This window comes from Tachysurus fulvidraco, chromosome 18, assembly GCF_022655615.1.
Source record: "Tachysurus fulvidraco isolate hzauxx_2018 chromosome 18, HZAU_PFXX_2.0, whole genome shotgun sequence".
Taxonomy (NCBI): Eukaryota; Metazoa; Chordata; class Actinopteri; order Siluriformes; family Bagridae; genus Tachysurus; species Tachysurus fulvidraco.
Window position 1 is genome coordinate 3,188,284 of NC_062535.1, and position 144,179 is coordinate 3,332,462.

Sequence of the window (144,179 nt, forward strand, 5' to 3'; positions counted from 1 at the left end):
TTTGGGTGCGTGTGTTAGTGGACATTTTATGTGTGCATTTTTGTGTCTGTACAGGTATGTATGTTCATTGCGCTGAAAAGGGTAAAAGTGTGACCTATTGCCCCACTAAATGTGCCCGGGTCAAATTGACCCGGGAGGACAAGATTAATTTTACTTGCAGGGTTCATAATTTGGAACAATCCTGGTAAATTTCAGGCAAATATGTAGAAGGAAACCCAATTTATAACACATTAAACTTTCCAGATGAGTCAAATAGACCCCAGGTCTGCACAAGGGTTATATAAATATGATATGCACTATGGCAATGACAAACCTTAACACACAATTTTTTTATATAAATTAAACAGACTATTTTGTATAGATAAGCCTTGGAGGTTTCCGTCACAGACAGAGGTTTGGTCTGGCTTGGATCTGAGCTACTCTGAGTGAACAAATGCAAATGAGCCAGGCCTCACACGTCATGGGGCCGTTTGCGCAACAAAAGCAGGACTGAAGAACTGTGAAAATCTCAACAGGGGGGAATCACACCTTGGGACCTGCACCAGAAAATAAAAAATCCAGTATTTCTAGTGTTAAGATGAATCACAAAATTACTGCACTATACACATCTGACATTAACAATAACCTGGCACTATGAACAGAACAGTGTTACATGTATTCTGGTGATGTCACAAGGATGTATCCACTGGCCTCCAATAGTATTGCTGCTTTATCTGTACACTTGCCTCGTGGACTTTACAAATACTTGCTTCATGAAGCAAACATCAATGTTTTGATGAACTAGTAATACTGAAATGAACTGAAATAATCTAGTATAGGAAAAGCAAGGTAATGCAAGGAAAACACTGACAATACCTTGCATTAAAAAAATAGTACAAGGTGTCCTCTGGTGGGCTGGAGGGGAAACTCAGGTATTGCTATAACAATGGGGTTATTTTTCTTCACTAAATCTACACTTCTGTTTAGTGAAAGTGGTTTTAGTTTGATGACAAATTTAAACTTTACCCCAACTTTTAGCCCTGCATGTTTGTGATGTATGTTTGTGATGTGGAACACAAAACACAGAGATACACTAAAACACAAACTTGATATGTACTTTTATTTGATAGGAAACTGGCAGCAGTCATTACGATCCATATCCTTACATATTAAAGGAACAAGTGCTCAGAAATCCCAGGTAGAACATGCTGGACAGAAGATATCTCGATGATCTCTAGAAACCATCAACATTTCATTATGCAGACATGCTGATAACAAAGAACTGCCAATATATATATATATATATATATATATATATATATATATATATATATATATATATATATATATATATATATATAATGAAAACAAAAACACAAAGAATAATGATGATTTTAACATAACTGTTTACATGACTTGGTGTTCTAAACTTCCTGCACAGGTGTAAATGAGCTAAATAAGATATAGTTCTTTATTCTTAGAAAGCAGACAAAAAACAAATATATGTACAAACCAACACACTGTAGTTTAAACATCAGGTTAATAGATTTCACATACATTACCCAGAAACCCCTTTATTAATAAGAACAGTCAGTAATAATAATAATAATAATAATAATAATAATAATAATAATAATAATAATAATAATAATGTGTAGAAGAGAATAAATGAGACATTACTGTAGATCAGCTTATGCTGGAAACAGATGATGGACCACAACTTGTCTTCAGTCTTCATGTTTAATAAAACAAATCTTTAAAAGGAAACAAAAAAAAAAAACAATTTTAAATGCGATATCAAAAAAGTGCAGTAAAACACAAGCATACAAAAACACTGTGACTAACCATCATAGGTAGAGCAGATGAAGTTGAGCTTCCGGCTCTCAGGCAGCTCGATCCACTTCTGCTCTCCTCCAGACTGCACTGCTCCGCTTCTCTTCTCATGACTACAGTCTTCATTCCAGGTCCCATTCTCTGGTGCCCGGCCCTGATAGCAGATTATTGATCCAACAACCCAGAACCAGACACGCTGGACGCAGTCGTGATGCAGGCCGAGCCACACGCGTTCAGTGGAGGCGTTTAGAGTCACTTCCTTCACCCAGAGCTGCATCTCCTCGGTGCGCACTGACACCAGGTCATGATGATGGTTCCTGCAGTATGTCAGAGCTTCCCACCAGGTCAGATTCTCCTTAATCAGGATCACTTTATCTGGATAAAAGAGGCACCATTCAATAAAAGCTAAAGTGAACATTTACAACCCAATTGTTTTTCATCTTTTATTTACCCGAAGATTTAAACAGGAATCTGGATATAATATTCTGAAAATATTGTTAATATAAATATTTTGTCCTGCAAATTTTTTTAAAAAGTTTAATTATCTCTCTCATGTCCATTTGTGATTGTATTTATAAAACAAAGTGTATTGTATACAGTTCATGATAATACAAAACAGCATCAGGAATCTTTAAGAAATTAAAAATTTTATCCCCATCATTTAACTCACTCTCATGGCAGATGAACGGGAGTTTTTCTGTGCAGTTCACATCAGTCCAGTAACTTTGCTCAGACTCAAACACTGCAGCACAGATCAAACTTCCACTGGGTTTGTCAGATCTCCAGTATCTGAATGTGGAGTTACTCTGATCTGACCAATTCCAGGAGTCATTAAACAGACCGATCCAAAACCCTGAAACTTTAAACACACTCCAGCTCTCCTCATTCTAAGTTTGGTTCCTCACACTGACCAGGTCGGTGTATTTCTCTCTGCAGTAGGTCTGAGCATCGTACCAGCTCTTTTTATCACTAATATATACATATTTACTAGTGTTGATGTTCTTTTCTGAAAAAAAAAACAACAACAACCAAACATGCAGTTAACACAATTAATGGCTTATTCATGACTTTATTAGATTTTTTCATCTTATGTCAATATACAAGAACTTTAACAAAAAAGTGAAGTAGAACAAAAATCAAGAAAAATAACTCAGACAATTAGATCCTTCATTTTAGATTTAGATTTTCATTATTGTAACATTATTAAATTTATTTACTTTTTATTAAAATCTCTTACTTTCATATACAAAAGGATTCAACTTTTCACATCGGTGATCATTCCATTGATTTCCATTATAAAACTCCACACAGTACTCAGATCCATTAAAGTCTGGCATTCCACCAGCCCAGTTTGTGTAAGTGGCTCTGTCTCTGTAGAAAGTTTGGTCTTCCAGAGACCACAGCCATCTCCAGGGTCCTGCTCTCTGTAGACCAATCCAAGCTTTCTTTGCATTTTCCTTCATCAGTGTGTGATTCAGCTTCTCCATCTCTCCCATGTTGCTGATGGTTGCCAGTTCAGTGTATTTCTCTCTGCAATAAGTCTGAGCTTCACTCCAGGTTTTGTTCTCATTCACAAAGTGATAGTGATAAGGAATATATGCTCCTGTAACACATACTACTGTGAAAAACATAAGAAAGTGACGCGTTATTGCATGATGCTATGATACGATTTTAAAATGTTCTCTTACTTTCAAAATCAGTTTTATTTTATTTTCATTCACTGGAATAACAGACCAACCCTTCACATTATTATAGTCTCATGGTTTCAAGGTTCTTAAATATGCTAGGTAAAATATGCCAGGTAAAAGTTCCACCATGAAACATTGTACAATTAATAAACAAAAGTAGTTTTTTATTCTCTTTTTTTTCTAAAACATGAGAAAATGTATTATAATATAACATTAGCTAAACAGCTAGAAATAAATTCAAGTTTTTCAACATCAACATGATCATTTAATCAATGAAAACTGGCTAAATGTTTCTTGTGCGATTCTTTATTTTGTCTGTAATCAGATCATCAAATGTCTCTTTACACTTCATAATAAAACACTTGTGTCTCTGTTTATGTTTCATTCATCTTGGAATCACCCTAAGTGATGCTGTTATTAAAACGATTACAGTCTGCTTTTTGTAGATTTATGTGAAATATTCATGAGGTCAGATGCATATTAAGTATTTAAGTTAAATATATGTTAGAAAGCTTCCTTGAGAATAGACCTCATGATTAGGATCTCACAGAACACAACAAGGTTTGTTAAGCTCACAGCTAATGTCATGTTCCTGTTTGGAGTTTTATTTAAATATGACAAATAGTGACCAAGCACAAAAATGTCTTGTAAAAGCAGGACATGGCTTTTAAAATGGCTTCAGATAAATATAGTCTGATGCCCGTGTTTGTGCTAAGACGAAAGTATCGGACTTTCACCACCGGTGCATCAGCAGATTTTTCACCCACTTTTAAGCTGCACAATACTTCAGCATTGAGGGCTTCATTTGTTGATACAAAAATAGCCTCAGATTACAAGGAGAAAAAAAAAAATATCCATTTACATTTACAGCATTTGGCAGACGCCCTTAACCAGAGCGACGTACATAAGTGCTTAAATCTCTAACATTGAATACATTAATGCTGGTTCACTAGGTTACATACTAAAGATACCATGAGTTTAAAACATTTCAAAGTTACAATGAAAAAGTGTCAAAGTTTTTTTTTTTTTTGCAAAAGATAAGGAAAGAAGTGCTAGTTGAAGTGTTTCCTGAATAAGTAGGTCTTCAACCGCCGCTTGAAAATAGCCAGTGACTCAGCTGTCCGGACCTCTAGGGGAAGTTCATTCCACCACCTTGGTGCGAGAACAGAGAAGAGTCTAGTAGTATACTTGCCTCTTACCCTGAGAGATTGTGGACCCAGTCGAGCAGTGCGGTTAGATCGGAGGTTGCGGGGTGCAGTGAGAGGAATGATGAGGGCTTTGAGGTAAGAGGGAGCTGGTCCATTTTTGGCTTTGTAGGCCAGTATCAGTGTTTTGAATCGGATGCGAGGAGCTACCGGAAGCCAGTGGAGGGATCACAGCAACGGGGTGGTATGTGAGAACTTTGGCAGGTTGAAAACAAGCCGGGCAGCTGCATTTTGGATCATTTGCAGAGGACAGATTGCATTCATAGGTAGACCTGCCAGCAGTGCATTGCAGTAATCCAGTCTAGAAATGACATGAGACTGAACAAGTACCTGAGCAGTCTGTGTGGACAAAAATGGCAGAATCCTTCTAAGGTTGTAGAGAAGAAACCGACATGAGCGAATCACATTAGCAACATGAGAGGAAAAGGACAGTTGATTGTCCATGGTTACCCCAAGGTTGCGAGCTGTGGTTGAAGGGGAGATCAGATAGTTGTGCAAGGATATAGCAAGATCTTGACCTGGGGATGAATCACCTGGGATGAACAGCAGTTCAGTTTTGCTAGGATTGAGCTTTAACTGATGAGCAGTCATCCATGATGAAATTTCTGCCAGACATGCTGAGATCCGGTCAGAAGCTGTGGCATCTGAGGGTGAGAAAGAGAAGATAAGTTGTGTATCATCAGCATAGCAGTGGTAAGAGAACCCATGTGATGAAATAACTTCACCAACAGAGTGAGTAGTGGAGAGTCTGCGTGGAGCAGATGTCACTCCCCTCCATGTTACCTGATATGAGCGTCCTTCCAGGTAGGAAGCAAACCATTCCCAAGCTGATCCGCAAATCCCAAGACTCTTGAGGGTGGATAAGAGATTCTTGTGGTTGACCATATCAAATGCTGTTGAAAGGTCAAGGAGGATAAGAATGGATGACGGTTTGGCTGATCTAGCAGCATGTAGCTTCTCAGAGACATCCAAAAGGGCTGTCTCTGTAGAGTGAGCTGCTTTAAAGCCAGACTGGTTGGGGTCTTGGAGGTTGTTCTGTGAGAGATAGACAGACAGTTGATTATAGACAATGCGTTCAAGAATTTTTGAAATAAATGAGAGAAGTGATACCGGTCTGTAGTTACTGATGTCTGATGGATCCAGAGCAGGTTTCTTTAGTATGGGAATAACCCTTGCTCTCTTGAAAGTAGTTGGTACCTGACCAGATGCTATGGATCTATTGACGATAGTGGAAATGAAGGGCAAAAGGTCTTGCAAGATGGTCTGGAGCATAGTGGTAGGGAGTGGATCCAATTGGCAGGTGGTAGGATTGAAGGACTGTATGAATTGTAAAATCTCTTCTGCTGCCACAGTTGAGAAATGTGACAATGAAGGTGTAGGGGAATGCATACTCTGAGATGTAAGTGCAGTCGGGGCTTAAGTGAAGGTCCGGCAGATTTCCTCAATCTTCTCCTGGTAGCAAGAAGCAAAGTCTTCTGCAGTCAGGGCGGATGAAGAAGGTGGAGCCGGGGGGTTGAGCAGAGAAGAGATGATGTTGTGGAATTTCCTCAGAAGTCACATCTGAGGAGAACTTGACAAGAAGTGTTTGGTAAAAATCAAGATCTGCATCAAGTTTTCTTCCACTTTCTCTCTGATGCTCTTAGCTCTCTATGATTGTTGCACAGCACATCTGAAAGCCAAGGAGCTGAATAATAAGTTTTCTTGGGTTTAGTGAACATAGGCCAGAGGAAGTCCATAGTTGAGGAAAGAGATGAGAGGAAAGTATCTGTGGCTGAGTCCAAGGGTAGTGAGGGAAAAGACTCAGGATCAGGAAGGGAAGAAAGAGTGCCAGAAGCTACAGATGAAGGGGAGACAGAGTGAAGGTTGCGGTGGGTAAGAGCGAGGGGGTAGCAGTCACGTCTGTAGCTGGAGAAGGACGGGTGAAAGCCAGGTCCAGGACATTGCCTCCTTTGTGTGTGGGGATGTAGCTGTTGAGTGTGAGGGTGAATGAGTCGAGAAGAGACAGGAGGGAAGAAGAATGTAGCTTGTCAGAGGGGAGGTTGAAGTCACAAAGCACCGTCGGGGGGGAGCTATCGGAAGGGAAAGCACTAAGCAGTGAGTCCATTTCTTCCAGGAAGTCTCCTAGGGGACCAGGAGGGCGGTAGACAACAATGATAACAAGGTTGATTGGAGAGGTAACTGAAATGACATGGAATTCAAAAGAAGAGATGGTTAAATGAGAGAAGAGGAGAGGTGTAAAGCACCATTTCTTTGACAACAATAAACCTGTACCACCACCCCTGCTTGTTTCTCATGGTGAGTGAGAGAAAGCATAGGCAGAGGATAAAGCAGCTGGTGTAGCAGTGTTCTGTGGGGATATCCAGGTCTCTGTTAGCGCAAGGAAATCAAAGAAGTAATGGGAAGCAGAGATGAAATCAGCTTTCTTTACTGCAGACTGACAATTCCAGAGCCCACCTACCACCACTGTTTGAGACTTACACAACAGAGGAGGGTAGATGAGGTTACTGGGATTGTTACCTCTGCTCTGTGGATGAGAGTGTCTGCTAGAGTAGGCCTTGAGTACAGAGATGGGGTTAAGGCACATATTTGTAGTCAAACAAGAGTGAGAATTAAGGCATGGTAGAATATATCAAAACAGTACTAGACACTAATGTTAGAGAGAGAGAGAGATACTGACAAACCGCCTAAATAGGTAAGCCCTGCCCCCAATTCACACCTTAAGGGAGACTGAAACGACTCCTGATTAATCAGCTGAGAGAACAACAAAGACCAACACTATAAAATCAACAATGGAATAGAATATAACCCAATTCAAATCACACTACACTAGAACAAATCGAGTTAAGCAGATAGTATACAAAAGACATGAACCTACTTTATCAGAAGACAATATAATCAAATGTAGAGAGTTAAAGCACACTGAAGAGTAGGCTGGTTCACCTTCAATTTAAATAGGTAAGCCCTGCCTTTATCCAAACTTGTTTCAAACTGAAACTAAAGAGTAAATACAAGAATTGAAATCAAAATAAAGTCATTCATAGCCCCACATTCAGAGAGTCTGTCTTTTTCACTTAAATAACACACACACAAACACACACACACACACACACAGAGTGTACATTGTGTACACACTGACCTGAGAAGAGTCACTGAAACGAGGCAAACCATATCTGTAAAGAAATTGTCCAAAAAAACATTTAGCTTATGATTTAACAATCTGACTCTTTCTATGTTCTGTTATCATTTATATTACTGTTGTAAAGTTATTAATTCACCAGCTTCTCTCTCTCTCTCTCTCTCTCTCTCTCTCTCTCTCTCTCTCTCTCTCTCTCTTTGTAATGAATAAATAGATATCCGTACCTCATGTATGTCATGTACTCCACACAGGGTGTGTGTTACAAGTGTTCTTCTGTTCTTCACCTCACTTTGTGCACCTGAACCTAACAGACCTCATATTATACAGTATTACTATCCTATTTCAACCCCACCCATCACTTTACATATTCCCTTAGATACAGATGTTATCTCAGTATCTGTTCATCAGAGTTTTGCTGTTGTAGTGATGCTGTTGTTATATGGATTTATTTGGAGTATATTTGAATATATACATGTGAGATGTTACATATTTACAGAATAAATGCTGCAGGGTTTTTCCATGACTTTGGATAAACAAAAGACAGTTGAACAGAAAGAGTTGAATTTAAAGAATGGAGAATGTGAACTTAGTTCTAATTCTTATTATATTGGCTTGAACAATCCAAAAGTTTATTCGCGAGAGAGCCCAGATGCGCCAAGCTGAATTGAACTTGAAACTGGAAATACGAAAGCTGGATATCGAGGCTGAGAAGGAGGTGAAGCTGAAGCATTTGATTTAGATGCATTAAAAAATGCTATTGGTTCAACTGTACGACCTCGCTCAAGCCCATTTTCCTTCACCGCAAGGTGGTTTGTCGCCCGACAATTTTGATGTAAGTAAACACATTGCACTTGTTCCTCAATAAAGAGAAACTGAAGTAGATACTCACTTCAGTGCATTTGAATGCATCACCATTTCTCTACATTGGCCTAGGAAGGTCTGGTAATTGCTTTTGCAATGTAGGTTATTTGGCAAAGCGCAAGAAGTTTGTTTTACATTATCAACTGAAGAGAGTCTGAAATATGAATCTGTAAAATCTGTTATCTTGTGAGCATGTGAGTTGGTCCCAGAGGCTTATAGGCAACGTTTTAGGAAACACAAAAAGAGCCTTACACAAACATTTGTGTAATTTACAAGGGAGAAGTGAGTGTTGTTCGATAAATGGTGTTCTGCTAGTAAGGCAAATGATTTTGACTCTTTAAGAGGGTTGATGTTGCTGGAAGAATTTAAGGGATGTTTAGCTGAACGTGTAATAGTGTATCTTAACGAGCAGAAAGTTAATACTTTATCACACGCAGCCGCACTCGCAGAGTGTATTTTAACTCACAAGAATGTATTTTCTTCTACACGTCCAGAAAAGTTACAGACTGACAGTTCAAAATCTCAAACGTCATGTCAAAAATTTAGCTCTGGTTTGTTAGTGTTAAAGTCTGCGGTCGATGTACAGTCTGCAGAGAAAATTGACGAGAGTTACCGGCCTTTTGTGTCGAAGGACTGAAAAAAGTGAGGACCAGGCAGAAATACAAATACTCAGAGACACTAGTGCTTTGTTATCTTTTATTGTGGCAGATAATTTACAATTGTCTGATGATACCTTTCGTGGCTCTAGTATGATTGTACAGGGCATTGAGATGAGTTAAATGAAGGTTCCGCTCCATCGGCTGCACTTACAGAGTTAATTGTGTACTGATTTTGTAAGAGTTGCTGTGTGTCCTTCACTTAATGTGAAAGGTGTGGATTTTATTCTCAGTATTTACCTAGCAGGTGGAAAGATCATGCCTGTTATTGAAGTTGTTGATAAACCAGATGCTCTGTGTGACTCCGAAATACTGTCTGAGAATTAAGCATCGTGTTAGTTCATGCAGGCCACGCAGTAAGCTGCATCAGCTGCTAATCAGCTGTCCACAAGGGGTACCAATCCAGCACGACCTCCGTAATTTCCCTCCGTTTAAATCCATGCCTTCGAGCGCACCTACGAATCGCCGCTGCTGCGATCCATCCACCCTCCTCTGTCACCGACTCCTCCAGTCAGAACCTGTCGCCAGCCCCTATTAAATTCTTCACGTAAAAAATTTGCACCTCGTGCAATTTCGGTTCTGATTCTGAGGTGTAATGGGGGGTCTATTCATTCCCCAGCACTGCCTCCCCGCCCCGTCCATGCATGTGCACGTATAGGCGTGTGGGAAAAATCTCCCAGAACAGAACCATCCCGGCAACACTAACTGTATGCTCGCAAACCTTCATTTACGAAGTGGTCCTGACTGAACTTACCCCGATGTTTTTCCAGCCTGCGCCGTTAGGCGTGCCCAATCGCGCAGAATCGGTGATGTAGTGGATATATCTAGTTCATTTATGTGTCCACTCTTGTCAGGTGGTGCATCATTGGATATGAATCTTGAACCAAATAATCATTCAAAGACCGAAGACCTAGGTGAGATAATGTCAGATGCAGAAATACTTAAATTGCCAGAGTCACATGAGAAAATTTTCACTGGGCAGAAAGAGGATAAAACTCTTGTGACTTGTTTTAATTCTGCTATTTTCCTTGATGTGGCTAAGGATAAGAAATGTGCTTACTGATGCGAAAGTGGTCTTCTAATTCTGAAGAGATTTTAGACTGGAATGTTGTGTATCAAATGGTGGTTCCATTTTCCTATCATCAACATGTCTTGGCTGCTCATTTAGGAGTTACCAAGACACATGATCGGATTGAGATACTTTTTTTTTGGCCTGGGCTAAAGAAAAATGTTGTTCACTATTGCCATACTATTGGTTTATTGGAAAGCCAAATCAGAGAATTTCACCCGCTCCTTTTTCTCCTATACCAGCGATGGGAGAACCGTTCAAACATGTGTTGATAGACTGTGTTGGTCCATTACCAAAAACGAAGTCCGGAAAACAGTTTTTATTAACTGTTATGGTTATGGCCACCCGATTTCCCTGAGGCGATTCCGCTAAGAAAAATTACTGCACCTGTTGTTACTAAATTCACCAGTTCAGACTTACAAAAATAATACAGACTGCTTGCATCATTTGTATTCAATATATTTACATGTTTAAATTAGCTGAATATGATATAGTTCTTTATTCATAGAAAGCAAACGAATAGCAATTATACTGTATGTACAAACCAACACACTGTAGTTTAAACATCAGGTTAATAGATTTCACCTACATTACCCAGAAACCCCTTTATTAATAAGAACAGTCAATAATAATAATAATAATAATAATAATAATAATAATAATAATAATAATAATAATAAGTAATGTGTAGAAGAGTATAGATGAGACAATACTGTAGATCAGCTGATGCTGGACACAGATGATGGACCACAACTTGTCTTCAGTCTTCATGTTTAATAAAACAAATCTTTAAACGAAAACCAAAAAAAAAAACAATTTTAAATGCAATATCAAAAAAGTGCAGTAAAACACAAGCATACAAAAACACTGTGACTAACCATCATAGGTAGAGCAGATGAAGTTGAGCTTCTGGCTCTCAGGCAGCTCGATCCACTTGTGCTCTCCTCCAGACTGCACTGCTCCGCTTCTCTTCTCATGACTACAGTCTTCATTCCAGGTCCCATTCCCTGGTGCCCAGCCCTGATAGCAGATTATTGATCCAACAACCCAGAACCAGACACGCTGGGCGCAGTCGTGACGCAGGCCGAGCCACACGTGTTCAGTGGAGGCAGTTTGAGTCACTTCCTTCACCCAGAGCTGCATCTCCTCGGTGCGCACTGACACCAGGTCATGATGATGGTTCCTGCAGTATGCCAGAGCTTCCCACCAGGTCAGATTCTCCTCAATCACTTTATCTGGATAAAAGAGGCAGCATTCAATAAAAGCTAAAGTGAACATTTACAACCCAATAGTTTTTCATCTTTTCTTTAGCCGAAGATTTAAACAGGAATCTGGATATAATATCCTGAAAATATTGTTAATATGAATATTTTTTCTCCAAATTTTATAAAAAAAAAGTTTAATTATCTCTCTCATATCCATTTGTGATTGTATTTATAAAACAATGTGTATTGTATACAGTTCATGATAATACAAAACAGCATCAGGAATCTTTAATTAAATAAAAAATTTGAAACCACATCATTTGACTCACTCTCACGGCAGATGAACGGGAGTTTTTCTGTGCAGTTCACATCAGTCCAGTAACGTTGCTCAGACTCAGACAATGCAGCACAGATCAAACTTCCACTGGGTTTGTCAGATCTCCAGTATCTGAATGTGGAGTTACTCTGATCTGACCAATACCAGGAGTCATTGAACAGACCGATCCAAACAACTGGACTGTGTGAAACATTAATCACACTCCAAATCTCATCATTCTCAGTTTGGTTCCTCACACTGACCAGGTCGGTGTATTTCTCTCTGCAGTAGGTCTGAGCATCATACCAGCTCATATTATTATTAATAAATACATATTTATTAGTGCTTGTGTTGTTTTCTGAAGATAAATAAATAAATAAATAAATAAATATATAATGATTACACAAATAATAGCTCATTCAAGACTTCATTAGTTTTTTGCATCTTATGTCAGTAAAAGAACTTTAACAAAAAGTGACTAAGAACAAAAATCAATAACTGTATTACTGTAACATTATTAAATATATTTACTTTTTATTAACATCTCTTACCTTCATAACATACAAAAGGAAGCAACATTTTACATGGGTAATCATGCCATAATGTATCGTATTTATTACATGTCACACAGTTTTCAACTCCCCCACCATTTGGCTGTCCACTGTCCCAGTGTGTGTAAGTGACTCTGTCTCTGTAGAAAGTTTGGTCTTCCAGAGACCAGAGCCATCTCCCAGGTCCCACTATCTGTAGACCAATCCAAGCTTTCTTTGCATTTTCCTTCATTAGTGTCTGATTCAGCTTCTTCATCTCTCCCATGTTGCTGATGGTTGCCAGATCAGTGTAATTCTGTCTGCAGTAAGTCTGAGCTTCAGTCCAGGTTTTATTCTCATTCACAAAGTGATAGTGATGAGGAATATATGCTCCTATACCACATACTACTGTGAAAAACATAAGAAAGAGACGTGTTATTGCATGGTGCTATGATATGATTTTAAAATGTTATCTCTTAATTAAAAAAATCTTTTTATTATTATTATTATTATTATTATTATTGTTGTTGTTGTTGTTGTTGTTGTTGTTGTTGTTTATTTATTTATTTGCACCTGGTCTTCAACAGAAACTAAAGCATGACTACATTTATTATAATATAACATTAGCTAAGCAGCTACAAATGAATTCAAGTTGTTCAACATCAACATGATCTTTTAATCCATGAAAACTGGCTAAATGTTTCTTGTGCGATTCTTTATTTTGTCTGTAATCAGATCATCAAATGTCTCTTAACACTTCATAATAAAACACTTGTGTTGCTGTTCATGTTTCATTCAGCTTGGAATCACCCTAAGTGATGCTGTTATTAAAACGATTACAGTCTGCTTTTTGTAGATTTATGTGAAATATTCATGAGGTCAGGTGCATATTAAGTATATTAAGTTAAATATATGTTAGAAAGCTTCCTTGAGAATAGACCTCAAGATTAGGATCTCACAGAACACAACAAGGTTTGTTAAGCTCACAGCTAATGTCACGTTCCTGTTTGGAGTTTTATTTAAATATGACAAATAGTGACCATGCACAAAACTGTGTTGTAAAAGCAGGACATGGCTTTTAAAATGACTTCAGATGAATATAGTCTGATGTCTGTGTTTGTGCTAAGACGGAAGTATCGGACTTTCACCACCGGTGCATCAGCAGATTTTTCACCTACTTTTAAGCTGCACAATACTGCAGCATTGAAGGCTTCATTTGTTGATACAAAAATAGCATCAGAATACAAAGAGAAAAAAATAATGTTCAAACTTATAATATTTTATAATAATATAAAATAAAAATTCAAACTTGTTTCAAACTGAAACTAAAGAGTAAATACAAGAATTGGCATCAAAATAAAGTCACTTATAGCTTCACATTCACAGAGTCTGTCTTTTTCTTTTAAATAACAAACACACACACACACACACACACACACACACACACACACACACACACACACACACACACACACACACACACACAGTGTACATTGTGTACACACTGACCTGAGAAGAGCAGAGTCACTGAAACGAGGTGAACCATATCTGTAAAGAAATTGTCAAAAAAAACCTTTCCAACATTACAGCTTATGAATTAACAATCTGACTCTTTCTATGTTCTGTTATCAGTTATATTACTGTAGTAAAGTTATTAATCCACCAGCTTCTCTCTCTCTCTCTCTCTCTCTCTCTCTCTCTCTCTCTCTCTCTCTCTCTCTCTCTCTCTCTCTCTTTCTCTCTCTCTCTCTCTCACATAAATAAAACAAATAAATACATCAATAAATAGATATCTTTACCTCATTTATGTCATGTACTCCACACAGAGTGTGTGTTACGCGTGTTCTTCTGTTCTTCACCTCACTTTGTGCACCTAAACCTAACAAACCTCTTATTATACAGTATCACTGTCCTCTTTCCATCCCACCCATCACTTTACATATTCCCTTAGGTACAGATGTTATCTCAGTATCTGCTGTTCATCAGAGTTTTGCTGTTGCAGTGACGCTGTTGTTATGTGTTTTTATTTGGAACATATTTGAATGACAGATATATCTGTGTTCATAGTTACAGAATAAAGCCTGCAGGGTTTTTTTTAGGAATTTGGATAAACAAAAGACAGGTGAACAGAAAGAGTTGAATGTAAAGGATGGAGAATGTGAACTTAGTTCTGATTCTTATTATATTGTCTTGAACAACCCACAATTCTGGTTTGCTTCATTACCTTATTTTTTTAGAAAATTAAATTCTAAATGCTAATCATTCTTTAGCTTTTAACCTACATGCACCAAACACAGGTAAGTTTTTCATCATGGTCTGACTTAAGGTACTTTTACTTTGGTAAACGATACGAATTCTTATTTTCTTGGTACAGAAGCTCAAAAAAGCCTAAATTCATCTAGAATTCCATTCAAAATTCTGAAGTTTTATATCTCATTATGATTTAAGATTTTATGATTATGATTTTCTCCGAAAACAGGCAACTTCTTTAGTCTATTTTAATTAAGATGTATTTTTGAACCGATCAGGCGACTGAATATCCCCAAAATTCCCATAGACTTACATTGATGTCTTAGAATCCCACTTAGCTGTCACACATGCCTATCTATCTATCTATCTATCTATCTATCTATCTATCTATCTATCTATCTATCTATCTATCTATCTATCTATCTATCTATCTATCTATCTATCTATCTATCTATCTGTCATGAATGCGGGATAAAAACGGACCCAAAGGCAACTGCACAAGGCAACATGGCACAGTTAAATACACAGGGTAATCACAATAGGAAACAGGTGTGTGGACAGGGAGGAGCAGACAAAGGCGGGGCAGACACGTGACGAGGAACGTAAACAGATGCACGTGGCCAAAGTCTGGGCTGAGTCCTGAAAGTACACCCCCCCCCCCCCCCCCCGAGGCACGGCTCCTGAAGCACCTAATCCTGACAATGTCCGGGGGGGGGGGGGGGACACGGCGAGATAGATGGGGGAGCAAGGACCATGGCGAGGCAGGTAGGGGGTTCAAGGACCACGGCGAGGCAGGTGGGGGGAGCAAGGACCACGGCGAGGCAAGTGGGGGGAGCAAGGACCACGGCGGGGCAGGTGGGGGGAGCAAGGACCACGACGAGGCAGGTAAGTTGAGCAAGGACCACAGCGGCACAGCCAAAAACAGCCGAGCGACGTCCACAGCCGAGCTGACGGGCCGAGTGACATCCAAAGCCGAGCTGATGGGCCGAGCGACGTCCACAGCCGAGCTGACAGGCCGAGTGACGTCCACAGCCGAGCTGACGGGCCGAGCTGACGGGCCGAGCTGACGGGCCGAGCTGACGGGCCGAGCTGACGTCCACAGCCGAGCGACGTCCACAGCCGAGCTGACGGGTCGAGTGACGTCCACAGCCGAGCTGACGGGGCCGAGCTGATGGGCCGAGCTATGTCCACAGCCGAGCTGACGGGCCGAGCGCTACCCCCGACGGCCAGTCCCACCTCTCAGGAACCAGGAACAGGGAGGGACAGCAGGGAAGAAAAAAAATTCTCCACAAAACCAAAAATCCATAGGGGCGAAATATGGGCCTGCAACACCCCCCACGGACAAGAAGTGGGGCGACGTCCTCCACGGAAACCAAATGTGAGGCGACGCCCCCCACCGGAAAAATGCGGGGCGATGTCACAGGACACCGAAAAAACAAAACAAAACTCTTGCTGGTGACATGGCCCGTAACCAGGAAGTGAGGCGGCGCCCCCCACGGAGAAACCGGATGCGGAGCGGAGTCCCTCACCGAAAAAATGCAGACCGATGTCACCAAACCCGCGACGTCCAGGGAGAAAAGTCACATAAAAAAAAAATGCTCCCAATCGGCCGGTCCAGGTTACCGCTATCCTGCTGGGTCCTAGTTCGGCAGAATCTTCTGTCAAGAATGCGGGATAAAAACGGACCCAAACGCAGGATACCAAAACAAACAGGGTTTAATAACAAAGGACACACTAAACACCACACGGACTAAAGACAGAACAGGACAACAGTAGATTTCACACTGCACAAGGCAACGTGGCACAGTTAAATACAAAGGGTAATCACAATAGGAAACAGGTATGTAGACAGGGAGGAGCAGACGAAGGCGGGGCAGACACGTGACGAGGAACGTAAACAGATGCACGTGGCCAAAGTCCGGGCTGAGTCCTGACTCTATCTATCTATCTATCTATCTATCTATCTATCTATCTATCTATCTATCTATCTATCTATCTATCTATCTATCTATCTATCTACAGTATCTATTGCTGTATCAATGGGGTTATTCTTCTTCACTAAATCTACACTTCTGTTTAGTGAAAGTGGTTTTAGTTTCATGAGAAATTTAAACCTTACCCTAACTTTTAGCCCTGCATGTTTGTGATGTATGTTTGTGATGTGGAACACAAAACACAGAGAGACTTCCTGCATGTAAACGAGCTGAATATGATATAGTTCTTTATTCTTAGAAAGCAGAAAAAAAAAACAATTATATGTGCAAACCAACACACTGTAGTTTAAAAATCAGGTTAATAGATTTCATCTACATTACCCAGAAACCCCTTTATTAATAAGAAAAGTTACTACTACTACTACTACTACTACTACTACTACTACTACTAATAATAATAATATTAATAATAATAATAATAAATATAGCTGCAAGCAGCCATTCCGGGGTCAAGACGATCACAGGCACTAAGAACATGTCGCTGATGAACCATACCAAGTTTTGTAGCGATATGGCATTGTTTTCAAAATTTCATTGCCACTAGGTGGCGCTGTCACGAAACGTTGCATGCACCCTCAGGTCATGACTATTATGACATTTACCAAGTTTCATGTAGACATGCATAAGTTTTGTGAACATACAGCACGTCTGTTTTTGCGTGCTCGCCACCATGTATGTTGCCACGGTTTGGTATCGCTTGACTCAGCATGCCTCAAGGAGTCTAACGACACCTCCTTAATGATTTTAGACTAAGTTTTGCAGTAGTTATAAGCGAAAATAGCTGTTTTTAAAATCTTCTGACCATTAGGTCATGACTATAATAACATATACAAAGTTTCGTGTCAACACGCATAAATTTTGCGAAGATACAGCCTCACGTTTGTTTTGGCGTGCTCGCCACCACACATAGTGGCCGTCTGAAAACAGTTTGGTATCGTTTGACTCAGCATGCCTCAAGTAGTCTAACAACACTCCCTTCATGATTGTAGACTCAAGTTTGCAGTAGTTATAAGTGAAAATAGCTATTTTTCAAATCTCGTGGCCACTAGGTGGCGCTGTCACCAAACGTTGCATGCACCCTCATGTCATGACTGTAATGTAAGTTTCGAGTCGACACGCATAAGTTTTGCGAAGATACGTCCTCACGTCCATTGTGGCGTGCTCGCCACCATGTATGTTGCCAACGGTATACGAGAAGGCATTGGTCTATCAAAAAGCTTTTGATAAATTTTTGTCTCGGGTGTCTCTAGATGCTAGATACCAAAGAACATGCAAATCGGACAGACGGTCTAGGAGGAGTTTGAAAAATTAGGTTTTACAGAAAATTCAAAATCACGGAAAGGTATTCATGAAGGAAATGATCTCATATGGTGCATTCGAATCGGCATGAGCAAAGGATCCAAAATATGCAAGAACTGTGTCTCTAGGCCTTACCAGTCAGCATTTATGAACATGAACATAATTGGATTTTGGACAGTTTGGGGCGCTAAAGGGTTTGAGCTAGACACACCAAAGTTGCTAGAGTAACGTCTAAGACTGGCCTCTACATGTGTGCCAAATTACATAACTTTCCTACATACGGTTCTATGGGCTGCCATTGACTTCAATGGAAGAAGAGGAATAATAATAATAATAATAATAATAATAATAATAATAATAATAATAAATATAGCTGCAAGCAGCCATTCCGGGGTCAAGCCGATCAGATGTGCTCAGAACATGTCGCTGATGAACCATACCAAGTTTCGTAGCGATATGGCATTGTTTTTAAAATCTCATGGCCACTAGGTGGCGCTGTCACGAAACGTTGCATGCACCCTTAGGTCATGACTATAATGACATTTACCAAGTTTCATGTCGACAAGCATGAGTTCGCAAGTTTTGCGAACATACAGCCTCATGTCTGTTTTGGCGTGCTCGCCACCATGTATATTGCCACGGTTTAGTATCGTTTGACTCAAGGAGTCTAACAACACCTCCTTCATAATTTTAGACTAAAGTTTGCAGTAGTTATAAGCGAAAATAGCTGTTTTTAAAATCTTGTGACCACTAGGTGGCGCTGTCACGAAACGTTGCATGCACCCTCAGGTCATGACTTTACTGACCTATACCAAGTTTCGTGTTGACACGCATAAGTTTTGTGAAGATACGGCCTCACATCTGTTTTGGCGTGCTCGCCACCATGTATGTTGCCACGGTATACGAGCAGGCATTGGTGTATCAAAAAGCTTTTGATAACTTTTTGTCACGGGTGTCTCCAGATGCTAGATACTAAAGGACATGCAAATCGGACAAATGGTCTAGGAAGAGTTTGAAAAAGTAGTTTTTATGGAAAATTCAAAATAGCGGAGGGGTATTCATGACAGAAAGGACGTCATATGGTGCATTCGAATCGGCATGAGGAAAGTGTCCAAAATATGCAAAAGTTTTGTCTCTAGGCTTTACGAGTCAGCAGTTATGAATATGAACATAATTGGTATTTGGACTGTTGGTGGTGCTAGAGGGTTTGAGCTAGACACACCAAAGTTGCTATAGTAACTTCTAAGACTGGCCTCTACATGTGTGCCAAATTACATAACTTTCCTATGTACAGTTCTATGGGCTGCCATTGACTTCAAAGGAAGAAGAGGAAGAATAATAAATATACCTGCAAGCAGCCATTCCGGGGTCAAGCCGATCACATGCACTCAGAACATGTCGCTGATGAACCATACCAAGTTTCGTAGCATTATTACATTGTTTTTAAAATATCGTCGCCACTAGGTGGCGCTGTCACAAAACGTTGCATGCACCCTCAGGTCATGACTATAATGACATATACCAAGTTTCATTTTGACACGCATAAGTTTTGCGAACATACAGCCTCACGTCTGTTTTGGCGTGCTCGCCGCCATGTATGTTGCGACGGTTTGGTATCGTTTAACTCAGCATGCCTTAGGGAGTCTAACGACACCTCCTTCATGATTTTAGACTAAAGTTTGCAGTAGTTATAAGCGAAAATAGCTGTTTTTAAAATCTTGTGACAACTGGGTGGCGCTGTCACGAAACGTTGCATGCACCCTCAGGTCATGACTATAATGACATACACCAGTTTCGTGCCAACACGCATAAGTTTTGCGAAGATACAGCCTCACGTCTGTTTTGGCGTGCTTGCCACCACACAAAATGGCCGTCCGAAAACCGTTTGGTATCGTTTGAGTCGGCATGCCTCAAGGAGTCTAACAACACTCCCTTCATGATTTTAGACTCACGTTTGCAGTAGTTATAAGCAAAAATAGCTGTTTTTAAAATCTCGTGGCCACTAGGTGGCGCTGTCACGAAACGTTGCATACACCCTCAGGTCATGACTATAATGACATATACCAAGTTTTGTGTCGACACGAATAAGTTTTGCGAAGATACAGCCTCACGTCTATTTTGGCGTGCTCGCCACCATGTATGTTGCCACGGTATACGAGAAGGCATTGGTCTATCAAAAAGCTTTTGATAACTTTTTGTCTAGGGTGTCTCTAGATGCTAGCTACCAAAGGACATGCAAATCGGACAAACGGTCTAAGAGGAGTTCGACAAAGTAGGTATCACGGAAAATTCAAAATGGCAGAAAGGTATTCATGACAGAAATGTTGTCATGTGGTACATTCGATTCGGCATGAGCAAAGGATCCAAAATATGCAAGAACTGTGTCTCTAGGCCTTACGAGTCAGCAGTTATGAACATGAACATAATTGGATGTTTGGACTGTTGGTGGCACTAAAGGGTTTGAGCTAGACACACCAAAGTTGCTATAGTAACTTTTAAGACTGGCCTATACATGTGTTCCAAATTACATAACTTTCCCACATACGGTTCTATGGGCTGCCATTGACTTCAATGGAAGAAAAGGAATAATAATAATAATAATAATAATAATAATAATAATAATAATAAGAAGAAGAAGAAGAAGAAGAAGAAGAAGAAGAAGAAAACCGACAATAACAATAGGTGTCTATGCCCCTTCGGGGCTTGACCCCTAAATATAGCTGCAAGCAGCCATTCCGGGGTCAAGCCGATCATATGCGCTCAGAACATGTCACTGATGAACCATACCAAGTTTCGTAGCGATATGGCATTGTTTTTTTAAATCTCGTCACCACTAGGTGGCGCTGTCACAAAACGTTGCATGCACACTCTGGTCATGACTATAATGACGTATACCAAGTTTCGTGTCGATACGCATAAGTTTTGCGAACATACAGCCTCACGTCTCTTTTGTCGTGCTCGCCACCACACAAAATGGCCGTCCAAAAACCGTTTGGTATCGTTTGACTCAGCATGCCTCAAGGAGTCTAACAACACTCCCTTCATGATTTTAGACTCACGTTTGCAGTAGTTATAAGCAAAAATAGCTGGTTTTAAAATCTCGTGGCCACTAGGTGGCGCTGTCACGAAACGTTGCATACACCCTCAGGTCATGACTATAATGACATATACCAAGTTTTGTGTCGACACGAATAAGTTTTGCGAAGATACAGCCTCACGTCTATTTTGGCGTGCTCGCCACCATGTATGTTGCCACGGTATACGAGAAGGCATTGGTCTATCAAAAAGCTTTTGATAACTTTTTGTCTAGGGTGTCTCTAGATGCTAGCTACCAAAGGACATGCAAATCGGACAAACAGTCTAAGAGGAGATCGACAAAGTAGGTATCACGGAAAATTCAAAATGGCAGAAAGGTATTCATGACAGAAATGTTGTCATGTGGTACATTCGAATCGGCATGAGCAAAGGATCCAAAATATGCAAGAACTGTGTCTCTAGGCCTTACGAGTCAGCAGTTATGAACATGAACATAATTGGATGTTTGGACTGTTGGTGGCACTAAAGGGTTTGAGCTAGACACACCAAAGTTGCTATAGTAACTTTTAAGACTGGCCTATACATGTGTTCCAAATTACATAACTTTCCCACATACGGTTCTATGGGCTGCCTTTGACTTCAATGGAAGAAAAGGAATAATAATAATAATAATAATAATAATAATAAGAAGAAGAAGAAGAAGAAGAAGAAGAAGAAGAAGAAAACCGACAATAACAATAGGTGTCTATGCCCCTTCGGGTCTTGACCCCTAAATATAGCTGCAAGCAGCCATTCCGGGGTCAAGCCGATCATATGCGCTAAGAACATGTCACTGATGAACCATACCAAGTTTCGTAGCGATATGGCATTGTTTTTTTAAATCTCGTCACCACTAGGTGGCGCTGTCGCAAAACGTTGCATGCACACTCTGGTCATGACTATAATGACGTATACCAAGTTTCGTGTCGATACGCATAAGTTTTGCGAACATACAGCCTCACGTCTCTTTTGTCGTGCTCGCCACCACACAAAATGGCCGTCCAAAAACCGTTTGGTATCGTTTGACTCAGCATGCCTCAAGGAGTCTAACAACACTCCATTCATGATTTTAGACTAAATGTTGCATTAGTTATAAGCGAAAATAGCTGTTTTTAAAATCTTGTGACCACTAGGTGGTGCTGTCACGAAATGTTGCATGCACCCTCAGGTCATGACTATAATGACATATACCAAGTTTCGTGTCGACACGCATAAGTTTTGCAAAGATACAGCCTCACGTCCATTTTGGGGTGCTCGCCACCATGTATGTTGCCACGGTATACGAGAAGGCATTGGTCTATCAAAAAGCTTTTGATAAATTTTTGTCTCGGGTGTCTCTAGATGCTAGATACCAAAGGACATGCAAATCGGACAAACGGTCTAAGAGGAGTTCGACAAAGTAGGTATTATGGAAAATTCAAAATGGCGGAAAGGTATTCAAGACAGAAATGATGTCATATGGTGCATTCGAATCGGCATAAGCAAAGGATCCAAAATATGCAAGAATTCTGTCTCTAGGCCTTACGAGTCAGCAGTTATGAACATGAACATATTTGGATGTTTGGACTGTTGGTGGCGCTAAAGGTTTTGAGCTAGACACACCAAGGTTGCTAGAGTAAATTCTAAGACTGACCTCTACATGTGTGCCAAATTACATAACTTTCCTACATACGGTTCTATGGGCTGCCATTGACTTCAATGGAAGAAGAGGAATAATAATAATAATAATAATAATAATAATAATAATAATAATAATAAGAAGAAGAAGAAGAAGAAGAAGAAGAAGAAGAAGAAGAAAACCGACAATAACAATAGGTGTCTACGCCCCTTCGGGGCTTGACCCCTAATAATAATAATAATAATAATAATAATAATAATAAATATAGCTGCAAGCAGCCATTCCGGGGTCAAGCCGATCACATGCACTCAGGACATGTCGCTGATGAACCAAACCAAGTTTCGTAGCGATATGGCATTGTTTTTAAAATCTCGTTGCCACTAGGTGGCGCTGTCACAAAACGTTGCATGCACACTCTGGTCATGACTATAATGACGTATACCAAGTTTCGTGTCGATACGCATAAGTTTTGCGAACATACAGCCTCACGTCTCTTTTGTCGTGCTCGCCACCACACAAAATGGCCGTCCAAAAACCGTTTGGTATCGTTTGACTCAGCATGCCTCAAGGAGACTAAAAACACTCCCTTCATGATTTTAGACTCAAGTTTGCAGTAGTATAAGTGAAAATAGCTGTTTTTAAAATCTCGTGGCTAATAGGTGCTGCTGTCACGAAACGTTGCATGCACACTCTGGTCATGACTATAATGACATATACCAAGTTTCGTGCTGACACGCATAAGTTTTGCGAAGATACAGCCTCACGTCTATTTTGGCGTGCTCGCCATCATGTATGTTGACACCGTATACGAGAAGGCATTGGTCTACCAAAAAGCTTTTGATAACTTTTTGTCTCGGGTGTCTCTAGATGGTAGATACCAAAGGACATGCAAATCAGACAAACGATCCTTGGGATTCAGCAGTTATGAACATGAACATAATTGGATGTTTGGACTGTTGGTGGCGCTAAAGGGTTTGAGCTAGACACACCAAAGTTACTAGAGTAACTTCTAAGACTGGCCTCTACATGTGCGCCAAATTACATAACTTTCCTACGTACGGTTCTATGGGCTGCCATTGACTTCAATGGAAGAAGAGGAATAATAATAATAATAATAAATATAGCTGCAAGCAGCCATTCCGGGGTCAAGCCGATCACAGGCACTCAGAACATGTCGCTGATGAACCATACCAAGTTTCGGAGTGATATGGCATTGTTTTTGAAAATCTCGTTGCCACTAGGTGGTGCTGTCACAAAACGTTGCATGCACCCTCAGGTCATGACTATAATGACATATACCAAGTTTTGTGTCGACACGCATAAGTTTTGCGAACATACAGCCTCACGTCTGTTTTGGCGTGCTCGCCGCCATGTATGTTTCCACGGTTTGGTATCGTTTGAATCAACATGCCTCAAGGAGTCTAACAACACTCCCTTCATGATTTTAGACTAAAGCTTGCAGTAGTTATAAGCGAAAATAGCTTTTTTTAAAATCTTGTGACCACTAGGTGCGCTGTCACGAAACGTTGCATGCACCCTCAGGTCATGACTATAATGACATATACCAAGTTTCGTGTTGACACGCATAAGTTTTGCGAAGATATGTCCTCACGTCTCTTTTGGCGTGCTCGCCACCACACAAAATGGCCGTCCGAAAACCGTTTGGTATCGTTTGACTCGGCATGCCTCAAGGAGTCTAACAACACTCCCTTCATGATTTTAGACTCACGTTTGCAGTAGTTATAAGCAAAAATAGCTGTTTTTAAAATCTCGTGACCACTAGGTGGCGCTGTCACGAAACGTTGCATACACTCTCAGGTCATGACTTTAATGACATATACCAAGTTTCGTGTCGACACGCATAAGTTTTGCGAAGATATGTCCTCACGTCTCTTTTGGCGTGCTCGCCACCATGTATGTTGCCACGGTATACGAGAAGGCATTGGTCTATCAAAAAACTTTTGATAACTTTTTGTCTCGGGTGACTCTAGATGCTACATACCAAAAGACATGCAAATTGGACAAACGGTCTAGGAGGAGTTCGAAATAGTAGGAAAATTCAAAATGGCGGAAAGGTATCCATGACGGAAATGATGTCATATGGTGCATTCGAATCGGCATGAGCAAAGGATCCAAAATATGCAAGAACTGTGTCTCTAGGCCTTATGAGTCAGCAGTTAAGAACATGAACATAATTGGATGTTTGGACTGTTGGTGGCGCTAAAGGGTTTGAGCTAGACACACCAAAGTTGCTATAGTAACTTTTTACACTGGCCTGTACATGTCTGCCAAATTACATAACTTTCCTACGTACGGTTCTATGGGCTGCCATTGACTTCAATGGAAGAAGAGGAAGAATAATAATAAGAAGAAAACCGACAATAACAATAGGTGTCTACGCCCCTTCGGGGCTTGACCCCTAATAATAATAATAATAATAATAATAAGGAAACCGACAATAACAATAGGTGTCTACGCCCCTTTGGGGCTTGACCCCTAATAATAATAAGAAAACTGACAATAACAATAGGTGTCTACGCCCCTTCGGGGCTTGACCCCTAATAATAATAATAATAATAATAAGGAAACCGACAATAACAATAGGTGTCTACGCCCCTTTGGGGCTTGACCCCTAATAATAATAAGAAAACCGACAATAACAATAGGTGTCTACGCCCCTTCGGGGCTTGACCCCTAATAATAATAATAATAATAATAAGGAAACCGACAATAACAATAGGTGTCTACGCCCCTTTGGGGCTTGACCCCTAATAATAATAATAAGAAAACCGACAATAACAATAGGTGTCTACGCCCCTTCGTGGCTTGACCCCTAATAATATGTAATGTGTAGAAGTGTGTAAAAAGACATTGCTGTAGATCAGCTGATGCTGGAAACAAATGATGGACCACAACTTGTCTTCAGTCTTCATTTAAAAAAAAACATATCTTCAAATGAAAACCAAAAAAAAAAAAATAATCAATTTTAAAAGCAATATCAGAAAAGCGCAGTAAAACACAAGCATACAAAAACACTGTGACTAACCATCATACGTAGAGCAGATGAAGTTAGAGCTTCTGGCTCTCAGGCAGCTCGATCCACTTCTGCTCTTCTCCAGACTGCACTGCTCCGCTTCTCTTCTCATGACTACAGTCTTCATTCCAGGTCCCATTCCCTGGTGCCCAGCCCTCATAGCAGATTATTGATCCAACAACCCAGAACCAGACACGCTGGGCGCAGTCGTGACGCAGGCCGAGCCACACGTATTCAGTGGAGGCGTTTTGAGTCACTTCCTTCACCCAGAGCTGCATCTCCTCGGTGCGCACTGACACCAGGTCATGATGATGGTTCCTGCAGTATGTCAGAGCTTCCCACCAGGTCAGATTCTCCTTAAACAGGATCAGTTTATCTGGATAAAAGAGGCAGCATTCAATAAAAGCTAAAGTGAACAGTTACAATCCAATATTTTTTTCATCCTTTATTTAGCCGAAGATTTAAACAGGAATCTGGATATAATATCCTGAAAATATTGTTAATATAAATATTTTTTCTCCAAATTTTATAAAAAAAAGTTAAATTATCTCTCTCATATCCATTTGTGATTGTATTTATAAAACAAAATCTGCATTCAAACCCCTGTAACTTTGTAACTTGCCAGTAAGGCCTAGAATCAATCTGAAACTAGAGAATCTCTTCTTTCAAATGAGACCAGGCTCACGCCTGTGTGTAAAAGTATGTGGGAGCTGTACCACTTTTTGTTGGACAATGGATATAGGCGGAGGTCCATAAAGCTTCCTTGAGAATAGACCTCATGATTAGGATCTCACAGAACACAACAAGGTTTGTTAAGCTCACGGCTAATGTCATGTTCCTGTTTGGAGTTTTATTTAAATATGACAAATAGTGACCATGCACAAAACTGTGTTGTAAATGCAGGACATGGCTTTTAAAATGGCTTCAGATAAATATAGTCTGATGTCTGTGTTTGTGCTAAGACGGGACTATCGGACAGCCAGTGGGCAGCCATTTATGCTGTGGCATCCGTGGAGCAGTTGTGGGGTTCGGTGCCTTGCTCAAGGGCACCTCAGTCATGGCTGGCCCGAGACTCGAACCCACAACCTTAGGATTACGAGTCAGACTCTCTAACCATTAGGACACGACTTGCCCCCAAGAATACAAGAATTGGCATCAAAATAAAGTTCCACCCAAGTCATTTATAGCTGCTCATTCACAGAGTCTGTCATTTACTTTTAAATAACACACACACACACACACACACACACACACACACACACACTGACCTGAGAAGAGCAGAGTCACTGAAACGAAGCGAACCATATCTGTAACGAAATTGTTATGTATTAACAATCTGACTCTTTCTATGTTCTGTTATAAGTTATATTACTGTAGTAAAGTTATTAATTCACCAGCTTCTCTCTCTCTCTCTCTCTCTCTCTCTCTCTCTCTCACACACACACACACACACACACACACACACACACACACACACACACACACATAAATAAATACATGATTAAATAGATATGCGTACATCATGTATATATCATGTACTCCACACAGGGTGTGTGTTACGAGTGTTCTTCTGTTCTTCACCTCACTTTGTGCACCTGAACCTAACAAACCTCTTATTATATAGTATTACTGTCCTCTTTCAATCTCACCCATCACTTTACATATTCCCTTAGATATAGATGTAATCTCAGTATTTGCTGTTCATCAGAGTTTTGCTGTTGTTGTGATGCTGTTGTTATGTGTTTTTATTTGGAACATATTTGAACGACAGATATATCTGTGTTCATAGAATAAAGCCTGCAGGGTTTTCTATGAATTTGGATAAAGACAGGTGAACAGAAAGAGGTGAATTTAAAGGATGGAGAATGTGAACTTAGTTCTGAATCTTATTGTATTGTCTTTATCAGTGACACAGATGAGGGTCCAAAAAAAGAAAATTTATTAACATAAAGGATAGTAATAAATGTCTATATATGAAAACATAAATGCACAGAATGTAACCAGGCAAAGTCTTGGAGGAAAAAAAAATAATCCAATCAGAAACGGGCAGTAATCCACACAGGAAAAAAGGGTAATCCGAAATGTCAATAACCGGAGCGCAAAAAACGGAACCAAAAACAACCGGCAGCAGAGAAAAACTCACGTAAGGAATGACAGGGAAAAAAGGTAATCCGAGACGGGAAAATCCACACGGAAATAGAAAACGCGAGGCACAGATAACACCCGGACCGGAGGCTGGCAGGAGTGACTCAAGAAAGCGACGTAGTGACGAGAGATCATCTGGTGAGAATCCAGCATAAACGGCGTGCTTAAATAGCAGTGCCGAGTATAAAAGTCATGCGACAGGGAATGACGTCACCAGAGTGCGCCGCGAAGGTGAGCTTCGGATGAGTGCGCTGACAGTACCCCCCCTCCATGGGGCGTATCACGACGTCCCACCAGGCTGGTCGGGGTGGTCACGATGAAACTGGGAGAGGAGGTCTGGGTCCAAGATGTGGCGTGCCGGAACCCAGGAGCGTTCCTCAGGGCCGTACCCCTCCCAGTCCACCAGGTACTGTAGACCCCTCCCACGGCGTCTGGAGCGCAGGAGCCGACGGACAGTAAACGCAGGGCCGCCATCAATGACCCGGGCGGGAGGAGGGGGTCTGGTGGAGGGAACCAGTGCACAGGCCTGGACAGGTTTCAGCCTGGAAACGTGAAAGGTGGGGTGGATGCGAAACACTCTGGGCAGCTTGAGCCGGACCGCAGCTGGATTGATAACCTTAGATATAGGGAACGGTCCAATGAAACGGGGAGCCAGCTTCCTGCATGCAATCTTCAACGGGAGGTCTTTGGTGGAAAGCCACACCCGTTGCCCGACACAGTAAGGAGGAGCGGGGCGGCGTCTGCGGTTGGCCCAGCGAGCATAACTCCGGGAAGATCTCAGCAAGGCGAGGCGGGCTCTTCTCCAGACTCGACGACAGCGCCTCACAAGGGCCAAGGCTGAGGGAACTGAGGCTTCTAGCTCCTGTGTGGAAAATAATGGGGGCTGATAGCCATAGGCAGCCTGAAAAGGGGAAAGACCCGTGGCAGCAGTAGGCAGAGAGTTATGGGCATACTCGACCCAAACAAGGTTGGAGGCCCAAGACGAATGATCCTCGGCACAGAGGAGACGGAGCCCCGTCTCCAGCTCCTGGTTGAGCCGTTCCGTCTGCCCATTGGACTGGGGGTGAAACCCAGAGGAGAGGCTAATGGAGACGCCTAAGAGCTGGCAGAATTCCTTCCAAAAATTGGAGGTGAACTGGGGTCCCCTGTCCGAGACTATATTCCGGGGAATGCCATGGAGCCGGAAAACGTGTTGGAGGAGGAGCAACGCCGTTTCCTTGGCTGAAGGGAGTTTGGTCAGGGGGACAAAATGGACGAGCTTGGAAAAGCGATCGACCACCGAGAGGATAGCGGAGTAGCCATCAGAAAGAGGGAGGCCGGTGACGAAATCAAGTGAGATGTGGGACCAAGGTCTGCAAGGGATCGGCAGGGGCCGCAGGAGGCCGGCAGGGCGAGATCGAGAGCTCTTGTGTTGCGCACATACTGGGCAGGCAGTGACAAATTCCCGTGCGTCATGTCTGAGCGAAGGCCACCAGAAACGACGCTGGAGAACCGATAGGGTCCGAGGGAAACCGGGATGACAGAAAAGCCGAGAGTTGTGACACCACTGAAGAACTTGGGAACGGAGCTGGTCAGGGACATAAAGTTTGCCTTCAGGACAGTCAGTAGGGACCGGCAGGTTAGACACGGCTTGCTGAACCCTTCTCTCTATCCCGAGTCGAAGCGCCCGAACAGTGACAGAGGGGGGAAGAATGTGTTCAGCAACGGCCTCGACGGGATCGGGGGAGAACTGACGAGAGAGAGCATCTGGCTTCCCATTCTTCATTCCCGGCCGATAAGACAGCACAAAGTTAAACCTGCCGAAAAAGAGTGCCCAACGAGCCTGTCGGGGTTTCAGTCTCTTGGCAGTCCGGAGATATTCAAGATTCTTATGGTCAGTCCAGACCAGAAATGGTAGTTCCGCACCCTCCAGCCAGTGCCGCCATTCCTCCAGGGCGAGTTTGACTGCCAGTAGCTCACGTTCGCCGATAGTGTAGTTACGTTCAGACGAGGAGAGACGGTGTGAAAAGAAAGCACACGGGTGAAGTTTATTGTCCTTGACGTCCCTTTGAGACAAAACGGCCCCAACTCCGGTATCAGATGCATCAACCTCAACCACAAATTGTCGCGTGGAATCCGGCAAGGAGAGGATGGGGGCAGAGGTAAAAAGCTGCTTCAGCTTCTTGAAGGCTTGCTCGGCTTGAGGCCCCCAAGAATAAGGTTGAAGAGGAGAAGTGAGCTGGTGCAAGGGTGCAGCAACCGAGCTGTAACCCCGGATGAATCGCCGATAGAAATTAGCGAATCCCAAGAACTGCTGGAGCTGCTTACGTGTTCCAGGGCAGGGCCAGTCCCGAACAGCCTTGATTCTGTCAGGATCCATCCGAACACTCCCTGCTGTCAGAATGAAACCCAAGAAGGTGGTTTTCGTGACATGGAAATCACATTTCTCAGCCTTGACATATAACTGGTTCTGCAAAAGCGTCTGGAGCACTGCACGGACGTGACGGATGTGTTCCTCAGGTGTGCGGGAAAAAATGAGGATGTCGTCCAAGTAAACAAACACAAATATGTTTAACATGTCCCGTAAAACGTCGTTGACCAGTGCTTGGAATACTGCTGGGGCATTGGTGAGGCCAAACGGCATCACCCGGTACTCGTAATGGCCAGTGGGAGTGTTGAATGCGGTCTTCCATTCGTCGCCCTCACGGATGCGGACTAGGTGATAGGCGTTCCGAAGGTCCAGCTTGGAGAAAATGGTGGCCCCCTGAAGGAGCTCAAAAGCGGAGGCCATGAGAGGCAACGGGTAGCGATTTTTAATGGTGATGGCGTTCAGACCCCGATAGTCAATACAGGGTCGTAGAGTCCCATCCTTCCGCTCCACAAAGAAAAAACCTGCACCGGCTGGGGATGAAGACGGGCGGATAATGCCTGACTCCAAGGACTCCTGTATATATTGGGTCATGGCTTCCCTTTCAGGCTTGGATAGGTGGTACAGGCGCCCCCGGGGGGGGGGGCAGTGCCTGGCAGGAGGTCGATAGCACAGTCATAAGGTCTGTGTGGTGGTAGGGAAGTGGCACAAGCTTTACTGAACACTTGTCCCAGATCATGGTATTCAGCAGGCACCAGAGAGAGATCGGGGGGCAGGTCCTCCTTGACTGATAACAAGCGGGGTGCCAAGGTGGTCAGGCAATGAGCCTGGCAGTAGATCCCCCAACCAAGGACCCGGCCGCTGGACCAATCCAGGTGAGGGTTATGTTTCTGCAGCCAAGGTAATCCAAACATGACTGGTGCATGGGGCGAAGGGATAACGAGGAAGGAGATCCACTCCATGTGTTCCTTGGTGACGGACACCAGCAGGGGCTTGGTGCGGTAGCGAGCTCGGTGAAGGATATGGCCATCCAGGGCCCGTACCTGGAGACTGGCGGGTAGAGGTTCAGTCTCGATCTCCAGCTGACGCACTAACTCCTCATCAAGGAACTCCGCGTCAGCTCCAGAGTCAACGAAGACCGCGAGATCATGTTCCTGGCTCTTGATCTGGAAACGGGCTCGGAGAAGTGGCTTGGGGGAGGCTAAACACCAGAGGCTCGCCGCGGGCTCCTCCGTCAACGGCGAGCCCTGTCTTTTGCTGGGCATGCGAAGGCAAAGTGTCCTGCCTTGCCACAGTAGAGACAGAGGTCGTGGGCCCGGCGCCGCTCCTTCTCTGCTGCGGACAGGAGACGCCGTCCTATCTCCATGGGCTGTGGAGGTGGAGGAGAGTGTGATCTGTAAGACTCCGAGCGGGTCTTGACATATGGGTTTCTGGGAGGCCCATATGACCTGTCTGGTTCGACAGGGGGCTTGGCATTCGGGGTTCTAGGAGGCCAGGAACGGGTTGGGCGACCCTCCTCTCTTCGTTCCTGGATACGGCGATCGATCCTGGTTGCCAGACAAACCAGGTCGTCAAGCTCTTGAGGGAGTTCTCGGGCCGCGAGTTCATCCTTCACCAGGGGGGACAAGCCGCGGTAGAACGCGTCGTAGAGCGCCGTGGGGTTCCAGCCACTGTCCCCAGCTGCCATGCGGAAATCCACAGCATACTCAGCCACTGAGCGGGACCCCTGAGATGATTCGAACAAGGCTCGAGTGGCGTCCATCTTAGGCAGTGTGGAGTCGAAAACCTTGCGCAGCTCAGCCGAAAAGGCATCGAACGAGAAGCAGATGACTGACTGACGTTCCCACTCTGCTGTTGCCCAGATCTTGGCCTTCCCAGATAACAAAGAGATAACGTATGCTACCTTGGACCGATCCGAAGGGAAGGAGGAGGGTTGGAGCTCGAAGATCACTGAGCACTGCATCAAAAATGCACGGCAAAGTCCCGCCTCACCAGAAAAACGCTCGGGATGAGGCAGATGTGGCTCCCGAATGGGGTTTATGTTCTGCTCAACCACGGGTTGGGGGGGCTGGGCAGGTGGCCTCGTAAAGGGCGAGGAGGCCTGTGTCGTGGTGAGCATGCTCATGCGCCGAATGAGCTCATTGGTGGATGCGGCTATCTCCTTGAGTTGGCGCTCATGCGCAGCGGAGGATTTGGACAAGGAGTCGAGCTGGGACTGCATCTCCAGAGATCCTGCTGGGTTCATTATTGGCCAGATGATACTATCAGTGACACAGATGAGGGTGCTGGGAAGGAGAACCCAAACGCAGGTCAGGGTCCAAAAAAAGAAAATTTATTAACATAAAGGATAGTAATAAATGTCTATATATGAAAACATAAATGCACAGAATGTAACCAGGCAAAGCCTTGGAGGAAAAAAAAATAATCCAATCAGAAACGGGCAGTAATCCACACAGGAAAAAAGGGTAATCCGAAATGTCAATAACCGGAGCGCAAAAAACGGAACCAAAAACAACCGGCAGCAGAGAAAAACTCACGTAAGGAATGACAGGGAAAAAAGGTAATCCGAGACGGGAAAATCCACACGGAAATAGAAAACGCGAGGCACAGATAACACCCGGACCGGAGGCTGGCAGGAGTGACTCAAGAAAGCGACGTAGTGACGAGAGATCATCTGGCGAGAATCCAGCATAAACGGCGTGCTTAAATAGCAGTGCCGAGTATAAAAGTCATGCGACAGGGAATGACGTCACCAGAGTGCGCCGCGAAGGTGAGCTTCGGATGAGTGCGCTGACAGTCTTGAACAACCCAAAATTCTGGTTTGCTTTATTACCATATTTTTTTAGACAATTACAATCCGCACCGCTGTCTCTATGGAACCGGGCAGGAATCAAGCGCGTCTCAGTTCTTAGTCGAGCCCGACACTTATCATCCAATTAAAAAAAAGAGGCTACACAATAGCCAATCAGAAAATAGCACTATTGTATCTGGGTAAGATTTAACACAACAACTAATGAAAAAAAACATTCATTACAGATGGTATTTTCAATGGTCGGTTTGAACAAAACCTCAACACGAAACAGCTTGTCTCTGGACAGGACATTGTCCTCAATCATGACCCTAAAAATGTCTGGGCTTGTGCTGAACTGTTTTATATGGGAGCAACTTTACACATGATAAAGGAGTCCAAAAAGGCAACAAACACTTACAATAAACACCAGTCATAATCTCTCTCTCTCTCTCTCTCTCTCTCTCTCTCTCCCTCTCTCTCTCTCTCTCACACACACACCTACAGTACATGCACCAAACTCAGGTAAGTTGTTGATCATGGTCTGACTTAAGGTGCTTTAACTTTGGTAAGTGATAGGAATTGTGGTTTTTCTGGTACAGAAGCTCAAAAAGGCCTAAATTCATCTAGAATTCCATTCAAAATTCTGAAGTTTTATATATCATTATGATTTCAGGTATTTTTCACCAAACTCAGGCAACTCTTGTAAGACTATTGTAAGATGTATTTTTGATCCGATCGAATATGCCAAAAATTAACATAGACTAACATTGATGTCTTAGATTCTCACTGTGCTCTCACACATGCCTATCTATCTATCTATCTATCTATCTATCTATCTATCTATCTATCTATCTATCTATCTATCTATCTATCTATCTGTCTGTCTGTCTGTCTGTCTGTTAATTCAGTAATAAGTTGAATCACAAAATTACTGCAATATACACATCTGACATTTAAAGAAACAAGTGCTCAGAAATCCCAGGTATAGAAAGAAACCATCAACATGTCAATATGCAGACATCCTGATAACACACTCAAATAACTCTCTCTCTCTCTCTCTCTCTCTCTCTCTCTCTCTCTATATATATATATATATATATATATATATATATATATATATATATGTATATATATATATATATATATAAATCAAAAACATAAAGAATAATGATGATTTTAACATAACTGTTTACATGGCTTGGTGTTAAACGAGCTGTATATGATTTAGTTCTTTATTCATAGAAAGCAGCAAAAACAACACACTGTAGTTTAAACATCAGGTTAATAGATTTCACCTACATTACCCAGAAACCCATTTATTAATAAGCAGGGATGCACACAACTGGTGTGCAGGGCAGCATGCGCCCCAAAATGAAAAATGCGCGCTGTTAATACTCTCTAAACGCTCACGTGCGTACTGACGTCGTTCATGGGCGTTAATGCACAGTCGCCATTTTAGATCGATTTAGATTGAGATTAATTCTGTGAGAGATGTCCAAAAAACAGCAAACATTAAGTAGCTTCTTTGGCATTCCACCACCTCAAAAGAAACGTCAGAACGAGTACGAGCAGAAAAAAAGAGTTTTCTCCAAGAAGTGGCTTCAAGAAGTGGCATGGCTTGAATCCGACGATGAGCGCAGCCGAATGTGAGATAACGAAGATATGTCGTGCACATCCCCATATAGCAGACAAAAGTAGAGCTTTCTATGCAGCTGAATTTTGGGGTCTACTATTTGATGGATCGGAGGACATAACAAAAACGGAACAGGAAATAGTGTACATTGTTTCTGTGTCCAGCAGCGGAGAGTTTACCAATGATTTCCTTGGATTAATTGAACTTTGAGCAAAACGAAAGGCGCGGGACATAACAGAAGGCCTGGTTAAACTGTTCAACGATTTAGGCTTGGATGAATGGCGGACAAAGTTAGTCGCTGTTTGCACGGATGGGGCTGCTGTCAATGTCAGTACGTACATCGGCATTTTACCGAATCTACGGCAAATGGTTATGACAGAGTTATAATCTGTCAGTGTCCACTGTGAGGAACATAGTGAAGGAATGAAAGACCACAGGCACAGTTCTACCTGTTAACGAACACCGAAATTGTATATAAAATAAAAAGTGATACAGCTCCCACATACTTTAACATACAGGGGTGAGCCTGGTCTCATTGGAAAGAAGAGATTCTCTAGTTTCAGATACAAGTATCAGATTGATTCTTACTGGCACAAAGTTACAGAGGCTAGAATGGAAGTTTTGATTTCCGCCTGAGATTTTTAATTAATCTTATTTTTCTGGAACATGTTAGGTAACATTTAACAACTGAGGGTCATAGCCACATGTCTTGGCTTTCACCAAAAAAATCAAGTCAAAAGACCCAAAAATGGCTTCAATATAACTATTTTTCTACAGACATGTCCATCCGGTCATGTGTTTCTTGTTTAGTTGTTTACTCTATAACTTTAAATTAAAAGACTTCATGCTCAGTTTAAATGGCCTAAAACAAACACAGCCTCTCTCTCTCCTATTCTGTTGTGTAAAGAGGCCTGTAACCTGACACCCTGAGCTGTGAGAATGTGAAAAGGTCGAGGATTGCGCAATGAACCCATTGTGCAAGATTTTCGCGCAGATGCAGGCAGCAGAGAGGGGGGTTGCTGCATATTGTTGGAATCGTCTCCTTATTGGCTAAAGAGCTGTATAGGTCCCGGCCCATTTCATTACTATTGGAAGGAGTAAATGTCAGTCAAGGGAGGGTTCCCAAAAAATGATGTCTGACCTCATTGGCTTCTCAGCCGTCTATCTCTGCAATACAAGCACCGATTGGCTCAAGTGAGGGCGTGTTTAATTCGTTATGCCCTGGGCTATAAATATGACGTAAATTTAGAATTTTTGAAACCTCCAATGAGAAGTTAGAGCCGAAACAAAGATGGTGGCGCACCACTGTTTCCAATTTTTCGGAATATTTGCGGTGCGACCAAAGCGTTTTGGATTAAAAGGCTTACAGATTCCAGTTCCTTGGACCTTTGGGGATTTTTGTGGAATATTTGTTTTGGAATATATTACCCCAGTGAAGAAAGGGATATATTACCCCAGTGAAGAAAGGTAAGGGAAAACTGGTCTAGCACCACCTAGTTTTCTCCAAAAAATTTTTCTAATAGTATGACGGCTATGAATCATATTATGCTTTGTGCGTGGGCTTAAAAAAATATTGAGAGTATAAACTTTACTAGAAACATAAGTTTTTTCATGTTTTTAGAGGATTTCATGCTTAAAAGTTACAATGAAGTTCTGCAGCTTCAGCCCCTAGTAGTAGTGTTCCACATATGGAACGGTGTTCAACAAGCTGTTGGCCAGAAGTGGCAGGCCATGTTGTAGAGGCAAAAGCGAAGGATGGTGAGAACGGTCAAAAACAGCCCACATACCACCTCCAAAGACTTCCAACATCAACTTGCTGCAGATGGTGTTCAGCACAATTCAGCACACTTTGCACAAGGTAAAGCTGTACGGGAGAGTGATGCAAAAGAAGCCTTTTTTGCACAAACGCCACAAACAGAGTCGCTTGAGGTATGCAAACTCATTTTGGAAGAAGGTGCTGTAGAGTGATGAAACACGTTAAAAGTAAAGGAGCTATGATGATATCAGCATTGTTTTCCTTGACATAGAGCTAATGTATCTGCCTGATCAATACAGTGGGCACTTCAAGGTCTTGAGTATTTTGTTAACAAACACTTGAAATACAGCAGGCAATTTGTTAAGTCCACATAGTATGACAAAGTACTCGTGTCCCCTGGTAGTGTGGAATGTGGTTTTCCACTTCACTCTCTCTCGCCAGTGGTTCATCTTTGCAACTTTCCAAAGCCTGGGTCTCTGAGATGGACAGTAAGAATATTCTGCCTTTAGAAAGGGAGGTGTTAGGTAAAAGATTGGTAGTACAATCCCATGATCTATGTGGTGGCATTTGGGTGGCTTGTTCCCTGCTGAACACCTCCCCCAGGTCATGGTATTCCAAGGATACATCAACAACATGAGTGGTGTCTGGGATTTCAATGGAGGTGGAGTGGCACCGGAAGATCATAGAGAATGAGTGGTGTTTGAGGGGGCTCCGCGAGGTGGTAATGTTCGACGTTGCTAAGTTGAATTTAAATTGGCCTGTAGAAGAAGTTAGTGTAGCTCATAACATGCCTGATATCTCATTCCATGCTAGATGACTGCTTCCCGATTTCGCCTGTTCTGGGAAGCAGTGAGTACTGTCATTAACAGCATTCACGGAATTTATCCATCGTCACAGTGAGCAGCCTGGGCCATCTTCCAGCCACAACCAGCCCCACCTCTGACCTTTCCTGCTCAGAGTGAGTGTTGCAGCCCAAGCTCACCCATCAAAGTTTATGGAGGCCTATCAGCATGCCCACACCCAGGCCTGTCAAGTAAGCTAAAAAAGAAATCCTGATGCCCGAGGGCTTCGATTCCTAGGAGCGACTTCCCCTTCCTCCGACTTTGCCGTCTCTGGCATTTTGGAGGTCAGTAAGGTCTGCCCTTACTCTCTTTTCTTGTCTCCTGGATCAGCACCTGAAGGGTATCAGGGAGATCAGCATGATGTTGAAATCTTTTGTAGAGATTTGGTAGTTTGCTACTCTCCGTTTCAGGGTGTATTACCCACGGTTGTTGGCAAACACCTAACCACGTTTCTCCAAGAGAAACTGCTCTCGCTTCTAAGGCAAGGGACCTTAGTTTATGTTCCCCTCCCAGATCAAGACTCCAGCTTTTACATCTGGTATATTGTTGTATATATATAAATACAGGGGTCTGTGTCCAACTTTGGACCTGCAGGCTCTAAACTCTGAATGAGATTTGCATGATGAGTAGTTTGAAGAATGTAAAAAGCATGTAATCATTCAACAGCCACTTTAATAGGAACAGTTACACCTATTTATGCAATTTTCTATGTCATATATGCAATGCATAAAATCCTATACAAGCTTCAGTTAATGTTCAAATTCTAAAATATAGTGCCAAACACTAACAGTAATACAGTTCATTTAAAGCATTTTGCAGACACCCTTACATTTTACCTCATTTTATAGCTAAGCAATTGAGGGTTAAGGGCCCAGCAGTTGCAGAATAATGGACATGGGATTCAAACTCACAACCTTCCGATAGGTAGTCCAACACCTTAACTACTAAGCTAGCACATCCTGGAGTAAGTAGTGACAGCAATTGTGTCTTTTAAAAACTTGCTGTATGTGAACAGTCTGTTTTTGCTTGGACAAGAGATGGTTTCCAGTGGATATTTTACCATAGCATTTTTTTATTTGGCATGTTGAGATCAAAATCACTTGTGAACCTAGTCTCTCTCTCTCTCCCTCTCTCCCTACACACAAACAGACACCCACACAAAACACACAATCATTGCATACACACTGACCTGGGAGCAAGAGCAGGTTGATTGAAATGAGACCAACCATATTTACAAGTAACATAAAAGCTATTTAAAGACATTTACAAAATTACACTGTACGTTCAAGTGTACATATGAATAAACATCAGCTATACATACCAGCCACGTTTCTCATGTACTTTTCTGATTAAGTGGATGTAAATGGTCAGGGTGTTAATTGTGATGTTTGCAGTAATATATAGCTGTTTCCTCACCTTATTATTTGTGATCCTTGTGATCCTGTTTGTAATTATATTTCTGTCCTCTTTTATCCTCTCCCATCTATTTGACCTCCCCTCTTGTGTCTGTTCTATATATGTATTGTTCTGCATTTCCACGAAACTATTTGCATAGAGGAAAGAAGGATTTGTGTTTCTTATTTGGAATTAATTTAAATAAAGGATAGCTTTGTTTGTGCAAGCTGTTTGTGTTTACAGACAAACAAACTAAAAACTTGTGTTCTTTGATGGCTATAAAGTACAATCTGAGCTCCACAAACTTTGGACATGTAAAGTACAATCAATGTAATGTAAGGGCTTGTTATGTCAGACATGGCTGTATTTCCCCATATTCTTTTTTACTGTATTTTCTTGATTCCTTAGGTTCTATTCCTGTATGTCACCATATGGAATGGTAGGATCGTAGTGTAGCAGAGCGGTAGGGGAAAGAGTGTAACAATGCTACACAAAACATATACTTGAAATGACCAGGCCTTTCCAGAGCAAGAGGAGATAACACATGACCCAGCTACAGCACAGTGTCAAGCCACACAACTCACACATGTGGAAGGTACACAAACAGCACACAGTGAACAAGCCACCCTCAAAAAGGTACAGCAATTATTCCTCCCCCTCAAAGATGACCCACCCAACACAAGTATTTTTTTTTTGAGATATGAGCTGTGATTAGACCAAATTTTTGTCCTGATATACTAGCAAATTTTTGAGATACGAGCATCCGAGCCGCCGCAGGCGAAACAAAGATCTCCAACAACCACGTGTGCTCTTGTAGTAGGGCAGTCTAGGTACCGCCCTATTAAATGCAGTTTTAACCTGAATGACAAGTGCGACAGCCTATTGGCTGCTGCTCCGGGTGTATTTAAGGCGTAGTTTGTCACCTGGGTACGCATCATACAACTGTTGTTTGTGGGTGTGCGCGCAGCTTGCGGGAGGTATGTATCCAGCTGTATGGCTAACGTTTCTGCTAGCGTCTGTGCACTATCTAAGGTGTATTTGTTTATAGCCAGGTTATGGTCCCGATTGGTACGACGTTGCTGTTGGGTACAGGCTGTCCTTCACTCCAGGTTGTGTGCTCTGGATCACCTGCATAGTTGCAGTTCGTTGATTACGGATAAAGCTGTGAGTAACTGAACCCGTGTGCTTCATGCTCTACTTCCGGGTATGTATATCTAGTCCTTTTGAGCATTATTGGGGTGGTGTTTTTGACGATTGATTTTATTAACTTTTGTTTATTTTAGTGCATCTGTTCGTAAGCACATTATTACTGTGGACTGCAGGGCGAATGCTCCTTAGACCACATTAAGACTGCACTGTTTGTTCTGCTGCTACTTTTATGACTGTGACTTGTATTCTTTACTTTGTGTTATTTATTTTTTTTGTCACGCTCATGCTGGTGGCTTACTTGAAGTGTGTATTTTTTTTTGTTTATTTCAGGAGCTGAAGGCTCTAGTGAGGGAAGCTAGCTGTCTTGGCCCTGTGGTGGTGTTTCTCACAGTGTGTTTTTGCCATTGATATCTGCATCTCCCTCACTTAGAGTGGGTGTGGTGTGAGTGTTTGTGTTGGTGAGTAGTGTGTCTTAGGATACTCACTGTTCAGCTAGCTGCCCTACTGGTAAGCCTCAGCCAGAAAGTTTCTTGTTTTTCTTTATTTCTTGTCTCTGTTTGGTCAACAGTTTTTATTAAATTTTAACTATTATTGTGCAATAAAAGTATTTTGTATTAATATCCACGTCTCCTGCATTCAGTGGTAACAAACCTGTGTGCTATGTTTGGGTATAAATTTCCCCGTTTATAGAAATGGGATGGCGTAGTCAGCTCTAATTTTTAGTTGTATATTGTGTCAATTCTTGCCCTCCACCGCCCCGCCACACTCTGTTTCCGTGACAAACGACGGCCGATAAAACGGAAGCCATTTATTTCCTATGGAGAGTCACAAGGTCGCTGCGTGAGGTGCCGACCATCTGCGGATCCGTAATTTTCGGATCCGTTTTAAGCGTTGGATCCGTTAAAAAATTTTAACTTTTGCGACTACACCGCATCCGATATGCCGACCGGATGTGATGTATTCCAATGTTGTCCAATCAGGTTCGTGTGCTCGAGGTGATAAGAATTATTAAAAAAGTATTAACATAAACTTTAGTAATTTTTAAACTTTATCCAAAACAATCTTTTTGTTTTAAATACATTGTTATTGATAAAAAAAAGCAATAAATTATTAATATTTATATATTGTTATGTTATGTATTATTTTTAATGTTGTTCCCATGTTTCCTCAAAAATGATTCGCGGTCTTTCTGGATTGCATTGATTGTTTGTACTCCTAACTTCGTTCACCATGATAAATGCTAATTAAGTTTGCAAACATTTAGCCCATTTCGGTAACACGCTTCCATGCTTCATTTTTCCTGTAAGCATCTCTGTATGATTCAAGAGTTGGATCATAAAGTAACATGTGTTCGGAGACCGCGAGAATCGCTTCTCTCCCATGTTGACGTCTGCACGAACATATTGCGTGCGACTGTCACTAGGGGGCCAAATCCGACAGTCGTGTCCGTTTGTCGTGTGCAGTGTGAAGGCCGCTTGAGCGTTGGATCCGTTAAAAAACTTTGCGACTACACCGCATCCGATATGCTGACCGGACAGGTTTTTATTAACTGAACTTAATTGCTACAATTTCTGTTTTCTTTACGTTAATTTTGCTTAATTAACGTAAAGAAAACAGAAATTGTAGCAATTAAGTTCAGTTAAGAGAATTTCTGTTCTGTCAGGACCACTTTGTCAAAAGAGAATTTATAAGATGATATGCATACAGTTAGTGTTGGTGGTATGCTTCTGTTCTGGACAAAAATCCACGCGGCATCTGTGCGCATGCATGGTCCGAGTGCAGAGAGCAGCGACTAGAAAATAGAATACACCCCCCATATAATAGAACCACTATTCATGCATAGTATTAGATATGCTCGCTTACGCATTTTTGGAAAGTAGTAAATGAATGAATGAATGGATAAATAAATAATTAAACAATTAGAGAGAGAGGGAGAGAGAGAAAAATGTGGAGATTTATGACGTAAACTGGTACAAGGAACACGGGTTCCGGCATGGTGGAGTCGGGGTTGGAGGAGGGAGTTTAGATCACGCAGCAGTGAAGCGCTAGAGCGGCTCTATGAATTGGAATTTAAATTGTCGGGTAATATGGATGTCGTAACCGGATTGGTGTGCCGTCGTGGACAGCTGATTAACAGCTAATGCACGCTTGACGACGTGGCCTGCAAGTTTAGTTAAGTTAAGTTTAGTTAAGTTCCATTTAAGTGTAAAATAGCATTAAGAGTGTACAGTAGCGAGTAAGTAAACGAAAGTAAAAGTGTTCGTACAAGACAAAATTCCTCCTCCTCTGCCTGTTTAATCTTCCCTCAACCCCCGTGCACATCTTCCGTAAAGTAAAACCAGTTTATTTTTTTTAACATTCTCTTTTATTACTGTTTGTTTTTATACATTATTTCTCATTTATGAATACAGGTACTGTACATTTTTCATATTCAAAACAACTGAAGTGGAATTTTGCGAGCAGGAACGGAACCTCTTACCTGTCGCCCCCCCCATTTTCATGATTTTTGCCTAGATGACATACCCACCTAAAAAGTGGTACAGCTCCCATATACTTTGACAGACAGAGGTGAGCCTGGTCTCATTGGAAAGAAGAGAGTCTCTAGTTTCTGATACATGTATGGTGATGATACAGGGTGATTCTAGGCCTTACTGACACAGAGTTACAGAGGCTAGAACGGAGGGTTTTTATTTCCGTTTGAGTTTCCGACTGATTACATACATTGCTGTATTTAATGATGGTAGGTAAACAACAACTGACGGTCATAGCCACATATCTTGGCTTTCACCAAAAAAAAAAAATTAAGTCAAAAGACTCAAAAATGGATTTTATATGAATATTTTTCTACGGACATGTCCGTCTGTTCATGATTTTCTTGTTTATATGTTTACTGTATAACTTTGTATAAAAAGACTGCATGCTTATTTCAAAAGTCCTATAACAAAGACAACCCCTCTGCCTAGAAGCCTGCTGTGAAAAAAGTAAACTGACACCTTGAGGTGTGAGAATGTGAAAAGTTCGAGAATTGCGCAATAAAGTTGAATAAAATTAATATGCGCATGCTCATTGCACAGCCCGTCCTCACCAGATGTATCATGTTGCATCTCGTTGGAATCGCCTCCTTATTGGCTAAAGAGCTATGATGCTCACGAAACATCAAATCGCTACTGGAGGGAGCAATTGTCAGTCAAAGGGAGGGTGTCCCACATAGCATGGAGAGACCTCATTGGCTTCTTAGCTGCCTATCTCTGCACCACAGGCACTGATTGGCTCATGAGAGGGCTTGTTTGATTCGGTAGACCCTGGATTCCAAATCTGATGCATGAGTGTAGTTTTGTAAGCCTCCAATGAGAAGTAGGAGCCGAAACAAAGGACGGAAATGAACCGCTGTTTACAGTTTTCGGTCAGAAACGTAATACTTGTGAGGCGAGCAAAGCGTTTTGGATTAAAAGGCTTACATATTCCAGTACCTTGGACTCTTGGGGATTTTTTTACAAGCATTTGTTTTGGAAAATACATTAACATTAGTGACAATGTGAAGAAAGGGAAATTGGCGAGAATGCATCAACTTCATTGTAAGTTCATTGTAACTTTTAAGCATTAAATCCTCTAAATACACAGTTAAATTATATACTGTTTGAAAGCTTAGACTCTCAGGATTTTATTAAGCCCACACACAAAGCATAATATGATTTATAGCAGTCATAGTAATTTAACCATTTGATAGCCACCTGAACTAGGTGGCGCTAGTTTGGTTTGTTTACTTACCGTTAATGGGATTTCAATTCATTTAAACGGGGAAAATTGTTTTGAGCAATTTGAGATACGAGCAATTTGAGATATGAGCAAGGTCACGGAGCGAATTAAACTCGTATCTCGAGGCATCACTGTACTTATTGACAGTATGAGATGGTATCGATTAACGATAGTTGGTGCATGCAGATTTACTAGATTTACTCTCACTAATACAGATTTTATACATGCAGATTTAATAGTGCATACTTCAGTTCTAGCAGGACCCAGAACAAACTAATGGTGATATTAAATCACATACATCAAAGAAAACAAACAAAATACAAAGAGAGGAGTGCTGAGACAAGTAGCAAAAAATAAATAAAACCAACAAAACTAAGACATCGACTAAGTGACTCACAGTTAAACGCCTCAGTAGAGGGAAGAGTTGACGTAAAACAAACACAGAGCTGCCAACTAAAATACACGGCGTGAAGCCCCGTTGTACCGAGTTGGAGTCAAAGCGACCCACAACGGTATTCTCAGAGGCAAAACAGCAGCGCAGTCATACCCATGGACGTAACCCCCTCATCCCCCAGAAAGTGGTTGGACAACCAGATCAACCTGCTGAGCATGTTACAGTATGTTATAAAAAATAAATTATTGTTAAAAATGTTATTATTTATTAAATAAATCTTATTAAATAAATCGCAACAAACAGGGACCAAAATAATACGTACCAGCGATTAGCAGTTATAACTCTCATTAAACGCAATCATCTTCACTAGATTGATTTTTTTGGTTCACAAACTGGATGCCAACCTGCACTGTGATAGCAGACAGCCCACGCTAACAACAGCGGGACAATATTGTCCTATAGCTGTAAACAGAGCACATGAGTAAGCACACAGATAAAGTTTGCAAGACAAGTTACCACGTGGTTTTACACACACACACACACACACACACACACACACACACACACACACACACACACACACACACACACACACACAGACAGACACACACACATACACACACACATACACACACACACACACACACATACCTGGGGAAAGCCATGAATGGGGTCCCACGAGAGGGCGGTGCCAGCAATGACGCATAGCCAGGTAACCCAAAACCTGCCTTTATATAATTCATTCACTGATCACATGACCCAGCAATCAATTAGTCTCATACACTCGGCTACACAGGCATTCATACACCATCCTAATGGTAGCTGCACAACAATAAATGACCATATCTTCTGCATAAAAATGGAAAGATGCATTTTGAACATTTTCACCTAGACAGTTTATATAAATAGTGAATAAAAGTGGCTCTAAAATGGAGCCTTGCGGGACCCCTTTACGAATTGATAAATATTTTGACATTAGGCCATCAACTTGCGTAGCTTGAGTCCTATCAGTGAGGTAGTTAAAAAACCAGCCCACAGAGTGCTGAGATATACTTATACTGATCAGTCTCTGCATTAATATACTATGGTCAACAGTGTCAAATGCTTTGGACAAATCAATGAACATAGACACACGGTGTTTCTTATCATCAAGTGCTTTGACTATATCATTAATTACATTTATAGCAGCAGTGGTTTTGCTATGTTTTACCATAACCTTCTACGACCTGGTGTCCAAATACTGTACGTGGACATCACTGCAACTAAAATGCAAGGCCAAACCAAAGCTCGGGTCTTAGGAGGTTAATATTGGAGTTGTGTTTCCTCTCTGAGTCTTAGGAGCTTTAACTCCTTTTGTTTATTGTGTTATACCAGAGGAAGTGGGACAGGTAAGATGTCGTGCGACTTCCATTGTACCACACGTAGGTAACTCGACGTTAAATACATTAGATAATAGGTGTACGCCACCGCCTGTATGTTTCTGTTTAATAGCTTAGAGTAGGGAAGTATAGGCACTCTGCGATGAAAAGTTTCTTTTCTTGTTTATTTTCCTTAGTTAGGTTAGAGGTTTAAAACAGTTAGTATTCGTTTTGTTGTTTTTCTTTATTTACTTTGGCATCACTAACGTCTCATTTTCTCTTGGGTTTATATTTTTATATTTTGTTTGAGTTGTCCATTTATCTCCTTTCTCACCTGTATATAATAAATCACACATTTCGTTGTTATTATTTCATGTCCCTGCATTCTTCTTTTTGCTTACTACACCCACAAAATTACCACAACCACAAATGTTACTCCTTACCCTAGACAACTTTTAAAAGGTTGTAACAATTATACTCCACCTCGGTGTACCTTTGGACATTTCTATATTTATTGTACTTCTTTTGTGCTGTTGGTACTTTGTCAAAGTAGCTGCAGTTGTAACACTTTACACTGTGCTGTTGACTGAACCAGAGTTGTGCATGGATGTAATGATGGGCCGGGAACAGCAGATGCTGAATCTGTATGCAGAGATTTAATGAGAAGGCAAACATTCCAAAACAGTAGGCAAAGGGAAAGTCAAAAAACAGGCAAGAAATTCCGAAAAGCAGAGAGCAAAATCTGCGTGGCAAACAAATCTGACAAACAAATCTGACAAGCAAATCCAAACACAATAAAATGAACAAATTGAACGAGGGCAAAATACAGCAAGACAAGCATTGGAAAAGCAAGGTAATGCAAGGAAAACACTAATATTACATTGCATTAAACAATAGCACAAGGTTTCCTCTGGTGGGCTGGAGGGGAAACTCAGGTATTGCTGTAACAATGGGGTTATTCTTCTTCACTAAATCTACACTTCTGTTTAGTGAAAGTGGTTTTAGTTTGATGACAAATTTAAACCTTACCCTAACTTTTAGCCCTGCATGTTTGTGATGTGGAACACAAAACACAGAGATACATTCATTCATTCATTCATTTTCTACCGTTTTATCCGAACTACCTCGGGTCACGGGGAGCCTGTGCCTATCTCAGGCGTCATTGGGCATCAAGGCAGGATACACCCTGGACGGAGTGCCAACCCATCACAGGGCACACACACACTCTCATTGACTCACGCAATCACACACTACGGACAATTTTCCAGAGATGCCAATCAACCTACCATGCATGTCTTTGGACCGGGGGAGGAAACCCCCGAGGCACGGGGAGAACATGCAAACTCCGCACACACAAGGCGGAGGCGGGAATCGAACCCCGACCCTGGAGGTGTGAGGCGAACGTGCTACCCACTCAGAGATACAATAAAACACAAACTTGAAATGTACTTTTATTTGATAGGAAACTGGCAGCAGTCATTACAATCCATATCCTTACATATTAAAGAAACAACTGCTCAGAAATCCCAGGTATAGAAACCGTCAACATGTCATTATGCAGACATCCTGATAACAGACTCAGATGTCTAAAATATAAAGAATAATGATGATTTTACCATAACTGTTTACAAGCGTGTTCTACGCTTCCTGCATAGGTGTAAATGAGCTGAATATGATATAGTTCTTTATTCTTAGAAAGCAGGAAAAAAAAAAGCAATTATATGTGCAAACCAACACACTGTAGTTTAAACATCAGGTTAATAGATTTCACCAACATTACCCAGAAACCCCTTTATTAATAACAACAGTCAATAATAATAATAATAATAATAATAATAATAATAATAATAATAATAATAATAATAATAATAATAATAACAACAAAATATTGTTATTATTATTATTATTACTATTATTATTATTATTATTATTATTATTATTATTATTATTATTATTATTATTATTATTATTATTAATGTGTAGAAGAGAATAAATGAGACATTGCTGTAGATCGGCTGATGCTGGACACAGATGATGGACCACAACTTGTCTTCAGTCTTCATGTTTAATAAAACAAATCTTCAAATGAGAACCAAAAAAACAATTTTAAATGCGATTTCAAAAAAGTGCAGTAAAACACAAGCATACAAAAACACTGTGACTAACCATCATAGGTAGAGCAGATGAAGTTGAGCTTCTGGCTCTCAGGCAGCTCGATCCACTTCTGCTCTCCTCCAGACTGCACTGCTCCGCTTCTCTTCTCATGACTACAGTCTTCATTCCAGGTCCCATTCCCTGGTGCCCAGCCCTCATAGCAGATTATTGATCCAACAACCCAGAACCAGACACGCTGGGCGCAGTCGTGACGCAGGCCGAGCCACACGTGTTCAGTGGAGGCGTTTTGAGTCACTTCCTTCACCCAGAGCTGCATCTCCTCGGTGCGCACTGACACCAGGTCATGATAATGGTTCCTGCAGTATGTCAGAGCTTCCCACCAGGTCAGCTTCTCCTTAATCAGGATCAGTTTATCTGGATAAAAGAGGCAGCATTCAATAAAAGCTAAAGTGAACATTTACAACCCAATAGTTTTTTTCATCTTTTATTTAGCCGAAGATTTAAACAGGGATCTGGATATAATATCCTGAAAATATTGTTAATATAAATATATTTTTCTGCAAATTTTATAAAAAAAAGTGTAATTATCTCTCTCATATCCAAAAATTAAAACCACATCATTTAACTCACTCTCATGGCAGATGAACGGGAGTTTTTCTGTGCAGTTCACATCAGTCCAGTAACGTTGCTCAGACTCAGACACTGCAGCACAGATCAAACTTCCACTGGGTTTGTCAGATCTCCAGTATCTGAATGTGGAGTTACTCTGATCTGACCAATTCCAGGAGTCATTAAACAGACCGATCCAAGCAAGTTGAGTGTTTGAACCTCGAAGCAGACTCCAGATCTCATCATTCTCCGTTTTGTTCCTCACACTGACCAGGTCAGTGTAGTTCTCTCTGCAGTAGGTCTGAGCTTCAAGCCATTCCTTTTTTTCATTAATCAATATGTAATATGTGCCAGTGCTATTTCCTAAAAAAACAAACAATTACAAAGTGACAGCATGAATTGCTTTTGTAATTTCTCTAAATTCTGTCTATACACTGGCCATAAATTTACAAACGTTGGAAAACAATAAATGCTGATCAGCCAGATAGACTTCAGCAGTGTGTAAAATAATTACCATTAATACCATATATTATTTTTGACACTTATGGTCATGAATATGTAGATTTACCTTTATAACAAACAAATGGTAAAGATAGGGTACATATTTCATCATACAACTCGCCATATGTTTTTCCCACAACAACACAGTACTCAACTCCCCCAGCATTATTTGGTTGTCTGCTCCCCCAATGTGTGTAAGTGACTCCGTCTCTGTAGAAAGTTTGGTCGTCCAGAGACCATAGCCATCTCCCAGGTCCTGCTCTCTGTAGACCAATCCAAGCTTTCTTTGCATTTTCCTTCATCAGTGTGTGATTCAGCTTCTTCATCTCTCCCATGTTGCTGATGGTTGCCAGATCAGTGTAATTCACTCTGCAGTAAGTCTGAGCTTCACTCCAGGTTTTATTCTCATTCACAAAGTGATAGTGATGAGGAATATATGCTCCTATACCACATACTACTGTGAAAAACATAAGAAAGAAAAATAAAAGTTAAAATATGCCAGGTAAAAGATCCACCACGAACCATTGTACACTTAACAAACAAAAGTGACTTTTTTAAACCCGTTTTTTTTCCACTCTGTAATTTTTCTATTTTGTGGAATCAGAAACAGAAACTAAAGCATGACAAAATGTATTATAATATAACATTAGCTAAGCAGCTAAAAATGAATTCAAGTTGTTCAACATCAACATGATCATTTAATCCATGAAAAATGGACAAATGTTTCTTGTGCGATTCTTTATTTTGTTTGTAATCAGATCATCAAATGTCTCTTTACACTTCATAATAAAACACTTGTGTCTCTGTTTATGTTTCATTCAGCTTGGAATCACCCTAAGTGATGCTGTTATTAGAAAGATTACAGTCTGCTTTTTGTAGATTTATGTGAAATATTCATGAGGTCAGGTGCATATTAAGTATATTAAGTTAAATATATGTTAGAAAGCTTCCTTGAGAATAGACCTCATGATTAGGATCTCACAGAACACAACAAGGTTTGTTAAGCTCACAGCTAATGTCATGTTCCTGTTTGGAGTTTTATTTAAATATGACAAATAGTGACCATGCACAAAACTGTATTGTAAAAGCAGGACATGGCTTTTAAAATGGCTTCAGATAAATATAGTCTGATGTCTGTGTTTGTGCTAAGACGGAAGTATCGGACAGCCAGTGGGCAGACATTTATGCTGCGGCGCCCGGGGAGCAGTTGGGGTGTTCGGTGCCTTGCTCAAGGGCACCTCAGTCATGGCCAACCCAAGACTCGAACCCACAACCTTAGGATTACGAGTCAGACTCTCTAACCATTAGGACATGACTTGCTCCCCAAGAATACAAGAATTGGCATCAAAATAAAGTTCCACCCAAGTCATTTATAGCTGCTCATTCACAGAGTCTGTCATTTACTTCTAAATAACACACACACACATACACACACACACACACACACACACACACACACACACACACACACACACACACACACACACACACACACACACACACAAACTGTGTACATTGTGTACACACTGACCTGAGAAGAGCAGAGTCACTGAAACGAGGTGAACCATATCTGTAAAGAAATTGTCAAAAAAAAACCACATTTCCAACATTACAACTTATGAATTAACAATCTGACTCTTTCTATGTTCTGTTATCAGTTATAGCTGTAGTAAAGTTATTAATTTACCAGTTTCTCTCTCTCTCTCTCTCTCTCTCTCTCTCTCTCTCTCTCTCTCTCTCTCTCTCTCTCTCTCTCTCTCACATAAATAAATACATGAATAAATAGATATGCGTACCTCATATACGTCATGTACTCCACACAGGGTGTGTGTTACGAGTGTTCTTCTGTTCTTCACCTCACTTTGTGCACCTGAACCTAACAAACCTCTTATTATACAGTATTACTGCCCTCTTTCAATCCCACCCATCACTTTACATATTCCCTAAGGTACAGATATAATCTCAGTATCTGCTGTTCATCAGAGTTTTGATGTTCTAGTGACGCTGTTGTTATGTGTTTTTTCTTTGGAACATATTTGAATGACAGATATATCTGTGTTCATAGTTACAGAATAAAGCCTGCAGGGTTTTCTAGGAATTTGGATAAACAAAAGACAGTTGAACAGAAAGAGTTGAATTTAAAGGATGGAGAATGTGAACTTAGTTCTGAATCTTATTGTATTGTCTTGAACAACCCAAAATTCTGGTTTGCTTTATTACCATATTTTTTTAGACAATTACAATCTACGGTTTTTAACATCAGGGCTCTCAAGTATCTCGCATTGAGAGTGACAGTCACACATTTGGGTCTTTTCTCATGCTCTCCTGCCACACATTGTATTTCTCACGCAGAAAATTTTTTTGACTATTTATCATATTTAATAAGCCGCAGCACCCAAAATGTATCAGTCCGCACCGCTGTCTCTATGGAACCGGGCAGGAATCAAGCTCGTCTCAGTTCTTAGTTGAGTCTGACACTTATCAGCCAATCAAAAAAAGAGGCTACACAATAGCCAATGAGAAAATAGCACTATTGTATCTGGGTAAGATTTAACACAACAACTAATGAAAAAAAAACATTCATTACAGATGGTATTTTCAATGGTCGTTTTGAACAAACCCTCAACACGAAACAGCTTGTCTCTGGACGGGACATTGTCCTCCATCATGACCCTAAAAATGTCTTGGCTTGTGCTGAACTGTTTTATATGGGAGCAACATTACACATGATAAAGGAGTCCAAAAAGGCAACAAACACTTACAATAAACACCACCAGTCATAATCTCTCTCTCTCTCTCTCTCTCTCTCTCTCTCTCTCTCTCTCTCTCTCTCTCTCTCTCTCTCTCTCACTCACACACACACACACACACACACACACACACACACACAAATGAATAAATGTAAATTAAGCAAATACTTTGTATTTGGTTAAATTGCAGTCAGTGATCTTTACCATACAACAACGCCCCTTATGTCACACTTGCCTTTCTTCAAAACTTGAGAGCCCTGTAACTTACAGTACATGCACCAAACTCATATATAATATATATAAAACTCATATATAAAATTAAATTCAAAACATAAATAATAATGATGATTTTAACATAACTGTTTACATGGCTTGGTGTTAAACTTCCTGCATAGGTGTAAATGAGCTGAATATGATATAGTTCTTTATTCATAGAAAGCAGCAAAAACAATTAAATGTGCAAATCGACACACTGTAGTTTAAACATCAGGTTAATAGATTTCACCTACATTACCCAGAATCCCCAGGGATGCACACAACTGGTGCGCAGGGCAGCATGCGCCCAAAATGAAAAATGCGCGCTGTTTATACTCTCTAAACGCTCATGTGCGTACTGACGTCGATTCGCCATTTTAGATCGATTTAGATTGAGGTTAATACTGTGAGAGATGTCCAAAAAACAGCAAACATTAAGTAGCTTCTTTGGCATTCCGCCACCTCAAAAGAAACGTCAGAATGAGTACGAGCAGAAAAAAAGAGTTTTCTCTGAGAAGTGGCTTCAAGAAGTGGCATGGCTTGAATCCGACGATGAGCGCAGCCAAATGTGGTGTAAGATATGTCATGCACATCCCCATATAGCAGACAAAAGTAGTGCTTTCTATACAGGGACAAAGAATTTTAGTCATCCAGCATTTGATAAACACAAAAAAGCAGGGCCTAACAGTGTCCTGTAGTCCAGGGCCTAACAAATCAAACAAGCCTGCACTTGAGCCAATCAGCGCTTGTAGTGCAGAGACGGCTGAGAAACCAATTTATGTCTCTCCATCCTATGTGGGAACCCTCCCTTTGACTGACAATTGCTCCTTCCAATAGCAATGTAATGGACCGAGACCTTTACAGCTCTTTAGCCAATAAGGAGACGATTCCAACGGTATGCAACATGACACATCTCTGATGCCTGAGCTGCGCAGAAATGGATGCGTACTGGATTTATTGCTCAATTCTCGACTTTTTCACACTCTCACGCCTCGGGGTGTCAGGTTACAGGCCTTTTTTCACAGCAGCCTTCTAGGCAGAGAGGCTCTCTTTGCCTTTTAAACTGAGCATGCAGTCTTTTAATTCAAAGTTATACAGTAAACAAGTAAACCGGAAAAACATGACCGTACGGACATGTCCGTAGAAAAATATTTTTATTGAAGCCATTTTTGGGTCTATTAACTTGAATTTTTTTTTGGTGAAAGCCAAGCTATGACCCTCAGTTGTTATTTGGTTCCTAACATGTTCCAAAGCAATAAGATTAATCAGTTTATCAGGTAAACAACTCAGATGGAAATCAAAACCTTCCATTCTAGCCTCTGTAACTTTGTGCCAGTAAGGTCTAGAATCAATCTGACACTTGTATCTGAAACTAGAGAATCTCTGAGTCCATGCTCACTCCTGTGTGTTAAAGTATGTGGGAGCTGTAACACTTTTTGTTGGATAGGTCATGTAGGCGAAAAACCTGCAAAAAGGGGGCGAGGTCCTTAAACAATAGCACAAGGTTTCTTCTGGTGGGCTGGAGTGGAAATGCAGTTCCCTGAACTGCAGAACTCGAACTGTGTTGAAACGCTATGGGAACGCCCCGCGTTACCGCACTCTGAACCACGTGTGTAATCTGACCAATAGGCATTGGGATGTGACGTCATCGGCGGGTGACGTCGCGTGAACAGGAAGCTACAAATGGCTGCGAGATGGACAAGACGCTAGCTTCTGCTCATTCAGGTAAGCACTGTTTTTCTGATACTGTGTTTCTGATCGAGTGATGGCTAGCAGACAGAATTTCCGTAAGTGTGTTTTTCCGTGTCCCCGTTTCATTACAGGGAAGGATTCGCATGATCGGTGTGTTGTTTGCTTGAGAGTGGAGCATGCACAATCGGTTGCTATGCGCACGCTTCACTTTCAGAGAGCGCTCTTCGAGAAGAGCTCTCTCGCTCCCTCGATCCCTCCAGATGAGTCCTCTCCAGTCTCGTCTGCGGAATCGAGCTCATGCTCCCTCGCAGAAGCAGGCCCGATGGCTGCTTCTTCTCCCTGCGCTAGCAGCACAGCATTACATGTCTCTCCCTCCAAGGAAGGAGATCTGATGGATGCTAGCAAGCCCGTGGTCTCCTTACAGCTTGTGCTGTACGAGGAGCTCCTCGAGGTCGTGACACGAGGCGTAGCCAAGCTGGATTTAGATTGGCCGGTGGAGCAGCAGAAGCAGCGCGCACTCAGTAAGCTGGATGAGCATTTCCTGCTTCCTGTGTCACTTCCTGGACACCGGGGCCTGCCATTTTTTCCCGATCTGCAGGCCGAGGTGTGCAGATCCTGGGAAACTCCTTACTGGGCACACACTTCTCCTCGTCACTCCTCACTCTACGCAAATGTGGTTGAGGCTAAGGCATGCGGCTAAGGGGCGATGCCGCGTGTGGAAGAGACGCTGGCTAGCTATCTCTCCCCTAGTGTAGCTTCATAGCTAAAGGCTTCGGTGTTCCCTTCTAAGCCGCTACGTGCTACATCGGCCTTAGTGGGGAAGGCTTACTCGGCAGCAGGTAAGGCCGTGGGCTGCCTCCACACCCTGGGTGTGTTGCACGCGTACCAGGCTGCTATGAGATTTGGGTGAGGAACTTAGCTCCGGGACCACTGATATTGAGGAGTTGCATTGGATTGCCAACTTGACCCTACATGGCACGGGCCGTTGGTAGGTCTATGGCGGCCCTGGTGGCCACTGAAAGGCATCTGTGGCTCACCTTGTCCGACCTCCTGGACAAGGATTGAGCTGTGCTGATGGATGCACCAATGGCTCCTCCTGGACTGTTTGGCGATGCTGTGATGGCGGTCTTGAACAAGTTCCAGGAGTCTAAAAAGCAGTCGGCTGCGTTTCACCGCGAAGCCTAGAAACAAAGCATGGCCACCCAATCTCTGCGGGTGGGGCCAAAGGGCCCAAGGCAACGCTCTAGGCCCAAGAAGGAGCAGGATGACCTGAGGGTCACCCTCGCCTCCGACAAACGGGCAGTGGTGCATAGACCTTGTCAGTCTATTGTTGGGGGATAGGGCACACCTTACGTTATGGTGCCCATCCCTCCCCTGCACCACTGGGGCACCAGGCCGTTGACTCTGCCACAAGATGTGCTCCAGAGATGTGCTCCACTTCCGCCCAAAGTCTCAGTACGGATGGGGGAAACCCGCTGCCTCTCAGGAGGTGTCAACGAGTGCAGTATGTTGCTCTGGCCGATCAGGTCATGGAGGCCGGTCTGCCAGCCCTGCCACAAGATGTACCTCAGGGCGCAGCTTCCCTCCAGCGGTTCGCTCCCCACCTTTCCACCCGACGGTTCGTTGTGGAGGGGGAGGGTCCCCTGAGGAACTTTCTGACAGCTTGTGAGGAGCTGCCAGGAGTCTCCCGGTGGGTCCTGCAGATTATAAAGGACGGCTTCACGGTTCAGTCCGCGTCCTCTCCTCCCTGTTTCAACGGGATGTGTCCCACCCTGGGAGGACCCAAGCAGGCTCTGGTCCTGGAATAAGAAGTGTGCACACTCCTGAGGAAAGGAACCATCGAGGTGGTTCCCCCCTCGGTTCGTGAGTCAGGCTTCTACAGCCCGTACTTTGTCATTCCAAAGAAGGATGGCGGGTTGCGTCCCATTCTAGATCTATGCTCTAGGGCCATTTATATCCCGGGACGGTTGAATGTCAGAGCAGATACCCTGTCGAGGCAGGGGCCGAGGCCTGGGGAATGGCGTCTCCACCCTGAGGTGGTGGAGTTCATATGGCAGAGGTTCTACAGAATTTTCTATTTGTGGATCTGGTGTCCCTAATTGGGGGCCCTTCGTGGGAAATTCCTCCCAGGAGGGATCTCCTCTCACAGGCAGGCGGAACCCTGGTGCACCCCCACCCAGAGCTGTGGAGGCTGTGGCTGTGACCCCTGAGGGGGCACAGTATCTAGTGGCTGGTATCTCTACCAAGGTAGTGGAGACCCTTCTCCACTCCAGAGCTTCCTCCATGAGGAGGTCGTACACCGCACGATGGCGACTCTTTACATCGTGGTGCGAGCACCATGGCCTGGAACCAGTTAACTGCCCAATCGGCTCAGTTCTGGAGTTCTTACAGGAACAGTTTGCCGCTGGTTTAACCCCCTCGACCCTGAAGGTTTACGTGTCCGCAAACGCGGTATACAGCACCCCACTGGCGGGGCAGTCGCTGGCTAGGCACTCACTGGTAACTCCTCTGCGGCGCCCGGAGGCTGCGGCCCAGGACGTGACCCAGAGTGCCTGTCTGGGATCTCTATTGGAGCCCCTTCTTCAAGCCATTGACCAAAGTGGCCCTTAGGTTTCTGTCTATTAAGACCACCTTCCTCTTGGCGATTTCCTCCCTGAAGAGGATCAGGGATCTGCAGGCTCTGTGCGTGGCCCCGTCTCACCTGGGGTTTGCCCCTGGCATGGCCAGAGTGTTTCTCTATCCAAAACCTGGGTACGTACCGAAGGTGCCTTTGGCCCCCTCACGACCTGTCCTGTTGCAGGCATTCTGCCCTCCTCCATTTACAGCCCCGAACAGGAGCGACAGAACTGACTGTGTCCAGTGCAAGCACTGGTCACTTACCTCCGCAGGACAAGTCTGTGGAGAAAGTCATAGCAACTGCTTGTCTGCTACCGCCCTACCAGGAAGGGTTTCCCGGCTGCTAAGCAGATGTTGAGCAGATGGGTAGTGGATGTGATTGTGTCAGCTCACGAGTCCTCTGGCCTCCCCGCAGCGCTCGGTGTCCGAGCTCTCTAAGCAGGGTCTGGTCAGTGTGGCGTGATTGGACACTCGTTCCCATAGCGTTTGGATGCAGCTTGAGTTCCGAAAGGGAACGTCTCTAGGTTACGAATGTAACCCTAGTTCTCTGAGGAACGAGATGCTGCATCTCCGTGCCACACTCCCTGCATACCTATGGCACTTACCTTCTCTCGCAGGAGCTAGCATCTTGTCCATCTCACAGCCATTTGTAGCTTCCTGTTTATGTGACGTCACCACCGATGACGTCACGTCCCACCGCCTATTGGCCAGATTACACACGTTGTTCAGAGCGCGGTAACACAGGTGCGTTCCTATAGTGTCCCGAAGCAGAGTCTCGTTCCTCATGGAACTAGGGTTACGGTCGTAACCTAGAGACAGTATCGCTGTAACAATGGGGTTATCAGACCAGCCAACCTTGTAAAAAGTTTTTGAGTAGCAACTTACTGCAGCGATACGCGAGGTCAGGCACATTTGCTGGTCAGTGTTGATTAAGTTCACATGCTCACTCATTACAACTTTTTACTTACTTCCACATAGTTCTCACTCACCACCCTATCTAGTTATTCAACATACAAGTAGACCTTGAAGAACTCTTTTATTGAAACGGCAACATAAAAACTATTTTAACAACTCTATGTATTGCCCCCCTCCTTGAACCACCACCTTATTGTGGTGGAGGGGTTTGCGTGCCTGAATGATCCTAGGAGCTATGTTGTAGGGTCTCCCAATGCAAACAGGTCCTAGGTGACAGGCCAGACAAAGAGTGGTTCAAAAACCCTTATGAAGAAAATTAAAACAAGGTCCGTGATGTCGCCCGGTATGGCGCAACCGGGGCCCCACCCTGGAGCTAGGCCCGGGGTTGAGGCTCACATGCGAGCACCTGGTGGCCGGGTCTTACCCCACGGGGCCTGGCCGGGCTCAACCCGAAGGAGCGACGTGGGGCGGATCTCCTGTGGGCCCACCACCTGCAGGTGAAACCGTAAGGGGCTGGTGCAATGTGGATTGGGTGGCAGTCGAAGACGGGAGCCTTGGCGACCCAATCTCCGGACACGGAATCTGACTCTAGGGACATGGAATGTCACCTCGCTGGGGGGGAAGGAGCCTGAGCTGGTGCGGGAGGTTGAGAGATACCAACTAGAGATTGTTGGGCTCGCCTCCACGCACAGCTTGGGCTCTGGAACCCAACTCCTCGAGAGAGGCTGGACTCTCTACTACTCTGGAGTTGCCCACGGTGAGAGGCGGCGGGCTGGTGTGGGCTTGCTCATAGCCCCCCAGCTCAGAAGCCATGTGTTGGAGTTCACCCCAGTGAACAAGAGGGTCGTTTCCCTGTGCCTTCGGGTCGGGGAGAGGTCTCTCACTGTTATTTGTGCTGGGAGGAGTTATTTTGCGGGTCTGGGAGGAGTTCGGTGAGGCCATGGAGAAGGACTATCGGTTGGCCTCGAAGAAATTCTGGCAAACCGTCTGGCGTCTCAGGAGGGGGAAGCATTGCCCTGCTCACACTGTTTACAGTGGGAGTGGGAATCTGCTGACTTCAACTGGTGACATCCTTGGACGGTGGAAGGAGTACTTCGAGGATCTCCTCAACCCCACCAACATGTCTTCCATTGAGGAAGCAGAGGCAGAGGGCTCGGTTGTGGACTCGTCGATCCCCCAAGCTGAGGTAGTTGAGAAGCTCCTCAGTGGCAAGGCACCGGGGGTGGATGAGATCCGCCCTGAGTACCTTAAGTCTCTGGATGTTGTGGGGCTGTATTTTCTGACACGCCTCTGCAACATCGCGTGGCGGTTGGGGACAGTGCCTCTGGACTGGCAGACTGGGGTGGTGGTCCCTCTGTTTAAGAAGGGGGACCGGAGGGTGTGTTCCAACTATAGGGGGATCACACTTCTCAGCCTCCCCGGAAAAGTCTATGCCAGGGTACTGGAGAGAAGAATTCGGCCGATAGTCGAACCTTGGATTCAGGAGGAACAATGCGGGTTTCGTCCTGGTCGTGGAACACTGGACCATCTCTATACCCTCACCAGGTTGCTGGAGGGTTCATGGGAGTTTGCCCAACCAGTCCACATGTGTTTTGTGGATCTGGAGAAGGCATTTGACTGTGTCCCTTGTGATGGCCTGGTGGGGGTGCTCTGGGAGAATTTGGTCCGGGGCCCTCTGTTAAGGGCTGTCCGGTCCCTATATGACCGGAGCAGGAGTTTGGTTCGCATTGCCGGCAGTAAGTCAGACTTGTTCCCGGTGCATGTTGGACTCCTGCAGGGCTGCCCTTTGTCACCGGTCCTGTTCATTATTTATATGGACAGGATTTCTAGGTGCAGTCGGGGGCCGGAGGGAGTCAGGTTTGGGGGCCACAGGATTTCGTCTCTGCTTTTTGCAGATGATGTTGTCCTGTTGGCTTCTTCAAATCAGGACCTTCAGCATGCACTGGGACGGTTTGCAGCCGAGTGTGAAGCGGCGGGGATGAGAATCAGCACCTCCAAGTCCGAGGCCATGGTTCTCAGCCGGAAAAGGGTGGCTTGCCCTCTTCAGGTTGGTGGAGAGTTCCTGCCTCAAGTGGAGGAGTTTAAGTATCTTGGGGTCCTGTTCACGAGTGAGGGAAGGATGGAGTGGGAGATCGACAGGCGGATCGGTGTATCTTCTGCAGTGATGCGGTCGATATACCGATCTGTTGTGGTGAAGAGAGAGCTGAGCCGCAAGGCGAAGCTCTCTATTTACCAGTCGATCTACGTTCCTACCCTCACCTATGGTCATGAGCTTTGGGTCATGACCGAAAGGAAAAGATCCCGGATACAGGCGGCCGAAATGAGTTTCCTCCGCAGGGTGGCTGGGCGCACCCTTAGAGATAGGGTGAGAAGCTCAGTCACTCGGGAGGAGCTCAGAGTAGAGCCGCTGATCCTCCACATTGAGAGGGGTCAGCTGAGGTGGCTCGGGCATCTGTTTCGGATGCCTCCTGGAAGCCTCCCTGGGGAGGTGTTCCGGGCATGTCCAACCGGGAGGAGGCCACGGGGAAGATCTAGGACATGCTGGAGGGACTATGTCTCTCGGCTGGCCTGGGAATGCCTCGGTATTCCCCCGGAAGAGCTGGAGGAAGTGTCTGGGGAGAGGGAAGTCTGGGCATCCCTGCTTAGACTGCTGCCCCCGCGATCCGGCTCCGGATAAGCGGTAGAAAATGGATGGATGGATGGATGTATTGCCATAAATTAGACCTAATGAACAAACCGGTAACTTCATATCTGACAACACATACATGTTAATTTTCTCAGCAATAATGCAAGACTCTAGACTTCACTATGGTTTTGACTGGCTGACCATATAATACCTCCCTCATCATTTCTACTTTCTGCTTTTATGTCCCTGCTTTTCACATAAAAATCTGATGTCCATCAGATGTGATCTACAGGAGCCAGTAACAATCGAGTCAGAAAACGATTGATATTTAAAAAATTACATTAGTTTCGTCATGTTATAGCATGACTGTGTGCTATAAAAGGGATTCACAGACGCTCGCGGATATTGATTTCTGCGTGCTCGCGCCAGTTTGTCTTTTCCATTAAAGTACGACCGCAATGCATTTACAGGCATGACTTACGTTTCCTATATAAATACTGCCAAATAAAGTAAAACTTGATCTGTGCGTAAAACTTAAACTTGAGGCACAACACCGGACACTTGGGCACATGCCCCATTAAAGGAGTCTAATGATGCATGTGGTTCGGCAGGCTTATTAAAATGGATGAAATTCACAATTCTGGCCATTTACCTTTGAAACGTTAAGTCCTCACTTGTAAAAAACAGTCACTGTAAGAAGAATTGAAGACAGACAGAGACAGATGAAAACCATATTCATTTTGACGGCTCTCCGCTTGTAGCGTTGAAGAGTTGTAAACTGGAGCTATGATTGGTCGAATTATTATTTTCACAGGTGGCTGCCCAATGCGGTTACACCCATAGGCGCATTGCGTGGTGTGCAAATGCACAGACAGTTGAACTCAAAGGCATCAATGATTTTTACAATGCGAATTTTGAAGTGACAAATCGTAGCAGCGTACTTTGATGTCTGAATGCGTATCTGCTACACAAAATGCGTAAAGGTTGGCAGGTCTGGGTTATTCTTCTTCACAAAATCTACACTTCTATTCAGTGAAAGTGGTTTTAGTTTGATGACAAATTTAAAACTTACCCTAACTTTTAACCCTGCATGTTTATGATGTATATTTGTGATGTGGAAAACAAAACGAATAGATATACTAAAACACAAACTTGAAATGTACTTTTATTTTATCGGAAACTGGCAGCAGGTCATTACGATAAATATCCTTACACACGAAAGAAACAAGTGCTCAAAAATCCCAGGTATAGAAACCATCAACATGTCATTATGCAGACATTATTTAGACATTAGGCTGAAATTATTTAGTTCTTTATTCTTAGAAAGCAGACAAAAAACAAAAATATGTGCAAACCAACCAACACACTGTAGTTTAAACATCGGCATAAAGATTTCACCAACATTACCCAGAAACCCCTTTATTAATAAGAACCATCAGTAATAATAATAATAATAATAATAATAATAATAATAATAATAATAATAATAATAATAATAATAAGTAATGTGTAGTTCAAGTTCAAGTTTATTTATATAGCACATTTACAAACAGCCACACGGCTGACCAAAGTGCTTAACAGTGCAGTGTAGAAGAGAATAAATGAGACATTGCTGTAGATCAGCTGATGCTGGACACAGATGATGGACCACGACTTGTCTTCAGTCTTCATGTTTGATAAAACAAATCTTCAAACAAAAACGATGAAAAAAAAACTATTTTAAAAGCGATATACAAAAAATATGCAGTAAAACACAAGCATACAAAAACACTGTGACTAACCATCATGGGTAGAGCAGATGAAGTTGAGCTTCTGGCTCTCAGGCAGCTCGATCCACTTCTGCTCTCCTCCAGACTGCACTGCTCCGCTTCTCTTCTCATGATTACAGTCTTCATTCCAGGTCCCATTCCCTGGTGCCCAGCTCTGATAGCAGATTATTGATCCAAGAACCCAGAACCAGACACGCTGGGAAGTCGTGATGCAGGCCGAGCCACACGTGTTCAGTGGAGGCGTTTTGAGTCACTTCCTTTACCCAGAGCTGCATTTCCTCGGTGCGCACTGACACCAGGTCATGATGATGGTTCCTGCAGTATGTCAGAGCTTCCCACCAGGTCAGATTCTCCTTAATCAGGATCAGTTTATCTGGATAAAAGAGGCAGCATTCAATAAAAGCTAAAGTGAACATTTACAACCCAATAGTTTTTCATCTTTTATTTAGCTGAAGATTTAAACAGGAATCTGGATATAATATTCTGAAAATATTGTTAATATAAATATTTTGTTCTGTAAATTTTATTAAAAAGTTTAATTATCTGTCTCATATCCATTTGTGATTGTATTTATAAAACAACATGTATTGTATACAGTTCATGAAAATACAAAACAGCATCAGGAATCTTTAATTAAATAAAAAATTTGAAACCACATCATTTGATTCACTCTCATGGCAGATGAACGGGAGTTTTTCTGTGCAGTTCACATCAGTCCAGTAACGTTGCTCAGACTCAGACACTGCAGCACAGATCAAACTTCCACTGGGTTTGTCAGATCTCCAGTATCTGTATAGGACTTATTCTGATCTGACCAATTCCAGGAGTCATTAAACAGACCGATCCAAACCCCTGAGTTGTAAGAAATATTAACCACACTCCAGATCTCGTCATTCTCAGTTTTGTTCCTCATACTGACCAGGTCGGTGTATTTCTCTCTAAGAAGGTCTGAGCATCGAACGAGCTCTTTTTATCATTAATAAACACATATTTATTAGTGTTTGTGTTCTTTTCTGAATAAAACAAGAACACAAACAACATAACAACAACATAAACATGCAGTTGAAACAATGAACTTCATTAAATTTTTGCTTTTCATGCCAATAAAGGAACTAAACAGTGAATTAGAACAAAAATCAAGAAAAATAACTACTACAATTAGATCCTCCATTATAGAATTAGATTTTCATTACTGTAACATTGTTAAACATATTACTTTTTATAACCATCTCTTACCTTCATAACATACAAAAGGATTCAATATTTCACATTGGTGATCATTCCAGAGATTACTGTTCAAATAAAACTCCACATAGTACTCAACTCCATTATAGTTGTCTGGCATTCCACTAACCCAGTTTGTGTAAGTGACTCCGTCTCTGTAGAAAGTTTGGTCTTCCAGAGACCACAGCCATCTCCCAGGTCCCACTCTCTGTAGACCAATCCAAGCTTTCTTTGCATTTTTCTTCATCAGTGTGTGATTCAGCTTCTTCATTTCTCCCATGTTGCTGATGGTTGCCAGATCAGTGTAATTCTCTCTGCAGTAAGTCTGAGCTTCACTCCAGGTTTTATTCTCATTCACAAAGTGATAGCGATGAGGAATATATGCTCCTATACCACATACTACTGTGAAAAACAAAAAAGTGACGTGTTATTGCATGATGCTATGATAAGATTTTAAAATGTTATCTCTTACTTTAAAAAATCAGTTTTATTTTATTTTTATTCCCTGGAATAACAGACCAACCCTTCACATTATTATCATGTATACTTAAATATGCTAGGTAAAATATGCCAGGTAAAAGTTCCACCACGAAACATTGTACACTTAATAAATAAAAATGGCTTTTTAAACCTGTTATTTATTTATTTATTTATTTATTTATTTATTTGAACTCAGTCATTTTTCTATTTTGTGGAATCAGAAACTAAAGCATGACAAAATGTATTATAATATAACATTAGCTAAGCAGCTAGAAATGAATTTTGTTTGTAATCAGATCATCAAATGTCTCTTTACACTTCATAATAAAACACTTGTGTCTCTGTTTATCTTTCATTCAGCTTGGAATCACCCTAAGTGATGCTGTTATTAGAAAGATTACAGTCTGCTTTTTGTAGATTTATGTGAAATATTCATGAGGTCAGGTGCATATTAAGTATATTAAGTTAAATATATGTTAGAAAGCTTCCTTGAGAATAGACCTCATGATTAGGATCTCACAGAACACAAGGTTTGTTAGGCTCACAGCTAATGTCATGTTCCTGTTTGGAGTTTTATTTAAATATGACAAATAGTGACCATGCACAAAATTGTGTTGTAAAAGCAGGACATGGCTTTTAAAATGGCTTCAGATAAATATACTCTGATGTCTGTGTTTGTGCTAAGACAGAAGTATCGGACTTTCACCACTGGTGCATCAGCAGATTTTTCATCCACTTTTAAGCTGCACAATACTTCAGCATTGAGGGCTTCATTTGTTGATACAAAAATAGCCTCAGATTACAAAGTGAAAAAAAATAATGTCAAACTTGTTTCAAACTGAAACTAAAGAGTAAATACAAGAATTGGCATCAAAATAAAGTCATTTATAGCCCCACATTCACAGAGTCTGCCTTTTTCATTTAAATAACACACACACACACCCACACCCACACACACACACACACACACACACACACACACACACAGTGTACATTGTGTACACACTGACCTGAGAAGAGCAGAGTCACTGAAACGAGGTGAACCATATCTGTAAAGAAATTGTCAAAAAAAACACACAGGGTGTGTGTTACGAGAGTTCTTCTGTTCTTCACCTCACTTTGTGCACCTGAACCTAACAAACCTCTTATTATACAGTATTACTGCCTTCTTTCAATCCCACCCATCACTTTACATATTCCCTTAGATACAGATGTAATCTCAGTATCTGCTGTTCATCAGAGTTTTTGCTGTTGCAGTGACACTGTTATGTGTTTTTATCTGGAACATATTTGAATATATCCCTGTGAGATGTTCATATTTACAGAAAAAATGCAGCAAGGTTTTTCCATGACTTTGGATAAACAAAAGACAGGTGAACAGAAAGAGCTGTATTTAAAGAATGTAGAATGCGAACTTAGTTCTAATTCTTATTATAAAGTCGTTTGCAAAAGTTTTGGAAACCCCTGACAATCTCCATCATTTTCATTTATAAATATTTTGGGTGTTTTGATCTGTCAACTAACTGAAGGACATTAAATTAATATTTCAGTAGTGATATGAGGTTAATTCTATTAACAGAAAATGTGCAATATGCATCAAAACGAAATTAGACAGGTGTATACATTTGGGCACATTGCCATTTTGTTGATTTGAATACCTGTAACTACTTAGCACTGATTAATTGGAACAAACAATTGGTTCAGTGGCTCCTTAAGCCTTTAACTTCATAGACAGGTGCATCATATCATGTGAAAAAGGTATTTAAGGTGGTCATTGTTGTTCTCTTTGACTCTCCTCTGAAGAGTGGCAACATGGAAGCCTCAAAACAACTCTCAAATGACCTGAAAACAAAGATTGTTCAACATTATGGTTTAGGGGAAGGCTACAAAAAGTTATCGCAGAGCTATAAGCTGTCAGTGTCCACTGTGAGGAACATAGTGAGGAAATGAAAGACCACAGGCACAGTTCTTGTTAAGGCCAGAAGTGGCAGGCCATGTTGTAGACCCAAAAGTGAAGGATGGTGAGAACGGTCAAAAAAAGTCCACAGTCCACCACCAAAGACCTACAACTTCAATGTGCTGCAGATGGTGTCACTGTGCATCGTTCAACAATTCAGCACACTTTGCACAAGGTAAAGCTGCACGGGAGAGTGATGCAAAAGAAGCCTTTTCTGCACACACGCCACAAACAAAGTCGCCGGAGGTATGCAAACGTACATTTGGACAAGTCAGCTTCATTTTGGAATAAGGTGCTGTTGAGTGATGAAACACGTTAAAAGTAAAGGAGCTATGATGATATTGGCATTGTTCTCCTTGACATAGAGCTGATGTATCAGCCTGATCAATACAGTGGGCATTTGGACAATATGAGCTTCAAGGTCTCGAGTATGTCAGAAAGTTGTAGATGTGAACAACCATGCACTTAAGAAGGTCACTGAATATTTTGTTAACAAAGGCTTGAAATACAGCAGGCATTTTGTTAAGTCCACATAGTATGACCAAGTACTCGTGTCCCCTGGTAGTGTGGAATGTGGTTTTCCACTTCACTCTTTCTCGCCAGTGGTTTATCTTTGTAATTTTTCCAAAGCCTGGGTCTCTGAGATAGACAGTAAGAATATTCTGCTTTTAGAAAGGGAGGTGTTCGGTAATAGATTGATAGTACAATCCCATGATCTATGTGGTGGCATTTGGGTGGCTTGTTCCTTGTTGAACACCTCCCCCAGGTCATGGTATTCCAGGGAGACATCAACAACGTGAGTGGTGTCTGGGATTTCAATGGAGGTGGAGTGGCACCGAAAGCTCATAGAGAATGAGTGGTGTTTGAGGAGCTCCGTGAGGTGGTAATGTTCGTCGTTGTTAAGTTGAATTTAAATTGGCCTGTAGAAGTTAGTGTAGCTAAAAACATGCCTAATATCTCATTCCATGCTAGATGACTGCTTTCTGACTGCCAGTTTTCCCGGACCTCCATGCTAACATATCAACGTCTTGGGGAATCCCTATTCGGCTGTCTATTTTTTTCAGCCACTTCTAATTATTCAACTATTGTAGGGCCAGGGGTATGCAGCCATGCCTAGTGTCTCTCCCCTACATTGCCCGCATGGAGGAAGCCTGTGCTCCTTCTAAGCCATGTAGAGTCACCGAAGCCATTGTGTGGAAGGCCTACATGGAAACAGGACAAGCCAATGTGCCCCTGAACAACATAGTGGTCTTGCAGGCCTACCAAACTGACCTGCTAAAAGAGCTTAACTGTGGTGGGGATTGAACCTCAAGGCAATATCTGAGTTCCACCGAGCCAAAGATCTCCCACTTCCAGCCACAAACAGCACCCCCCCCCCACACACACACCTTTCCTGCTCAGAGCGAGTGTTGCAGCCTGAGCTCACCCATCAAAGTCTATGGAGGCCTGTCAGCATGCCCAGACCCAGGCCTGTCAAGTAAGCTAAAAAAGAAATCCTGATGCCCGAGGGCTTTGATCCCTAGGAGCGACTTCCCCTTCCTCCGACTTTGCCATCTCTGGCATTTTGGAGGTCAGTAAGGTCTGCCCTTACTCTCTTTTCTTGTCTCCTGGATCAGCACCTGCAGGGTATCAGGGAGATCAGCATGATGTTGACATCTTTTGTAGACAATTTGGTAGCATGGAAACTTCTAAGTGTGTCCTAGATACTGTAGAAAAAGGTTACAGGATCAAGTTCACTTCCCGTCCTCCATTTCAGGGTGTATTGCCCACAGTGTTGGCAAACACCTAACCATGTTTCTCCAAGAGAAACTGCTCTCGCTTCTAAGGAAAGGGACCTTAGTTTATAATCCCCTCCCAGATCAAGACTCCAGCTTTTACATCTGGTATATTGTTGTATATATATATAAATACAGGGGTCTGTGTCCAACTTTGGACCTGCAGGCTCTAAACGCTGAATGAGATTTGCATGATGAGTAGTTTGAAGGATGTAAAAAGCATTTAATTCGACAGCCAATTTAGTAGAAACAGTTACACCTATTCATGCAATTTTCTATATGTCATATATGCAATGCATAAAATCCTATACAATCTTCAGTTAATGTTCAAATTATAAAATATAGCTCAATAACATTAACATTGGAAGTCAACATTTAAACCAGGATCCAACTCATTATATAATATTCTGCCAAAAGGATGCAAAAGAAAACCTAAAATAAATGCCTTGTTACTTAACCAATAGTAAAGCAGTTCATCTAGTAGTACAGGAATTAATTATAACAATAATACAGTTCATTTAAAGCATTTTGCAGACACCCTTACATTTTACCTCATTTTATAGCTAAGCAATTGAGAGTTAAGGGCCCAGCAGTTGCAGAATAATGGACATGGGATTCAAACTCACAACCTTCCGATTGGTAGTCCAACACCTTAACTACTAAGCTAGCACATCCTGCAATTTTTTGTCAGTGGAGAAAGTAGTGACAGAAATTGCGTCTTTTCAAAACTTGCTGTATGTGAACAGTCTGTTTTTGCTTGGACAGGAGATGGTTTCCAGTGGATATTTTACCATAGCATTTTTTTTATTTACCATTTTGAGATCAAAATCACTTGTGAACCCAGTCTCTCTCTCTCTCTCTCTCTCTCTCTCTCTCTCTCTCTCTCTCTCTCTCTCTCTCTCTCTCTCTCTCTCTCTCTCTCTGTCTCTCTCTCTCTCTCCCTCCCTCCCTCTCCCAACACACAAACAGACACCCACACAAAACACACAATCATTGCATACACACTGACCTGGGAGCAGGAGCAGGTTGTTAAATGAGATCAACCATATTTACAAGTAACATAAAAGCTATTTAAAGACATTTACAAAATTACACTGTACGTTCAAATGTATATATGAATAAACATCAGCTATACATACCCGTCAAGTTTCTCATGTACTTTTCTGATAAAGTGGATGTAAATGGTCAGGGTGTGGGGCAAGTCGTGGCCTAATGGTTAGAGAGTCTGGACATGTAAAGTACAATCAATGTAAAGTAATGGCTTGTGATGTCAGACATGGCTGTATGTCCCCATATTCTTTTTTACTGTATTTTCTTGATTCCTTAGGTTGTATTCCTGTATGTCACCAGATGGAATTGTGGGATCGTAGTTTAGCAGAGCGTTAGAGGAAAGAGTCTAACAATGCTATATATAAAGAATTATAAACTGCCACAAAAGGCCCCTAGGGGCACACCATTTGACTATGCCACCCCTTATGAGGGGAACAGTCCCAAAAGGACACAGGTTCGTTACCTAATGATCAGCAAGAGACGAGGGCACGAGAATAACACAATAAATCTTTTTGTACAGTTGTGCAGGATTACAATTCTCTAAAGAAAAAGTCAAATCTTCAGTCACTAAACATGAAATCAAATTGACAGCACACAACATATACTTGAAATGACGAGGCCTTTCCAGAGCAAGAGGAGATAACACATGACCCAGCTACAGCACAGTGTCAAGCCACACAACTCACACATGTGGAAGGTACACAAAGGCACACAGAAAGGCACACAGGCACTCAGTGAACAAGCCACCCTCAAAAAGGTACAGCAATTATTCCTGTTTAAGCCAGGTTACAGGAGGCTTTTGAGGGGGCTCGAGAACATTTGAATTTGACGGCCGAGCATCACAGGAAGCAGCATGACCTGCAGGTACGTGATACACCATTGGGGGAGGGTTAGTTGGTTTATCTCCACGATTATGGCGTGAGAGGGCGCCATAAGATCCAGGACCTGTGGAGCCTAGTGGTGTATCAGGTAGTGAGAGCACCTCTGGCAGGAGGGTCAGTGTACACCATTGCGCCAGTAGATGATTTGAGTAAGGTAAAATGGGTTCACCGCTCTTTGTTGAAGACCCGTATATGAAGAGAGTCACCTGCTGTTATTCCTGCAGATGATCCTGTTGTAGTCAAGGTACCATCATCGGAGGGCTTCCCATTTGAGGAGGTTGATCTGTGGGTTTTGGTACCTGAATCTCTACAGGGTGTTGGTGGGCTAACACTAAGGGACCCAGTGCCTCCACCTGCCCTTTTTCCTCTATGCTTAACTGAAAATCTTGACTCTACAGCTCCAGCGGTTCCTGGACTACCTGGTGTGGGGTCTCCAGATTTATAGTCAGTAAGGGAACCCTCACCGGTAGATCAGCCTGGTAATAGTGGGGTTGCCTTGTGGCGGACGAGGCGAGCTAATGCGGGTCATCATTCCAATTGACACCACCTCCCTCGGGCAGTGGAAGAAGGGGGGGGGGGGGGTGTTTCCATGGTAGCTCCGGCATCTAATGCTGTTTCTGCCCTTTTCAGGCCCTGGCACTAAGTCATTCCCTGGCCATTGTGGGGTTGTGTCCATCGTCGGGGCGACGATGCAAGATCTAGGGGTAGATTGTAATAGGGCAGTCTAGGTACTGCCCTTTTAAACGTGGTTTTCACGTGAATGACAGGTGTGACAGCCTATTGGCTGCTGCTCCGGGTGTATTGAAGGCGTAGTTTGTCACCTGGGTACGCATCATACAACTATTGTGTGTGGGTGTGCGCGCGCAGCTTGTGGGAGGTATGTATCCAGCTGTATGGCTAACGTTGCTGCTAGCGTCTGTGCACTATCTAAGGTGTATTTGTTTATAGCCAGGTTATGGTCCCGATTGGTACGACGTTGCTGTTGGGTACAGGCTGTCCTTCACTCCAGGTTGTGTGTGCTCTGGATCAGGTTGTGTGTGCTCTAGTTGCAGTTCGTTGATTACGGATAAAGCTGTGAATAACTGAACCCGTGTGCTTCGCGCTCTATTTCCGGGTATGTATATCTAGTCCTTTTGAGCATTATCGGGGTGGTGTTTTTGACGATTGATTTTATTAACTTTTGTTTATTTTAGTGCATCTGTTCGTAAGCACATCGTTGCTGTGGACTGCAGGGCGAATGCTCCTTAGACCACGTTAAGACTGCACTGTTTGTTCTGCTGCTATTTTTACGACTGTGACCGTTTGTATTCATTACTTTGTGGTTTTGTTTTTGTTTGTCACGCTCATGCTGGAGGCTTAGGTGAAGTGTGGTCAGTCCGAGCCGTCATTTAAGAGAGAGGTGCCATTAACGGTGCCTGCTTAACTTCACCGGTTGTTATATTGCCACCAGCAGCGTGTTTGTTTTGTTTAATGTTGATTTGAGTTTTCTTTGTTGAAGGCTCCTTTCAGCTTTAAGTTTTTGTCCTTTTGTTAACTTGTTTTTTTTTTTGTATTTAATGTGCTTTAATTTGTAGACTGTTGTCTTCACGTGTATTGTTTGCTTTATTTATTCTTTTGGTTTTGTTCTTCTCTTTTAACCCCTTGCTGCTCCATGGCATGTCTAGGTTTGAGCTTTTTGGCACGAACCTAGTATTTACATGTTTCTGTCTGACCCTTGTGGCCAGTAAATTGTCCATTGTGTTCCCCTTTATGGTGTGAACTTATTCTAACGCGAGTTGTTGGGTTGAATGTGAGTTGAACTAATTGTGTTTTTGTTTTTATTTATTTATTTGTTTTTTTATTTCAGGAGCCCCAGTGAGGGAAGCTAGCTGCCTTGGCCTTGTGGTGGTGGTGTTTCTCACAGTATGTTTTTGCCATTGATATCTGCGTCTCCCTCACTTAGAGTGGGTGTGGTGTGAGTGTTTGTGTTTATGAGTAGTGTGTCTTAGGATACTCACTGTTCAGCTGCCCTACTGGTAAGCCTCAGCCAGAAAGTTTTTGTTGTCTCATTTTCTATTGGGTTTATATTTTAATATTTTGTTTGAATTTTCCATTTACCTTTCTCACCTGTATATAATAAAGTACACATTTTATTGTTATTTCATGTCCCTGCATTCTTCTTTTTGCTTACTACACCACTACACCCACAAAATTTACCACAACCATAAATGCAGACCTGCCAACCTTGTAAAAAATTTCTGAGTAGCAATTTACTGCAGCGACACGGCGCGAGGTCTGGCACATTTGCTGGTCAGTGTTGACATATTTACATTTGCTGGTCAGTGTTCACATGCTCACTCATCACAACTTTTTACTTAGCACATAGTTCTCACTCACCACCATATCTAGTTATTCAACATACAAGTAGACCATGAAGAACTCTTTTATTGAAAAGGCAACATAAAAACTATTTTAACAACTTTATGTATTACCATAAATTAGATATAATGAACTAAACAGTAACTTCATATCTGACTGCGTGCTATAAAAGGGACACACAGACACTCGCGGATATTGATGTCTGCGTGCTTGCGCCAGTTTGTCTTTTCCGTTAAAGTACGACGGCAATGCGTTTACAGGCATGACACGTTTCCGATATAAATACTGGCAAATAAAGTAAAACTTGATCTGTGCGTAAAACTTAAACTTGAGGCACAACACCGAACACTTGGACGCCTGCCTCAGTAAAGGAGTCTAATGACTCCTGTGGTTCGGCAGGCTTATTAAAATGGATGAAATTCACAATTCTGGCCATTTACCTTTGAAACGTTAAGTCCTCACTTATAAAAAATAGTCACTGCAAGAAGAATTGAAGACAGACAGAGACAGATGAAAACTGCTCTCGCTTCTAAGAAAAGGGACCTTAGTTTATGTTCCCCTCCCAGATCAAGACTCCAGCTTTTACATCTGGTATATTATTGTATATATATATAAATACAGGGGTCTGTGTCCAACTTTGGACCTGCAGGCTCTAAACGCTGAATGAGATTTGCATGATGGGTAGTTTGAAGGATGTAAAAAGCATTTAATCATTCAACAGCCACTTTAGTAGAAACAGCTACACCTATTCATGCAATTTTCTATATGTCATATATGCAATGCATAAAATCCTATACAAGCTTCTGTTAATGTTCAAATTATAAAATATAGTGCCAAATAGGCTCAACAACAATGACATTAACATTGGAAGTCAACATTTAAACCAGGATCCAACACATTATATAATATTCTGCCAAAAGGATGCAAAATAAAACCTAAAATAAATTCCTTGTTACTTGACCAGTAAAGCAGTTCATATAGTAGTACAGGAATGAATTATAACAGTAATACAGTTCATTTAAAGCATTTGGCAGACACCCTTATATTTTACCTCATTTTATAGCTAAGCAATTGAGGGTTAAGCAGTTGCAGAATAATGGACATGGGATTCAAACTCACAACCTTCCGATTGGTAGTCCAACACCTTAACTACTAAGCTAGCACATCTTGCAATTTGTCAGTGGAGTAAGTAGTGACAGCAATTGCGTCTTTTAAAAACTTGCTGTATGTGAACAGTCTGTTTTTGCTTGGACAGGAGATGGTTTCCAGTGGATATTTTACCATAGCATTTTGTTTATTTACCATGTTGAGATCAAAATCACTAGTTCTCACTCTCTCTGTGTCTCTCTGTCTCTCTCTCTCTCTCTCTCTCTCTCTCTCTCTCTCTCTCTCTGTCTCTCTCTCTCTCTCTCTTTCTCTCTCCCAACACACAAAACACACAATCATTACATACACACTGACCTGGGAGCAAGAGCAAGTTGATTGAAATGAGACCAACCATATTTACAAGTAACATAAAAGTTTCTCATGTACTTTTCTGATTAAGTGGATGTAAATGGTCAGGGTGTTAATTGTGATGTTTGCAGTAATATATAGCTGTTTTCTCACCTTATTATTTGTGATCCTTGTAATCCTGTTTGTAATTATTTTTCTGTCCTCTTCTATCCTCTCCTATCTATTTGCCCTCCCCTCTTGTGTCTGTTCTATATATGTATTGTTCTGCATTTCCACGAAACTATTTGCATAGAGGAAAGAAGGATTTGTGTTTCTTATTTGGAATTAATTTAAATAAGGGATAGCTTTGTTTGTGCAAGCTGTTTGTGTTTACAGACAAACAGACTAAAAACTTGTATTCTTTGATGGCTATAAAGTACAATCTGAGCTCCACAAACTTTGGACATGTAAAGTACAAGCAATGTAAAGTAATGGCTTGTGATGTCAGAAATATGTGGAAATGACGAGGCCTTTCCAGAGCAAGAGGAGATAACACATGACCCAGCTACAGCACAGTGTCAAGCCACACAACTCACACAAGTGGAAGGTACACAAACAGCACACAGTGAACAAGCCACCCTCAAAAAGGTACAGCAATTATTCCTCCCCCTCAAAGACGACCCATCCAAAACAAGTATATCAACAAAAGTAAACTCAAACAAAACAAATTAAAATTCCAAAACAAAAAAGAAATTCCTCTCAGTTTATATTAAATATACTAATAAAATAAATCAGACAAAACAACAAAACTAATCAATAATGAAACCAAATAGCCCCGATTCAAAGAGGGAAAAAGACCTACAGTGATGCCTCGAGATACAAGTGCTTTGACATACATTTTTTTTTTTTTGAGATACGAGCTGTGATTCGACCAAATTTTTCGTCTTGATATACGAGCAAATTTTTGAGATACGAGCATCCGAGCCGCCGCCGCCGAAACAAAGATCTCCAACAACCACGTGTGCTCTGTTTCCCCCACCTCAGCTTCCCGCGTCAATTGACGGCCGATAAAACGGAAGTCATTCATTTCCTATGGAGAGTCGCAAAGGCACTGCAAGAGGTGCCGACCATCTGCGGATCCGTAATATTCCGTTTTGAGCGTTGGATCCGTTAAAAAATTTTTACTTGTGTGACTACACTGCACCCGATATGCCGACCGGACAGGTTTTTATTAAAACGACCGGCAAATGTTAGTGGGGAAAGAGTGACAAAAAAGGCAAAAACAAGTGAAGAGAAGCGATGAAGAAACTTAAGCAAAATTAATGTAAAGAAAACAGAAATTGTAGCAATTAAGTTCAGTTAAGAGAATTTCAGTTCTGTCAGGACCACTTTGTCAAAAGAGAATTTATTAGATGATATGCATACAGTTAGTGTTGGCGGTATGGTTCTGTTCTGGACAAAAATCCACGCGCCCGTCCGTGTGCATGCATGGTCAGAGTGCGGAGAGCAGCGACTAGAAAATAGAATAAACTCCCCATATAATAGAACCACTATTCATGCATAGTATTAGATATGCTTGCTTACGTGTTTTTGGAAAGTAATAAATGAATGAATGAAAAATATGTGGAGATTTATGACGTAAACTGGTACAAGGAACACGGGTTCCGGCATGGTGGAGTCCGGTTGGAGGAGGGAGTTTAGATCACGGCAGCAGTGAAGCGCTAGAGCGGCTCTATGAATTGGAATTTAAATTGGCGGGTAATATGGATGTCGTAACCAGATTGGTGCGCCGTCGTGGACAGCTGATTAACAGCTAATGCACGCTTGACGACGTGGCCTGCCAGAACTAACACGATGCTTGATTTAAGTTCGTTAATTTTGGTGAAGTTTAGTTAAGTTCCATTTAAGTGTAAAGTAACATTAAGAGTGTACAGTAGCGAGTAAGTAAACGAAAGTGAAAGTGTTCGTACAAAACAAAATTCCTCCTCCTCCGCCTGTTTAATCATCCCTCAACCTCCGTGCGCATCTTCCGTAAAGTAAAACCAGTTTATTTTTTTAACTTTCTTTTATTACTGTATGTTTTTATACAATATTTGTCATTGATAAATACAGGTACTGTACATTTTTTATATTCAAAACACAAACAAAAGAATTCTAGTGAAATTTTGCGAGCTGGAACGGATTAATGGGATTTCAATTCAATTTCAACGGGGAAAATTGTTTTGAGATAAGAGCAAGGTCACGGAACGAATTAAACTCGTATCTCGAGGCATCACTGTACTTATTGACAGTATGAGATGGTATCGATTAACGATAGTTGGTAAATGCAGATTTACTAGATTTACTCTCACTAATACAGATTTTATACATGCAGATTTAATAGTGCATACTTCAGTTCTAGCAGGACCCAGAACAAACTAATGGTGATATTAAATCACATACATCAAAGAAAACAAACAAAATACAAAGAGAGGAGTGCTGAGACAAGTAGCAACAAATAAATAAAACCAACAAAACTAAGACATGGACTAAGTGACTCAGTTACTTTGCCTAGTAACTAAGTAACTAAGCCTCAGTAGAGGGAACAGTTGACGTAAAACAAACACAGAGCTGCCGACTAAAATACCGTGAAGCCCCGTTGTACCGAGTTGGAGTCAAAGCGACCCACAACGGTTTTCTCAGAGGCAAAACAGCAGCGCAGTCATACCCATGGACATAACCCCCTCATCCCCCAGAAAGCAGATCAACCTGCTGAGCATGTCACAGAATGTTATTAAAAATAAATAAATCGCAACAAACAGGGACCAAAATAATACGTACCAGCGATTAGCAGTTATAACTCTCACTAAACGTAATAATCTTCACTCGATCGATTTTTTTGGTTGACAAACTGGATGCCAACCCGCACTGAGATAGCAGACAGCCCACGCTAACAACAGCGGGACAATATCGTCCTATAGTGGTAAACAGAGCACATGAATAAGCATGCAGATAAAGTTTGCCGGACAAGTTACCACGCGGTTACACACACACACATACACACACACACACACACACACACACCTGGGGAAAGCCATGAATGGGGTCCCACGAGAGGGTGGTGCCAGCAATGACGTATAGCTAGGTAACCCAAAACCTGCCTTTATATAATTCATTTACTGATCACGTGACCCAGCAATCAATTAGTCTCATTCACTCTGCTACACAAGCATTCATACACCTTCGTAATGGTAGGTGCACAACAATAAATGACCGTATCTTCTGCATAAAAATGGAAAGATGCATGTTGAACATTTTCGCCTAGACAGTTTATATAAATCTCTTCAAGACCTGTACTCCTCCAGAGTGTGTCCCCCTGGACCCCTCACATCCAGCACACTCCCTCTTTGAACTGTTGCCATCTGGTCGGCGCTACAGAGCGTTGAGCTCAAGAACGACCAGACATAGGAACAGTTTCTTCACTCAAGCAATCCACCTGATGAACAATTAACACCATGGAACACACAACACAAATTTGCACTATGTATACCTCAATTTGCACATTTCATACTTGCACTCTGTACATACATGCACACATATTGTCTGAATGTTTATGTTTACTTCAACTGCACATTTCACAATTGCACATGTGTACATACAGGTTGTATATTTTGTATACTTATTTGCATATGTATATTTCATATGTTTATTTTAACTGCACATTTCACACCTGTATATGTGTACATACAATTTAATCTATACTACATATGTCATTCTGTTACACTGTGGTGATTATGTCACTAAAACAAATTCCTCACATGTGAAAACATGCCTGGCAATTATTCTGATTCTGATTCTAAATAGTGAATAAAAGTGGCCCTAAAATGGAGCCTTGTGGGACCCCTTTACAGATTGATAAATATTTTGACGTTAGGCCATCAACTTGCGTAGCTTGAGTCCTGTCAGCGAGGTAGTTAATAAACCAGCCCACAGAGTGCTGAGATATACCTATACTGATCAGTCTCTGCATTAATATACTATGGTCAACAGTGTCAAATGCTTTGGACAAATCAATGAACATAGACACACAGTGTTTCTTATCATCAAGTGCTTTGACTATATCATTAATTACATTTATAGCAGCAGTGGTTTTGCTATGTTTTACCATAACCTCTGTAGCGTCTGGTACCGGTCATTTTAGATTTCATGTCCCAGGCACCCTAAATTTCAACATCTACTCCTCAATTAACCGATGACCACTCAGTTTTACGATTTTATTGAGGGCTATACCCACAACTGGCTCCAGAATGTCTGGAGCCTACACAAAGACCAGATAACCCATCCATCCATCCATCCATCCATTTTCTACCGCTTATCCGGGGCCGGGTCGCGGGGGCAGCAGTCTAAGCAGGGATGCCCAGACTTCCCTCTCCCCAGACACTTCCTCCAGCTCTTCCGGGGGAATACCGAGGCGTTCCCAGGCCAGCCGAGAGACATAGTCCCTCCAGCGTGTCCTAGGTCTTCCCCGGGGCCTCCTCCCGGTTGGACATGCCCGGAACACCTCCCCAGGGAGGCGTCCAGGAGGCATCCGAAACAGATGCCCGAGCCACCTCAGCTGACCCCTCTCAATGTGGAGGAGCAGCGGCTCTACTCTGAGCTCCTCCCGAGTGACTGAGCTCCTCACCCTATCTCTAAGGGTGCGCCCAGCCACTCTGCGGAGGAAACTCATTTCGGCCGCCTGTATCCGGGATCTTGTCCTTTCGGTTATGACCCAAAGCTCATGGCCATAGGTGAGGGTAGGAACGTAGATCGACTGGTAAATAGAGAGCTTCGCCTTGCGGCTCAGCTCTTTCTTCACCACAACAGATCGGTATATCGACCGCATCACTGCGGAAGATACACCGATCCGCCTGTCGACCTCCCGCTCCATCCTTCCCTCACTCGTGAACAGGACCCCAAGATACTTAAACTCCTCCACTTGAGGCAGGAACTCTCCACCAACCTGAAGAGGGCAAGCCACCCTTTTCCGGCTGAGAACCATGGCCTCGGACTTGGAGGTGCTGATTTTCATCCCCTGCCGCTTCACACTCGGCTGCAAACCGTCCCAGTGCATGCTGAAGGTCCTGATTTGAAGAAGCCAACAGGACAACATCATCTGCAAAAAGCAGAGACGAAATCCTGTGGTCCCCAAACCTGACTCCCTCCGGCCCCCGACTGCGCCTAGAAATCCTGTCCATATAAATAATGAACAGGACCGGTGACAAAGGGCAGCCCTGCCGGAGTCCAACATGCACCGGGAACAAGTCTGACTTACACCCGGCAATGCGAACCAAACTCCTGCTCCGGTCATATAGGGACCAGACAGCCCTTAACAGAGGGCCCCGGACCCCATACTTCCAGAGCACCCCCCACAGGCCATCACAAGGGACACAGTCAAATGCCTTCTCCAGATCCACAAAACACATGTGGACTGGTTGGGCAAACTCCCATGAACCCTCCAGCAACCTGGTGAGGGTATAGAGATGGTCCAGTGTTCCACGACCAGGACAAAACCCGCATTGTTTCTCCTGAATCCAAGGTTCGACTATCGGCCGAATTCTCCTCTCCAGTACCCTGGCATAGACTTTTCCGGGGAGGCTGAGAAGTGTGATCCCCCTATAGTTGGAACACACCCTCCGGTCCCCCTTCTTAAACAGAGGGACCACCACCCCAGTCTGCCAGTCCAGAGGCACTGTCCCCAACCGCCACGCGATGTTGCAGAGGCGTGTCAGCCAAGACAGCCCCACAACATCCAGAGACTTAAGGTACTCAGGGCGGATCTCATCCACCCCCGGTGCCTTGCCACTGAGGAGCTTCTCAACTACCTCAGTGACCTCAGCTTGGGGGATCGACAAGTCCACAACCAAGCCCTCCACCTCTGCTTCCTCAATGGAAGACATGTTGGTGGGGTTGAGGAGATCCTCGAAGTACTCCTTCCACCGTCCAAGGATGTCACCAGTCGAAGTCAGCAGATTCCCACTCCCACTGTAAACAGTGTGAGCAGGGCACTGCTTCCCCCTCCTGAGACGCCAGACGGTTTGCCAGAATTTCTTCGAGGCCAACCGATAGTCCTTCTCCATGGCCTCACCGAACTCCTCCCAGACCCGAGTTTTTGCCTTTGCAACCACCCGGGCTGAAGCTCGCTTGGCCCTCCGGTAACTATCAGCTGCCTCCGGAGTCCCCCGAGCCAACCAGGCTCGATAGGACTCCTTCTTCAGCTTGACGGCATCCCTTACTTCCGGGGTCCACCACCGGGTTCGGGGATTGCCACCACGACAGGCACCGGAGGCCTTACGGCCACAGCTCCGTGCGGCTGCATCAACAATGGAGGTGGAGAACATGGTCCACTCGGACTCAATGTCTCCAACCTCCCTCGGGATCTGGTTGAAGCTCTGCCGGAGGTGAGAGTTGAAGATCTCTCTGACAGGAGACTCTGCCAAACGTTCCCAACGGACCCTCACAGTACGTTTGGGTCTGCCAAGTCTGTCCAACTTCCTCCCCTGCCATCGGACCCAACTCACCACCAGGTGGTGATCAGTTGACAGCTCCGCCCCTCTCTTTACCCGAGTGTCCAAGACATACGGCCGGAGGTCAGATGAAACAACCACAAAGTCGATCATCGACTTCCGACCTAGGGTGTCCTGGTGCCATGTGTACTGATGGACACCCTTATGCTTGAACATGGTGTTTGTTATGGATAAACTGTGACTAGCACAGAAGTCCAATAACAGAACACCACTCGGGTTCAGTTCGGGGGGGGGAGTGGGGGGGCGTTCCTCCCAATCACGCTGCTCAAGGTGTCACTGTCGCTGCCCACGTGAGCGTTGAAGTCCCCCAGTAGAACGACGAAGTCCCCAGTCGGGGCACTTTCTAGCACCCCTTCCAGAGACGCCAAGAAGGTCGGGTACTCTACACTGCCATTTGGCCCATAAGCACAAATAACAGTGAGAGACCTCTCCCCGACCCGAAGGCGCAGGGAAACGACCCTCTCGTTCACCGGGGTGAACTCCAACACATGGCTGCTGAGCTGGGGGGCTATGAGCAAGCCCACACCAGCCCGCCGCCTCTCACCGCGGGCAACTCCAGAGTAGTAGAGAGTCCAGCCTCTCTCGAGGAGTTGGGTTCCAGAGCCCAAGCTGTGCGTGGAAGCGAGCCCAACTATCTCTAGTCGGTATCTCTCAACCTCCCGCACCAGCTCAGGCTCCTTCCCCCCCAGCGAGGTGACATTCCATGTCCCTAGAGTCAGATTCCGTGTCCGGAGATTGGGTCGCCGAGGCTCCCGCCTTCGACTGCCACCCAATCCACATTGCACCAGCCCCTTACGGTTTCTCCTGCAGGTGGTGGGCCCACAGGAGATCGGCCCCACGTCGCTCCTTCAGGCTGAGCCCGGCCGGGCCCCGTGGGGTAAGACCCGGCCACCAGGCGCTCGCATGCGAGCCCCAACCCCGGGCCTGGCTCCAGGGTGGGGCCCCGGTTGCGCCATACCGGGCGACGTCATGGACCTTATTATTATTTTCTTCATAAAGGGTTTTTGAACCGCTCTTTGTCTGGCCTGTCACCTAGGACCTGTTTGCCTTGGGAGAACCTACCAGGGGCAGAAAGCCCCAGACAACATAGCTCCTAGGATCATTCAGGCACGCAAACCCCTCCACCACAATAAGGTGGCGGTTCAAGGAGGGGCCAGATAACCCTATGCGGCTTATTAGGGGCCCTCAATCAGAACACACACACACACACACACACACACACACACACACACACACACACACACACAACACAATGAGACATTCCTTTTACTAATAAAACCCGAAGATAAGGTACTCTAAGGTTCTCATTCTTATAACCCTTTTTGTAATGTGTCCTTCTTTTAAGGCTTGCCTGACTTAAAATTATTTGCTCCTTAATTTCCTGACAAGGGTGTATTTTATTCATGTGTCAGAAAACAACATTGTATTTTAAAACCAGTTATACTCTAATTACTGATCATGGCATGTTAATGTATACCTGTTCTAATGCTGTATGCCCCTTCAAGGTCTGATGTCAGAATGTATACGAAGCTATCTTCATGTTTAGTATCCAAATGACTTTCGCCATACAGTCTTAATACACCCTGGATCAAACTTTAAAGTCATCTAAAAGTTTGATAGCTAAACCACGCCCACAGACACCTGAAACAAAGGGAGTTTTTCCCTCCAAAACCTTGCCCGAAGTATTGGTCATCTCCCCAAAGATGGGTGGAGTTCGCAACCTTTAAATTGTCCTGTAAACATGTAGGTTAAAATATTTAGAGTCACTATAACGTGTTATAATTTACCTTCATTCGCGAGCTAAAATCACTACACCTCCTACGACCTGGTGTCCACATATGTGGACATCACTGCAACTAAAATGCAAGGCCAAACCAAAGCTCAGGTCTTAGGAGGTTAATATTGGAGTCGTGTTTCCTCTCTGAGTCTTAGGAGCTTTAACTCCTTTTGTTTATTTTGTTATACCAGAGGAAGTGGGACTGGTAAGATGTCGTGCGACTTCCATTGTACCACTCGTAGGTAACTCGACGTTAAATACATTAGGTAAGAAGTGTAAGCCACCACCTGTATGTTTCTGTTTAATATCTTAGAGTACGGAAGTATTCGGCGCTCGGCGATGACTTTCTTTTCTTGTTTATTTTCCTTAGTTAGGTTAGAGGTTTAAAACAGTTAGTATTGGTTTTGTTATTTTTCTTTATTTACTTTGGCATCAATAATGTCTGATTTTTTCTTGGGTTTATATTTTATATTTTGTTTGAATTGTCCATTTATCTCCTTTCTCACCTGTATATAATAAATCACACATTTCGTTGTTATTATTTTATGTCCTCGCATTCTTCTTTTTGCTTACTACACCCACAAAATTTACCACAACCATAAATGTTACTCCTTACCCTAGACAACTTTTAAAAGGTCGTAATAATTATACTCCACATCTGTGTACCTTTGGACATTTCTATATTTATTGTACTTCTTTTGTGCTGTTGGTACTTTGTCAAAGAAGTTGCAGTTGTAACACTTTACACTGTGCTGTTGACTGAACCAGAGTTGTGCATGGATGTAATGATGGGCCGGGAACAGCAGATGCTGAATCTGTATGCAGAGATTTAATGAGAAGGCAAACATTCCAAAACAGTAGGCAAAGGGTAAGTCAAAAAACAGGCAAGAAATTCCGAAAAGCAGAGAGCAAAATCCGTGTGGAAAACAAATCTGACAAAAAGATTCCAAACACAATAGAATTGAACAAGGGCAAAATACAGCAAGACTAGCATTGGAAAAGCAAGGTAATGCAAGGAAAACACTAATATTACATTGCATTAAACAATAGCACAAGGTTTCCTCTGGTTGGCTGGAGGGGAAACGCAGGTATAGTTGCAACAATGGGGTTATTCTTCTTCACTAAATCTACATTTCTGTTTAGTGAAAGTGGTTTTAGTTTAATGACAAATTTAAACCTTACCCTAACTTTTAGTCCTGCATGTTTGTGATGTATGTTTGTGACGTGGAACACAAAACACAGAGATACACTAAAACACAAACTTGAAATGTACTTTTATTTGATAGGAAACTGGCAGCAGTCATTATGACCCATATCCTTACATATTAAAGGAACAAGTGCTCAGAAATCCCAGGTATAGAAACCATCAACATTTCATTATGCAGAAATCCTGATAACACACTCAAAGAACAATGGACTGGAAAAAAAAAAAAAAAAATATATATATATATATATATATATATATATATATATATATATATATATATATATATATATATAAAACAAAAACATAAAAATGAATAATGATTACTTTAACATGTTTACATGGCTTGGTGTTCTAAACTTCCTGCATAGGTGTAAATGAACTGAATATGATATAGTTATAGCAGTTTAAACATCAGGTTAATAGATTTCAGCTACATTACCCAGAAACCCCATTAATAATAAAAGTCACTAATAATAATAATAATAATAATAATAATAACAATAATAATAATAATAATAATAATAATAATAATAATAATAATAATAATAATAATGTGTAGAAGAGAATAAATGAGACATTGCTGTAGATCAGCTGATGCTGGACACAGATGATGGACCACAACTTGTCTTCAGTCTTCATGTTTAATAAAACAAATCTTTAAACAAAAACCAAAAAAAACCAATTTTAAATGCGATATCAAAAAAGCGCAGTAAAACACAAGCATACAAAAACACTGTGACTAACCATCATAGGTAGAGCAGATGAAGTTGAGCTTCCGGCTCTCAGGCAGCTCGATCCACTTCTGCTCTCCTCCAGACTGCACTGCTCCGCTTCTCTTCTCCAGACTACAGTCTTCATTCCAGGTCCCATTCCCTGGTGCCCAGCCCTCATAGCAGATTATTGATCCAACAACCCAGAACCAGACACGCTGGGCGCAGTCGTGACGCAGGCCGAGCCACACGTGTTCAGTGGAGGCGTTTTGAGTCACTTCCTTTACCCAGAGCTGCATCTCCTCGGTGCGCACTGACACCAGGTCATGATGATGGTTCCTGCAGTATGTCAGAGCTTCCCACCAGGTTAGGTTCTTCTTAATCAGGATCACTTCATCTGGAAAAAAGAGGCAGCATTCAATAAAAGCTAAAGTGAACAGTTACAATCCAATAGTTTTTCATCTTTTATTTAGCCGAAGATTTAAACAGGAATCTGGATATAATATCCTGAAAATATTGCTAATATAAATATATTTTTCTGCAAATTTTATTAAAAAGTTTAATTATCTCTCTCATATCCATTTGTGATTGTATTTATAAAACAAAGTGTATTGTATAAAGTTCATGATAATACAAAACAGCATCAGGAATCTTTAATAAAGTAAAAAATTTAAACCACATCATTTAACTTACTCTCATGGCAGATGTACGGAAGTTTTTCTGTGCAGTTCACATCAGTCCAGTAACGTTGCTCAGACTCAGACACTGCAGCACAGATCAAACTTCCACTGGGTTTGTCAGATCTCCAGTATCTGAATGTGGAGTTACTCTGATCTGACCAATTCCAGGAGTCATTAAACAGACCGATCCAAGCAACTTGAGTGTGTGAACCTCGAAGCAGAATCCAGATCTCATCATTCTCCGTTTTGTTCCTCACACTGACCAGGTCAGTGTAGTTCTCTCTGCAGTAGGTCTGAGCTTCAAGCCATTCTTTTTGCTCATTAATCAATATGTAATATGTGCCAGTGCTATTTCCTAAAAAAACAAACAATTACAAAGTGACAGCATGAATTGCTTTTGTAATTTCTCTAAATTCTGTCTATACACTGGCCATAAATTTACAAACGTTGGAAAACAATAAACGCTGATCAGCCAGATAGACTTCAGCAGTGTGTAAAATAATTACCTTTAATTCCATGTATTATTATTGACACTTATGGTCATGAATATATAGATTTACCTTTATAACAAACAAATGGTAAAGATCGGGTACATCTGTCATCATACAACTCGCCATATGTTATTCCCATAACAACACAGTACTCAACTTCCCCAGCATTATTTGGTTCTCCACTGAACCAGTGTGTGTACGTGACTCCGTCTCTGTAGAAAGTTTGGTCTTCCAGAGACCACAGCCATCTCCCAGGTCCCGCTCTCTGTAGACCAATCCAAGCTTTCTTTGCATTTTCCTTCATCAGTGTGTGATTCAGCTTCTTCATCTCTCCCATGTTGCTGATGGTTGCCAGATCAGTGTATTTCTCTCTGCAGTAAGTCTGAGCTTCATTCCAGGTTTTATTCTCATTCACAAAGTGATAGCGATTAGGAATATATGCTCCTGTACCACATACTACTGTGAAAAACATAAGAAAGAAAAATAAAAGGTAAAATATGCCAGGTAAAAGATCCACCACAAAACATTGTGCACTTAATAAACAAAAGTGGCTTTTAAACCTGTTTTTTTTTTTTTGTTTTGTTTTTTTCTGCACTCGGTAATTTTTTTATTTTGTGGAATCAGAAACAGAAACTAAAGCATGACTACTGTAGCAATTTTGGCTCGCGAAGCAAGGTAAATATTTATAAGTAACTATAACGTGTTATAGTGACTTCTAAATATTTTAACCTAAGTTGAAATTAACGGTACTGGTATTAAGGTTACGCTTATTTGGTCTGTTCGTCCGGCGAACAGGCCGTGTACCTTTATTAATTCTATGAAGGCGGTATCTTCCTGGCCAAGAAAGATTCGCTTTCCTTTTACTGTATACCGTAATTTAAATTTGATTAACTCAATAGAGCATGTAATTCAGACCAGATATTGCAGGTACCTTAATTTGTGAGCGATACGCAGAAACAATCACTTATTTGGCACAAAAATATGACATTTAATGAATGAGACAAACACAACATAAACTAACTACACAAACAAACAAAAGAAATAGGGAAAACGAAGATTAAAATAAAATAAAACAAAATAAATTAAAATTGGGGAAAGGGAGGAAGAGACTGGAAAGAAGAAATTAGAGAAAGGAAGGAAAGGAATGGCAAGCTTAGACTTCAAAATTAAATCACACCCTAACTGGGAAATCGTCACAGAAACTTAAATTCACCTTATGATTCAATGAAAGATTCCTACTTAAAATTACGCATCTAAATTGGTTGGTAGAGGAAATGGTTACTTGCATTGGCTTACTGCACAAGAGTCCAGATGCGACAGAGAAATCTCTGAAAAGTCAGTTAGGGTGGGGTCAGACGTTCTTCCAAGTTCTCCTGAAGATCAGAATAGTTGTCGTTCTTGGAAGTGAAGCTTGCTGGAACTTCTTTGAAGGAAGATGGAGTCGTCTCCAAGCTGTTCCGAAAGTCTGACCACGGATTAGTGGTGTTTGTGACAATTTAAAGGTCGCGAACTCCACCCATCTTTGGGGAGATGACCAATACTTCGGTCAAGATTTCAGAGGGAAAAACTCCCTTTGTTTCAGGTGTCTGTGGGCGTGGTTTAGCTATCAAACTTTTAGATGACTTTAAAGTTTGATCCAAGGTGTATTAAGACGGTATGGCGCCTTTCGTGCTCAAATAAAATACACCATTGTTTGAAAAATGAGTAACCGATAATTTTGTGGTCATTTGGATACTAAACATGAAGGGTAATGACGGTATAACGGCAGAATACATTACATACACAGATCAGTAATCGAAGGGTAACTGATGTCAATACGATATTGTGTTCTTATAAAGGCAAAGAAACAAAAATGAAACACAGAACAAAATGCACTTTCCTTAGGGAAGTAAAAAGAAAACGATAGCTTCGTATACATTCTGACATCAGACCTTAAAGGGGCATACGGCATTAGAACAGGTATACATTAATATGCCATGATCAGTAAGATATGATGATAGAGTATAACGGATTTTAAAATACAATGTTGTTTTCTGACACATGAATAAAATACACCCTTGTCAGGAAATTAAGGAGCAAATAATTTTAAGTCAGGCAAGCCTTCCTTAAAAGAAGAAACCATTACAAAAAGGGTTATAAAAATGAGAACCTTAGAGTACCTTATCTTCGGGTTTTATTAGTAAAAGGAATGTCTCATTGTGGTGTGTGTGTGTATGTGTGTGTGTGTGTGTGTGTTTGTGTGTGTTGAGGGCCCCTAATCAGAGAAGCCGCATGGGGTTATCTGGTCTTTGTGTAGGCTCCAGTCATTCTTGAGCCAGGTGTGTGTGTAGCCCTAAATAAAATCGTAAAACTGAGTGGTCATCGGTTAATTGAGGAGTAGATGTTGAAATTTAGGGTGCCTAGGACATGAAATCTAAAATGACCGGTACCAGACGCTACACCCAATTTTAAGCTGCACAATACTTCAGCATTGAGGGCTTCATTTGTTGATACAAAAATAGCCTCAGATTACAAAGAGAAAAAAATAATGTTCAAACTTGTTTCAAACTGAAACTAAAGAGTAAATACAAGAATTGGCATCAAAATAAAGTCATTTATAGCCCCACATTCACAGAGTCAGTCTTTTTCACTTAAATAACACACATACACACACACACACACACACGAGAGGTCAGGAACGAATTAAGCTCGTATCTCGAGGCATCACTGTGCAGATTTACTAGATTTACTCTCACCAATACAGATTTTATACATGCAGATTTAATAGTGCATACTTCAGTTCTAGCAGGACCCAGAACAAACTAATGGTGATATTCAATCACATACATCAAAGAAAACAAACAAAATACAAAGAGAGGAGTGCTGAGACAAGTAGCAACAAATAAATAAAATCAACAAAACTAAGACATGGACTAAGTGACTCACAGTTGCTTGGCCTAGTAACTAAGTAACTAAGCCTTAGTAGAGGGAAGAGTTGATGTAAAACAAACACAGAGCTGCCGACTAAAATACCGGTACATGGCGTGAAGCCCCGTTGTACCGAGTTGGAGTCAAAGCGACCCACAACGGTATTCTCAGAGGCAAAACAGCAGCGCAGTCATACCCATGGACGTAACCCCATCATCCCCCGGAAAGTGGTTGGACAACCAGATCAACCATCTGAGCATGTAACAGTATGTTATTAAAAATAAATAAATCGCAACAAACAGGGACCAAAATAATACGTACCAGCGATTAGCAGTTATAACTCTCACTAAACGTAATCATCCTCACTCGATCTATTTTTTTGGTTCACAAACTGGATGCCAACCCGCACTGAGATAGCAGACAGCCCACGCTAACAACAGCGGGACAATATCGTCCTATAGTGGTAAACAGAGCACATGAGTAAGCACGCAGATAAAGTTTGCCAGACAAGTTACCACGCGGTTTTACACACACAGACACACACACACACACACACACACACACACACACACACACACACACACACACACACACACAGTGTACATTGTGTACACACTGACCTGAGAAGAGCAGAGTCACTGAAACGAGGTGAACCATATCTGTAAAGAAATTGTCAAAAAAACATTTCCAACATTACAGCTTATGAATTAACAATCTGACTCTTTCTATGTTCTGTTATCAGTTATATTACTGTAGTAAAGTTATTAATTCACCAACTTCTCTCTCGCTCTCTCTCTCTCTCTCTCTCTCTCTCTCTCTCTCTCTCTCTCTCTCTCTCTCTCTCTCTCTCTCTCTCTCTCTTTAAAAATGATCAAGAATCTATAAAGAATAAAATCTTCACCATGACTGTTACCAAACACAGACAGATAAGATGTCTTTTATAAATGTCCCTGTGAGAGCTGTTACTATAGAAACAATAATACATTACAAAATTAATATCTAAATATCAATAAATACATGAATGAATAGATTTCTGTACCTCATATATGTCATGTACTCCACACAGGGTGTGTTACGTGTGTTCTTCTGTTCTTCACCTCACTTTGTGCACCTGAACCTAACAAACCTCTTATTATACAGTATTACTGCCCTCTTTCAATCCCACCCATCAATTTACATAATCCCTTAGGTACATCCCTTAGGTAATCTCAGTATCTGCTGTTCATCAGAGTTTTGCTGTTGCAGTGACGCTGTTATGGGGTTTTATTTGGAACATATTTGAATATATCCGTGTGAGATGTTACATATTTACAGAAAAAAATGCTGCAGGGTTTTTCCATGAATTTGGGTAAACAAAAGACAGGTGAATAGAAAGAGTTGTATTTAAAGAATGTAGAATGTGAACTTAGTTCTAATTCTTATTGTAAAGTCATATGCAAAGGTTTAGGAACCTCTGACAATCTCCATGATTTTCATTTATAAATATTTTGGGTGTTTTGATCTGGCAACTAACTGAAGGACACAAAAGTAATATTTCAGTAGTGAAATGAGATTTATTGTATTAACAGAAAATGTGCAATATGCATCAAAACGAAATTAGACAGGTGCATAAATTTTGGCACCCATGCCATTTTGTTGATTTGAATACCTGTAACTACTTAGCACTGATTAATTGGAACACACAATTGGTTCAGTGGCTCCATAAGCCTTTAACTTCATAGACAGGTGCATCCTATCATGTGAAAAGGTATTTAAGGTGGTCATCGTTATTGTTCTCTTTGACTCTCCTCTGAAGAGTGGCAACATGGAAGCCTCAAAACAACTCTCAAATGACCTGAAAACAAAGATTGTTCCACATTATGGTTTAGGGGAAGGGTACACAAAGTTATCACAGGGCTATAAGCTGTCAGTGTCCACTGTGAGGAACATAGTAAGGAAATGAAAGACCACAGGCACAGTTCTTGTTAAGGCCAGAAGTGACAGGCCATGTTGTAGAGGCAAAAGCGAAGGATGGTAAGAACGGTCAAAAACAGCCCACAGACCACCTCCAAAGACCTCCAACATCAACTTGCTGCAGATGGTGTCACCGTGCATCGTTCAACAATTCAGCGCACTTTGCACAAGGTAAAGCTGTACGGGAGAGTGATGCAAAAGAAGCCTTTTCTGCACACACGCCACAAACAGAGTCGCTTGAGGTTTGCAAACGCACATTTGGACAAATCAGCTTCATTTTGGAATAAGGTGCTGTAGAGTGATGAAACAAGTGAAAAGTAAAGGAGCTATGATGATATCGGCATTGTTCCCCTTGACATAGAGCTAATGTATCTGCCTGATCAATACAGTGGGCATTTGGACAATATGAGCTTCAAGGTCTCGAGTATGTCAGAAAGTAGATGTGAACAACCATGCACTTAAGGTGGTCACTGAATATTTTGTTAACAATGGCTTGAAATACAGCAGGCAATTTATTAAGTTTACATAGTATGACCAAGTACTCGTGTCCACTGGTAGTGTGGTTTTCCACTTCACTCTTTCTCGCCAGTGGTTCATCTTTGTAACTTTCCAAAGTCTGGGTCTCTGAGATAGACAGTAAGAATATTCTGCTTTTAGAAAGGGAGGTGTTCGGTAATAGATTGATAGTACAATCCCATGATCTATGTGGTGGCATTTGGGTGGCTTGTTCCTTGCTGAACACCGCCCCCAGGTCATGGTATTCCAGGGAGACGTCAACAACGTGAGTGGTGTCTAGGATTTCAATGGAGGTGGAGTGGCACCGGAAGCTCATAGAGAATGAATGCTGTTTGAGGAGCTCCGCAAGGTGGAAATCTGCGTTGTTGTTAAGTTTATTTGTTAAATTTAAATTGGCCTGTAGAAGAAAATAGTGTAGCTCATAACAAGCCTGATATCTCGTTCCATGCTAAACAACTGCTTCCTGACTGCCATTTTCCCCGGACCTCCATGCTGAGATATCAACGTCTTGTGGAATCCCTATTCTGCACTTCTAATTATTCGACTATTGTAGGGCCAGGGGTATACAGCCATGCCTAGTGTTTCTCCCCTACATTGCCCGCATGGAGGAAGCCTGCGCTCCCTTCTAAGCCATGTAGAGTCACCTAAGCCATTGTGTAGAAGGCCTACATGGAAGCAGCACAAGCCAATGTGCCCCTGAACAACATGGTGGTCTTGCAGGCCTACCAAACTGACCTGCTAAAAGAGCTTAACTGTGGTGGGGATTGAACCTCAAGGCAATATCTGAGTTCCACTGAGCCAAAGATCTCCCACTCCGTGCCACAAAGCAAACGGCCCACACCAAAGGTTCCATGGCTGTATTTTTTTGTCACAAAGAGGCACCTGTGGCTTAATTGAACAGAGATTAAGGACAGACATAGATCCTTTCTCCTGGATGCCTGATTTTGCCTGTTCGGGGAAAGCAGTGACTACTGTCATCAACAGCATTCAGGGAATTTATCCGTCGTCACAGTGAGTAAGCAGCCTGGGCCATCTTCCAGCCACAAACAGCACCCCCCCACCCCCACCCCACACACACACACACCTTTCCTGCTCAGAGCGAGTGTTGCAGCCCGAGCTCACCCATCAAAGTCTATGGAGGCCTGTCAGCATGCCCAGACCCAGGCCTGTCAAGTAAGCTAAAAAAGAAATCCTGATGCCCGAGGGCTTTGATCCCTAGGAGCGACTTCCCCTTCTTTGCCATCTCTGGCATTTTGGAGGTCAGTAAGGTCTGCCCTTACTCTCTTTTCTTGTCTCCTGGATCAGCACCTGCAGGGTATCGGGGAATTCTTTTGTAGACAATTTGGTAGCATTGAAACTTCTAAGTGTGTCTAAGTGGGTCCTAGACACTGTAGAAAAAGGTTACAGGATCCAGTTCACCTCCTGTTCTCCGTTTCAGGGTGTATTACCCACGGTTGTTGGCAAACACCTAACCACGTTTCTCCAAGAAAAACTGCTCCGCTTCTAAGGAAAGGGACCTTAGTTTATGTTCCCCTCCCAGATCAAGACTCCAGCTTTTACATCTGGTATATTGTTGTGTATATATATATATATATATATATATATAATATATATATATATATATATATATATATATATATATATATATATAAATACAGGGGTCTGTGTCCAACTTTGGACCTGCAGGCTCTAAATGCTGAATGAGATTTGCATGATGAGTAGTTTGAAGGATGTAAAAACATTTAATCATTCAACAGCCACTTTAGTAGAAACAGCTACACCTATTCATGCAATTTTCTATATGTCATATATGCAATGCATAAAATCCTATACAAGCTTCAGTTAATGTTCAAATTCTAAAATATAGTGCCAAATAGGCTCAACAACAATGACTTTAACATTGGAAGTCAACATGTAAACCAGGATCCAACTCATTATATAATATTCTGCCAAAAGGATGCAACCTAAACCTAAAATAAATGCCTTGTTACTTAACCAATAGTAAAGCAGTTCATCTAGTAGTACAGGAATGAATTATAACAGTAATACAGTTCATTTAAAGCATTTGGCAGACACCCTTACATTTTACCTCATTTTATAGCTAAGCAATTGAGGGTTAAGGGCCTAGCAGTTGCAGAATAATGGACATGGGATTCAAACTCACAACCTTCCGATTGGTATTCCAACACCTTAACTACTAAGCTAGTACATCCTGCAATTTTTTGTCAGTGGAGTAAGTAGTGACAGCAATTGCGTCTTTTAAAAACTTACTGTATGTGAACAGTCTGTTTTTGCTTGGACAAGAGATGGTTTCCAGTGTATATTTTACCATAGCATTTTATTATTTACCATTTTGAGATCAAAATCACTTGTGAACCCAGTCTCCCTCTCTCTCTCTCTCTCTCTCTCTCTCTCTCTCTCTCTCTCTCTCTCTCTCTCTCTCTCTCTCTCTCTCTCTCTCCCTCTCCCTCTCCCTCCCTCTCCCAACACACAAACAGACACCCACACAAAACACACAATCATTGCATACACACTGACCTGGGAGCAGGAGCAGGTTGTTAAATGAGATCAATCATATTTACAAGTAACATAAAAGCTATTTAAAGACATTTACAAAATTACACTGTACGTTCAAATGTATATATGAATAAACATCAGCTATACATACCCGTCAAGTTTCTCTTGTACTTTTCTGATAAAGTGGATGTAAATGGTCAGGGTGTGGGGCAAGTTGTGGCCTAATGGTTAGAGAGTCTGACTCGTAATCCTAAGGTTGTGGGTTCGAGTCTCGGGCCAGCCACGACTAAGGTGCCCTTGAGCAAGGCACCGAACCCCCCAACTGCTCCCCGGGCACCGCAGCATAAATGGCTGCCCACTGCTCAGGGTGTGTGTTCACGGTGTGTGTCTGTTCACTGCTGTGTGTGTGCACTTTGGATGGGTTAAATGCAGAGAACGAATTCTGAGTATGGGTCACCGTACTTAGCCGTATGTCACTTCACTTAATTGTGATGTTTGCAGTAATATATACCTGTTTTCTCACCTTATTATTTGTGATTCTTGTGATCCTGTTTGTAATTATATTTCTGTCCTCTTCTATCCTCTCCCATCTATTTGCCCTCCCCTCTTGTGTCTGTTCTATATATGTATTGTTCTGCATTTCCACGAAAGTATTTGCATAGAGGAAAGAATGATTTGTGTTTCTTATTTGGAATTAATTTAAATAAAGGATAGCTTTGTTTGTGCAAGCTGTTTGTGTTTACAGACAAACAAACTAAAAACTTGTGTTCTTTGATGGCTATAAAGTACAATCTGAGCTCCACAAACTTTGGACATGTAAAGTACAATCAATATAAAGTAATGGCTTGTGATGTCAGACATGGCTGTATGTCCCCATATTCTTTTTTACTGTATTTTCTTGATTCCGGTTCTATTCCTGTATGTCACCAGATGGTATGGTAGGATCGTAGTATAGCAGAGCGGTAGGGGAAAGAGTCTAACAATGCTATATATAAAGAATTTTAAAATGCCACAAAAGGCCCCTAGGGGCACAACATTTGACTATGCCACCCCTTATGAGGGGAACAGTCCCAAAAGGACACAGGTTCGTTACCTAATGATGAGCAAGAGACGAGGGCATGAGAATAACACAATATATCTTTATTTGTACAGTTGTGCAGGATTACAATTCTCTAAAGAAAATGTCAAATCTTCAGTCACTAAACATGAAATCAAATTGACAGCACACAACATATACTTGAAATGACGAGGCCTTTCCAGAGCAAGACGAGATAACACATGACCCAGCTACAGCACAGTGTCAAGCCACACAACTCACACATGTGGAAGGTACACAAACAGCACACAGTGAACAAGCCACCCTCAAAAAAGTACAGCAATTATTCCTCCCCCTCAAAGATGACCCACCAAACACAAGTATATCAACAAAAGTAAACTCAAACAAAACAAATTAAAATTCCAAAACAAAACAGAAATTCCTCTCAGTTTATATTAAATATAGTCACAATATAAAATCACACAAAACAACAAAACTAATCAATAATGAAACCAAATAGCCCCGATTCAAAGAGGGAAAAAGACCTACAATGATGCCTCGAGATACAAGTGCTTTGACATACAATTTTTTTTGAGATACGAGCTGTGATTCGACCAAATTTTTCGTCTTGTTATACGAGCAAATTTTTGAGATACGAGCATCCGAGCCGCCGCCGCCGAAACAAAGATCTCCAACAATCTTGTGTGCTCTGTTTCCCCCGCCTCAGCTTCCCGCGTCAAATGACGGCCGATAAAACGGAAGTCATTCATTTCCTATGGAGAGTCGCAAAGGCACTGCAAGAGGTGCCGACCATCTGCGGATCCGTTATTTTCCGTTTTGAGCGTTGGATCCATTAAAAAAATTTTACTTGTGTGACTACACTGCACCCGATATGCCGACCAGACAGGTTTTTATTAAAACGACCGGCAAATGTTAGTGAGGAAAGAGTGACAAAAAAGGCAAAAACAAGTGAAGAGAAGCGATGAAGAAAATTAAGCAAAATTAATGTAAAGAAAACAGTTAAGAGAATTTCAGTTCTGTCAGGACCACTTTGTCAAAAGATAATTTATTAGATGATATGCATACAGTTAGTGTTGGCGGTATGCTTCTGTTCTGGACAAAAATCCACGCGCCCGTCCGTGTGCTTGCATGGTCAGAGTGCGGAGAGCAGCGACTAGAAAATAGAATACACACCCGTATAATAGAACCACTATTCATGCATAGTATTTTATGTTACTTGTATAAATGAATGAATGAAAAATATGTGGAGATTTATGACGTAAACTGGTAAAAGGAACATGGGTTCCGGCATGGTGGAGTCCGGTTGGAGGAGGGAGTTTAGATCACGCAGCAGTGAAGCGCTAGAGCGGCTCTATGAATTGGAATTTTAATTGTCGGGTAATATGGATGTCGTAACCGGATTGGTGCGCCGTCATGGACAGCTGATTAACAGCTAATACACGCTTGACGACGTGGCCTGCCAGAACTAACACGATGCTTGATTTTAGTTCATTAATTTTAGTGAAGTTTAGTTAAGTTCCATTTAAGTGTAAAGTAGCATTAAGAGTGTACAGTGGCGAGTAAGTAAACGAAAGTCAAAGTGTTCGTACAAGACAAAATTCCTCCTCCTCCGCCTGTTTACTCCTCCCTCAACCCCCATGCGCATCTTCCGTAAAGTAAAACCAGTTTTAACATTCTTTTATTACTGTATGTTTTTATACAATATTTGTCATTTATAAATACAGGAACTGTACGTTTTTCATATTCAAAACACATAAACAAAACAATTCTAGTGAAATTTTGCGAGCTGGAATGGATTAATGGGATTTCAATTCAATTTCAACGGGGAAAATTGTTTTGAGATACGAGCAATTTGAGATACGAGCGAGGTCAGGAACGAATTAAGCTCGTATCTCGAGGCATCACATTGCAGATTTACTAGATTTACTCTCACCAATACAGATTTTATACATGCAGATTTAATAGTGCATACTTCAGTTCTAGCAGGACCCAGAACAAACTAATGGTGATATTCAATCACATACATCAAAGAAAACAAACAAAATACAAAGAGAGGAGTGCTGAGACAGGTAGCAACAAATAAATAAAATCAACAAAACTAAGACATGGACTAAGTGACTCACAGTTGCTTGGCCTAGTAACTAAGTAACTAAGCCTTAGTAGAGGGAAGAGTTGATGTAAAACAAACACAGAGCTGCCGACTAAAATACCGGTACATGGCGTGAAGCCCCGTTGTACCGAGTTGGAGTCAAAGCGACCCACAACGGTATTCTCAGAGGCAAAACAGCAGCGCAGTCATACCCATGGACGTAACCCCATCATCCCCCGGAAAGTGGTTGGACAACCAGATCAACCATCTGAGCATGTAACAGTATGTTATTAAAAATAAATAAATCGCAACAAACAGGGACCAAAATAATACGTACCAGCGATTAGCAGTTATAACTCTCACTAAACGTAATCATCCTCACTCGATCTATTTTTTTGGTTCACAAACTGGATGCCAACCCGCACTGAGATAGCAGACAGCCCACGCTAACAACAGCGGGACAATATCGTCCTATAGTGGTAAACAGAGCACATGAGTAAGCACGCAGATAAAGTTTGCCAGACAAGTTACCACGCGGTTTTACACACACAGACACAGACAGACACAGACACACACACACACACACACACACACACACACACACACACACACACACACCTGGGGAAAGCCATGAATGGGGTCCCACGAGAGGGTGGTGCCAGCAATGACGTATAGCTAGGTAACCCAAAACCTGCCTTTATATAATTCATTCACTGATCACGTGACACAGCAATCAATTACAGTAGTCTCATTCACTCTGCTACGCAAGCATTCATACACCTTCCTAATGGTAGGTGCACAACAATAAATTACTGTATCTTCTGCATAAAAATGGAAAGATGCATGTTGAACATTTTCGCCTAGACAGTTTATATAAATCTCTCCAAGACCTGTACTCCTCCAGAGTGTGCAAAAGAGCAAAGAAAATCACCCTGGACCCCTCACATCCAGCACACTCCCTCTTTGAACTGTTGCCATCTGGTCGGCGCTACAGAGCCCTGAGCTACAGAACGACCAGACATAGGAACAGTTTCTTCACTCAAGCAATCCACCTGATGAACAATTAACACCATGGAACACACAACACATATTTGCACTATGTATACCTCAATTTGCACATTTCATACTTGCACTCTGTACATACATGCATAACACATTGTCTGAATGGTTATGTTTACTTCAACTGCACATTTCACGATTGCACATGTGTACATACAAATTGTATATATTGTATACTTATTTGCATATGTATATTTCATATGTTTATTTTAACTGCACATTTCACACCTGTATATGTGTACATACAATTTAATCTATACTACATATGTCATTCTGTTACACTGTGGAGATTATGTCACTAAAACAAATTCCTCGCATGTGAAAACATGCCTGGCAATAAATCTGATTCTGATTCTGATTCTAAATAGTGAATAAAAGTGGCCCTAAAATGGAGCCTTGTGGGACCCCTTTACAGATTGATAAATATTTTGACGTTAGGCCATCAACTTGCGTAGCTTGAGTCCTATCAGCGAGGTAGTTAATAAACCAGCCCACAGAGTGCTGAGATATACCTATACTGATCAGTCTCTGCACTAATATACTATGGTCAACAGTGTCAAATGCTTTGGACAAATCAATTAACATAGACACACAGTGTTTCTTATCATCAAGTGCTTTGACTATATCATTAATTACATTTATAGCAGCAGTGGTTTTGCTATGTTTTACCATAACCCCCTACGACCTGGTGTCCACATACGTGGACATCACTGCAACTAAAATGCAAGGCCAAACCAAAGCTCGGGTCTTAGGTTAATATTGGCGTCATGGTTCCTCTCTGAGTCTTAGGAGCTTTAACTCCTTTTGTTTATTTTGTTATACCAGATGAAGTGGGACAGGTAAGATGTCGTGCTACTTCCATTGTACCACACGTAGGTAACTCGACGTTAAATACATTAGGAAAGAGGTGTACGCCACCGCCTGTATGTTTCTGTTTAATAGCTTAGAGTAGGGAAGTATTCGGCGCTCGGCGATGAAGGCTTTCTTTTCTTGTTTATTTTCCTTAGTTAGGTTAGAGGTTTAAAACAGTTAGTATTGGTTGGGTTTATATTTTTATATTTTGTTTGAGTTGTCCATTTATCTCCTTTCTCACTTGTATATAATAAATCACACATTTCGTGGTTAATATTTTATGTCCTCGCATTCTTCTTTTTGCTTACTACACCCACAAAATTTACCACAACCATAAATGTTACTCCTTACCCTAGACAACTTTTAAAAGGTCGTAATAATTATACTCCACATCTGGACATTTCTATATTTATTGTACTTCTTTTGTGCTGTTGGTACTTTGTCAAAGTAGCTGCAGTTGTAACACTTTACACTGTGCTGTTGACTGAACCAGAGTTGTGCATGGATGTAATGATGGGCCGGGAACAGCAGATGCTGAATCTGTATGCAGAGATTTAATGAGAAGGCAAACATTCCAAAACAGTAGGCAAAGGGAGAGTCAAAAAACAGGCAAGAAATTCCGAAAAGCAGAGAGCAAAATCTGCGTGGCAAACAAATCTGACAAACAAATCTGACAAACAAATCTGACAAACAAATCCAAACACAATAAAATGAACAAATTGAACGAGGGCAAAATACAGCAAGACAAGCATTGGAAAAGCAAGGTAATGCATGGAAAACACTAATATTACATTGCATTAAACAATAGCACAAGGTTTCCTCTGGTTGGCTGGAGAAGAAACGCAGGTATTGCTGTAACAATAGGGTTATTCTTCTTCACTAAATCTACAATTCTGTTTAGTGAAAGTGGTTTTAGTTTGATGACAAATTTAAACCTTACCCTAACTTTTAACCCTGTATGTTTGTGATGTATGTTTGTGATGTGGAACACAAAACACAGAGATACACTAAAACACAAACTTGAAATGTACTTTTATTTGATAGGAAACTGGCAGCAGTTATTATCACCCATATCCTTACACATTAAAGAAACAAGTGCTCAGAAATCCCAGGTATAGAAACCATCAACATTTCATTATGCAGACACCATGATAACACACTCAAAGAACAAAGAACTGATATGTATATATATATATATATATATATATATATATATATATATTTATATATATATATATATATATATATATATATATATACATATATATAAAAACAAAAACATAAAAAAGAATAATGATGATTTTAACATGTTTACATGGCTTGGTGTTCTAAACTTCCTGCATAGGTGTAAATGAGCTGAATATGATATAGTTCTTTATTCTTAGAAAGCAGACAAAAAACAATTATATGTGCAAACCAACACACTGTAGTTTAAACATCGGGTTAATAGATTTCACCTACATTGCGCAGAAACCCCATTATTAATAAAAACCATCAGTAATAATAATAATAATAATAATAATAATAATAATAATAATAATAATAATAATAATAATAATAATAATGTGTAGAAGAGAATAAATGAGACATTACTGTAGATCAGCTGATGCTGGACACAGATGATGGACCACAACTTGTCTTCAGTCTTCATGTTTAATAAAACAAATCTTTAAACAAAAACCAAAAAAAACAATTTTAAATGCGATATCAAAAAAGTGCAGTAAAACACAAGCATACAAAAACACTGTGACTAACCATCATAGGTAGAGCAGATGAAGTTGAGCTTCTGGCTCTCAGGCAGCTCGATCCACTTCTGCTCTCCTCCAGACTGCACTGCTCCGCTTCTCTTCTCATGACTACAGTCTTCATTCCAGGTCCCATTCCCTGGTGCCCAGCCCTCATAGCAGATTATTGATCCAACAACCCAGAACCAGACACGCTGGGCGCAGTCGTGACGCAGGCCGAGCCACACGTGTTCAGTGGAGGCGTTTTGAGTCACTTCCTTCACCCAGAGCTGCATCTCCTCGGTGCACACTGACACCAGGTCATGATGATGGTTCCTGCAGTATGTCAGAGCTTCCCACCAGGTCAGGTTCTTCTTAATCAGGATCACTTTATCTGGATAAAAGAGGCAACATTCAATAAAAGCTAAAGCGAACATTTACAACCCAATATATTTTCATCTTTTATTTAGCCGAAGATTTAAACAGGAATCTGGATATAATATCCTGAAAATATTGTTAATATGAATATTTTGTTCTGCAAATTTTATTAAAAAGTTTAATTATCTCTCTCATATCCATTTGTGATTGTATTTATAAAACAAAGTGTATTGTATACAGTTCATGATAATACAAAACAGCATCAGGAATCTTTAATAAATTAAAAAATTGAAACCACATCATTTAACTCACTCTCATGGCAGATGAACAGGAGTTTTTCTGTGCAGTTCACATCAGTCCAGTAACGTTGCTCAGACTCAGACACTGCAGCAAAGATCAAACTTCCACTGGGTTTGTCAGATCTCCAGTATCTGAATAAGGAGTTACTCTGATCTGACCAATACCAGGAGTCATAAAACAGACCGATCCAAACAACTGGACTGTGTGAGACATTAACCACACTCCTGATCTTGTCATTCTCAGTTTGGTTCCTCACACTGACCAGGTCGGTGTAATTCTCTCTGCAGTAGGACTGAGCATCGTACCAGCTCATATTATTATTAATAAATATATATTTATTAGTGTTTGTGTTGTTTTCTGAAAATAAATAAATAAATAAACAAACAAACAAGTAAATAAATAAATAAATAATGATTACACAATTAATAGCTCATTCATGACTTCATTAGTTTTTTTGCATCTTATGTCAGTAAAAGAAGTTTAACAAAAAAGTGACTAAGAACAAAAATCAATAACTGTATTACTGTAACATTATTAAATATATTTACTTTTTATTAACATATCTTACCTTCATAACATACAAAAGGAAACAACATTTCACATGGGTAATCATGCCATAATGTATCGTATTTATTACATGTCACACAGTATTCAACTCCCCCACCATTATCTGGCTGTCCACTGGCCCACTTTGTGTAAGTGACTCCGTCTCTGTAGAAAGTTTGGTCTTCCAGAGACCACAGCCATCTCCCAGGTCCTGCTCTCTGTAGACCAATCCAAGCTTTCTTTGCATTTCTGTTCATCAGTGTCTGATTCAGTTTCTCCACCTCTCCCATGTTGCTGATGGTTGCCAGATCAGTGTAATTCAGTCTGCAGTAAGTCTGAGCTTCACTCCAGGTTTTATTCTCATTCACAAAGTGATAGTGATGAGGAATATATGCTCCTGTACCACATACTACTGTGAAAAACATAAGAAAGAGATGTGTTATTGCATGATGCTATGATACGATTTTAAAATGTTATCTCTTACTTTAAAAAAATATTTTTTTATTATTATTATTTATTTGCACCTGGTCATCAACAGAAAATAAAGCATGACAAAATTTATTATAATATGACATTAGCTAAGCAGCTAGAAATGAATTCATGTTGAATTCAACATGATCATTTAATCCATGAAAACTGGCTAAATGTTTCTTGTGCGATTCTTTATTTTGTCTGTAATCAGATCATCAAATGTCTCTTACACATAATAAAACACTTGTGTTTCTGTTTATGTTTCATGAATATATAATGGTAGGGTGATGAGTGTGTAACGAGAGTCAGGTGTGAGTGTTTAGTAAGCCAGGTCAGATGCATATTAAGTATATTAAGTTAAATATATGTTAGAAAGCTTCCTTGAGAATAGACCTCATGATTAGGATCTCACAGAACACAACAAGGTATGTTAAGCTCACAGCTAATGTCATGTTCCTGTTTGGAGTTTTATTTAAATATGACAAATAGTGACCATGCACAAAACTGTGTTGTAAAAGCAGGGCATGGCTTTTAAAATGGCTTCAGATAAATATAGTCTGATGCCTGTGTTTGTGCTAAAACGGAAGTATCGGACTTTCACCACATCAGAAGATTTTTCACCCACTTTTAAGCTGCACAATACTTCAGCATTGAGGGCTTCATTTGTTGATACAAAAATAGCCTCAGATTACAAAGAGAAAAAAATAATGTTCAAACTTGTTTCAAACTGAAACTAAAGAGTAAATACAAGAATTGGCATCAAAATAAAGTCATTTATAGCCCCACATTCACAGAGTATGTCTTTTTCTTTTAAATAACACACATACACACACACACACACACACACACACACACACACACACACACACACACACACACACACACACACACACACACATTGTGTACATTGCGTACACACTAACCTGAGTAGAGCATAGTCACTGAAACGAGGTGAACCATATCTGTAAAGAAATTGTCAGAAAAACCTTTCCAACATTACAGCTTATGAATTAACAATCTGACGCTTTCTATGTTCTGTTATCAGTTATATTACTGTAGTAAAGTCATTAATTCACCAGCCTCTCTCTCTCTCTCTCTCTCTCTCTCTCTCTCTCTCTCTCTCTCTCTTTCACACACACACACACACACACACACACACACACACACACACACACACACACACACACACACACACACATATACACATATACACAAACACACACACACACACACACACACACACACACACACACACACACACACACACACACACACACACACACACACACACATACATAAAACAATTAAAAACATGAATAAATAGATATCTGTACCTCATGTGTTCTTCTGTTCTTCACCTCACTTTGTGCACCTGAACCTAACAAACCTCTTATTATACAGTATTACTGTCCTCTTTCAATCCCACCCATCACTTTACATAATCCATTTGATACAGATGTAATCTCAGTATCTGCTGTTCATCAGAGTTTTGCTGTTGTAGTGACGCTGTTATGTGATATTGTTTATGGAACATATTTGAATGACAGATATATCTGTGTTCATAGTTACAGAATAAATGTTGCCGGGTTTTTCCCTGAATTTGGATAAACAAAAAGGTGAACAGAAAGAGTTGAATTTAAAGGATGGAGAATGTGAACTTAGTTCTAATTCTCATTATATTGGCTTGAACAACCCAAAATTCTGTTTTGCTTCATTACCTTATTTTTTTAGACAATTAAATTCTAAATGCTAATCATTCTTCAGCTTTTAACCTACATGCACAAAAACACAGGTAAGTTGTTCATCATGGTCTGACTTAAGGTACTTTTACTTTGGTAAGTGATACGAATTCTGGTTTTCCTGGTACAGAAGCACAAAAAGGCCTAAAATCCTAAAGAAATCTATTCAAAATTATGAAGTTTAATATCTCATTATGATTTCAGGCTATTTTCACTGAACTCAGGCAACTCCTTTGTAGGGCCAGGGGTATGAGGCCATGCCTAGTGTCTCTCCCCTACATCGCCTGCATGGAGGAAACCTGCGTTCCCTTCTATGCATTGTAGAGTCACCTAAGCCATTGTGTGGAAGGCCTACATGGGAGCAGGACAAGCCCATATGACACTGCACAACATGGTGGTCTTGCAGGCTGATCTGCTAAAAGAGCTTAACTGTGGTGGGGATTGACCCTCAAGGCAATATCACACCTCCACCGAGCCAAAGATCTCGCACTCCATGCCACGAAGCAGACGGCCCACACCATAAGTTCTATGGCTGAATTTTTTGTCACAAAGAGGCTTAATTGAACAGAGATTAAGGACAGAGAAAGATCCTTTCTCCTCAATGCTCGATGTCGCCTGTTCGGGGAAGCAGTGAGTACTGTCGTCAGCATTCAGGGAATTTATCCGTCGCCACACTGAGCAGCCTGGGCCATCTTCACCTCCTAAGGTCTACCCTTACTCTCTTTTCTTGCTCAATCTATCTCCTGGATCAGCACGTGCAGGGTATCAGGGAGATCAGCAGGATATTGACATATTTTGTAGACAATTTGGTAGCATGGAAGCTTCTTCTAGGTGTGTCTCAGTGGGTCCTAGATACTGTAGAAAAAGGTTACAGGATCCAGTTCACCTCCCGTCCTCCTCCATTTCAGGGTGTGTTGCCCACGGTTGTTGGCAAACACCTAACCACATTTCCCCAAGAGAAACTGCTCTCGCTTCTAAGGAAAGGGACCTTAGTTTATATTCCCCTCCCAGATCAAGACTCAAGCTGTTACATCTGGTATATTGTTGTTTATATATAAATACAGGGGTCTGTGTCCAACTTTGGACCTGCAGGCTCTAAACGCTGAATGAGATTTGCATGATGAGTAGTTTGAAGGATGTAAAAAGCATTTAATCATTCAACAGCCACCTTAGTAGAAACAGCTACACCTATTCATGCAATTTTCTATATGTCATATATGCAATGCATAAAATCCCATACAAGCTTCAGTTAATGTTCAAATTCTAAAATATAGTGCCAAATAGGCTCAACAACAATGACATTAACATTGGAAGTCATTTAAACCAGGATCCAACTCATTATATAATATTCTGCCAAAAGGAAGAAAAATAGAACCTTTTAAAGAAATGCCATGTTACTTTACCAATAGTAAAGCAGTTCATCTAGTAGTACAGGAATGAATTATAACAGTAATACAGTTCATTTAAAGCATTTGGCAGACACCCTTACATTTTACCTCATTTTATAGCTAAGCAATTGAGGGTTAAGGGCCCAGCAGTTGCAGAATAATGGACATGGGATTCAAACTCACAACCTTCCGATTGGTAGTCCAACACCTTAACAATTAAGCTAGCACATCCTGCAATTTGTCAGTGAAGTAGTGACAGCAATTGCGTCTTTTAAAAACTTGCTGTATGTGAACAGTCTGTTTTTGCTTGGACAGGAGATGGTTTCCAGTGGATATTTTACTATAGCATTTTGTTTATTTACCATGTTGAGATCAAAATCACTAGTTCTCTCTCTCTCTCTCTCTCTCTCTCTCTCTCTCTCTCTCTCTCTCTCTCTCTCTCTCTCTCTCTCTCTCTCTCCACACAGAAACCCACACTATACATACCCGTCAAGTTTCTCATGTACTTTTCTGATTAAGTGGATGTAAATGGTCAGGGTGTTAATTGTGATGTTTGCAGTAATATATAGCTGTTTACTCACCTTATTATTTGTGATCCTTGTGATCCTGTTTGTAATTATATTTCTGTCCTTTCTATCCTCTCCCATCTATTTGCCCTCCCCTCTTGTGTCTGTTCTATATATGTATTGTTCTGCATTTCCATGAAACTATTTGCATAGAGGAAAGAATGATTTGTGTTTCTTATTTGGAATTAATTTAAATAAAGGATAGCTTTGTTTGTGCAAGCTGTTTGTGTTTACAGACAAACAGACTAAAAACTTGTGTTCTTTGATGGCTATAAAGTACAATCTGAGCTCCACAAACTTTGGACATGTAAAGTACAATCAATGTAAAGTAATGGCTTGTGATGTCAAACATGGCTGTATGTCCCCATATTCTTTTTTACTGTATTTTCTTGATTGCTTAGGTTCTATTCCTGTATGTCACCAGATGGAATTGTGGGATCGTAGTGTAGCAGAGTGGTAGGGGAACGAGTCTAACAATGCTATATATAAAGAATTATAAAATGCCACAAAAGGCCCCTAGGGGCACAACATTTGACTATGCCCCCCCTTATGAGGGGAACAGTCCCAAAAGGACACAGGTTCGTTACCTAATGATGAGCAAGAGACGAGGGCACGAGAATAACACAATAAATCTTTATTTGTACAGTTGTGCAGGATTACAATTCTCTAAAGAAAATGTCAAATCTTCAGTCACTAAACATGAAATCAAATTGACAGCACACAACATATACTTGAAATGACGAGGCCTTTCCAGAGCAAGACGAGATAACACATGACCCAGCTACAGCACAGTGTCAAGCCACACAACTCACACATGTGGAAGGTACACAAACAGCACACAGTGAACAAGCCACCCTCAAAAAGGTACAGCAATTATTCCTCCCCCTCAAAGACGACCCACCCAACACAAGTATTTTTTTTTGAGATACGAGCTGTGATTCGACCAAATTTTTGTCCTGATATACTAGCAAATTTTTGAGATACGAGCATCCGAGCCGCCGCAGGCGAAACAAAGATCTCCAACAACCACGTGTGCTCTTGTAGTAGGGCAGTCTAGGTACCGCCCTATTAAACACAGTTTTAACCTGAATGACAGGTGCGACAGCCTATCTGGTGGGTGAGATGAAGGCATTGCAGGAGGCAGATCCGGTGATTGGGGAGATTTTGGTGTTCTGGAGACTAGGAACACTCCCCAGTTTTGAAGAGCGACACCAGCTGTCCAAAGCCGCCCTAGTCTTACTGCGGCAATGGGATCGGTTGCTGGATAAGGAAGGGGTGCTGCATTTCAGTGTGTTTCGTTCTAATGGTGGTGAAGAGATTCTCCAGGTAGTTCTACCAGCTGTCTTGCGTAAGGAAGTTTTGACTCAAGTGCACCAGGGATATGGGCATCAAGGGGTCGAACGGACCACCGAGCTAGTACGACAGCGTTACTATTGGCCAGGACTAACATCCGATGTAGCTCAGTGGTGTCGGGAGTGCGAAAGATGTCATGTCGCTAAGGATACACAGCCGGTAGCTCGCAGTTTCATGGGTCATCTGTTGGCCTCTAGGCCAAATGAGATCTTGGCCATTGATTTTACTCTGCTGGAACCATCTCGCTCAGGATTGGAAAATGTTTTGATAATGACCGATGTCTTTACAAAATACAACCTGGCGGTCCCTACTCGGGATCAGTGTCCTGAGACAGTGGCTCGCACGTTGGTGGTGGAGTGGTTCTATAAGTTTGGTGTCCCTGGACGCATTCATTCTGATCAGGGCCGCAGCTTTGAGTCCTCTTTAATACAACAGCTCTGTAGTCTCTATCGGATTGAGAAGTCCCGCACTACCCCATACCATCCAGCAGGTAATGGGCAGTGTGAACGTCTTAACAGGACGCTGCATAATCTCCTGTGCACTCTACCGCTCTCTCGAAAGGCAGATTGGGTCTCTGCTCTCCCACAGGTACTCTTCTGCTATAATACTACCCCCCATCAAGCGACCGGTGAGTCAGCTTATTTTCTGATGTTTGGGCAAGAGCCAAGGCTCCCTATAGATTTTCTGTTGGGTAGAAGCCAGGAGATGTTGTCTGGTGGTGTGAATGAGTGGGTGTTGGAGCACCAAGCCAGGTTACAGGAGGCTTTTGAGGGGGACCAGAACATTTGAATTTGACAGCCAAGCATCGCAGGAAGCAGCATGACCTGCAGGTACGTGATACACCATTGGGGGAGGGTCAGTTGGTTTATCTCCACGATTATGGCGTGAGAGGGCGCCAATGACCTGTGGAGCCTAGTGGTGTATCAGGTAGTGAGAGCACCTCTGGCAGGAGGGTCAGTGTACACCATTGCGCCAGTAGATGATTTGAGTAAGGTAAAATGGGTTCACTGCTCTTTGTTGAAGACCCGTATATGAAGAGAGTCACCTGCTGTTATTCCTGCAGATGATCCTCTTGTAGTCAAGGTACCATCATCGGAGGGCTCCCCATTTGAGGAGGTTGATCTGTGGGTTTTGGTACCTGAATCTCCACAGGGTGTTGGTGGGCTAATACTAAGGGACCCAGTGCCTCCACCTGCCCTTGTTCCTCGATGCCTAACTGAAAATCTTGACTCTACAACTCCAGCGGTTCCTGGACTACCTGGTGTGGGGTCTCCAGATTTATAGTCAGTAAGGGAACCCTCACCGGTAGATCAGCCTGGTAATAGTGGGGTTGCCTTGTGGCGGACGAGGCGAGCTAATGCGGGTCATCATTCCAATTGACACCACCTCCTTTGGGCAGTGGAAGCAGGGAGGGGGGGTATTTCCATGGTAGCTCCGGCATCTAATGCTGTTTCTGCCCTTTTCAGGCCCTGGCACTAAGTCATTCCCTGGCCATTGTGGGGTTGTGTCCATCGTCGGGGCGACGATGCAAGATCTAGGGGTAGATTGTAATAGGGCAGTCTAGGTACTGCCCTATTAAACGTGGTTTTCACGTGAATGACAGGTGTGACAGCCTATTGGCTGCTGCTCCGGGTGTATTTAAGGCGTAGTTTGTCACCTGGGTACGCATCATACAACTATTGTGTGTGGGTGTGCGCGCGCAGCTTGTGGGAGGTATGTATCCAGCTGTATGGCTAACGTTGCTGCTAGCGTCTGTGCACTATCTAAGGTGTATTTGTTTATAGCCAGGTTATGGTCCCGATCGGTACGACGTTGCTGTTGGGTACAGGCTGTCCTTCACTCCAGGTTGTGTGTGCTCTGGATCAGGTTGTGTGTGCTCTTGTTGCAGTTCGTTGATTACGGATAAAGCTGTGAATAACTGAACCTGTGTGCTTCGCGCTCTACTTCCGGGTATGTATATCTAGTCCTTTTGAGCATTATTGGGGTGGTGTTTTTGACGATTGATTTTATTAACTTTTGTTTATTTTAGTGCATCTGTTCGTAAGCACATTATTGCTGTGGACTGCAGGGCGAATGCTCCTTAGACCACGTTAAGACTGCACTGTTTGTTCTGCTGCTATTTTTACGACTGTGACCGTTTGTATTCATTACTTTGTGGTTTTGTTTGTGTTTGTCACGCTCATGCTGGTGGCTTAGGTGAAGTGTGGTCAGTCCGAGCCGTCATTTAAGAGAGAGGTGCCATTAACGGTGCCTGCTTAACTTCACCGGTTGTTATATTGCCACCAGCAGCGTGTTTGTTTTGTTTAATGTTGATTTGAATTTTCTTTGTTGAAGGCTCCTTTCAGCTTTAAGTTTTTGTCCTTTTGTTAACTTGTTTTTTTGTATTTAATGTGCTTTAATTTGTAGACTGTTGTCTTCACGTGTATTGTTTGCTTTATTTCTCTTGGTTTTGTTCTTCTCTTTTAACCCCTTGCTGCTCCATGGCATGTCTAGGTTTGAGCTTTTTGGCACGAACCTAGTATTTACATGTTTCTGTCTGACCCTTGTGGCCAGTAAATTTTCCATTGTGTTCCCCTTTATGGTGTGAACTTATTCTAACGCGAGTTGTTGGGTTGAATGTGAGTTAAACTGTGTTTTTGTTTTTATTTATTTATTTTTTTTTTATTTCAGGAGCTGAAGGCCCCAGTGAGGGAAGCTAGCTGTCTTGGCCTTGTGGTGGTGGTGTTTCTCACAGTGTGTTTTTGCCATTGATATCTGTGTCTCCCTCACTTAGAGTGGGTGTGGTGTGAGTGTTTGTGTTTATGAGTAGTGTGTCTTAGGATACGCACTGTTCAGCTGCCCTACTGGTAAGCCTCAGCCAGAAAGTTTTTGTTGTCTCATTTTCTATTGGGTTTATATTTTTATATTTTGTTTGAATTTTCCATTTACATTTCTAACCTGTATATAATAAAGCACACATTTTATTGTTATTTCATGTCCCTGCATTCTTCTTTTTGCTTACTACACCACTACACACACAAAATTTACCACAACCATAAATGCAGACCTGCCAACCTTGTAAAACATTTTTGAGTAGCAATTTACTGCAGCGACACGGCGCGAGGTCTGGCACATTTGCTGGTCAGTGTTCACATGCTCACTCATCACAACTTTTTACTTAGCACATAGTTCTCACTCACCACCATATCTAGTTATTCAACATACAAGTAGACCATGAAGAACTCTTTTATTGAAAAGGCAACATAAAAACTATTTTAACAACTTTATGTATTGCCATAAATTAGATCTAATGAACTAAACAGTAACTTCATATCTGACTGCGTGCTATAAAAGGGACACACAGACGCTCGCGGATATTGATGTCTGCGTGCTTGCGCCAGTTTGTCTTTTCTGATAAAGTACGACGGCAATGCGTTTACAGGCATGACACGTTTCCGATATAAATAAATAAAGTAAATAAAGTAAAACTTGATCTGTGCGTAAAACTTAAACTTGAGGCACAACACCGAACACTTGGACGCATGCCTCAGTAAAGGAGTCTAATGACACCTGTGGTTCGGCAGGCTTATTAAAATGGATGAAATTCACAATTCTGGCCATTTACTTTTGAAACGTTAAGTCCTCACTTGTAAAAAACAGTCACTGCAAGAAGAATTGAAGACAGACAGAGACAGATGAAAACCACTTCTGTTTAGTGAAAGTGGTTTTAGTTTGATGACAAATTTAAACCTTACCCTAACTTTTAGCCCTGCATGTTTGTGATGTATGTTTGTGATGTGGAACACAAAACACAGAGATACACTAAAACACAAACTTGAAATGTACTTTTATTTGATAGGAAACTGGCAGCAGTCATTACGATCCATATACTTACATATTAAAGAAACAACAGACTCAGATGTCTAAAATATAAGTGAGATAAATAATAATAATAATAATAATAATAATAATAATAATAATAATAAATTAAAAGAATAGTAATGATTTTAACATAACTGTTTACATGGCTTGGTGTTCTAAACTTCCTGAATAGGTGTAAATGAGCTGAATATGATATAGTTCTTTATTCTTACAAAGCAGACAAAAAACAATTATATGTACAAACCAACACACTGTAGTTAAAACATCAGGTTAATAGATTTCACCTTCATTACACAGAAACCCCTTTATTAATAAGAACCATCAGAAATAATAATAATAATAATAATAATAATAATAATAATAATAATAATAATAATAATAATAATAATAATGTGTAGAAGAGAATAAATGAGACATTGCTGTAGATCAGCTGATGCTGGACACAGATGATGGACCACAACTTGTCTTCAGTCTTCATGTTTAATAAAACAAATCTTCAAATGAAAACGATAAAAACAATTTTAAATGCAATATCAAAAAAGCGCAGTAAAACACAAGCATACAAAAACACTGTGACTAACCATCATAAGTAGAGCAGATGAAGTTGAGCGTCTGGCTCTCAGGCAGCTCGATCCACTTCTGCTCTCCTCCAGACTGCACTGCTCCGCTTCTCTTCTCATGACTACAGTCTTCATTCCAGGTCCCATTCCCTGGTGCCCAGCCCTCATAGCAGATTATTGATCCAACAACCCAGAACCAGACACGCTGGGCGCAGTCGTGACGCAGGCCGAGCCACACGTGTTCAGTGGAGGCGTTTTGAGTCACTTCCTTCACCCAGAGCTGCATCTCCTCGGTGCGCACTGACACCAGGTCATGATGATGGTTCCTGCAGTATGTCAGAGCTTCCCACCAGGTCAGGTTCTTCTTAATCAGGATCACTTTATCTGGATAAAAGAGGCAACATTCAATAAAAGCTAAGGTGAACATTTACAACCCAATTGTTTTTTCATCTTTTATTTAGCCGAAGATTTAAACAGGAATCTGGAAATAATATTCTGAAAATATTTTTTTAAATATATTTTTCTCCAAATTATCTTTTTCAAATCCATTTGCAATTGGATTAATAAAACAAAGTGTATTGTATACAGTTCATGATAATACAAAACAGCATGACAGTAATGTAAAAAAAAAAAATTGCAACTACATCATTTAACTTACTCTCATGGCAGATGAACGGGAGTTTTTCTGTGCAGTTCACATCAGTCCAGTAACGTTGCTCAGACTCAGACACTGCAGCACAGATCAAACTTCCACTGGGTTTGTCAGATCTCCAGTATCTGAATGTGGAGTTACTCTGATCTGACCAATTCCAGGAGTCATTAAACAGACCGATCCAAACACCTGTACTGACTGAAACATTAACCATACTCCAGATCTCGTCATTCTCAGTTTGGTTCCTCACACTGACCAGGTCGGTGTATTTCTCTCTGCAGTAGGTCTGAGCATCATACCAGCTCTTTTCATCACTAATATATACATATTTATTAGTTGTTTTTTTTCTGCAAATAAAAATAAAAATGTACACAATGAACAGCTCATTCATGACTTTATTAGATTTTTGCTGATTCTTATGTTAATAAAAGAACTTTAACCCCTTTATGTCTTGGCCCCCTTTTGCAGGTTTTTCGCCTACGTGACCTACCCAACAAAAAGTGGTACAGCTCCCACATACTTTGACACACAGGGGTGAGCCTGGTCTCATTGGAAAGAAGAGATTCAGAAACTAGTTTCAGATTGATTCTAGGCCTTACTGGCACAAAGTTACAGAGGCTAGAATGGAAGGTTCTCATTTCCACCTGGATTGTTTACCTGATAAACTGAATAATCTTATTTTTCTGGAACATGTTAGGGACCAAATAACAACTGAGGGTCATAGCCACATGTCTTGGCTTTCACCAAAAAAATTACAAGTCGAAAGACCCAAAAATGGCTTCAATAAAAATATTTTTCTACGGACATGGTCGTCTGGTCCAGCGTTTTTGTGTACTTGTTTACTGTATAACTTTGAATTAAAAGACTGCATGCTCAGTTTAAAAGGCCTAAAACAAGCAGAGACTCTCTGTCTACATGTCTAGTGTGTAAAAAGGCCTGTAACTTGACACCCTGAGCTGTGAGAGTGACAAAATTCAGGGATTACGCAAGAATTCTTCTGCGCAGATTAGAGAAGAGAAGACACGGATGTTGCATATCGTTGGAATCGTCTGTTTATTGGCTAAAGAGCTGTATAGGTCCCAGCCTATTTCATTGCTATTGGAAGGAGTAATTGTCAGTCAAAGGCGGGTTCCCAAAAATGATGTCATGACATCATTGGCTTCCCAGCCGTCTATCTCTGCAATACAAGCACCGATTGGCTCAAGTGAGGGCTTGTTTGATTCGTTAGGTCCTGGGCTATAAATATGACGTAAATTTAGAATTTTTGAAACCCCAATGAGAAGTTAGAGCGGCAAAACAAGATGATGGCGCACTACTGTTTCCAGTTTTCGGAACGATCAAAGCGTTTTCTATTAAAAGGCTTACAGATTTCAGTTCCTTGGACCTGTGTGGATTTTTCTGGAATATTTGTTTTGGAATATATTACCCCAGCGAAGAACGGGAAGCGTCTAAATGTAAGGGAAAAACCGGTCTAGCGCCACCTAGGTCAGTTTTGTCCAAAAAAATTTTCTAATAGTATGAAGGCTGTGAATCATATTATGCTTTGTGTGTGGGCTTAAAAAAATATTGAGAGTATAAACTTTACTAGGTAAATAGGTTTTTTCGTGTTTTTAGAGGATTTGATGCTTTAAAGATGAAATGAAGCTTGTTTCTGGGTCATCCTCTAGTGGTCACATTGACTTCCGTAAGAGGTCAGAAAAGTGAAAGAGAAGAAAAACCAAGAACAATAACTAATACAATTAGGTCCTCCATTTTAGATTTAGATTTTCATTATTGTAACATTATTAAATATAGTTACTTTTTATTAACATCTCTTACCTTCATAACATACAAAAGGTTTCAACTTTTCACAATTGCCATCATTCCATAATGTATTGTAGGTATCATATCCCACACAGTATTTAACTTCCCCAGCATTATTTGGTTCATTAGGATGCCAGTGTGTGTAAGTGACTCTGTCTCTGTAGAAAGTTTGGTCTTCCAGAGACCACAGCCATCTCCCAGGTCCCGCTCTCTGTAGACCAATCCATGCTTTCTTTGCATTTTCCTTCATCAGTGTGTGATTCAGCTTCTTCATCTCTCCCATGTTGCTGATGGTTGCCAGATCAGTGTATTTCTCTCTGCAGTAAGTCTGAGCTTCACTCCAGGTTTTATTCTCATTCACAAAGTGATAGTGATGAGGAATATATGCTCCTATACCACATACTACTGTGAAAATCATAAGAAAGAGATGTGTTATTGCATGATGTTATGATACGATTTTAAAATGTTACCTCTTACTTTCAAAAATCAGTTTAATTTTATTTTTTTTTCCTGGAATAACAGACCAACCCTTCACATTATTATAGTCTCATGGTTTTAAGGTTCTTAAATGTGCAAGGTAACATATGCCAGGTGAAAGTTCCACCATGAAACATTGTTGTCAAGGAATCGCCAGGTTCTCCCCTCACTCAACAAACCAGATCCGCATCACCTGAGTACTAATCACCGCCACATATAAAAGACTCTCTCACACACACACACACTTTGTCCGGTCTCGTACACGCTAGCTGCCTTCGCATGCTGTGTCTACTAACCCGACTCTTTATCTCTCTCTCTGCGCAGTAGTCATCCAAGTGCTTCGCTCTCCGAGAAGGTTATCCGTGTGGTCTTGTACCCAGTGATCTCGGGTGTGTGTGGGAACGTCGCCTGTGCTATCTCTCCATCATTCACCTTATTTTCACTACCCAAGTTCAATAAACTGTTACTTAGACGAAGCTCCGCCTCTGTCGTCTTCTGTATGTGACAATTGTACACTTAATAAACAAAAGTGGCTTTTTAAATATGTTTTTTTTTATTATTATTATTTTTCACTCATTTTTCTATTTTGTGGAATCAGAAACAGAAACTAAAGCATGACAAAATGTATTATAATATAACATTCAACATTAACAAGATCATTTAATCCATGAAAACTGGCTAAATGTTTCTAGTGCGATTCTTTATTTTGTCTGTAATCAGATCATCAAATGTCTCTTTATACTTCATAATAAAACACTTGTGTCTCTGTTTATGTTTCATTCAGCTTGGAATCACCCTAAGTGATGCTGTTATTAGAAAGATTACAGTCTGCTTTTTGTAGATTTATGTGAAATATTCATGAGGTCAGGTGCATATTAAATATATTAAGTTAAATATATGTTAGAAAGCTTCCTTGAGAATAGACCTCATGATCAGGATCTCACAGAACACAACAAGGTTTGTTAGGCTCACAGCTAATGTCATGTTCCTGTTTGGAGTTTTATTTAAATATGACAAATAGTGAACATGCACAAAACTGTGTTGTAAAAGCAGGACATGGCTTTTAAAATGGCTTCAGATAAATATAGTCTGATGTCTGTGTTTGTGCTAAGACGGAAGTATCGGACTTTCACCACCGGTGCATCAGCAGATTTTTCACCCACTTTTAAGCTGCACAATACTTCAGCATTGAGGGCTTCATTTGTTAATACAAAAATAGCCTCAGATTACAAAGAGAAAAAAATAATGTTCAAACTTGTTTCAAACTGAAACTAAATACAATAATTGAGATCAAAATAAAGTCATTTATAGCCCCACATTCACAGAGTCTGTCTTTTTATTTTAAATAACACACACGCACACACACACACACACACACACGCACACACACACACACACACACACATACACACACACACACACACACACACATTGTGTACATTGTATACACACTGACCTGAGAAGAGCAGAGTCACTGAAACGAGGTGAACCATATCTGTAAAGAAATTGTCAAAAAAACATTTCCAACATTACAGCTTATGAATTAACAATCTGACTCTTTCTATGTTCTGTTATCAGTTATATTACTGTAGTAAAGTTATTAATTCACCAACTTCTCTCTCTCTCTCTCTCTCTCTCTCTCTCTCTCTCTCTCTCTCTCTCTCTCTCTCTCTCTCTCTCTCTCTATCTCTCTCTCTATCAATCTCTCTCTCTCTCTCTCTCAATCTCTCTCTCTCTCTCTCTCTCTCTCTCTCTCTCTCTCTCTCTCTCTCTCTCTCTCTCTCTCTCTCTTTAAAAATGAGCAAGAATCTATAAAGAATAAAATCTTCACCATGACTGTTACCAAACACAGACAGATAAGATGTCTTTCATAAATGTCCCTGTGAGAGCTGTTACTATAGAAACAATAATACATTAGAAAATTAATATCTAAATATCGATGAAAACATGAATAAATAGATTTTCGTACCTCATATATGTCATGTAATCCACACAGAGTGTGTGTTACGAGTGTTTTTCTGTTCTTTACCTCACTTTGTGCACCTGAACCTAACAGACCTCTTATTATACAGTATTACTTTCCTCTTTCAATCCCACCCATCACTTTACATATTCCCTTAGAAACAGTTATATCAGTATCTGCTGTTCATCATAGTTTTACTGTTGTTGTGATGCTGTTGTTATGTGTTTTTATTTGGAACATATTTGAATATATCCGTGTGCGATGTTACATATTTACAGAATAAATGCTGCAAGGAGTTTCCATGACTTTGGATAAACAAAAGACAGATGAACAGAAAGAGTTGAATTTAAAGAATCGAGAATGTGAACTTAGTTCTAATTCTTATTGTAAAGTCATATGCAAAAGTTTAGGAACCTCTGACAATCTCCATGATTTTCATTTATAAATATTTTGGGTGTTTTGATCTATAAACTAACTGAAGGACACTAAAGTAATATTTCAGTAGTGAAATGAGATTTATTGTATTAACAGAAAATGTGCAATATGCATCAAAACGAAATTAGACAGGTGCATAAATTTTGGCACCCTTGCCATTTTGTTGATTTGAATACCTGTAACTACTTAGCACTGATTAATTGGAACACAATTGGTTAAGTGGATCCTTAAGCCTTTAACTTCATAGACAGGTGCATCCTATCATGTGAAAAGGTATTTAAGGTGGTCATCATTATTGTTCTCTTTGACTCTCCTCTGAAGAGTGGCAACATGGAGGCCTCAAAACAACTCTCAAATGACCTGAAAACAAAGATTGTTCAACGTTATGGTTTAGGGGAAGGCTACAATAAGTTATCGCAGAGCTATAAGCTCTCAGTGTCCACTGTGAGGAACATAGTGAGGAAATGGGCACAGGCACAGTTCTTGTTAAGGCCAGAGGTGACAGGCCATGTTGTAGAGGCAAAAGAAAAGGATGGTAAGAACGGTCAAAAACAGTCCACAGTCCACCTCCAAAGACCTAAAACATCAACGTGCTGCAGATGGCATCACTGTGCATCGTTCAACAATTCAGCACACTTTGCACAAGGTAAAGCTGTACAGGAGAGTGATGCAAGTGATCCACAAATCAAGCATCGCATTATTTCTGGCAGGCCACATCGTCAAGCGTGCATCAGCTGTTAATCAGCTGTCCACGACGCGCACCAATCCGTTTACGACATCCATATTACCCGACCATTTAAATTCCCATTCATAGAGCCGTTCAGCGCTTCGCTGCTGCCGCGATCTAAACTCCCTCCTCCAACCCCGACTCTACCATGCCGGAACCCATGTTTGCTGTACCAGTTTACATCTTAAATCTCCACATATTTTTCTCTCTCTCTCTAATTATTTGATTATCTATCTATCCATTCATTTATTACTTTCCAAAAACGTGTAATTGAGCTATGCATGCTGGCGGTTCTCTTAGGGGGGGTCTATTCTATTTTCTAGTTGCTGCTCTCCCCGCTCTGTCCATGCATGCGCATGGATGGGCACGTGGATTCTTGCCAAGAACAGAACCATACCGCCAACAATAACTGTATGCATATCATCTAATTCCCTTGTGACAAAGTGGTCCTGACAGAAACAGAGTCATTCGAGGTATGCAAACTCATTTTGGAATAAGGTGCTGTAGAGTGATGAAACACGTTAAAAGTAAAGGAGCTATGATGATATCGGCATTGTTCCCCTTGACATAGAGCTAATGTATCAGCCTGATCAATACAGTGGGCACTTGGACAATATGAGCTTCAAGGTCTCGAGTATGTCAGAATGTTGTAGATGTGAACAACCATGCACTTAAGAAGGTCACTGAATATTTTGTTAACAAAGGCTTGAAATACAGCAGGCATTTTGTTAAGTCCACATAGTATGACGAAGTACTCGTGTCCCCTGGTAGTGTGGAATGTGGTTTTCCACTTCACTCTCTCTCAACAGTGGTTCATCTTTGTAATTTTTTCCAAGCCTGGGTCTCTGAGATAGACAGTAAGAATATTATGCTTTTAGAAAGGGAGGTGTTCGGTAATAGATTGATAGTACAATCCCATGATCTATGTGGTGGCATTTGGGTGGCTTGTTCCTTGCTGAACACCTCCCCCAGGTCATGGTATTCCAGGGAGACGTCAACAACGTGAGTGGTGTCTGGGATTTCAATGGAGGTGGAGTGGCACCGGAAGCTCATAGAGAATGAGTGGTGTTTGAGGAGCTCCATGAGGTGGTAATGTGCGTTGTTGTTAAGTTGAATTTAAATTGGCCTGTAGAAGAAGTTAGTGTAGCTCATAACAAACCTGATATCTCGTTCCATGCTAAACAACTGTTTCCTGACTTCCATTATCCCCGGACCTCCATGCTAAGATATCAGCGTCTTGGGAAATCCCTATCCTGCACTTCTAATTATTCGACTATTGTAGGGCCAGGGGTATGCAGCCATGCCTAGTGTCTCACCCCTACATTGCCCTCATGGAGGAAGCCTGCGCTCCCTTCTAAGCCATGTAGAGTCACCTAAGCCATTGTGTGGAAGGCCTACATGGAAGCAGCACAAGCCAATGTGCCCCTGCACAACATGGTGGTCTTGCAGGCCTACCAGGCTGACCTGCTAAAAGAGCTTAACTGTGGTGGGGATTGAACCTCAAGGCAATATCTGAGCTCCACCGAACCAAAGATCTCACACTCCGTGCCACGAAGCAGACGGACCACACCATAGGTTCTATGTCTGTATTTTTTGTAGCAAAGAGGCACCTGTGGCTTAATTGAACAGAGATTAAGGACAGAGATAGATCCTTTCTCCGGGATGCCCGATTTCACCTGTTCGTGGAAGCAGTGAGTACTGTCATTAACAGCATTCACGGAATTTATCCATCGTCGCAGCCTGGGCCATCTTCCAGCCACACCCAGCCCCCCCTCTGACCTTTCCTGCTCAGAGGGAGTGTTGCAGCCCGAGCTCACCCATCAAAGTCTATGGAGGCCTATCAGCGTGCCCAGACCCAGGCCTGTCAAGTAAGCTAAAAAAGAAATCCTGATGCCCGAGGGCTTCAATTTCTAGGAGCGTCATTCCTAGGGCAACTTCCCCTACAGTACCTCCTACTTTGCCGTCTCTGGAATTTGGGAGGTCAGTAAAGTGAGATCAGCATGATGTTGACATCTTTTGTAGACAATTTGGTAGCACGGAAACTTCTAAGTGTTTCTAAGTGTCTAAGTGGGTCCTAGATACTGTAGAAAAAGGTTACAGGATCCAGTTCACCTCCCGTCCTCCTCCATTTCAGGGTGTATTACCCACGGTTGTTGGCAAACACCTAACCATGTTTCTCCAAGAGAAACTGCTCTCGCTTCTAAGAAAAGGGACCTTAGTTTATGTTCCCCTCCCAGATCAAGACTCCAGCTTTTACATCTGGTATATTGTTGTATATATATAAATACAGGGGTCTGTGTCCAACTTTGGACCTGCAGGCTCTAAACGCTGAATGAGATTTGCATGATGGGTAGTTTGAAGGATGTAAAAAGCATTTAATCATTCAACAGCCACATTAGTAGAAACAGCTACACCTATTCATGCAATTTTCTATATGTCATATATGCAATGCATAAAATCCTATACAAGCTTCAGTTAATGTTCAAATTCTAAAATATAGTGCCAAATAGGCTCAACAACAATGACATTAACATTGGAAGTCAACATTTAAACCAGGATCCAACACTTTATATAATATTCTGCCAAAAGGATGCAAAATAAAACCTAAAATAAATGCCTTGTTACTTAACCAATAGTAAAGCAGTTCATCTAGTAGTACAGGAATGAATTATAACAGTAATACAGTTCATTTAAAGCATTTGGCAGACACCCTTACATTTTACCTCATTTTATAGCTAAGCAATTGAGGGTTAAGCAGTTGCAGAATAATGGACATGGGATTCAAACTCACAACCTTCCGATTGGTATTCCAACACCTTAACTACTAAGCTAGCACATCCTGCAATTTGTCAGTGGAGTAAGTAGTGACAGAAATTGCGTCTTTTAAAAACTTGCTGTATGTGAACAGTCTGTTTTTGCTTGGACAAGAGATGGTTTCCAGTGGATATTTTACCATAGCATTTTTTTTTATTTACCATGTTGAGATCAAAATCACTAGTTCTCTCTCTCTCTCTCTCTCTCTCTCTCTCTCTCTCTCTCTCTCTCTCTCTCTCTCTCTCTCTCTCTCTCTCTCTCTCTCTCTCTCTCTCTCTCTCTCTCTCTCTCTCTCTCTCCCTCTCTCTCTCTCTCTCTCCCACACACACAAAACACACAATCATTACATACACACTGACCTGGGAGCAAGAGCAAGTTGATTGAAATGAGACCAACCATATTTACAAGTAACATAAAAGCTATTTAAAGACATTTACAAAATTACACTGTATGTTCAAGTGTATATATGAATAAACATCAGCTACACATACCCTTCAAGTTTCTCATGTACTTTTCTGATTAAGTGGATGTAAATGGTCAGGGTGTTAATTGTGATGTTTGCAGTAATATATAGCTGTTTTCCCACCTTATTATTTGTGATCCTAGTGATCCTGTTTGTAATTATATTTCTGTCCTCTTCTATCCTCTCCCATCTATTTGCCCTCCCCTCTTGTGTCTGTTCTATATATGTATTTTTCTGCATTTCCACGAAAGTATTTGCATAGAGGAAAGAAGAAATCTGGATATAATATTCTGAAATTATTGTTAATATAAATATATTTTTCTGCAAATTTTATTAAAAAGTTTAATTATCTCTCTGATATCCATTTGTGATTGTATTTATAAAACAAATTGTATTGTATACAGTTCATGATAATTCAAAACAGCATCAGGAATCTTTAATAAATTAAAAAATTTTATCCACATCATTTAACTCACTCTCATGGCAGATGAACGGGAGTTTTTCTCTGCAGTTCACATCAGTCCAGTAACGTTGCTCAGACTCAGACACTGCAGCACAGATCAAACTTCCACTGGGTTTGTCAGATCTCCAGTATCTGAATAAGGAGTTACTCAGATCTGACCAATTCCAGGAGTCATAAAACAGACCGATCCAAACACCTGAATAGGCTAAAACATTAACCACACTCCAAATCTTGTCATTCTCAGTTTGGTTCCTCGCACTGACCAGGTCGGTGTAATTCTCTCTGCAGTAGGTCTAAGCACCGTACCAGCTCTTTTTATCAATAATATATACATATTTAATAGTGTTGATGTTCTTTTCTGAAAAAAAAAACAACAACAACCAAACATGCAGTTAACACAATGAACAGCTCATTCATGACTTTATTAGATTTTTGCATCTTATGTCAATAAAAGAACTTTAACAAAAAAGTGAAGGAGAAGAAAAATCAAGAAAAATAACAGACAATTAGAGACATAATTTTAGATTGGATTTTCATTACTGTAACATAATTAAATATAATTACTTTGTATTAACATCTCTTACCTTCATAACATACAAAAGGATTCAATATTTCACATGGGAAATCATTCCATAAGGTAGGGTTGTTATAATATCCCACACAGTACTCAACTCCCCAAGCATTATTTGGTTCTCCACTACTGCAGTTTGTGTAAGTGACTCGATCTCTGTAGAAAGTTTTGTCTTCCAGAGACCACAGCCATCTCCCAGGTCCTGCTCTCTGTAGACCAATCCAAGCTTTCTTTGCATTTTCCTTCATTACTGTGTGATTCAGCTTCTTCATCTCTCCCATGTTGCTGATGGTTGCCAGATCAGTGTATTTCTCTCTGCAGTAAGTCTGAGCTTCAGTCCAGGTTTTATTCTCATTTACAAAGTGATAGCGATGAGGAATATATGCTCCTGTACCACATATTACTGTGAAAAACATAAGAAAGTGACGTGTTATTGCATGATGCTATGATATGATTTTAAAATGTTATCTTACTTTCAAAATCATTTTTATTTTATTTTTATTACCTGGAATAACTGACCAACCCTTCACATTATTATAGTCTCATGGTTTTAAGGTTCTTAAATATGCTAGGCAAAATATGCCAGGTAAAAGTTCCACCATGATACATTGTACACTTTCTAAACAAATGTGGCTTTTTAAATCTCTCTTCTTTTTCACTCAGTAACTTTTCTATTTTGTGGAATCAGAAACAGAAACTAAAGCATGACAAAATGTATTATAATATAACATTAGCTAAGCAGCTAGAAATGAATTCAAGTTGTTCAACATCAACATGATCATTTAATCCATGAAAACTGGCTAAATGTTTCTTGTGTGATTCTTTATTTTGTCTGTAATCATATCATCAAATGTCTCTTTACACTTCATAATAAAACACTTGTGTCTCTGTTTATGTTTCATTTAGCTTGGAATCACCCTAAGTGATGCTGTTATTAGAAAGATTACAGTCTGCTTTTTGTAGATTTATGTGAAATATTCATGAGGTCAGGTGCATATTAAGTATATTAAGTTAAATATATGTTAGAAAGCTTCCTTGAGAATAGTCCTCATGATTAGGATCTCACAGAACACAACAAGGTTTGTTAAGCTCACAGCTAATGTCATGTTCCTGTTTGGAGTTTTATTTAAATATGACAAATATTGACCATGCACAAAACTGTGTTGTAAAAGCAGGACATGGCTTCAGATAAATATAGTCTGATGTCTGTGTTTGTGCTAAGACGGAAGTATCAGACTTTCACCACCGGTGCATCAGCAGATTTTTCACACACTTTTACAAAGAGAAAAAAATAATGTTCAAACTTGTTTCAAACTGAAACTAAAGAGTAAATACAAGAATTGGCATCAAAATAAAGTCATTTATAGCCCCACATTCACAGAGTCAGTCATTTTCTTTTAAATAACACACACACACATACGCACACACACACACACACACACACACACACACACACACACACACACACACACACACACACACACACACACACACACACACACACACACAGTGTACATTATGTACACACTGACCTGAGAAGAGCAGAGTCACTGAAACGAGGTGAACCATATCTGTAAAGAAATTGTCAAAAAATCATTTCCAACATTACAGCTTATGAATTAACAATCTGACTCTTTCTATGTTCTGTTATCAGTTATATTACTGTAGTAAAGTTATTAATTCACCAGCTTCTCTCTCTCTCTCTCTCTCTCTCTCTCTCTCTCTCTCTCTCTCTCTCTCTCTCTCTCTCTCTCTCTCTCCCTCTCTCTAAAAATGAGCAAGAAACTATAAAGAATAAAATCTTCACCATGAGTGTTACCAAACACAGACAGATAAGATATGTCTCTCATAAATGTCCCTGTGAGAGCTGTTACTATGGAAACAATAATACATTTGAAAATTAATATCTAAATATCAATAAATACATGAATAAATAGATATCCGTACCTCATGTATATCATGTACTCCACACAGGGTGTGTGTTACGAGTGTTCTTCTGTTCTTCACCTCACTTTGTGCACCTGAACCTAACAAACCTGTTATTATACAGTATTACTGTCCTCTTTCAATCCCACCCATCACTTTAAATATTCCTTTAGGTACAGATGTTATCTCATTATCTGCTGTTCATCAGAGTTTTGCTGTTGCAGTGACACTGTTATGTGTGTTTTTTTTTTTTTTTGGAACATATTTGAATATATCCGTGTGAGATGTTTATATGTACAGAATAAATTCTGCAGGATTTTCCCCTGAATTTGAATAAACAAAAGACAGGTGAACAGAAAGAGTTGAATGTAAAGGATGGAGAATGTGAACTTGGTTCTAATTCTTATTATATTGGCTTGAACAACCCAAAATTCTGTTTTGCTTCATTACCTTTTTTTTTAGACAATTAATTTCTAAATTTTAATCATTCTACAGCTTTTAACCTACTTGCACCAAACACAGGTAAGTTGTTAATCTATCTATCTATCTATCTATCTATCTATCTATCTATCTATCTATCTATCTATCTATCTATCTATCTATCTATCTATATATATATATATATATAAATATATATATATATATATATATATATATACACTAAAAATAATACATTGGCTCAACTCAAAAAAATTAAGGTAACAATTTGCATGTATCTTTTTAAGTAACTTCAACTCAGTCATTATTAAGTAGACATCATGAAACTTTTATAGTTAGACTAACCCAATTTGTTTAGTACAACCAACATGATTTGACTTAAACTCTAAGAGCTTAATTAAGACTGAAACAACTTAATTTTAATTTCAAAGTTTGTGATATAAAGTGGTCAAATTACATAATTTAAGCTATTCTAACTTCTTTATTTTGATTCACTTCTACTTATATATGTCCATGCAAATGATGAAACTGGTTTATTATGAAACCAATGTCAACTTATGTCCAAAAGGTTTTTTACAATACATGGACGAAAAGATAATTATCCAGGACTCAAGTATTTTTCAAGTAAAGTCAAGTAGAGTATTTTTCTTAGTAAGCTGGTAGGTACATATCAGAAAAAATAAACTAAAATAACAATAATAAATAACAGGAAATGTGAAAAATTAATTCCAGCAACAGACACAATTGCCAGATTATTGGGTCCACCTAGCTGAAACTAAAAGTTCTCTTTCATCATCTCGTGTTCGAGATCCACCTATGGGAAGGGCATCCGTTCCTGACCTCTACAGAAGCTACAATTGCACCAAGTCTGGCTTGACAGACAGGAGCGTGTGCCAAAGGCAGGTAAGGTAACGCCCCTTACCCGAGTGCATAATGCACCTGCACGCGCCGCCTTTCCTCAGTTTACTTTCGCTTCTCGCGACTTCTTATCCTACCTCACAGCTCCCTGGTTTTTTGGACTGCACTTTCTGTCTTCAGGAGGACGTATCGCTTGATCAGCCTCCGGCTACTCCGATGGATGACCTATTGCAAGCCTGCCCGGCCGCGTGCGGTGCGCTTATCGCCGCGAGGGATTCCCATCCCTTCTGCGTTGTCTGCACGGGTCTCAAGCATGCGCAAGAGGCTATTGATCTGGCGGAGAACTGTAGCCATTGCCTGGCGCTTCCAAAAAAGCTCCTGCATCGCAGGCTCAAGACGGCCACTTCCCAGTGTGTCGACTGCGAGCTGTCCGACTCGAGGGGGAAAAAGGCGACACCGCCGCGCTCCCGGGGGCCTCCCGCGGCGCAGCTTCCTCTGACTGGGCCGACATGTGTCCTTCCCCGTTTGAGGATTTACTACCGGCCGACGACCGCTTCCCCGAAGGACCGGCAGGTTCCGGGATGAGGCCGAGGCGGGCCTTCTCGAGGGCTCGGATGACGAGGTAGCCATCCCGTCTTCCGCGGCCCCTCAGGCTCCCCCCGCTCCACCTCAATCGGTGCTGCTGGAGCTTTGCGAACGCGCCGCCGCGCCTCGACATCGAATGGCCGGCTCTCCTGAACGCTTCGGATCAGGAGAGGGATGTGTATGACGGTAAGCTTCTAGGGCCTCCTGCCAGCCCGAGGAAGCAGCTCCTGCCCGTCCTCCCTGCATGTGCAAAACACATGAGGTATTGCTGGGGAGATCCGCTTGATCTAAAACACGGTCTCGCGGGGCTTGAGGTGAAGGATATGGCGGGTCTGGGCATGGGCGACCCCCCCATGATCAAGCCTTCCATCGCCAGACACCTTAACCCATCCCTGGGCGGGCTGGTCGCCCCACCCAAGCCTGTCCTCCCGGGCAAGATGGATCGTTTCTCCGCATCAATCCATCAGGCGTCTTATAAAGCCTCAGCTCTTTCCATTCGAGCTCTCAATGTCTCCTCGCTGTTGTCCGCGTATCAGGCTGAACTCCTGCTTGATTTGGGCCAGCAGCTGGAGAGTGGGTCGCCATCCCCTGATCTCTGGAAGGAGATCGTCACGGTCAATGACCTCGTCCTCCGCAACGCCCGTCAGGCTGTCCAGGCTAGCGGGTGCTCTATGGCTTTGTCGGTGGTCGGAGAACGTGTGCTGTGGCTCAACCTATCTGGTCTCCCTGATAGTGAGAAGCGCCGCATCGCTGGGGAGCCAGTTGAGCCAGGTCAAGCTCTTTTCGGCCCAGCCGTTGCGCTGATGCAGCAGCGCTGCGTTGATAAGAAGAAGGAGGACGAGGCCTTCAAACTGTGTCTTCCTAGAAAGCCGGCGCCCTGCCAGACGCCATCTGGGCAGCCGCCTAACGCTCCTACTGCGGGACGCCAGTCCCACTATGCTGGCAGGTCCAACAAACCCTGTGGGAAGCCACAGGCTCAGCAGGGCGGGCCCCCTTCCCCCCCGATAGGCCCTGGGGTAAGACGTCTTTCACCGCGGATGCGGCTCGGAGGCCTCCTATCCCCGCTCCTTCTGTTCCGAAACGTAAGCGGCCGACCTGATGTTCGGCCTCTGGGGGTCTTCAGTCCGCGTTCATGGGCGGCCAGCCCTCCGGACACCCGTTCTACCCTCCAGGCTCACCCGTCCAAGAGACGGAGGGTGTCCTTCGGCGAGGTCAGCCCCCCCTCGCTAGCGAGGGTCATCCTTTGTTCCGCACAGGCTTCACCGTTCCCAGTGTCACCCAGAGTGCGTTCCCCGGTCGCAGTAGGGACGGTCATGGGATCGAGTGCAGAAGCAGTGTCACCAAACACCCCCTTTGCACACCTCTCACATGTTCAATAAAGGCTACGGCCCCAGTTTTTCACAAAAAAATGATGAAAACTTCTCTGGTTTGGCCACTGGAGGGCGCCGTCACACCATCAATGAACGGTCCGGCTGGACCGGCCCCCGGCGTCCCGCCCTCCCGTGTAGGGACGCTCGGGAGTCACGTGACAGCCTGGCTGTCTGTCTCGGCCCCCGATTGGGTGATTCACACAGTCACGAGGGGTTACAGACTTCAGTTTGTCCAATCACCCCCGTGGTTCAACGGAGTGGTCTGGTCCCACACGGACCAGTGCTCCGCTCACATTCTGAAAGACGAGATCTCATCTCTTCTCGAGAAGGGAGCGATTCGAGTTGTACCCGCGCATCTAAGCGATCAGGGGTTTTATTCTCGTTATTTCCTGGTCCCGAAGAAGGACGGATCTCTCCGTCCTATTTTGGATCTCAGAGTGTTGAACAAACATTTACGGAAATACAACTTCAGAATGTTAACACACGGCTCTCTCATACGTTCGATAAAGCGGAACGATTGGTTTTGCTCGATCGATCTGAGCGATGCTTTTTTCCACATAAGCATCTATCCTCCGCACACAAAATTCCTTCGTTTCGCCTACCAAGGCGTATGTTACGAATTCACAGTCCTTCCGTTCGGGCTCGCACTGAGTCCGCGGATGTTCTGTCTGTGTGTGGAGGCGGGGCTTGTCCCGCTGAGAATAGCGGGTCTCAGGATCCTGACTTACATAGACGATTGGCTTATTATAGCCGATTCGAGAGAGAATGTGATTCAGAACACTGCCCGTGTGCTCTCACACATCGCTGCGCTCGGTTTCAGAGTCAATGTGTTAAAGAGCAATTTCACTCCCGCTCAGGAAGTCATATTCCTTGGTCTGGAGCTGAATTCCGTCGCGATGCGCATGCGCCTAGCGCGGGGGCGCGTCTCTTCATTCATGAACTGTCTATCGCGGTTCAGAGAAGGGGCGCGGATACAGTATCGCACATGTCTCAGATTACAGGGTCTTATGGCTTCGGCTGTCCATGTCTTGCCTCTAGGTCTTCTGAGAATGAGGGCTTTCATGAAGTGGATTTTGTCCCTTCATCTCTGCCCGTTGCGCGATCTTTTCCGCTTTGTCTCGGTGACACGCGTGTGCATGGCCGCGCTGCGCCACTGGAGAGCTGCGGAGTTTTACGCACATGGGACCCCTCTCGGGGCGATCATGATGCGGAAAGTGGTCACGACAGATGCCTCCTTGACAGGGTGGGGAGCCACTCAAGAGGGCAGGTCAGTGAACGGTGTGTGGCCGATCTCACTTCGCTCAGCCCATATAAATTACTTGGAGCTCCTCACTGTGTGGAAAGCTCTGATGCATTTCTCACCCCGCCTGCGGGGGCATCATGTGCTGGTACGCTGCGACAATATGACAGCTGTAGCGTATATCAACCGTCAAGGCGGCATGCGCTCCTCCAGGCTTCACGCTCTGGCTCACAAGCTGTTGGTATGGAGCACGCAGCACTTTCTGTCGTTAAGGGCGACTCACGTCCCGGGCCTTTTGAACAGAGGTGCAGACCTTCTGTCGAGGGGGAACCCTCTGTACGGAGAGTGGAGGCTCCACCCCCAGATAGTGGAACTGCTCTGGGAGAGGTTCGGCCAGGCTGCCGTCGATCTCTTTGCCTCACGCGAAAATGCCCACTGTCCTATGTTCTTCTCGCTTCGGGACGAGGACGCCCCCCTCGGCGTGGACGCTTTGGCTCATCCATGGCCCAGCGCGCTGCTCTACGCTTTCCCTCCGCTCTGCCTGATATCCCCGACCCTGGCCAGGGTCGCGGTGCAGGGTTTATCTCTGATCCTCATAGCCCCCAGGTGGCCCTAGGCACCTTGGCTAGTGGAGATAATTCCTCTTCTGTATGCAGAGCCGTGGCCCCTCCCGTTGCGTACGGATCTCCTGACCCAGGTGAACGGGAAGATTTTTCATCCTCACCCGGGCAGGGTGGCTCTCTGGGCCTGGCCCATGAGAGGGCGAATTTGAGCACGCTGGGGCTTCCCCCCCGTGTTATCGCCACGATTCAGAGTGCCAGGGCCCCTTCCACACGCTCTCTCTATGATTGCAAATGGCGTGTGTTTGAGGCGTGGTGTGAGGAGCACCAGCTCGTCTTGTATCTGTGCTCAGTCACTGATATTTTGGGTTTTTTACAGGGCCTTATCGATCGTGGCAGGTCTTTTTCGTCAATTAAGGTCTATTTGGCGGCTATCGCTGCATGTCACGCCGGTTTCGGCGACGCTACGGTGGGGCAGCACCCCCTTATCCGTAGATTTATGAGGGGCGCGCGCCGCTCCCTGCCGGTCACCAGGAGTGTGGTCCCGGATTGGGATCTCTCCTTGGTGCTGGAGGTGTTGGCCCAACAGCCTTTTGAGCCACTGGGGGATATCTCCCTCAGGTTGCTGTCCTTCAAGACGGCGCTGCTCCTGGCTTTGGCTTCCGCCAAACGTGTCAGTGATTTGCATGCGCTCTCGGTTCATTCCTTGTGCACCAAATTCTCGCTTAGCGGGGATAGGGTTTGGCTTAAGCCTAACCCGCCCTTCGTGCCTAAGTGCTTTCCAGCCTTCACTGGTGGTGTGATCGAGCTCTCCGCTTTTCACCCTCCTCCTTTTTCCTCTGCAGAGGACCAGAGGTTGAATGCTTTGTGCCCTGTGCGTGCCCTACGGGTGTACGTGGACAGGACGAACTCTTTTCGGGGGAGCGATCAGCTCTTCATCTGTTGGGCCCCGCCGAACACGGGAAAACCCATCTCTAAGCAACGCTTCTCTCGCTGGATTGTAGAAGCTATCTCCTTAGCGTATGAGTCTAGGGCCGTGCAGCCTCCAGATGGCCTCAGGGCTCACTCCACTAGAGGCTTGGCTGCTTCGTGGGCTCTGTTTGGGGGAGTTCCCTTGCAGGACATTTGTGCTGCGGCGAGCTGGTCCTCTCCGCACACCTTTGTCAGGCACTACCGGCTTGATGTTACTCGTACCACCGTGGCTCATGCGGTCTTGAGTGTGGGCTCTTCGCCCGGCTCTTCGCCTGCCTGGCTGTGCATGTTTTTCAGGCATATTGTCTTCTCCCCACCATACGCTCGGGTTGGTCCATTTACATGTTATTTACATGTTCTTTTCCGGCAGGCTGCCCGCTTGTTGGACGTCAGCAAAGTTTTAACATGCATGTTGCTGCATGCTGTGTTTCCCTTTGGCTGAGATTTTTGCCCCACGCAGTATGTTATGTCTGCTGCTTTGTGATGTGCCAAGCACCACCTTTTTGGCCGTCCTCTGGCTTACAGGACCTCGCTGTGAGTGTATTGGGCAACCGGGGAGTTGTCTATATCTCCCATAGGTGGATCTCGAACACGAGATGATGAAAGAGAATATTAGGTTACTGTCGTAACCCCGGTTCTCTGAAACATCGAGTGGAGAGATCCAACAAGTTTGCCCCGCTTGCTGCACGAGAAGTGAATATGTACACTGAGGAAAGGCAGCGCGTGCAGGTGCATTATGCACTCGGGTAAGGGGCGTTACCTTACCTGCCTTTGGCACGCGCTCCTGTCTGTCAAGCCAGACTTGGTGCAATTGGATGCTTCTGTAGAGGTCAGGAACGGATGCCCTTCCCATAGGTGGATCTCTCCACTCGATGTTTCAGAGAACCGGGGTTACGTCAGTAACCTAATGTTTTCCTCCTTTTTTATAATATTGTAAAGTATAAAATTTTACCTTCATCACATAAACTACAGCCCCGATAAAGTCAAACAAATACAACACTGTAACCTTCATGTAAAAAGTTGTCAAAAATTACAGCTGCTGTATGTGTATGCAAAACAAAACTTTTACATGAATCATTTCAGAAAGACAACAGCCTACTGACTAAACATGAAAAATTGCAAACTTAAAGAAATGTGTCAGCTGCCTACTCATCAAACATAATGCAGCAGATTGTATATGAAAGAAAAATAAAAACTCAAATGTTGTAAAGGCAAATTTACAAAAAGTTCAAGGTTTACAAGGTTACAAGATGGATCGACTGTGAAAACGTAAGCGTCAGAACAGCAGATAAAAATGGCGCGCACATACATTGTCATGGTAATTTAAATTAACTTGCTTATTATTTAACTATTTAACTTGTTACAGGTTTATGTATGTATGTACTGTATGTATGTATGTATGTATGTATGTATGTATGTATGTATGTATGTATGTATGTATGTATGTGTGTGTGTGTATATGTATGTATGTATGTGTGTGTGTGTGTGTGTGTGTGTGTGTGTGTGTGTGTGTGTGTGTGTGTGTGTGTGTGTATGTATGTATGTATGTATGTATGTGTGTGTGTGTGTGTGTGTATATGTGTTTGTGTGTGTGTGTGTGTGTGTGTGTGTGTGTGTGTGTGTGTGTGTGTGTGTGTGTGTGTGTGTGTGTGTGTGTGTGTGTGTGTGTGTGTGTGTCTGTGGAGAGGGAAGTCTGGGCATCCTTACTTAGTCTGCGGACCGGCGACCCGGCCCTGGATAAGCGGTAGAAGATGGATGGATGGATAGATGGATGGATGGAATATTTTCTGTTGTTACGTGAAGTTAAAAATGTTTGTTCAAAATCGATATATACTACTATACTATCTATCTATCTATCTATCTATCTATCTATCTATCTATCTATCTATCTATCTATCTATCTATCTATCTATCTATCTATCTATCATTGTAACAAAGGGGTTATTCTTCTTCACTAAATCTACACTTCTGTTTAGTGAAAGTGGTTTTAGTTTGATGACAAATTTAAACCTTACCCTAACTTTTAGCCCTGCATGTTTGTGATGTATGTTTGTGATGTGGAACACAAAACACAGAGATACACTAAAATACAAACTTGAAATGTACTTTTATTTGATAGGAAACTGGCAGCAGTTATTATCACCCATATCCTTACACATTAAAGAAACAACTGCTCAGAAATCCCAGGTATAGAAACCATCAACATGTCATTATGCAGACATCCTGATAACACACTCAAAGGACAAAGAACTATAGAAATATATATGTATAATGAAAGCAAAAACATAAAGAATAATGATGATTTTAACATAACTGTTTAAATGTTTTGGTGTTCTAAACTTCCTGCACAGGTGTAAATGAGCTGAATATGATATAGTTCTTTATTCTTACAAAGCAGACAAAAAACAATTATATGTACAAACCAACACACTGTAGTTTAAACATCAGGTTAATAGATTTCACCTACATTACCCAGAAACCCCTTTATTAATAGGAAGTCAATAATAATAATAATAATAATAATAATAATAATAATAATAATAATAATAATAATAATAATAGCCCGATGACGCCTGAGATAGGCACAGGCTCCCCGTGACCCGAGGTAGTTCGGATAAAGCGGTAGAAAATGAATGAATGAATGAATGAATGAATAATAATAATAATAATAATAATAATAATAATAATAATAATAATAATAATAATAATAATGTGTAGAAGAGTATAAATGAGTCATTACTGTAGATCAGCTGATGCTGGACACAGATGATGGACCACAACTTGTCTTCAATCTTCATGTTTAATAAAACAAATCTTTAAACAAAAAACAAAAAAATAATTAAATGCAATATCAAAAAAGCGCAGTAAAACACAAGCATACAAAAACACTGTGACTAACCATCATAGGTAGAGCAGATGAAGTTGAGCTTCTGGCTCTCAGGCAGCTCGATCCACTTCTGCTCTCCTCCAGACTGCACTGCTCCGCTTCTCTTCTCATGACTACAGTCTTCATTCCAGGTCCCATTCCCTGGTGCCCAGCCCTGATAGCAGATTATTGATCCAACAACCCAGAACCAGACACGCTGGGCGCAGTCGTGACGCAGGCCGAGCCACACGTGTTCAGTGGAGGCGTTTTGAGTCACTTCCTTCACCCAGAGCTGCATCTCCTCGGTGCGCACTGACACCAGGTCATGATGATGATTCCTGCAGTATGTCAGAGCTTCCCACCAGGTCAGGTTCTTCTTAATCAGGATCAATTTATCTGGATAAAAGATGCAACATTCAATAAAAGCTAAAGTGAACATTTACAACCCAATTGTTTTTCATCTTTTATTTAGCCGAAGATTTAAACAGGAATCTGGATATAATATTCTGAAAATATTGTTAATATAAATATTTTGTTCTGCAAATTTTATTAAAAAGTTTAATTATCTGTCTCATATCCATTTGTGATTGTATTTATAAAACAAAGTGTATTGTATACAGTTCATGATAATACAAAACAGCATCAGGAGGGACATTCTACCAGAAACGTACATTATCTGTCCTTGAATTTTTTACAGGGAATTAAAAGTATTTTATCCAAAAATGTCTAAAACTGACTAATGGTTGATTTCTGTGAAGTGTTCTGTAAATGAATATGTCATTCATTAGGTTTTCAGATGTTTTTTTCTTTATTAAAAACACTTTTTAAAATTACAAATCCTGTCCTTGTACAGTATTTGTCCTCAGCCGAATTGAAGCTGCAGCTTTCATAGTTTTGTTATGCAAAAAACTTTTGTTATGAAAAAAAAAACTCCATCATTAAAAAGTTTAAGTTGTTATCAATCACATTAATTAATTAAAAACATTAAATTATACATAAATTCTACAAATAAATACTATTTTACAACTGTCCCCATGTTTTCAGTCTGTCCTGTCACGTTTATATAAAACTCTACATAAAATGTGTGCGATACACCTTTAAGGGTATGACTCAGAGGAAGTGACATCATTTGACTGAGGAGATGCTGACACTGGTCAAGGGTGAGTTCTGTCATTTAATTGTATGATTTTAAGCTTGTTTTTGTATGTTTTTTTTTGAGAAGGACGAGCTAAAGGGTCAGGCCCTGTCACGGTAAAACATCCCAGAAATTAATGAAAATGTTTTAATTCCAAAACATGTCTAAAAGGTTAATGAAAGCTCTTGCATGCATGTTAACAGTTTTTATGCTAGCATGCTGACAGGCTGATTAATGGCGGTTTAAAATGGCCAACCGTCAGGCCCTGTCACATCCCTGTGTGACAGGGCCTGACAGGCCTTCAGGGAACTGAAGAGGAGCATGGCTGAGAACGAATGCGTCATACATGTGAACTTCTCAGAGAATTATACATGTAAATATGCATCTGAGATCCAGGCAGTGCACTTTGGTGCATCCCATGAGCAAGCAACGCTGCACACTGGAGTTTTATATGTAGGACCAGACGCTGAGCCAGTTTGCTTCAGCACCATCTCACCATCACGACTGAAGGGGCCCCCAGCCATTTGGGAACATCTAAGCCCCATTCTGTCCTATGTCAAGGACCTCTTCCCTGCTGTCACAGTGGTCCATTTCCTCAGCCATGGACCTTGCACACAATACCGCCAGAAGGGGAACTTCTACCTCTTCACAAAAAGGGATTCCAAGCTGGGACATGGAATTTCTTCGAGGCCAGCCACGGCAAAGGGGCGCCAGATGGGGTTGGAGGTGTTATAAAGAGGAGTGCAGATCGGTTGGTGAACCATGGCCACGATATTCATAATGCAATGGATCTGTTTGAGGCCTTGGTGCACACAGGTACCACTCTTAAACTATTCTATGTAAGCGAAGCATCCATTGACAGGGCAATGAAGGACATGCCGGATAGCATCCCCGAAGTCCCATCAACAATGCGAATACACCAGGTTGTCACTACATCTCCTGGGAATATGTTGCACCGGGACGTTAGCTGCATGTGCACTGTAGACAAGATTCTACAGTGCACATGCTATAACACAAAGGCATTCAGCTTTAACACACCAAGCGCACCAACAACAGATGAGATAGAATGGGGTCCAGAAGTTATTCAAAAGTGGTGCGGCATAAAATATGACGGAGACATCTACCCAGGCATCATCACCGCCATTGATGAGGTTCAGGTGCAAGTGAGATGCATGCACCGTGTGGGAGTGAAACGATTCTTCTGGCCCACCAGAGAAGACATAATCTGGTATATATTTGACGATGTAATCTGTTTCATTCCACCTCCTCAGCCTGTAACCACCCTTCACCACGAGATTTGAAAAGACATTTGGGCAAAGCTTGTGAAGCACAAGGATTAGAAATGTGCCATTCTAGTTGGTAATTGTTATTGTTAATGTTAAATTAAGTTTACCATATGCTTATCGATACAATTTTGTTTTCACTCCTGCCTGTGTTTGTGCCATTTTAGCTGTTTATTGTTATTGTACCTGGCCATGTTATTGTTCAATGGAATTTTAATGAATTGTTAAATCAATTGTTAAATTAAATATGTTTTTATATTGAAATAAAATGATATTAGTTTATTGAATTAAAAAGACGTTTGGACTTCATCAGTTGTCAGTCATAATTTTAACGAATTACGTCCTTATTATGTCCTTGGCTGAACTTTACCATAGTCTAATATTACGTTAACATTAAAATTATGATGATTTAAAATAATAATGCTAATTAAAACTTAAATAAAGAACACAAAACATAGCTTTATCTGCATTAACGAAATCCATAAAGTCAGTCCTGTCACAGCACCGTCAGTCCTGTCACACAGGAAATTCACTCTCACTCATTTTCTACCACTTTATCCGAACTACTCGGGTCACGGGGAGCCTGTGCCTATCCCAGGCGTCATTGGGCATCAAGGTAGGATACACCCTGGACGGAGTGCCAACCCATCGCAGGGCACACACACAACACAGGAAATTATTATATAAAAATGTATAATTTGAGGAAATATTGATGAATTAATCTCATTAACTGTGTAGATGAATGTGGGGGTATATATCCACTATAATGTTTTTGTAAAAATCTCCTATGTAAAGGTAGTTATTTTATAATTATGAGTGCCTGGTGGGTATTCTGTGATTTTTGTGTACTATAGTTGAAAAGTTGCTTATATTTCTTATAGGGATTACAAAACCATGTGAGATACAATCAGGGACATGTGACTAATAAGAAAATGCTATTTATATATAAAAAAAATAATAATTTGGAAACCATTCTAACATATACATATTTGTCTGTGACAGGGCCTGACATTTTAGGGGTGCAAGGCGTGTAAAAATGTATTTTATTCAATCATAAAAACATGCTGAGATGGCATTATATGTGTTTCTCGTAGTTTAACATGTCCTCAGTATGAATCAATGTTCAGATTTAAGAATAAGATCCCCCCCCCCCCCCTCCCCCACCCCCCCCAGATTGTTTTACAAGTGGAAATGTACGTTTCTGGTAGAATGTCCCTGGAATCTTTAATAAATTAAAAAATTGAAATCACATCATTTAACTCACTCTCATAGCAGATGAACGGGAGTTTTTCTTTGCAGTTCACATCAGTCCAGTAACGTTGCTCAGACTCAGACACTGCAGCACAGATCAAACTTCCACTGGGTTTGTCAGATCTCCAGTATCGGAATGTGGAGTTACTCTGATCTGACCAATTCCAGGAGTCATAAAACAGACCGATCCAAGCACCTGAACTGACTGAAACTTTAACCACACTCTTGATCTCGTCATTCTCAGTTTGGTTCCTCACACTGACCAGGTCGGTGTAATTCTCTCTGCAGTAGGTCTGAGCATCGTACCAGCTCTTTTTATCACTAATAAATACATATTTATTAGTGTTTTTTTTTTCTGAAAATAAAAATAAAAATTTACACAATGATTAGATCATTCATGACTTCATTAGATTTTTGCTGATTCTTATGTCAATTAAAGAACTTTATTATTAACTTTATTTTCGGAAAGAAAAAACAAACAAACAAACATACAGTTAACACAATTAATAGCTCATTCATTACTACATTAGATGTTTGCCTTTTGTGCCAATAAAGGAAATTTAACAAAAAACTAAAAATAACTAATACAATTAGATCCTCCATTTTTCATTACTGTAACATTATTAAATATATTACTTTTTATTAACATCTCTTACCTTCATAACATACAAAAGGAAGCAAGTTTTGACATTTGTTATCATTCCATTGACTGCCCTGAAAAAACTCCACACAGTACTCAGTTCCATTATAGTTGTCTGGTTGTCCACTAACCCAGTTTGTGTAAGTGACTCGGTCTCTGTAGAAAGTTTTGTCTTCCAGAGACCACAGCCATCTCCCAGGTCCCGCTCTCTGTAGACCAATCCAAGCTTTCTTTGCATTTTCCTTCATCAGTGTGTGATTCAGCTTCTTCATCTCTCCCATGTTGCTGATGGTTGCCAGATCAGTGTATTTCTCTCTGCAATAAGTCTGAGCTTCACTCCAGGTTTTATTCTCATTCACAAAGTGATAGTGATGAGGAATATATGCTCCTGTACCACATACTACTGTGAAAAACATAAGAAAGAGACGTGTTATTGCATGATGTTATGATACGATTTTAAAATGTTATCTCTTACTTTCAAAATCAGTTTTATTTAATTTTTATTTCCAGGAATAACAGACTAACCATTCACATTATTATAGTCTCATGGTTTTAAGGTTCTTAAATGTGCTAGGTAAAATATGCCAGGTAAAAGTTCCACCATGAAACATTGTACATGTAATAAACAAAAGTGGCTTTTAAAATATGTTTTTTTATTATTATTATTTTTCACTCTGTCATTTTTCTATTTTGTGCAATCAGAAACAGAAACTAAAGCACAACAAAATGTATTATAATATAACATTAGCTAAGCAGCTAGAAATGAATTCAAGTTGTTCAACATCAACATGATCATTTAATCCATGAAAAATGGCTAAATGTTTCTTGTGCGATTCTTTATTTTGTCTGTAATCAGATCATCAAATGTCTCTTTACACTTCATAATAAAACACTTGTGTCTCTGTTTATGTTTCATTCAGCTTGGAATCACCCTAAGTGATGCTGTTATTAGAAAGATTACAGTCTGCTTTTTGTAGATTTATGTGAAATATTCATGAGGTCAGGTGCATATTAAGTATATTAAGTTAAATATATGTTAGAAAGCTTCCTTGAGAATAGACCTCATGATTAGGATCTCACAGAACACAACAAGGTTTGTTAAGCTCACAGCTAATGTCATGTTCCTGTTTGGGGTTTTATTTAAATATGACAAAAAGTGACCATGCACAAAACTGTGTTGTAAATGCAGGACATGGCTTTTAAAATGGCTTCAGATAAATATAGTCTGATGTCTGTGTTTGTGCTAAGACGAAAGTATCGGACTTTCACCACCGGTGCATTAGCAGATTTTTCACCCACTTTTAAGCTGCACAATACTTCAGCATTGAGGGCTTCATTTGTTGATACAAAAATAGCCTCAGATTAAAAAGAGAAAAAAATAATGTTCAAACTTGTTTCAAACTGAAACTAAAGAGTAAATACAAGAATTGGCATCAAAATAAAGTCATTTATAGCCCCACATTCACAGAGTCTGTCTTTTTCACTTAAATAACACACACACACACACACACACACACACACACACACACACACACACACACACACACACACACACACACACACACACACACACACACACACACACACACACACACACACACACACACAGCATACATTGTGTACACACTGACCTGAGAAGAGCAGAGTCACTGAAACGAGGTGAACCATATCTGTAAAGAAATTTAAAAAAAAACATTTACAACATTACAGCTTATGAATTAACAATCTGACTCTTTCTATGTTCTGTTATCAGTTATATCACTGTAGTAAAGTTATTAATTCACCAACTTAATTCACAACTCAACTACCAAACACAGACAGATAAGATGTCTTTCATAAATGTCCCTGTTAGAGCTGTTACTATAGAAACAATAATACATTAGAAAATTAATATCTAAATATCAATAAATACATTAATAAATAGATATCCGTACCTCATGTATGTCATGTACTCCACACAGGGTGTGTGTTATGAGTGTTGTTCTGTTCTTCACCTCACTTTGTGCACCTGAACCTAACAAACCTCTTATTATACAGTATTACTGTCCTCTTTCAATCCCACCCATCACTTTACATATTCCCTTAGGTACAGATGTAATCTCAGTATCTGCTGTTCATCAGAGTTTTGCTGTTGCAGTGACACTGTTATGTGTTTTTATCTGGAACATATTTTAATATATCCGTGTGAGATGTTCGTATTTACAGAAAAAATGCTGCAAGGTTTTTCCATGACTTTGGATAAACAAAAGACAGGTGAACAGAAAGAGCTGTATTTAAAGAATGTAGAATGTGAACTTAGTTCTAATTCTTATTATAAAGTTGTTTGCAAAAGTTTAGGAACCCCCTGAAAATCTCCATCATTTTCATTTATAAATATTTTGGGTCTTTATAAATATTTTGATCTGTCAACTAACTGAAGGACACTAAAGTAATATTTCAGTAGTGAAATGAGGTTTATTGTATGAACAGAAAATGTGCAATATGCATCAAAAAAAAAATTAGACAGGTGCATAAATTTGGGCACCCTTGTCATTTTGTTGATTTGAATACTTGTAAATACTTAGCACTGATTAATTGGAACACATAATTGGTTCAGTGGCTCCTTAAGCCTTTAACTTCATAGACAGGTGCATCCTATCATGAGAAAAGGTATTTAATGTAGTCATCATTGTTGTTCCCTTTGACTCTCCTCTGAAGAGTGGCAACATGGAGGCCTCAAAACAACTCTCAAATGACCTGAAAACAAAGATTGTTCAACGTTATGGTTTAGGGGAAGGGTACACAAAGTTATCGCAGAGCTATAAGCTGTCAGTGTCCACTGTAAGGAACATAGTGACGAAATGAAAGACCACAGGCACAGTTCTTGTTAAGGCCAGAAGTGGTAGGCCATGTTGTAGAGGCAAAAGCGAAGGATGGAGAGAACGGTCAAAAACAGCCCACAGTCCACCTCCAAAGACCTACAACATCAACGTGCTGCAGATGGCATCACTTGTGCATCGTTCAACAATTCAGCACACTTTGCACAAGGTAAAGCTGTACGGGAGAGTGATGCAAAAGAAGCCTTTTCTGCACACACGCCACAAACAGAGTCGCTTGAGGTTTGAAAACGCACATTTGGACAAATCAGCTTCATTTTGGAATAAGGTGCTGTAGAGTGATGAAACACGTTAAACGTAAAGGAGCTATGATGATATCGGCATTGTTCCCCTTGACATAGAGCTAATGTATCAGCCTGATCAATACAGTGGGCACTTCAAGGTCTCGAGTTTTGTGTTAACAAAAGCTTGAAATACAGCAGGCATTTTGTTAAGTCTACATAGTATGACAAAGTGTCCCCTGGTAGTGTGGAATGTGGTTTTCCACTTGACTCTCTCTCGCCAGTGGTTCATCTTTGTAATTTTTCCAAAGCCTGGGTCTCTGAGATAGACAGTAAGAATATTCTGCTTTTAGAAAGGGAGGTGTTCGGTAATAGATTGATAGTACAATCCCATGATATGTGTGGTGGCATTTGGGTGTCTTGTTCCCTGCTGAACACCTCCCCCAGGTCATGGTATTCCAGGGAGACATCAACAGTGAGATATCAGCATTTTGGGGAATCCCTATTCTGCACTTCTAATTATTTGACTATTGTAGGGCCATGGGTGTGCAGCCATGACTAGTGTCTCTCCCCTACATTGCCCACATGGAGGAAGCCTGTGCTCCCTTCTAAGCCATGTAGAGTCACCTAAGCCATTATGTTGAAGGCCTACATGGAAGCAGGACAAGCCAATGTGCCCCTGCACAACATGGTGGTCTTGCAGGCCTACAAGGCTGACCTGCTAAAAGATCTTAACTCTGGTGGTGATTGAACCTCAATGCAATATCTGAGTTCCACCGAGCCAAAGATCTCGCACTCCATGGCTGTATTTTTTGTCACAAAGAGGCACCTGTGGCTTAATTGAACAGAGATTAAGGACAGAGATAGATCCATTCTCCTGGATGCCCGATTTTGCCTGATCGTGGAAGCAGTGAGTACTGTCATCAACAGCATTCAGGGAATTTATCCATCGTCAGAATGAGCAGCCTGGGCCTTCTTCCAGCCACAACCAGCCCCCCCTCTGACCTTTCCTGGTCAGAGCGAGTGTTGCAGCCCGAGCTCACCCATCAAAGTCTATGGAGGCCTATCAGCATGCCCAGACCAAGGCCTGTCACGTAAGCAAAAAAAGAAATCCTGATGCCCGAGGGCTTCGATTCCTAGGAGCGACTTCCCCCTCCTCTTTGCCGTCTCTGGCATTTTGGAGGTCAGTAAGGTCTGCCTTTACTCTCTTTTCTTGTCTCCTGGATCAGCACCTGCAGGGTATTAGGGAGATCAGCATGATGTTGACATCTTTTGTAGACAATCTGATAGCATGGAAACTTCTAAGTGGGTCGTAGATACTGTAGAAAAAGGTTACAGGATCTTCACCTCCTATTCTCCGTTTCAGGGTGTATTACCCACGGTTGTTGGCAAACACCTAACCACGTTTCTCCAAGAGAAATTGCTCTCGCTTCTAAGGAAAGGGACCTTAGTTTATGTTCCCCTCTCATATCAAGACTCCAGCTTTTACATCTGGTATATTGTTGTATATATATATAAATACTGGGTCTGTGTACAACTTTGGACCTGCAGGCTCTAAACGCTGAATGAGATTTGCATGATTGCAAATGATTGCAACAGCCACCTTAGTAGAAACAGTTACACCTATTCATGCAATTGTCTATATGTCATATATGCAATGCATAAAATCCTATACAAGCTTCAGTTAATGTTCAAATTCTAAAATATAGCACCAAATAGGCTCAACAACAATGACATTAACATTGGAAGTCAACATTTAAACCAGGATCCAACACATTATATAATATTTTGCCAAAACAATGCAAAATAAAACCTAAAATAAATGCCTTGTTACTTAACCAATAGTAAAGCAGTTCATCTAGAAATACAGGAATTAATTATAATAATACAGTTCATTTAAAGCATTTGGCAGACAGCCTTACATTTTACCTCAATGTAAAATTTTTATCAATAAAAAATTTTTATCCTGCAATTTTTTGTCAGTGGAGTAAGTAGTGACAGCAATTGCGTCTTTTAAAAACTTGCTGTATGTGAACAGTCTGTTTTTGCTTGGACTTGGTTTCCAGTGGATATTTTAACATAGCATTTTTTTTATTTACCATGTTGAAATCAAAATCACTAGTCTCTCTCTCTCTCTCTCTCTCTCACTCACTCACTCTCTCTCTCTCTCTCTCTCTCTCTCTCTCTCTCTCTCTCTCTCTCTCTCTCTCTCTCTCCCTCAACACACACCCACACAAAACACACAATCATTGCATGCACACTGACCTGGGAGCAGGAGCAGGTTGTTAAATGAGACCAACCATATTTACAAGTAACATAAAAGCTATTTAAAGACATTTACAAAATTACACTGTATGTTCAAGTGTATATATGAATAAACATCAGCTATACATACCCGTCAAGTTTCTCATGTACTTTTCTGATTAAGTGGATGTGTTTCTTATTTGGAATTAATTTAAATAAAGGATAGCTTTGTTTGTGCAAGCTGTTTGTGTTTACAGACAAACCGACTAAAAACTTGTGTTCTTTGATGGCTATAAAGTACAATCTGAGCTCCACAATCTTTGGACATGTAAAGTACAAGCAATGTAAAGTGAGAGCTTGTGATGTCAGACATGGCTGTATGTCCCCATATTCTTTTTTACTGTATTTTCTTGATTGCTTAGGTTCTATTCCTGTATGTCACCAGATGGAATTGTGGGATCGTAGTGTAGCAGAGTGGTAGGGGAAAGAGTCTAACAATGCTATATATAAAGAATTATAAAATGCCACAAAAGGCCCCTAGGGGCACAACATTTGACTATGCCCCCCCTTATGAGGGGAACAGTCCCAAAAGGACACAGGTTCGTTACCTAATGATGAGCAAGAGACGAGGGCACGAGAATAACACAATAAATCTTTATTTGTACAGTTGTGCAGGATTACAATTCTCTAAAGAAAATGTCAAATCTTCAGTCACTAAACATGAAATCAAATTGACAGCACACAACATATACTTGAAATGACGAGGCCTTTCCAGAGCAAGACGAGATAACACATGACCCAGCTACAGCACAGTGTCAAGCCACACAACTCACACATGTGGAAGGTACACAAACAGCACACAGTGAACAAGCCACCCTCAAAAAGGTACAGCAATTATTCCTCCCCCTCAAAGACGACCCACCCAACACAAGTATTTTTTTTTGAGATACGAGCTGTGATTCGACCAAATTTTTGTCTTGATATACGAGCAAATTTTTGAGATACGAGCATCCGAGCCGCCGCAGCCGAAACAAAGATCTCCAACAACCACGTGTGCTCTTGTAGTAGGGCAGTCTAGGTAAAACACAGTTTTAACCTGAATGACAGGTGCGACAGCCTATCTGGTGGGTGAGATGAAGGCATTGCAGGAGGCAGATCCGGTGATTGGGGAGATTTTGGTGTTCTGGAGACTAGGAACACTCCCCAGTTTTGAAGAGCGACACCAGCTGTCCAAAGCCTCGCTAGTCTTACTGCGGCAATGGGATCGGTTGCTGGATAAGTAAGGGGTTCTGCATTTCAGTGTGTTTCCTTCTAATGGTGGTGAAGAGATTCTCCAGGTAGTTCTACCAGCTGTCTTGCGTAAGGAAGTTTTGACTCAAGTGCACCAGGGACATGGGCACCAAGGGGTCGAACGGACCACCGAGCTAGTACGACAGCGTTACTATTGGCCAGGACTAACATCCGATGTAGCTCAATGGTGTCGGGAGTGTGAAAGGTGTCAGGTCATTGATTTTACACTGCTGGAACCATCTCGCTCAGGATTGGAAAATGTTTTGGTAATGACCGATGTCTTTAGAAAATACACCCTGGCGGTCCCTCCTCGGGATCAGTGTCCTGAGACAGTGGCTCGCACGTTGGTGGTGGAGTGGTTCTATAAGTTTGGTGTCCCTGGACGCATTCATTCTGATCAGGGCCGCAGCTTTGAGTCCTCTTTAATACAACAGCTCTGTAGTCTCTATCAGATTGAGAAATCCCGCACTACCCCATACCATCCAGCAGGTAATGGGCAGTGTGAACGTTTTAACAGGACGCTGCATAATCTCCTGTGCACTCTACCGCTCTCTCGAAAGGCAGATTGGGTCTCTGCTCTCCCACAGGTAATCTTCTGCTATAATACTACCCCCCATCAAGCGACCGGTGAGTCACCTTATTTTCTGATGTTTGGGCAAGAGCCAAGGCTCCCTATAGATTTTCTGTTGGGTAGAAGCCAGGAGATGTTGTCTGGTGGTGTGAATGAGTGGGTGTTGGAGCACCAAACCAGGTTACAGGTGGCTTTTGAGGGACATTTGCAGTTGACGGCCGAGCATCGCAGGAAGCAGCATGACCTGCAGGTACGTGATACACCATTGGGGGAGGGTCAGTTGGTTTATCTCCACGATTATGGCGTGAGAGGGCGCCATAAGATCCAGGACCTGTGGAGCCCAGTGGTGTATCAGGTAGTGAGAGCACCTCTGGCAGGAGGGTCAGTGTACACCATTGCGCCAGTAGATAATTTGAGTAAGGTAAAATGGGTTCTCCGCTCTTTGTTGAAGACCCGTATATGAAGAGAGTAACCTGCTGTTATTCCTGCAGATGATCCTGTTGTAGTCAAGGTACCATCATCGGAGGGCTCCCCATTTGAGGAGGTTGATCTGTGGGTTTTGGTACCTGAAACTCCACAGGGTGTTGGTGGGCTAACACTAAGGGACCCAGTGCCTCCACCTGACCTTGTTCCTCGATGCCTAACTGAAAATCTTGACTTTACAGCTCCAGCGGTTCCTGGACTACCTGGTGTGGGGTCTCCAGATTTATAGTCAGTAAGGGAACCCTCACCGGTAGATCAGCCTGGTAATAGTGGGGTTGCCTTGCGGCGGACGAGGCGAGCTAATGCGGGTCATCATTCCAATTGACACCACCTCCCTCGGGCAGTGGAAGCAGGGAGGGGGGGTATTTCCATGGTAGCTCCGGCATCTAATGCTGTTTCTGCCCTTTTCAGGCCCTGGCACTAAGTCATTCCCTGGCCATTGTGGGGTTGTGTCCATCGCCTGGTCGACGATGCAAGATCTAGGGGTAGATTGTAATAGGGCATTCTAGGTACTGCCCTATTAAATGCGGTTTTCACGTGAATGACAGGTGTGACAGCCTATTGGCTGCTACTCCGGGTGTATTTATGGCGTAGTTTGTCACCTGGGTACGCATCTGTAGCGTCTGGTACCGGTCATTTTAGATTTCATGTCCCAGGCACCCTAAATTTCAACATCTACTCCTCAATTAACCGATGACCACTCAGTTTTACGATTTTATTGAGGGCTACACTCCACAGCGTCACACACCCACAACTGGCTCCAGAATGTCTTGAGCCTCCACAAAGACCAGATAACCCCATGCGGCTTATTAGGGGCCCGCAAACATAAAACACACACACACACACACACACACACACACAACACAATGAGACATTCCTTTTACTAATAAAACCCGAAGATAAGGTACTCTAAGGTTCTCATTCTTATAACCCTTTTTGTAATGTGTTTCTTCTTTTAAGGCTTAAAATTGTTAAAACTGACTTAAAATTATTTGCTCCTTAATTTTCTGACAAGGGTGTATTTTATTCATGTGTCAGAAAACAACATTGTATTTTAAAATCAGTTATACTCTATCATCATATCTTACTGATCATGGCATGTTAATGTATACCTGTTCTAATGCCGTATGCCCCTTTAAGGTCTGATGTCAGAATGTATACGAAGCTATCATTTTCTTTTTATTTCCCTAATGAAAGTGCATCTTGTTTTATGTTTCATTTTTGTTTATTTGCCTTTATAAGAACACAATATCGTATTAACATCAGTCACCCTTCGATTACTGATCTGTGTATGTAATGTACTGCTGCCTTCATACCGTCATTACCCTTCATGTTTAGTATCCAAATGACCACAAAATTATCGGTTACTCATTTTTCAAGCACTGGTGTATTTTATTTGAGCACGAAAGGCGCCATACCATCTTAATACACCCTG

At 41.7% G+C, this 144,179-nt stretch overlaps 6 protein-coding genes, 4 long non-coding RNA genes and 2 pseudogenes across 15 annotated transcripts; 3 read left to right on the forward strand and 9 right to left on the reverse strand.

Moving 5' to 3' along the window:
* Positions 1-1,654: 1,654 nt before the first annotated feature.
* On the reverse strand, positions 1,655-14,566 carry LOC113648706 (macrophage mannose receptor 1-like). Of its 4 annotated transcripts, none has more exons than XM_047802936.1 (6): positions 14,278-14,565; positions 13,988-14,026; positions 12,500-12,883; positions 11,962-12,306; positions 1,825-2,187; positions 1,655-1,733 (listed from the first exon to the last, which is right to left on the reverse strand). In XM_047802936.1, the coding sequence occupies exons 2-6, from the start codon at positions 14,022-14,024 to the stop codon at positions 1,720-1,722; spliced, it is 1,143 nt and encodes a 380-aa protein (XP_047658892.1). In that variant the 5' UTR covers positions 14,025-14,026; positions 14,278-14,565; the 3' UTR covers positions 1,655-1,719. The 4 variants fall into 4 exon arrangements, with proteins under 4 accessions (XP_047658892.1, XP_047658893.1, XP_047658891.1 ...); XM_047802937.1 differs by having other exon boundaries at positions 12,596-12,886; XM_047802935.1 differs by having other exon boundaries at positions 12,500-12,886; positions 14,278-14,564.
* A 96-nt stretch (positions 14,567-14,662) lies between these two features.
* LOC125139488 lies at positions 14,663-26,178 on the forward strand. Its single transcript, XR_007138525.1, has 2 exons — positions 14,663-14,775; positions 25,881-26,178. It is a non-coding gene; the product is annotated as an uncharacterized LOC125139488 (long non-coding RNA).
* A 17,594-nt stretch (positions 26,179-43,772) lies between these two features.
* LOC113648713 lies at positions 43,773-44,652 on the reverse strand. Its single transcript, XR_003442003.2, has 3 exons — positions 44,608-44,652; positions 44,279-44,418; positions 43,773-44,165 (listed from the first exon to the last, which is right to left on the reverse strand). It is a non-coding gene; the product is annotated as an uncharacterized LOC113648713 (long non-coding RNA).
* Positions 44,653-47,294: 2,642 nt separating this feature from the next.
* Positions 47,295-50,505, reverse strand: LOC113648705 (macrophage mannose receptor 1-like). Of its 2 annotated transcripts, none has more exons than XM_047802931.1 (6): positions 50,336-50,505; positions 50,071-50,109; positions 48,607-48,993; positions 48,060-48,401; positions 47,481-47,843; positions 47,295-47,393 (listed from the first exon to the last, which is right to left on the reverse strand). In XM_047802931.1, the coding sequence occupies exons 2-6, from the start codon at positions 50,105-50,107 to the stop codon at positions 47,380-47,382; spliced, it is 1,143 nt and encodes a 380-aa protein (XP_047658887.1). In that variant the 5' UTR covers positions 50,108-50,109; positions 50,336-50,505; the 3' UTR covers positions 47,295-47,379. The 2 variants fall into 2 exon arrangements, with proteins under 2 accessions (XP_047658887.1, XP_047658886.1); XM_047802930.1 differs by having other exon boundaries at positions 48,607-48,996.
* Positions 50,506-60,904: 10,399 nt separating this feature from the next.
* LOC125139478 lies at positions 60,905-62,666 on the reverse strand (annotated as a pseudogene).
* Positions 62,667-81,900: 19,234 nt separating this feature from the next.
* LOC113648703 (macrophage mannose receptor 1-like) lies at positions 81,901-87,998 on the reverse strand. Of its 2 annotated transcripts, XM_047802940.1 has the most exons (7): positions 87,678-87,997; positions 87,259-87,297; positions 86,960-87,093; positions 83,801-84,190; positions 83,254-83,595; positions 82,595-82,957; positions 81,901-82,505 (listed from the first exon to the last, which is right to left on the reverse strand). In XM_047802940.1, exons 4-7 carry the CDS (start codon positions 84,066-84,068, stop codon positions 82,492-82,494), a joined length of 987 nt encoding a protein of 328 aa, XP_047658896.1. In that variant the 5' UTR covers positions 84,069-84,190; positions 86,960-87,093; positions 87,259-87,297; positions 87,678-87,997; the 3' UTR covers positions 81,901-82,491. The 2 variants fall into 2 exon arrangements, with proteins under 2 accessions (XP_047658896.1, XP_047658895.1); XM_047802939.1 differs by lacking the exon at positions 86,960-87,093 and having other exon boundaries at positions 87,678-87,998.
* A 9,993-nt stretch (positions 87,999-97,991) lies between these two features.
* LOC125139416 (lithostathine-1-alpha-like) lies at positions 97,992-98,872 on the reverse strand. Its single transcript, XM_047803410.1, has 2 exons — positions 98,437-98,872; positions 97,992-98,348 (listed from the first exon to the last, which is right to left on the reverse strand). The coding sequence occupies exons 1-2, from the start codon at positions 98,840-98,842 to the stop codon at positions 98,335-98,337; spliced, it is 420 nt and encodes a 139-aa protein (XP_047659366.1). The 5' UTR covers positions 98,843-98,872; the 3' UTR covers positions 97,992-98,334.
* An 875-nt stretch (positions 98,873-99,747) lies between these two features.
* Positions 99,748-101,731, reverse strand: LOC125139418. Its single transcript, XR_007138472.1, has 2 exons — positions 101,435-101,731; positions 99,748-100,041 (listed from the first exon to the last, which is right to left on the reverse strand). It is a non-coding gene; the product is annotated as an uncharacterized LOC125139418 (long non-coding RNA).
* A 7,837-nt stretch (positions 101,732-109,568) lies between these two features.
* LOC113648901 (lithostathine-2-like) lies at positions 109,569-120,216 on the reverse strand. Its single transcript, XM_047803659.1, has 3 exons — positions 120,187-120,216; positions 119,378-119,657; positions 109,569-109,951 (listed from the first exon to the last, which is right to left on the reverse strand). Exons 1-3 carry the CDS (start codon positions 120,214-120,216, stop codon positions 109,584-109,586), a joined length of 678 nt encoding a protein of 225 aa, XP_047659615.1. The 3' UTR covers positions 109,569-109,583.
* Positions 111,568-112,975, forward strand: LOC125139419. Its single transcript, XR_007138473.1, has 2 exons — positions 111,568-111,704; positions 112,824-112,975. It is a non-coding gene; the product is annotated as an uncharacterized LOC125139419 (long non-coding RNA).
* Positions 120,217-124,337: 4,121 nt separating the features above from the next.
* On the forward strand, positions 124,338-127,124 carry LOC125139479 (annotated as a pseudogene).
* A 3,449-nt stretch (positions 127,125-130,573) lies between these two features.
* On the reverse strand, positions 130,574-135,251 carry LOC113637686 (lithostathine-2-like). Its single transcript, XM_047803661.1, has 4 exons — positions 135,191-135,251; positions 134,433-134,768; positions 130,784-131,146; positions 130,574-130,698 (listed from the first exon to the last, which is right to left on the reverse strand). Exons 1-4 carry the CDS (start codon positions 135,249-135,251, stop codon positions 130,685-130,687), a joined length of 774 nt encoding a protein of 257 aa, XP_047659617.1. The 3' UTR covers positions 130,574-130,684.
* Between the last annotated feature and the right edge of the window lie 8,928 nt (positions 135,252-144,179).

Excerpts from the sequence above, each read along its gene's own strand:
- LOC113648706 (XM_047802935.1), bottom strand. The coding sequence starts at position 14,024 with ATGGTTCACCTCGTTTCAGTGACTCTGCTCTTCTCAG. Across the intron at positions 12,887-13,987 it reads AGTGACTCTGCTCTTCTCAG|TAGTATGTGGTATAGGAGCA; the intron begins GTCAGTGTGTAC and ends TGTTTTTCACAG. Across the intron at positions 2,188-11,961 it reads CCCGTTCATCTGCCGTGAGA|ATAAAGTGATCCTGATTAAG; the intron begins GTGAGTCAAATG and ends TCTTTTATCCAG.
- LOC113648705 (XM_047802930.1), bottom strand. The coding sequence starts at position 50,107 with ATGGTTCACCTCGTTTCAGTGACTCTGCTCTTCTCAG. Across the intron at positions 48,997-50,070 it reads AGTGACTCTGCTCTTCTCAG|TAGTATGTGGTATAGGAGCA; the intron begins GTCAGTGTGTAC and ends TGTTTTTCACAG. Across the intron at positions 47,844-48,059 it reads CCCGTTCATCTGCCATGAGA|ATAAACTGATCCTGATTAAG; the intron begins GTGAGTTAAATG and ends TCTTTTATCCAG.
- LOC113648703 (XM_047802939.1), bottom strand. The coding sequence starts at position 87,295 with ATGGTTCACCTCGTTTCAGTGACTCTGCTCTTCTCAG. Across the intron at positions 83,596-83,800 it reads ACCATTTGTTTGTTATAAAG|GAAATAGCACTGGCACATAT; the intron begins GTAAATCTATAT and ends TTGTTTTTTTAG. Across the intron at positions 82,958-83,253 it reads TCCGTACATCTGCCATGAGA|ATGAAGTGATCCTGATTAAG; the intron begins GTAAGTTAAATG and ends TCTTTTTTCCAG.
- LOC125139416 (XM_047803410.1), bottom strand. The coding sequence starts at position 98,842 with ATGTTCGCTTTAGCTTTTATTGAATGTTGCCTCTTTTATCCAGATAAA.
- LOC113648901 (XM_047803659.1), bottom strand. The coding sequence starts at position 120,216 with ATGGGAGAGATGAAGAAGCTGAATCACACA. Across the intron at positions 119,658-120,186 it reads TGAAGAAGCTGAATCACACA|ACCTACTGCAGAGAGAATTA; the intron begins GTAATGAAGGAA and ends TACGGTGCTTAG. Across the intron at positions 109,952-119,377 it reads CCCGTTCATCTGCCATGAGA|ATAAAGTGATCCTGATTAAG; the intron begins GTGAGTTAAATG and ends TCTTTTATCCAG.
- LOC113637686 (XM_047803661.1), bottom strand. The coding sequence starts at position 135,251 with ATGGCTGTGGTCTCTGGAAGACAAAACTTTCTACAGAGACCGAGTCAC. Across the intron at positions 134,769-135,190 it reads GAGTCACTTACACAAACTGG|AAAACACTAATAAATATGTA; the intron begins GTTAGTGGACAA and ends TTTCAGAAAAAA. Across the intron at positions 131,147-134,432 it reads CCCGTTCATCTGCTATGAGA|ATAAATTGATCCTGATTAAG; the intron begins GTGAGTTAAATG and ends TCTTTTATCCAG.